Source organism: Urtica dioica, chromosome 12 (assembly GCF_054948205.1).
Source record: "Urtica dioica subsp. dioica isolate 48M chromosome 12, U.dioica_male_clone48M_v1_H2, whole genome shotgun sequence".
Lineage (NCBI taxonomy): Eukaryota > Viridiplantae > Streptophyta > Magnoliopsida > Rosales > Urticaceae > Urtica > Urtica dioica.
In genome coordinates this window covers 5,930,886-6,051,937 of record NC_142767.1, presented here as the reverse complement: position 1 = coordinate 6,051,937, position 121,052 = coordinate 5,930,886, and the positions used below count along the sequence as shown (strand labels likewise).

Below are 121,052 nucleotides of genomic sequence, written 5' to 3'. Positions count from 1 at the left end.
CCGAAAAAAACTCCCAAGACATAAGCTGTGATTAGCATGATAGTAGCCTTTTAGCGAATGAGTCAAAGAGTTCGGTAACATGATCCAGTGTCCATGATCACTTCAGGATTTAGATCAAGTATCACTGCGATCATCATAGCGACCCGGATTAGTGTGTCGTAATGGTACTTAAACGACACATCTACAGCCAAAGTTTGTCCAAGTCGTACACTTACCACAAGTGTAGAATGCTCGCACGTCGTGATCAACATTCACTAGTGTTCCGCTTATATGACTTTAGATACAACTATCCAGGCATGTATCAGTCATCGACCATGTTTTAGCAACACCGTCCGAACTCAGGTGCCCAGCACGTGACTCGGTTTAATACGGAAGCTATGGATGATAGTTGCTATTGATGAAGATATTCAGACCTCAACCCACTAATCATATGATGCTAATAATGTAAACCATTATTCTATTTAGTAATCATTTATTTATTATCTATCGTGGGCAAGAATTTCTAACACAGTAAACTTGAAATGTTTCCGTTTCTGGTTATTTTTTCCATTAGCCTCTATTAGTATTACCTAATTAAATAACTGCAACACAAACCGGTCTTATTCTACAGTCGGCTCATGAATCATTACGGAATAGAAACAATAAAAACAGATATGAAACCACTATCAATGACCAGTTGACGGGGAAGTCTCATAAACTGGGGCTGTAAAGAAAAGAAAACTACCTTTGTTGAAAAATTTGTAGAAGATTTAGAAGCCTTATACAAATTTTTGGAATAGGAAAAAAAAACTCTCATTTTTGGAATAAAAATAACTTTCATTTCGGAAGACGATAACTTCTGTTTTCGAAGAACATAAAATTTACCATATCAAAATTAATAATAACTGGGAAATAAAAATTGTGTGTTGATGAAAACATTGACGTGCACATTTCTTAAATTTGAAAGAAGGTAAAGAAAAAAAGCATTCTATATGCTAATAAATTAGTATCGCATTCTATGCTAATAAAAAGCAAATATAGTAGGTAGCTAGCTTGGTCTAGCGGTAATCCCACACTCACCTCGACGGAGAGGTCATGGATTCAAGCCCCCATGGGATGCAGAAATGCATGCCCCCTAGGATTTATTATAATAAGTATGTAATCTTGGCCAATAGTGCCACCTACTATGTAATCTTGGCCATTAGTGTCACCTGCGCTTTGCACTGCTAATATATCATGTAATCCTGGCCGATAGTGCCTTACTCAAAAAAAAAAAGCAAATATAGTAAGACCTCGGATCAATTTAAAATTTGTAATTTACTTAATATGAAGAATTTAAAAACTGAAATTTTAAAACACTAGCAAATTCTTGAAAAATGCTTTTACTAACGACGGTAAAAAAAACAAAAAAAAAATGTAGCAGATAGTAAAATATATAAAATAAAATGAAAAATTAAAATTTTTGTGGTCTATACTCTACACTAATGAAAAAGTTTAAGATTGTTAACAAAAATGACTAATAAGGGAATAAAAAGAAAAAGAGTAATTATAAATAGTGATTTTGGTGATGGTGTGGGTGGATTTAAATAGAAAAAACAATATGAAAAACAAAATTTTGATGAAAAACATATAAAAACAAACTAAAGACATAATACCAAGGAATGAAAAAATAATTTGAGAAAATATGGTGAAAATCAATAGTTTGTGAATATATTTATCATTTGAAAGAAATATTGAAATAAAAATAAAATAATATATATAAAAATATATGAAACCTAAAACTACATCTTTTGAAAAGCAGTCTAAATTCCACACGACACTCAAAACCACTACCAATGCGTACTCAACAAAGAAGAATTAAGATAATGATTGTTTTAATTAGAATCATATTAAAAGCAAAATTGCATACAATATGAGAAAGTTATAATACACATAAAAGAAATAAAACAGAAAAATTAAAGAAATTAGTAACTAACTAAGTTATTATAAATTTAACGTTTGAGATATAGTCAACGTTTGAAAATTTTAGAAAAAAAGTCAAACACGTGAGGTGGCGTTTGAATAACCTATTTGAATTTTTCATTTTGTCCTTTGAATAAAGCAATTTTTTTCATCAAAACTTCACAAATCCATATCTTTCTCACATGAACTCGAAATTGAGTGATTCCAAATCCTACGGATTCGTGATGATGAGAACGTCAAAAATAGACTCATTGTCATTAATTTTCAATTTTTTAAACTATTTACATTTTTTGTTAGTTATAGCATATTTAATGGGGATATTTAAGTCAAATATAATTGTCATTGGTTATTTTCCTAAACGTTTGCACAACTTGGTTACATTCCATTTTTTTTTTTAAAATAGAAATATATTATTAATCACAAACGTTCTTGATTAATTACAGACTCTATCGAAGGAGGATAATCCTCCAACCAAACGAGTTTATCGTCTATAGAAAGAGCGTAAGTTGCTAACCCATGGGCTGCTATGTTGGCTTCCCTATAGATGTGAGACAACTTTACTCCTGGAAAGTTAGACAATAAACTAGATACATCAGACAAAATGAAACCAAACTCATTCTTGAAAGAAGATTTCCTCTCCAAAGCTTGCACCACCGTCTTAGCATCTAACTCCACAAAGTGGATAGGCAGAAACACTTCCAAAGCCCAAGATAAGCCGTAGCGGAGAGCGAGAGCTTCAGCTTCTTTGACCGTGAATTTTCCTGGGAGATTTTGAGCCAATGCAGCCATAACTAGTCCATAATAGTTGCGAATAACAGCTCCAACTCCAACAAAGTTAGAAGATTTTGGAATTGAGGCATCCACGTTGAGCTTGTAGAGATCGCAGCTTGGGGGTACCCATCTTGCTTGGGAGCGGTCCTGTTTGGGGTCAGGATCGCTCAGCAAGCTAACAGAAGATGAGCGTCTGAATTGGGCAGACTGAAACTCAAGAAGAAAATTTGACGTCCACGAAGTAATCTGGTAAGGGTCCTTCTTAATGTTTTCAAAGATCCTTTTATTTCTTGCAGTCCAAATAGACCAGGAGATGCAAAGGAACACAGAGAAGTCTTTTTTATTAAGAGAGGAGTGGACCGAGTGTATGATGTCATCAAAGTTAAGATTATAAAAGCGACTTGAAACTTAGCTTAATGGTAGAGGTCCTCTAAATTTCTTTTGCGAATTTGCAATGGATGAGGATGTGGCCTACTATTTCCCAGGGTCCAGAGCATATATTGCATTTTGGTGATTGAATGATCTTGCGTCTGTAAAGTCCACTGGCAGTGGGTATGGCATTATAATATGCTCGTCAAATAAAAGATTTCACCTTATTGGGAACTGTTTTAGAAAGACATAAAGAAAGAAACAAAATTGTTTATTAATACTCGACACAGACTGACTTCCATATGTATTAGCTAACAACTGAAAAAATTTAAATTTTATTGGGAAGAGATATATTTAGAAACAACTATACTAGAATGCTAAGGATGAACAGATACTAAAAACTTTTTTGTCCCTATTTCTTTTTAAAAAAAATTATAGTAGATTCATTTAAAAAAAACGTAATAAATTATATGAATTTGTCAAGCACAAAATAAAAAGGAAAACAACTAAAGATCAATGCATAATCATTGAATATTTAGAATTGAAGTACCTCGAGTATGCCATAATGTTCTCCACCATAAATGAGTTGAGGAGGGGTCCGATGTGGATGCCTCTTGAGGCCTAAGACTGGCTAATTTGTAACCTGATTTAACTTGGTAGTTTCCGTCAACCGTGTAGTGCCAAATTAATTGGTCACTATTATCCCTTAGACTTAAAGGAATAGCTTGAATTCGTTGGACGTCTAACTCACTGAATAGATGATGAAGCATAGGCGTATTCCAATCTTTATTATCCAAACGTAAGTGGGATACACATAGATTTGACCCTTCAGGTATACAACTAATAGGTCTGAATGTAGGTGAGATTGGTATCCATGGATCTGTTGCGATATTGATACGCATACCATTTCCTATCTTCCATCGGAGACCTTTTTGAAGTAATTCATTTCCCCACATGATGCCACGCCAAACTATGGAATGGTGATGTCCAATTGATGCTGATTTGAGGTTGGTATATGGGAAGTACCTGGATTTGAAGATTTTTGCGAGGAGAGATTGGGGATTGTCCAGAATTCTCCAAGCTTGTTTAGCCAGTAAAGCTTGGTTGAAATCTTCGAAGGAACGAAAACCTAATCCACCATCCAGCTTTGATCGGCATATGGATTTCCAATTTTTCCAGTGTACTTTATTTTCTTTAGATGTAAAGTCCTAATAAAACTTAGCCATGGCTGATTCAATATCTTATTTTATAACTTATTTTTTGCTACAAATCTATAAAGCCCAAAATTAAATACCTATTCGAAGCTAAACAGTTGGACAATCACGATGAAATCACCAAAAAAAAAAAAAAAAAAAAAACTCCCATTAAGAAAGACAGTAACTCCCATTAAGAGAGACGCATACTAGGAATTTCCTATAGGAAGACAATAATTTTCATATATGAAGATAATAACTTCCATTAAGGAAGACATTTTCGGTTTGGTTGAAAATTGAAAAAAATAATAATAATAATAGTCCCAAAGAACCAGGAAAGAAAATTGTTTCGGATGTTTTAAATTTTGAAATTTTGAAAACTTGAGCAATCTGTGAACATTGAACTCGGAGATATTATCTTATTGAAATAATAGCCTTTAGATTAAGTTTGCGGTGAAAAATCTGTTGATTTAGAATGTCACTGATATAAATAAGAGTCGTGTACTTAAGTTCAGTTTAGGTTTGGATAAAAGTAAAAAATTATAAACACTATGATACAAATTAGTCTTCCATTTCCTAACTTTGACACTCTCTCAAATATACACTTATTCCACCTATCCAAAAGTAACATAAATTTTATGCCATAAGTTTCATTTTTCACACTAAATTCCAAATTCCAAAAAGAGGCTTACTGGAAAGATAGTATTTATAAAAGAAAATGAGAAAGGCTAGCAATTTGGACTATTGACAAAATAAAGTAAAAGATAGAGCCTATAAATCCTACGTAAAGCCTATATAAAGTATATTCAGTACAGTGTGATTTAAGGCGCAATTAACTTGAAGGAATAAGCAACAATGTAATGTTTCTTTATTGTAAATTTTAATGATGAAGGCAAACAAAGAACCATTTTCTTCTTTTTCTTTATCTAAAAAAATTATTGCACAAAAACATCGATCTTTTTCTTGGTCACGTTAATTGCCGAAGAAGTTATACCTCATACACGACCAAAAGACAAAACCATACCAAAACCCCAAATATACCTCAAGTTTAAAACCAAGGCTACCAAATTGGAATATATCTCATTCAACGCAAACCAGCAAAACCCACGTATCTATATATACTGGTCCAATGTTGATTAAGCATAAAAATCAGAACATTACCAAAGTTCAACAACTTGGATAAATAAATAATTAAAGAAAAACACAAGAAGTTGAAAGAGATGGCTTGGAGGCAACAAAATAGCGGAGTTCCAGCTTTCCGTCCGAACCAAACAAACCGTCCAGTGTTCGAAGATTTCGATCCCAAAATTGATACCAATGAAAACGAAGGAGCTCGCATTGTTGATCTTCATGTCCCGGGTTTGCAATTTTCCAGAAATTATTATAATTGTTGTAAACATGAAGTAGGAAAACCTTTTTTTTTCCAGATTAGAACAGTAATAAGACCAGAGAATCGGAAAACGAAAACCCAATGTCTACGAATAATATGGAGGTCTTACAATTCCGGTAATTCTATACATCACATTAGGACGTACCTTGACAAATTATTTATCCCCCTCAGGTTTTGTCAAGGAGCAAATGAAGATCACGTTCGAGCGCGGAAACAGCATTCGAGTCCAAGGGCAGCGAGCCCTATCGAACAACAAGTGGAGTCGGTTCAACCAAGTCATTCCCGTCCCAACAAACTGCGAGGCCAACAAAATCCACGCCAAATACATCCTCGGAGTCCTCACTATCACAATGCCAAAGACTATTGTCCCTCCTCCTTCCACAGCTGAGAAAACAACCCGACAGAACATTAGTCACAACACTCCTCCCACAAAACCCGCCGAGACCAAAGCCACTCCTCCGCCGCCAGTCTCTGGGCCCACCCAGAAATCCATGGAAGCAGTTGCGCAAAGGGCAACAAAAGGAAACGAGGAGCAAAAGGCCGAGAAGAATCCGGGTCGTTCTCCTCCGAGCCCTCAGAAGAGGATCGCTGAGCCGAAAGAACGAAAGGCATCGAGCGAGCCCAAGGCCGAGAAGGGCTGGGAAGTAACCTCTCCGAGCCAAAGTCATTCGGAAATAAAGAGCGCCGATGAGATGAAGAAGAAACCAGAAAATATCATTCTAGATAAGCCAAAGGAAAGTACCGATAAGGGAGAAGAATCAGCTCAAGTTGCTACTGCATCAAAAGTTGTAGACATTGGAAAGAAAGTTATCGGGAAGCTTGCACCACCAAAAGAGAAAAATCAAAACGAAGATGGTGAAGCCATGAACGGGAATAAGCTAGGAATAAAGTACATAGCAGAAAGTGCGAAACAGACAATGGTTGGTGTAGTGAAGAGGCTAAACGACGATGATAGGCAGAGACTGATTAATATCGGCGCTGCAGTTATGGTGCTCGTAGCGCTTGGAGCTTATATCTCCTATGGCAGTTTCGGGTCGTCTTCGCAAAATGAAAACTAGACTTCTTTTCTTTTGGGTGATACCAATAAATTTGTAAAGCCATGTTCACCAAGGTGTAACATGTGTGCGTGTTTTAAATAAATAACAGTTGTATGGTTCTAAAAGCATATAAGATATGAAATTTATAATTGAGACTAGTAATCCACAATTTTCTGTTATTGACAAGACATAAACAGTTCAAAATAATAAAACTTGATTATAAATGACAAGGTAACGGGGAAAAAACACATTAATAAAATCTATACCCAATCCGGTCTGTCTGTAGGCTACAACTTTGTTAAATCTACCAGATGTAGAAAGTACAATAAATCACTTACACTGACAGTTAGGAATTTAAATTAAAAAAATATATATATGAAACTAATCTACAACTATCAAATCGCCAAGGAATAGATATATAGAAAAGAAAATTAGCGTACATATAAGAACTTTTAAACAATTTTGCTATTCATTCGAGGAGAAAACTCAAGTATATAACTTAGTAAGTCCCTCGCGATGAATCGAACTCCGGATCTCATGGGTAACTATTCAAGAAATCAGAATTTAAGGAGACTCATCGGAAACATAATCTCCGTTGAACCCATTACTGGTATCCTCATCATCAACAACAGATTTACTCTTATGTTGAAACGATTTATTAGAAGATTTCAAAGGCTTCCTAACCTTCTCTGCCTGCAACTCCATCCCCTTTTCCGAAGGTTTCCTTTTTCTTTTCGAGCGAGCTCCTCCGCCATCCTCTGTCAAATAGTTATCGAGTCAATTTCACGAATTACAAAAGAAAACCCACACAGGTAATATAATGCCAACCCCTTTGGTTTCTTCTTCTCTAGTCCCCATTATTTTTATTTGAATTATTTCCATGCGTTCTAGAGGAATAACTGAATGGTATGTTCAACACCTGAGGTAGTCTGAAAACTACAATACGCTGATCCACATGGTTATGTATATATATATATATATATATATATATATATATATATATATATATATATATATATATATATCATACCTTCAAGTGGGCTTGATGAGTGATTTGTCACTCCATTTGGTTCCCCTTCTTCAGATAGAGGAGACCCAGAGTTATTGCTGTCGACGGGCTTGGAAGAATCGTCGATGTACTTCTCTGGCTTCTCTGGAAAATCGGGCAAAGGGACCGCAGGCAAAAAGCACACTTCATCCTGTGACATATCCGAATCGCTGAAAGCTGAGTCCTTCTCCACCGTGACGATGTCGATTTCAACATCTTCATTGATATCAGATTCTTTCGCCTGTAAAATATAAAATAAAAAAAATAGTTAAGTGGAGAGACCTAAAGTTGAATCAATAGTAAAACAGAGGGCCTAAAAAATGGCTATCGAACCTTTTCACTCTCGAGAATCAGATCAAACTCGTCTTCCCGCTCTACGTACTCCTCATTTTCCTCGAGCTCCTTGAAGTCCGGGGCAAACGCACTCCAGTTCTCGGTGTAGTCTTTGGCCCATATGTAAACCAAACCGGTCAGCGAAACGGAGACGATGATCGGGTGAACGGGATGCCACACTAAATCAATCAACGCTTCCTTTGGCCCTTCAAGGATCTTAACGAGACGACCTGCCCGGTCCCATATGTAAATTTTATGCTCTCCTTTGCTTGCCGAGCCGCCAATCACCCACTCTCCGTCGCCGCTGAAACACGGGGCTTTCCAATGCATCTTCGTGATCGAGTCCTGAAATTCCCGGAAAAGCGTTAAGCACTTAGACCCGACCATCTTCAACTTCTCCACCCCGTCGAGCCCGTCCACCGACTCGTTTATAGCGTCCAGAGCTCTGAGCCCGTCTTTCGGCGGAAGGAGATTTTCGTAAATCCTCAACGTCCTGTCGTTCGAGTTCGTGAGTAGATATTGCCCGTTCCTGCTAAAAACTATGTTCTTGACAACGGCCGCGCCAGAAGAGGGAACCATGGCACGCACTTCGGCGGTCTTGTGATCTATCACGAGTATTTCCCCTTTGGAGTTCCCGACGTAGACTAGATCTCCGTGCTTGTTGAAGCAAGCCGCGGTGGGTGAGAACGAGGGAGCTCCTTCCGAGAACTTGTTCTTCGCCGGAGGAGCAGCGGCCGAATCGCCGGATTCCGGGACGGAGACCGGAAGCCCCGTTGTGGCTCCGGTGGTGAGGTCGACGATCATCGGGGCCGAGGAGAGCGGACACGCCAGACAGAGAGACGGAGCAGAAGAGCCGGGATGAAGGCGGGCCTGCAGTGGCGTCTGCTGTAAATTCGTGCGGCTCAGCCTCGCTCCGCTCACGACGTCCCATAGAGTCAATGACTTATCGGCCGCAGATACGAGAATCTGGTGACCGTACTTTGACCAACACACGCTCGTAATGGCCGCGGTGCAGTCTTCGTCCTTCAGCTCCTTTGCGATACCCCTCGTCTCGAAATCCCATATCACGCAGCTCCCATCAGAGCACCCGGCTGACAAAAAAAAACGGAGCCGAGAATAATGTCTCAGATTTTCACCTAAGATTGAAACCGACCTAATGATATTTTACATTCACCGATAATGCTCCTAACTTTCTCAAATTGGGTGTTGATTAGCCGAGATTTATCTGCCAAATATTTTTTCGGTTTCAAGAAACTAGCTTGTATGGCAATGAATGAATGACTAATTGAGTTCATAGAGGGTCATAAAAAATCAGGACACATTGATACTACAGTGAAAACGAACAGAAAACTCTTGAGATTTTTCACTAAGAACCACAGTCTTACAGTTAGAGACCAGAGACGACCAATGCTACTTTATAAATAAACTCTCACATTTTCAACTACTTCCAAAGACAATATGATAGAGATCGAAAATGAAACAAAAAAAATCCAAATCAGCTTCTGAGACACGAAACAGCAATATGAGCACGAAAAGGGGAGAAGAAAAAGAAGACTTGTGTATAAGGACCGATTAAGGAAACCCCAGAATAGAAAGAGTGAGAGACAAATACCGGCGAGAAGCGAGCCGCGACGATTAAAGGCAATGCACTTCATTACACCGTGTTCCAAGTACTCCTCTATCACCTCTGGAAAATCCCCTTGCAAAGGATCTTTTTTTACCCACACAAAAACCAAGCAAAGGCCATGAATTGCAATAAGAATGAGAACAAGAGGAAGAAAAGCATGAAATTGTTAAGAAAAAATTATAGACAAGGAAGAGAGATGAAAATAATTTAAAAAAAAAAACAAGCTTACCGATTATCGGAGCGTTCATCATCTTGACGGGATTTGTAAGAGAGTCAATTTGTAAAGTGAGAAACAAACGCGAATTTACTGTCAACTTTGCGATGTTTAACGCTGCATTGCAAACACGAAGAAGAAGAAGACTGGGAGCGTAAAACCCTGAATTCTTCGCTTGGGTTTCCCTCGCTCTCTCTCCTCTCTCTCTCTCTCTCTCTCTCTCTCTCTCTCTTCCCGATAGTTAGACTAAAATACGCAAATTGGCGGTCATGGTCCTTTTATTATACTCGTAGATGCATTTAAGCACTTAAACTTTTTTTTTTTTTTTTTGGATCCATGATAATCTCCATTAACTAACGATTTTTCAATACTAAATTCTGAATGAGAAATTTCAATTTTGTAGACTCAAAAGTTATGAAAATATCTCAATTAGACTCACTAGTTCAAAAATATCTAAAATTAAACTTTTGTATCAATTTCGGACAAAAATACCCTTTCAAGCAGTAAAACCATTTTTCATCTCTCATTCTCTCTCATTTCCTCTTGTTTTCATCATTTTCGAGTATCCAATTCGTTCAATCCCATCGAAATGGGTTAGTATGCTCATTCATTCATCTTTTATAGTTATGTTGATATAGTTTGTGTAGAAAAAAAAAGTTGGTTGATTTAGGTCAAAGAACCCGGAATTTAACGTCATTTCTGATGAAATCCGATAGTTTAAGATGAAATTTAAGTACTATTTTCGATGAAATTCAAGCTGAAATTCCGACAGGATCCGACCGGATCTGGCAAGATCTGGCAAGATCTGGCAGGATCTGGCAAGATCCAGAATCTGACAGGATCTAGCAAGATCTGGCAGGATCCGACCGGATCCGACAGGCTGCCAAAAATCCGACCAGATCTGGCGGGATCCGACCGGATCCGACAGGTTGCCAGAAAAATGAAAAAATCCGGTATTTTTTTATTTAATGTATTCATATTCAACCAAAAATTTCCAGAAAATTTGACAACCCTAAAACTTAGTTTTACCTCTAAATCACATATAAATCAACTTAAATAACTACTTATCTTGTATTATATCATCCTACGCAACTAAAACCTTGAAAAAAAACATAAAAAACTAACATTTTTTGACATTTATTGTGGTGGTTGAGTTCTTGAGTTCTTGAGAGATTGAAGATGATGGTGGTTGAAGATGATGGTCGGAGACGGTCGGATTTGTGGATGTGGTGGTCGGATCTCGTCGGATTTTGAGAGGAGAGGGGGGGCGGTTTTTTTTTTTTTTTTTAGAGTGAGAATAAGAAAGAGAGAGGTTTTAATGGGTTGGGGGTATTTTTGTCCGAAATTGGTACAAAAGTCTAATTTTAGATATTTCTGAACTAGTGAGTCTAATTGAGATATTTTCATAACTTTTGAGTCTACAAAATGAAATTTCTCTTCTGAATCATAACTAGGGATGGCGATTTGTCCCGTTACCCGTGTTCCGGCCCGTTACCCAATTTATTCGGGTCGGGTAATACCCGTTCTTTTTGGGTAAACGGGTAATACCCGTTAAGGTTTTAACGGGTTCGAGTACGGGTAACGGAATAGTCATCACATACCCGGGACCCGACCCGTTGTAATGAAGATGACCAAATTTACAATGAAGATGATCCAATTTGCAATGAAGACTTCTTTTGTATTTTTTATTTATTTATTTTGAATTTTAATGTTCTTTATATTGTAGTAGGACTTTGATATTTTTCACCTAAATTTTATATTGTTGATGAATTTTTATTTTATAAACGGGTAAGTGGGTCTAATCGACCCGCTACCCTTTTTTTAAACCGAGTAAACGGGTAACGAGTCCAATATTTTTAACCCGCTTACCCGACGGGTATCCCCGTTACCCGGCCCGTCTCAAAATCCGGGTAACGAGTAAAAAATTTATAGCGGATACGGGTAACGGAATAGGTGTACTCGGCTTTATCCGTACTCGTTGCCATCCCTAATCATAACACTGTCAAACATTGATATTGCGTGATGATCAACATTTTAAAGTTCTCTTTTGCAAAAATAATTGTTTAGTAATACCTTAATAAAGCGATTTCTATAATATGCAAGTCAACGATTTTGGAAAATAGAGCTTGTTTCTAATTTAAAGCAACATATTTATTTGTCGATATTTTAGCGATATCATTTTATTTTAAATTTAGTACGCGAACTAAATTACGTGAAATTTTAAAATTGTAAATTAGCAAATATTTTAAATTTTTTTGTTTAAATAGCCAATTTTGATGATGTGATAATTAAACTAATTTTTTTGCTTCCAATTTTATTTTTTTAAAATATCTATTTTTTAAATAAAAAATTATTATTATGAAAAATCGAATCAAACTTCCAGATTTGTATGTCCAATATATTAAACTTTGGTTGTCCAATATACACACGGATGGAAAATATTCATTTTAAAATATTTGATTATCTATCTCTCTCCCTCCAGACGATTCCATATCTCAAATCAAACTTCTTATTTGATGAAGGAGTCGGAGAAGTTGACAATGCCAATAATTCCAAAAGCTTCTCGGCTCCGGCACTCAAAGTTCCATCTCCAACACCTTGACGTAGGTCGTGACTCTGGAAGAGAGAAGAGATCCATGTTTGGTTTCTATATGGAACCCTTGTTCACTGTCGTCGAAGAATTCTCGAGATTAGGCACGGCAAGCCAATCTGGACACATTGAGGTTCGCGAGGAGGCTGCGAATGATTTGCTCGATCGCTGCCACCAAAAACCTATTGGCGCAAGATTAGGCGCGGCGAGGCCGATCTAGACACGCTGAAATCAACAAGGAGGCCGTGGATGCTCTACTCGCCGACATCGAATAGTCATTGGCGCTAGACTAGACGCGAAGATTCCGATCTGGACACTCTCACGTTCGCGAAGAGGCCGCAGATGCTCTGCTCGCCAATGTTAAAGAATACTCACAGAAACAAGGACGATCGACTTTGTATTTGGAATAAGATGTGTTTGTATTTGAAATCAAATTTTATTATGGTTAATGGTGTTTAAAAATTCAGCTTCTTAGCCGACAACTCTTTTTTTCAACCAAAAAAGTGATTTTGTTTATGATGTTGTATTTGATGATTCAATTGTAAACTATTTAAGGATCTTAGTTCATTTATGTATATAATGGCTTATTATGTTTAATTTCATTATTTCAACTCGATTTGAAGGTTTATTTGTGTAAATATCAGTAGATATATATATATATATATATATATATATGTAAATTGGTGTTATTTTTTGTGTTTTTGTATTTATTTTTGTTCATGTAGGTAAATTTGTTACAGAAACGCCGGAGCAGATGTTGAGAGAGAGAGAGAGAGGTAATTAATGAATGAAGAGTCATTAAATTTGACTATGGTCAACTTATTTAATGACTAATTTATCTTATTTTAATTCTAAAATATTTAATGAAGAGTATTTTGGATATTTGATACTCGTTGGATTCTGTTAATGGCTATTTTGCAAAATTAACAAAATATTAGCTATTTATCAAAATTTAAGTTTGCTATTGGCTAGTTAACTCAATAGCCCTAAGTTAATTATGTTTATTTAATTTTACTTCATTATATATAAAATTCTATTTGTTATTATGTTAATTTAAGTATATTATTTTTTATATTTCAACATATTTGGGTCTTTGTTTCCTTTGATTTCGGGTAAAAGATTAGATTATGCGTCGTGTTTTATACACTTGCAATGTATAGGTAGTGTTGTCTATAAATCTTGACTTCAAACTCACGGCCAAACCAACTTACTATCAACATAGTAGATTCACCAATATCTCAGGCTCAATACACATACACACGCACACTCACACTCGGCAAAAACAGAACGTGAGAGAAATCAAATCAATATCCCAAAACCGGACATACACCAAGTGACCAATCAAATCATCATTGAATGACAAGTAACAAAGTATCAAATTTCAGGTTCCGAGCATAACCGAGCAAAAGCCCCAGTCCAATTGAAATTCGACCCAACACATCAATCAATCACTCAGAATCATCATTGAAAATCATCAAAACACAACAAAAATCCCCGATTCGAACTCAAGAGAAAAACCCCCAAATTGACCTGAACCCTAGAAATCATGGTTCTACCCATGTCGGCCAAGTGATTTAAATCACTTAGAAGAAGATTCTATTCCATTGATGACGTGGCAAGGATAAGTGTTATCGGCCCGACGAGGTCCGACGGCTCGATCGACATTTCGGGCGGCCGAGCAAGCTCACTCGGCCATTGGCCGAGTGAAACCCTACTTCCAGCCCGCACTCGGCCGGCCCATCAACTCACTCGGCCAATGGCCGAGTGAGCCTTCTCTCGGCCCAAGCCCATCACTCGGCCAATGGCCGAGTGAACTTCTCCATATGTTCACTCGGCCAATGGCCGAACGAGATCCACCATGCTCACTCGGCCCATGGCCGAATGAGGCCTCAGACGTCCCAGCGTGTTCGCCCAGCCAAGGGCCGAATGAAGTCTCCAGGCGGCCCACCATGCTCACTCGGCCAATGGCCGAGTGAGGCCCCAGGCGGCCCAGCACGCTCGATCGGCCGAAGGCCGAATGAAGACCCCTGCCGGCCCAACAGCTCAGTCGGTCAACCGCCAAGTGAGTCTTCTCTCGGCCCAGACTCTTCACTCGGCCAATGGCCGAGTAAAGCTCACCCGGCGTCCATTCCTTCACTCGGCCATTGGCCGAGTGAATCTCCCTCGGCAGCCATCATCTCACTCGGCCATCGGCCGGCCCAGCCTCACTCGGCCGATGGCCGGCTCAGCCTCACTCGGCCAAGGGACCCTCAACACGTCCCTTGGTCGCCTATAAATAGAGGAGTCCACTCTCTAGTCCAGGTAATCCGAATTTGAGTACTGAAACGCTGTCGAACTCGTACCTCGCTCGTTTCTCTCAAGTCTCGACCTCTAAACACTAAACCCTCTACAAACCACCTCAATCCTACTAATGTTGAGCGTCGGAGAGGTAAACAGAGGCAACCCCTCTGTTTCCCCTTTGTAGTTCACACCTTCTTTGCTTACTTTTCAGGTGCTTGGACGAGACAGAGATCACCTACAGCTAAGGGACGGCTTGGAATACCAAGCCCGACACGCTCGAGTCGAGACGAGACCACTTGGTCCGGCCTTGGGTCTAACCGTCTGCGACTCCTAAATCGTTGTCCGAAAAACTGCGACAACATTTTGGCGCTAGAAGGAGGGGATCTCTCGACCTTGACGACGCATTCCCTCTACCAGTCTCCTCCCTTTGTTCTCACGACTCTCGAGAGATGAGTCACATTCCTGCCACCTCCGCGGGTACCCGAGCGACGAGCTCGAGGTACGGTCTTCGACGCATCGCACATCGTCTTGAAGGGCAACCTCGCGATAGCGAGAGCCAGCCCCAAGACCCGATGATTGACCTCGAGGCCGTGCTCCGAGAGGACACGGCCCGGCGGCTTGCGGAGCTCCTTGACCGCCCCGGCGTCGACGGTACGCTCATAGCCGACCTCCTCGGCTATGACATTGAAGATAGGTCCGCCCAAGACGACTCCGACCCCGAGTATGTGGGGGAGTCGAGGACCAACGAGGCAACGCCTAGCCTTGCCCCTTTGCGGCCCGAGAGGTCCAACAATGCTCTGGCCGGGCCGTCTCACCCAGCGCGGCAGCATGCACGGTCACACTCCCGGGGACTCGCCCCCTCGGTTTCAAGAGGCGGCCGGACACGGCCCCTCGCCGAGGAGAGAGCGACTCTGGTCGATGATGGGGCCGATAGCCGAAGCGCCCGCCGGACGATCCGACCAAGGGCGACCTCGCCTCGCCCCGCACCAAGCGCGGACCTTAGAGAGCGCTTGACGGCGCAGAGAAACTCCCGAGGGGAGGATCTCCGCCAAAGGCTAAACTCTCGAAGGGACGCGCTCCCCGCTGCAACTCTCGGCCGGCCTCAGGCCAACGTCGTGGACCAAGCGTCCAACGAACGCCAACCGGTGACTCCCGTGGCCCCGACGGTCGGCCCCGCTAATGGCCTCGACATGGTCACGATGATTCAGAGCCTCCAGAATCAAATCATCGAAATGAGAGAGTCGGGGAGGCAAAGGCCGTACGGAGGGATCGAGGAATCATACTCTCCCTTCGCCGCGCAAGTCCTCGCGCAACCATGCGTGGGGAACTTCAAGTTACCGTCCATTCCCCCCTACGATGGACGTACGGACCCCCACTTCCACGTCCAACATTATGAGACGTGGATGACGATGCAAGGGCAGACGGACGCCACCCTCTGCCAAGCCTTCAGCCTGACCCTCACAGGGTCGGGGTTTGAGTGGTTCTGAAGTTTGAGGCCGGGAAGCATCCCGTCCTTCCGGGCCTTGCGAGAGGCGTTCCTCGCCCGATTCACCACCCTTGTGGCACAAAAGAAACCGAAGACCCACCTCCTCTCTATCCGACAAGGACGAGACGAGACGTTGAGACAATACCTTGCTCGCTTCACCGAGGAGTCTCACAAGGTCGAAGGATTCGACGACAGGGACGCCATCACGGCAATCACTGAGGGAGTACGCACGAGTGACTTCCTCAAGTCTATTGTTGGCCAAGTCCCGCGTGACATGGCGGAGCTAATGACAAGAGCCCGCACATACATGGGAGTCGAGGACTATCTCGATGGCCGAGATGGCCGAAAGTCAGGAGGACAGGGGAGTCGCCGCCGCGACGATCGAGATGAAGATCGTCCCGACCCCCGAAAGAGGAGGAATAAGGGAAGCCAGGCCCCTAACGGCCGTTCCCTCCCCGGGCCGAGGCCGCCACATGTCGACAGCTTCCGAAAGTTCTCGCCATTTACTCCTCTGAACACTCCGCCGGAGCAAATCCTAGCTCTGCACGGTGACAAGTTGGGGAGCCCAACCCCTCTCACGAAGGATCCCGCCAAGAGGGATCAAAGCAAGTACTGTGACTACCATCAGGATCACGGGCACCTGACATCTGAATACTATCAACTCAAGCGTCAGATTGAGGCCCTGATTCAAGATGGGAAGCTGAAAGAGTACGTCCTTAGAACTATCGGGACGGCCGCGGCGTACGGAGGCCGCCCGCGGCAAGGAAAGAAAGGTCCGGCGACGGTGACTGTCACGGACCGCGCGGCAACCGAAGAACCAGAGAGCTCGCAACTTCACGTCGTGGGCGCGATCTTGGGCGGCCCGGAGTTCGGAGACTCGGCTACCCAAAGGAAGAAGTACGTGCGCGAAGTTTCCCAAGGGAAAATAGCGCACTACATCAACCATACGTACGAGGTCCCTCCTCCGGCCCCCTTCGAGTCCATGTTCTTCACCGGGCAAGAAGCGGCGCGAGTACTCCATCCACACAACGACGCGATAGTCGTCTCTGCCCCGGTCGCCAACAACCTCGTCCGGAGAATCCTGATCGACAATGGGAGCTCCGCCAACATAATCTTCAAATCGGCTTTGGACAGGATGAAGCTGTCCGGGGTGAGACCGACCCCGATCTCAACCCCACTCTTCGGCTTCTCTGGGGAGAGGGTTATGACGGAGGGAACTATCGACCTCCCGGTTACCTTCGGTACGCCGGGGGGGCTCGAGGTTACCCACATCGTATCGTTCCTAGTGGTGGATCAGCCCTCGGCTTACAACATCATCGTCGGCCGCCCGACTCTCAATCGGTTGAAGGCCATAACGTCCACGTACCACCTGATGATGAAGTTCCCGACCGAGAAGGGAATCGCCGTGATGTTGGGAGACCAATCCATGGCGAGGATGTGCTACATCCAGGGCGTGGACGGAAAAGGGAAAGGGAAGGTGGTGAGCACCGTCTTCCAACTCGGGGACAAATTCCCGTGCAAGTTAGAGGAAGGAGGCACCTTCGGAGAGCTAGACCAAAGGGACGAAGTCGAGCGTCGGAAGGTGGAGACACCGGACGACCTCGTTCCCGTCGTGTTGGACGACGCCAAGCCTGACCAAGTGGTCAAGGTAGGCGCCCAACTCTCGTCTGAAGTCCGAACCGAGCTCGCCGCTTTCCTCTGAGAGCACAAAGATGTCTTCGCGTGGACACACGCCGACATGCCGGGGATCGACCCCGAAATCATGGTTCATCGTCTCAACGATGACAAGAGGGTGGCCGAGCGCGTTCAACCGCGGCGGGCGTTCAGTGGGGAGAGGTACCAAGCCATTGGTGAAGAAGTTGACAAACTTCTCGCTGCCGACTTCATCAGGGAGGCGGAGCACCCCAAGTGGGTGTCCAATGTGGTAATGGTCAAGAAGCCAAACGGGAAGTGGCGGATCTGTATCGACTACAAAGATCTCAACAAAGCCTGCCCGAAAGACAGCTTCCCTCTCTCGAGGATCGAGCAGCTCGTGGACGCCACTGCGGGCCACGAATTGCTAAGCTTCATGGACGCCTACTCAGGCTACAACCAGATCCGCATGCACGAGCCGGATCAAATTAAAACCACCTTTGTTACGAACCGCGGACTTTACTGTTACAAGGTCATGCCCTTTGGCCTCAAAAACGCGGGAGCAACGTATCAAAGGTTGGTGAACCGCATGTTCGCCAATCAAATTGGCAAAACTATGGAGGTCTACGTGGATGACATGCTTGTCAAAAGCCTCAAAGCCCACGACCACGTTCGAGACCTTAGGGAAATGTTCACGATCCTGCGGCGCTACAAGATGAAGCTCAACCCCAACAAGTGCGCTTTCGGGGGTCGAGTCTGGAAAGTTTCTGGGCTACATGGTGAGCCGCCGCGGGATCGAGGCCAATCCTGAGAAGATTAAGGCGATCTTAGAGATGAGGTCGCCACAAAAGGTCAAAGAAGTTCAAAGCTTGACGGGAAGGATTGCCGCCCTGACGCGATTTGTTTCCAAAGCCACTGATAGGTGCCAACCATTCTTCAAGGCACTGAAGAAGACCGACGGGTTCGTGTGGACGGAAGAGTGCGAGGAAGCATTCCGCGATATGAAAGCCTATTTCACCTCCCCCCCGTTCCTCGCGAAGCCAAAGAATGGCGAAACCTTATTCCTCTACCTCGCGGTTTCCGATAGGGCCGTGAGCGCGGTCCTCATACGCGAGGAGGACATGGTACAATGGCCGGTCTACTACGTTAGCAAGGCGCTCCTCGACGCCGAAACCCGATACCCGGAAATCGAGAGACTGTCCCTCGCCCTCGTCATGAGCGCGAGAAAGCTCCGGCCTGACTTCCAAGCGCACCCCATTGTGGTCCGCTCGGGACATCCCATCGAGAAGGCCCTTCAAAAAGGGACCTCCTCTCGAATGGCGATATGGTCCCAAGAGTTGGGCGAGTACGGGATCGAGTTCCAACCGAGAACCGCCATTAAGGGTCAGGCCCTCGCCGACTTCATCGCCGAATTCACAAGTACGCCCCCAACCGACGAGGGCGACGAGAATAACGAGAGCACGGAAGAGAAGAAGGACGACCACGTCGAGTCGTCGAAGAAGAGAACCAACGACCCGATAGGGCCGGTCTGGGACTTGCACGTGGATGGCGCGTCAAACGCCCTGGGGGCTGGCGCCGGCGTTGTGCTCACAAATCCCGATAGGGAAAAGCTGAGATACGCCCTGCGGTTCGAGTTCAAGGCTTCCAACAACGAGGCAGAGTACGAGGCTCTGATCGTTGGCTTGGAGCTAGCGAACAAGTTGGGCGCCCAAAACCTGCGCATCCATTGCGACTCGCAATTGATTGTGAACCAGGTTAAGGGCGACTACGCCGCAAAAGAGCCACACATGGTCGCATACCTGTCCAAGGCCCAAAAGAATCTAGAAGCCCTGTCGTGGTTCGAGATCGTCCAAGTCCCTCGAGAGGCAAACATTGACGCTGACGCCCTGGCTCGCCTCGCGTCTGGGATAGACGAGGAAGGCGAGGGCAGCGTCCCAATCGAAGTGCTGACCCGACCCTACGTCTCGAGAGGCGACGTAGGGGTCGTTGACGAGACTCCGCCTCCCTCGTGGATGACTCCGCTCGTGGAATTCCTTAAGCGAGGAGTCGTTCCCGAAAACAGAAAAGAGGCCAGAAAGCTGAGAAGCTTGGCGCCAAAGTACACAATGAGGGAGGACAACCTGTTCAAGAGAGGCTATTCTATGCCTCTCCTTCGCTGCTTGACCGAGGTAGAGGCGAGGAAAGCACTCCACGAGGTGCATGAGGGGGTGTGCGGTAACCACGCCGTCGAGAAATCTTTGGCATTGAAGCTGCTGAGACTTGGATATTTTTGGCCGACCTTGAAAAAGGACTCCCACGAGTGGGCCAAAAAGTGTGACAAGTGCCAAAGGTTCGCCCACATTCCGCGCCAGGCACCGGCCCCTTTGTGTCCGATCATCGTGCCGCGACCTTTCGCGAAGTGGGGAATCGACCTCATCGGCGAGCTACCTACGGCCCCGAGACAATACAAGCACGCGATCGTGGCTATCGATTACTTCACGAAGTGGGTAGAGGCCGAGCCGCTAGCAAAGATTACTGAGGCGAACACGACGAGCTTCATTTGGAAAAGCATCATCTGCCGTTTCGGGATCCCTGCGTCAATTGTAACCGACAACGGAAAACAATTCGACAATGCGTGCCTCCGAGAAATGTGCGAACAACTTGGCATTAGCAAGACTTTCTCCTCTCCCCGCCATCCTCAAGCCAACGGTCAGGTCGAGGCGGTGAACAAGACGATAAAGGAGAACCTGAAGAAGAAGCTGGAGGCAAGAAAGGGGGCTTGGGCCGACGAGCTCCCCATGGTCTTATGGGCATACCGCACCACCGCTCGAAACGCGACCGGCGAAACCCCTTTCGCTCTCGCGTTCGGCGTCGAGGCTGTGGTACCCGTCGAGACCAAGTTGCCAACCTTGCGCATCGAGGAGTACGACGAAGCCGCCAACGATGACGCGATCAGGCTCGAGCTAGACCTCATAGACGAAAGGAGGGCGGACGCACTCACCCGGCTTGCTGCGCAAAAGAGGAAGGTCGAGAAGTATTACAACTCAAAGATCAAGCTGCGGAAGTTCTCCGACGGAAGCCTCGTTCTTCGAAGGGTGTTCCAAAACACCAAGGTGCAAGGTGCGGGAGTTCTAGGCCCCACCTGGGAAGGCCCGTACCGTGTGCGCCGAGCCATCCACAACGGCACGTACGAGCTCGAGAACATGGAGGGACTCGTGTTCACACACCCGTGGAATGCGGAGCACCTTCGGCAATATTACCAATAGATGTTCACTCGTCCATTTTTACGCTTTGTTGTTCTCATGTAATTTTCGATTCTAGCAAAGTCAATTTTAAATTTCAAGTTTGGCCAACGGCCTGGGTTGTAATTTTTGAACCATTTCAATAATTTAATGAATTACATTTCACTTAAAACTTTGTATCTTAGTTTCTAGCCTCCTCTACGAGCACCCAAGAAACTCGGGGGGCTAAGGAGGATAAGGTGAGGATAACAAGCCCGCCTACTCCACTTTTCACGCACCAAGCGGTAACAAAACACCCATAAATCGGATCCGCGCACCGGACCTCCGACTTCGTACCCTCCTCGTGCGACGCTCTCGCACGGGTTGAGGCCGTACGCCGAGAGATAGCGAAACGTCGACAGGTCGGATCCGCGCACCGGACCTCCGGCCTCGCACGTCTTTCGCTGCGACCCTCTCGCGCATCGATGCACCTTGCACACCGATAGGCAGAAAGACATCGATGGATCACGTCCGCGCACCGGATTGTCGATCCCGGCAGTCAAAACCCAAAACGTGACACGCGTACCAACAAGCACCACGCTCACTGGGAACTGCGAACTCGCCCCGATACGCACGCCGATAGGTAGCGTACTCGCCGGAGGATGAGCGCGACGGCCACCCAGCTCGCGCACGCCGATAGGCAGCGAGTCACGAATGGATGGCCAAAAATCGCACCCGCCGGATAAAACTGGTCTAGCCAACGTCCGCGGGAAACTTCGCCGCCGAATGCGGCAGTAAGCCGTGCCAACCGGTTACGCTAAGCATAGTAAGCCGGGCTCGTAAGACACGCACTATTCAAATTGCGCAAACCGATATGCTGAGCATTATAGATCGAGAAAATAAGACGCATAACGAATGTAAAAACTTCAATCAAAGCAAGACAATGTCACACGATCAAACCGGCGAGAAAAACAAAGAAAGTACGATGCATGCCGAACAAATGAGGATCCGAAAGCAAACAATACGTAAGCGCTAAACAACGGCGCGAAGAACTAAAGAAAAGTTGGCTACTCCGAGCCGAAATCGATCTGCTCCTCGTCTTCTTCGGGGCAAGAAGTGCCGAACCCACCGACGGTTTCTCCGTCCGGTTGATGGGTCGTCGATTGCGCAGCCTCGGCAGGGATTCGGGGATGCGGGTCGTCCTCCGGCAGCTCGTCGTCGTAAGGAGGGAACATGGTGTTGAAAAAGGAAAACGTGGTCCCGCGAGACGCGTTCTCCTTCTCGGTCGCTTCCCGAACTCGCCTGGCCGCCTCGTAACGAGCCGCCTCCAACGCCAAGTCCCAGTCGTCCTCCAAGTCGGTCTTGGATCGCACGGCGTCTTCCTTCTCCTCGGCAAGGGTTTGCATCTCCGTCCGGAGGGTATCCATCTCCCTCTCGACCTTAACCCGAGCGATCTCGCTCGCCGATAGTCGAGCGTGAACGATGCTCAGCTCTGCATCCCGGCTCGAGAGCGCCGTCTGAAGCTTCTTCGTTTCCCCCAGGAAGGTGTCGGCTGCCTGCTCCGCCTTCTCACGAAGCGCCTTCTCGGTGGCCAATTCCCCGCGAGCTCGCTCTAGCTCCCCCTCGAGTGCCTCAAACTCTCGGGCGGTGCTAGCCCCTGCTAGGGCGGCAGCGTGCGCGGCCGCCATGCTCGTCTTCTCCTTCTCCATGATTTGCATGCGTCGTAGCATATCTCGGAGAATGCGATCACTCTGCTCTTGGCGCGCGAGCATCTGCAAGCAAGCGAAACGCGGATAATTACAATAAGCACGACAGTCATACATAACACAAGCAAACGAGTCGTACCTTTCGGGCGTCGCCGATCCCGTTCTGGAAATGCTCAAGGTCGCTCGTCGTCAGCAGACCCTTGAAATCCCGCAAGGAGGTCTCAAGGATCCCTCGGGAGCATTGGTCTCTCAGCTCTGCCGCCTCCGTTAGGAGCATAGAGTCCAAGCTGTCTGACACCGTCGATGTGTGAGCGCGTTTGTGGCCGGGCGGTGACCCGAGAGAAGCCGACGATGATGGTCGCTTGTTGGAGGAGATCGCTTCATTCCTCGCCCGCGATGGCGACCCTCCGCGACGGGCCTCAGCTGGAGGGCGGGAAACGGTCGTAGCGTCGTCAGTGGGCATTGCTCTCGGCATTTGTGTGCGCGGTCGATGACGCCGAGCCATGGTTCCTGCAGAGGAGAGGAGAGCGTCTGTCAGTTAAAACATAACGATAAGCACAAATAATGGAAAACAACAATAGCACGATAACGCGAAAGTATATGCGCGGCCAGTACCCCCCGCGTCGGGAGAAGGAGCTGACGAACCCCCCGCCTCGGACTCGAGATCCTCCGTGGCCCCCGCGTCGAGGCCAGGGCGCAAAGGAACATCGTCACTAGGCACGAACCACCTAGTCCTCGCCATAAGGTCCGGGGACTCGAAAAGCGATCCTTGCCGCCTCGAGTCGGGGACCGCTCCGATCACGAGCGCGAGTTCGGAGCTCTCGATGCCGTAGTCAGCCGGGAATTCAGCGACGGGGCCAAAGGAGAGAGGTGCCGTCCCGAAGGCAGATTCGGACACCCACACCCAAGGGTATCGGTGTTTCGAGGTCAGTTTGGTGAGGATGGGGAATCGCTTCCGGTGCTGAACCTTGTAGAAGCCGGGTTTCCCGGGAACATCGAAGACGGCCACGAGATTCCTGATGTCGTCGGCCGTAACGGTTCGACCTTTCGCTCGGTGCAGCATCATGTGGCAGGCAGCCACCATACGGTAAAAGGACGGAGACATCTGGGCCGCATGAACGCCGAGCCGAGCTAGAAGGTCCTGGATCACAGGCTGAAAAGGTAATCGCAACCCCCCGCGAAGACTAGCCTCGTGGACGGCGGCGTATCCCTTCCGAGGACGAGTGGGGAGATCTTCAGGCAATGGTCGCAGTAGCGACACGGACTCCGGGATACCGAAACGTTTCCTCAGACCTCTAAAGCTCGCGAACGAAAGAGAACTCGGGAAGTCGACTCCGGAACAGTCGAAGCCGTCCCGAATCGCTGATTCTCCGATAGGGAATGACGATGCACGTTCTTCTTCCTGTGCGGTCAAGCTGACTGAGGCGGTCGACAAAGTGCAGCGGCTCAACGCCTCGCCCAAGCCCTCGGCGTTAGGATGGGTCGCTCGAGCCGAAGCGCGCGCGTTCGGCCCGGCCGGGCCCGTTTCCCGTGTGTCGTCCGCGAGAGGTGGCCCTGTCGGCGCATCCGGCCCGGTCGCGGGCCCGTGATGCACGTCGGTCGCTCGAGCCCGGAGGCCGATCTCGCCTAGGGCCGGCCCAAGCGTGTCCTCCTCATGGCCTTGGGTCACTGGGTCGGCCATGGGACCTCCATGTGGTGCCATCCGGCCCAAGCGCATGACCCGGCCCAAGAGGGGCCAAATCTTCTTCACCTAGGCCCGGCCCATTGGGCCCTAGGGTTTGCAAGGCAGCCAAGGTGGCCGCCTCCTCCTCTCCGGCCATGGGCGGTCGGCGTTCTTCCTCTCCGGCGTTGGGCGGCCGGTACTCCTCCTGTCCGGCGTCGCCACCCCCACCTGCAGCGTCGGCCGCCGCCGGCGGCGCTCCCCCGCCATGGACGCTCTCCGGCCCGGCTGGGCCCGACCCACCTGGGCTCCCATGGCCGCCGGCCACCTGCAACACAACCCCACCCGAGGGGGTGGGGTCCTCCCCGACACCAGCGCCGCCCCAGGCGGCGTTCCTCCACGCCAGCGCGTCATCGCCGGCGTCGGCCTCGCCAGACGCGCCGCCCCAAGGCTCGCCCGCGTCCTCCACGACCGGCTCGGCCCTCCCAGGGCGAGGGGCGTCTCCCCCAGGTCTGGGTTCGCCCAAGACGGCGCCGACTCGGTCGGGCGCGGCCTCCTCCACGCCGGCGCCGGCCTCCTCTGCTTCGTCGGCGTGCTCCCTGGTCGAGATCGTCGCGCGCGGCCCTCCTGGCGTGATCCCGGGGCTGGGTCCAGCGCAGACGGCGCCGACCCAGCCAGGCGCGACTCCCCCGGCATTGGTGGCGGCCTGCACAGCGCCGCCCGTGGCCGGCTCGCCTCCTCCGGCGCCAGAACCGACGAGGGCGCCCCTCCCGGCGCCACATGTGTCATCGCCGGCCCCCTGGGCGGTCGACCCTGCGCGTGCGACCTCCTTGGCGCGTCCTTCGGCCAAGCCAGCCTCATGCTGGTCGACCCGGCTGTCCCCGGCGGCTGGTGCCATCAAGCCGGCGCTCCCCTGCCGGTTTGGGTAATCTCCGGCGCGTGTGTCCCCCTCCCCGTCGGCCAACCACGCCTCGATCAAAGAAAAATCGCCACCTGTCGTATCCACCACATTCCTGCTCGAGACAAACGAAGACGATGCGTTGTAGTTGGGAGGGGTGGGCGAGAGTTGTGCCCAAAAATTATCCAATTCGGCGTCTTGATTCTCGAGAAGAGGAAAAAGGTCGTCCTCAACGGACCCACACCCCGACAGGTGGTTGGTGGGGTCCATGAGCGCGAATAACGATGAACACGTCAGCAAAAATATTAAAATAATACCTAAGGTGAGCGGGCTTACCAATTGTTGACAAGACGGTTCGGCGAGACGACTGAAGACGGAGCTGCTTGAGTTTACCACACGGGCTACGCCCGGTGCCAAACTCGGGGGGCTAATGTTATCGGCCCGACGAGGTCCGACGGCTCGATCGACATTTCGGGCGGCCGAGCAAGCTCACTCGGCCATTGGCCGAGTGAAACCCTACTTCCAGCCCGCACTCGGCCGGACCATCAACTCACTCGGCCAATGGCCGAGTGAGCCTTCTCTTGGCCCAAGCCCATCACTCGGCCAATGGCCGAGTGAACTTCTCCATATGTTCACTCGGCCAATGGCCGAACGAGATCCACCATGCTCACTCGGCCCATGGCCGAATGAGGCCTCAGACGTCCCAGCGTGTTCGCCCAGCCAAGGGCCGAATGAAGTCTCCAGGCGGCCCACCATGCTCACTCGGCCAATGGCCGAGTGAGGCCCCAGGCGGCCCAGCACGCTCGATCGGCCGAAGGCCGAATGAAGACCCCTGCCGGCCCAACAGCTCACTCGGTCAACCGCCGAGTGAGTCTTCTCTCGGCCCAGACTCTTCACTCGGCCAATGGCCGAGTAAAGCTCACCCGGCGTCCATTCCTTCACTCGGCCATTGGCCGAGTGAATCTCCCTCGGCGGCCATCATCTCACTCGGCCATCGGCCGGCCCAGCCTCACTCGGTCGATGGCCGGCTCAGCCTCACTCGGCCAAGGGACCCTCAACACGTCCCTTGGTCGCCTATAAATAGAGGAGTCCATTCTCTAGTCCAGGTAATCCGAATTTGAGTACTGAAACGCTGTCGAACTCGTACCTCGCTCGTTTCTCTCAAGTCTCGACCTCTAAACACTAAACCCTCTACAAACCACCTCAATCCTACTAATGTTGAGCGTCGGAGAGGTAAACAGAGGCAACCCCTCTGTTTCCCCTTTGTAGTTCACACCTTCTTTGCTTACTTTTCAGGTGCTTGGACGAGACAGAGATCACCTACAGCTAAGGGACGGCTTGGAATACCAAGCCCGACACGCTCGAGTCGAGACGAGACCACTTGGTCCAGCCTTGGGTTTAACCGTCTGCGACTCCTAAATCGTTGTCCGAAAAACTGCGACAACAATAAGGCTTATCCTTGTATTTATATTTTAACCCCCTTTTTCCTCATTTTTATTTCAATTTCGTCCTTTGTCAATCTTTTTATTTATTATTTACATAAAAAAGGGTCGGTATCTTACACTTTATTTGGGCCAATAACAAGTTATGTACATCTCTAAAAATTCTTTCTTATTTATAGCACTTCAAAATTCTTATTAGTAAACTATTTGAGCGATGTGGGACTCTTTAAAAACATAACTTAAACTTTACGTTTTAGATGTTTTTAGTCTTATACTTTAAATTGATGAATAATGTTTTCTTTTTTGCTAACAAAGCTGCTAACATTTTTAGGTTTTTTTTTTTTTTTTTTTTTTTGAGAAATGACACTATCGGTCAATGTTACATGATATGTTTTCGCAGTGCAAAAACATAAGGAATCTCGATAAATATTACATGATTAGTACAAGGGCACTAAGCTGAAAGAGGATAAACCTCCACTTGTACAAGAGAGCATGTATTTATGCATCCCATAGAGATCAAACTCAGAGTGGAGGCAGGTGTTTTAAGTTATAAGTTGATTTTTTTTATATACATTATATATAGTTATGTTCAGGGCCGGTCATTCCCTTAGGCAATCTATGCAATTGCCTAAGGCCTCCCCTCTTTGAGAAAAAATAAAGGCCTAAAAAATTGTAGTTTCTTGACCCAATAAATTTAACGACTCAAATAGGTGGGAGTGGGCTTTTATAATATGGTTTTTTAATCATTTTTAGGCCCAAAAAAAGCTACGATTATCGGAAGAGATTTTAAAACAAACAAGGAACTTGAAACGTCAAAGAATATCATAACGTTATTTGGTCTATTTTGTTTTCACAGAAGTTATTCTCAAGCAAAAAAGTAAAGAAAAAACAATCAACTTTAAAGCTTGAAGTTGGAACAATTTGTTCATCACTTTCCATGTTCCGTTTTTCTAATTAAGTTGTTTTGTTTGAGATTATTATTGTTGTTAGGTTTTTTTTTTGTGTGCTTGTGTTGATTTTCTTTGTTAGTTATGTCTTGTCGAAAATTTGCTTCGAATTATGACAAATTAAAAAAAATATTTGGTTAACTCTCAAAGAGGAGCTCTTGATAAATTTCTCATAAAAAAAAAGATTTAGTAACCATAGTTGATAAAGAAGTGAGCGCACATGGAGATGATGATATGAGGGTAGAAAAATCTAGAGAGACTAAAGATGAGGAAGAACCCGGAAATGATTTTATTGAAATTGAAATAGAAGGAGAGGTTAAAAAAACATGAATGAGATGTCAATAAATGTTTATGATTTTGGACGATGGCACAATATTGATAATAATTTTAGAGACATACTAATTGAGAAAGGTCATATTAGAGAGAGTGAAATTAAGATGAAAACTCTAGGCATTTTGATTTTTCTTACTACAGGAAACTACCAAATGGCGAAAAACATGATAGAAGATGGTTGGTATATTCAAAAGAATTTGATAAAGTATATTGCTTTTGTTGTAAATTATTTAATGTCAACCCTACCAAAAATCAATTAGGTGATGAAAGGACAAATGATTGGAAGAATTTTAGTGCAAAATTAAGAAGTCATGGGATAAGTAATGATCACATTGTATGCATGACTACTTGCTTTGAATTAGAGCTAAGATAATTGACAATTGATAAACATGCTCAAGAAAGAATAAACAAAGAGAATGAACATGGGAGAAATGTCTTAATAAGAATAATTGCAATCGTAAAAAAATTAGCTAGAATAATCTTGTATTTTGTGGAAGTAATGAAAAGATTTATCAAGAAAATGCTAGCTGAATTCGATCCAATAATACAAGAACATGTTCGATGTATTCAAAGTGGTGATATTCATAATCATTATCTAGGACATCGGATTCAAAATGAGCTTATACAATTGTTAGCACATGAAGTTAAAAGTAAAATTTTGAAAAATATAAAAGATGCAAAATACTTCTCGGTTCTACTTGATTGTACTCCCAATTCAAATCACCAAGAACAAATGTCTATCATATTAAGGTGTGTTTGTATAAGAAAAGATCCATAACCATAGAAGAGTATTTTTTGGGGTTTTTACAAGTGGACGATACATCGAGTAAAGGTCTTTTTGATACACTTGTCAAAGAAATCGAAAAACTAGGACTTGACATACAAGATATAAGAGGACAAGATTATGATAACGGATCTAATATGAAAGGAAAGCACCAAGGTGTTCAAAAAGATTTTTAGATGTAAATTCAAGAGCATTTTAGAGCATCTTTAATGGTTTAGCTAAATGTATTGCTTAGCTAAATAGTATTTTTGCCACATAGATTTTTCTAGAGCTAAATAGTTAAGCAACTAGCTTAAATTAGCTAATTTGCTTAGATTTGCTTAGCTAAATCAATAGCCAATATGCAAAACAGTGGTTAAGCAACTAGCTAAACATTTTTGATATTTACAAGCAAATCCCTACAATTCTTAAGCAAGAAACCATTAAAGATGCTCTTATACACCTGATTGTCATAGTATTAATTTGGTGCTTTCTGATGGTGCTAATTCTTGTGCTAGAGCTATATCATTTTTTGGAGTTTTTCAACGAATCTATTCATTGTTTGATTCTTCTACTAAGAGATGGAAAATACTAATAGATAACATATCGGATTTGACGGTTAAATCATGTCACAAACTCGTTGGGAAAGTCGAATTGATAGTGTTAAGGCAATCAGATATCAAGCTCCAAAAATAAGAGATGCCTTGTTTGAGCTAGGAGAAGCATATGAGGATCCTAAAATCAAGAGTGAAGCTAGATGTCTAGCGGAGTATGAATTAGAGCATTTTGAATTTTTTCAAGGCATGACTATTTGGTTTGATATATTATTTGCTATTAATTCAGTGAGTAAAACCTTACAAAGTGAAGATATGCATATTGAGATTGCTATAGATCAATTGAATGGCCTACTCACTTATTTTAAAAATTATAGAGAAAATGGTTTTACATGTGCTATGATTTTGGTGAAAGAGATTGCAAATGAGATGGATGTAGAGCCAAAATTTCGAGAAAAACGTGTAATTCATAGGAAAAACAACAATTTGGTGAAAGTGTTGATTGCGATAAAAACCAAACTCCCGAAGAATCATTTCGAATATAATATTTCATCTACATTGTGGATCAAGTTATTTCTTCGCTTACAAGTAGATTTGAGCAATTTCAAGTATATGAAAATGTTTTTGGATTTTTATTCAATTTCAATAAGCTAAAGTCGTTAGATGAATGTGATTTGAAAAAATCTTCATTGAATCTTGAAGGTGTGTTGAAATGTAAGGGACTTTCGGACATTGCTGGCTTAGATCTATTTTCTAAATCAAAAGTGCTTAGAGAAATTTTGAAAGAAAAAAGTAGTCCGATGGAAACGCTTCATTATACAAAAAATGTGGATTCTTTTCCCAATGCATACATTGCTTACCGGGTTTTATTGACAGTTTCAATAACCGTGGCTTCCGCAGAGAGGAGTTTTTCGAAGTTGAAATTAATAAATTCTTATCTAAGATCAACTATGACACAAGTTCGGTTGAATGGATTAGCTACGTTGTCCATTGAAAAAAATATGTTACACGAACTTGAATTCGATGATCTCATTAGTACTTTTGCATCGCACAAAGTGAGAAAAGTAAAGTTTACATAGATCTTTATTGTTTTAACTTTTTTGGTTTGTATGTTTTGTCTACTTTTTAGGTGCATGGATGAAAAATTAACAATTTGAAACACACAAAGTGATAAATATATCAATGGACATTTTGTTTTTATTTATTAAAAGTATTGTATTCTCTCTTTATTAGAAATTGTGAAACCTGAAGTCTAGCCATTACGGAATTATAAATTATGTGATGTGAATTTCAAGTCTGAATTGTTTGTTATGTGCTATATATGAATGGTGTATGCTTGTTTTTGATATCTAAATATTTATTTTTATTAAGGTATGCGAATTATCTCCCTATATTCCCCCAAAAGATAATTCTAAATCAAAGTTATGTGTTATGAAAAATAAATGTGATTTATGGTGTTATATATATTTGTGTATGTGTGCTTACATTTAACTCAAAAGTTAATAAGGCATAACGTCACATATGTGTATATATATATCATAACGTTTTACGTTAACTTAATAAAGTAATAACCATTTACATAATGAGATTTGTAAACAACTATCCTATTTATAGAGGGGACTTTAAATTATAGCCCAACTATCCATTTATTTAGGAAAATAACTCATATTTCTCATACTTCCAAAATTGCCATTGGTTTCATAAAACTTCATTTTTATTTGTTCGCTAATTCCAAAAATTTTCCAGTTATTCATCATCGGATTTGAATCATGGAATCGTTCGCCAAATCGGAGACAGGTATTTTGCTTTTTTGAATGGTAAATAATATTTACTATCGAAAAGACGGATTGTAAATATTATTTACCATTAAAAGTATCCTGCAATTTGCAATCAGGATATTCGACGACTCATTTGGAATAGATGTTTAGGATCATCGATTTCGTAGATGTTCTTCTATTGTTCTTATATTATCTGTTTGTCTAGGTTAGTCATTTAATCCTTCTTAGTTTCTATTTGTCTAGTGTAGGTGTTTAGGTTCTTTGGTTTCATAAAACTTCGTTCTTATTTGTTTGTTAATTCCAAATTTTTTCCAGTTATTCATCATCGGATTTGAATCATGGAATTGTTCGCCAAATCGGAGACATGTATTTTGCTTTTTCGAATGGTAAATAATATTTACTATCGAATGGCCGGACTGTAAATATTATTTACAATTAAAGTTTCAGAGTTTTGGTTATGGTGTTCTACGGGTTAATCGAATTGGAAATAATATTTACCATATTTCATAGTTAATCTATCAGAGAATTGATCGGAGATGCATGCTAGGGTTTCAATTATGGTGTTCTATGGGTTAATCGAATTGGAAATAATATATACTTACCATATTTTCCAAGTCTGAGAACGGAGACGTCTTCGTCGGCTTCGGAAGTGGCGAAATCAGAAAATTGGTGGCGAAAAAAGAGGTCGGAGGCAATATCGGAGGATTGAAGGATTCGAAATCGACGGAGAGTTCGGAGGCAATATCGGAGGATTGAAGGATTCGGAGTCGGAAGCAAAAATTTTGGTGTGTATTTGATGATGGGTAAGATAGGAATATAATATTGTTTGGTAGTGGATTGAGTTAATTACCTAGTTTAAATGATAGTTGGACTAAAATTTTAAAAGAGGTTGTCAATTTGGACTAGATACCTAGTCGACCCTATTAAATATGTCATAAAGGAAAAGTAAACTATTTTGATTCTTTTTTTGGTATCCAAAATATTTGTAGTAAGTCTACAAGTTAATGTTTTAGTATTAATCTGACATGTATGGCACAGTAAGGTTTTTCTTAAGAGATAAACAAATTAAAATAAAAGTCTCTTCATGCATTAATGGAAATTATTTTGTGTGAATACAGTTTATTACGTGTGTATATATATATATATATATATATATATAAGAAGCGAAATTGTTGTGGTTTATAGTGGACTGATATTTTTGGAGCATGTGCCCTTCATGGAAGCCATGAATTAATTAATAAATAATACGATATGATTTGAGATATCAGATGGAGGTATTTTTGCAAAAATTTTAGGGATAGATATTAATTTCTTTTATTTACCCAGTTAAGAGTATTAATGCGTACCACACACGTGCTGTCTCTCTTGCTCTCTCTCTCTCTCTCTCTCACAAAGTCCCTCTGATATATCAATCTCATTCTCATATAGTCTTTCTCTCTATAATTTCTATCCCTAAAACAAAAACGTAATCACCAAAAAAAAACTTTCCGACCCTTTAGATTTTGGTGTTTTTAAGACGTATTTTGGAGCAATTCTTTTCCACTTCTACAGAGGTATCTTCGTATGAAATTTTACTATTTACTAGAACGTTTTTTTTAGAACCTTCGTAACAATGTTATTTTTGTCTTTTCTTTAAGAAATTGAAGAATTATTCATATTCAAGTTGAATTTGTTTTTTTCTTAGCAACGAAGAAAATGATTATTTAAAATACTAAAAAAATTTATATATTATTCTGAGATGAAATTATTACACAAGGTAATTTAGTATGTTTTTGATCCATGGTTAAATTTTGGTAATTTTCAGAATAATAGATATTATTTTATGTTCTAAGTTTTTCTAAGTTTATATATTGTATATCCTTTTTTTTTTTTATTAAAAAACATTATTGAACCGAATTGACAGAGCTTTAGAAAAATACATGTTAAGCTAAACAATTTTGTTTGAATTCAATGTATAAGAGTACGTTACCTTTTGCTTTTTAAATTAAATTTTCAGTATATGAATTTTAAGAAATAGTTAGAAGTTGTTTTTGGCGCTGTTTCTTTAGGAAAAATATTCAACATATTATTTTTTATTTTCTGAAATTGTTGAAGAATTTATCAATTTATCTCAACAGTTTTTTTTTAAGAGATTTGTAAACAACTAGCCACTTGAGGAGAGAAGTTTTAAAATAATAGCCCAACTATTAGTTTATTAGGGAAATAGCCCAAATTATTTTGAGTTTCCAAAATTGTCCTTTACCCCCAATTTCGTACGTTTTATTCCTCCAGACCCACCTCTTCTTCTTCGTCTCTGTGGTTCTTCTTCTTCTTCGTCTTCTGTGGAGCGAGTTCTACAAGCCTAGCACACCATTCCCGGACCGTGAAGCTCGAAAATATAATCTCTGCCATGAAGAATCACACTCCGACCAGCGATTTCCTTTTGGACTCTCTCCCCGCCGCCGAGCCTCCGGCGATCAAAGATCCGACGGCGAGTCGACGGGATCGCCCACGCGCCGCCGCTTCGGAGAAGGGGAAATGGCTTCTCCAGGCGTTTGCCGTCGTTCCCGGTGCCGGAGTCGAGCTCCGCGACGGCGATTGCGTCAAGATCGGCGAGGCGACCTCGATCTTGGCCAAATCTGAGACAGGTATGTTGTTTTTCAAATGGTAAATATTATTTACTATCGAACGGCGATTTGTAAATATTATTTACTATCAAGGTTATGATTTGGACAAATTGGAACGAGCCGACGAGTATGTGTAACATTACTGCAGTTATTTTTCATTTTGCACATTTTACTATGAAAGATGAAGAGAAGATATCACACTATAAACGACATTGACTTTCTCGCTTCAAGATGTTGGTTTTTTCAAATGGTAAATATTATTTATTATCGAACGGCGATTTGTAAATATTATTTACTATCGAACGGCGATTTGTAAATATTATTTACTATCGAACGGCGATTTGTAAATAATATTTACTTATCATTTTTATGAATAATCTAACCCAAAATCGTTCGGAGATGACGTCTAGGGTTCAGTTAATAATATTTACTTACAATTTAATGGTTAATCTAACACAAAATTGAGCGGGGATGAGGTCTAGGGTTTCAGTTTGGGTGTTTTATGAGATCGCAAAGAATTGTTAATAATATTAACTAACCAATTTACTTCGTCGGTGCCGGAAGTGGAGAAATTGAAGGATTTGAAATTACCAGAGATTGAAGGTTGAGATACTCACCATTTTTTCTTCGTCGGCTTCGGAAGTGGAGAGATCGTCGGTTTCGTGTTCGTGAATGAGGGTAAAAGAAATTCGTTTAGCGGAGAGGTTTGTTTCGAATGAGGGAATTGTGTTTTGCGCTCTATTATTTGAACTAAGGGTAATATAGGAATATTAAATTGTTTGGTAGTGGATTGGGCTACTTACTTAAATTTTGTGATAGTTGGGCTATAATTTTAATAGAGGGGGTCAATTTGGGCTAGATACCTAACCGCCCCTTTTTTTAATTGAGATTCTAAGGCTAAGGGTATTTTAGTAATTTCACTTAGCGATGGGTTCTAAATTTTTTTCAGAAAGCTTTTATGTCTAGAATATTAATTCTAGTGGGTATTAAGTGATATCCTAATTATTAATCATTTCCTCTTAGATTTTGAACTGAGTACATAGAGCGTTTAAGTCATTCACGATAAAAAATCGTAATTTCTAAATTCAGGTGAGAATAATCTCACTACATCACATATTAGTTTTAAATAAAATTATGATGAGTTTTATGATTCATGACATAGTTTGTTTGATAGTATTATGTGGTTTTATTAATAGTCATAAGCTACGTGATACATGATTTGATATGTTTAAGTTTGGTGATATATGATTTATAAGTTGTTATATATTATGCCATAATTACATGTCTACGTTTATGTATTTTATCCTATGCTATGTTATGATATGATAAGTGATGATGATTGAGTATTAACGACATGTTTTTTTTAATTTATATGACGTTACGTATGTTGATGTTTGTGCATGTCTTTATGCTAATTAAATTTATGTATGATGTATAAGATGCTAGTTAATATTTTTTGTTGAGCTATGTTATGTTACATATGTATTCGTAAGCTATATCATTTTTTTGGGTCTATATAATCATGTCACGTATGATGTTTATCTATATTACATGTCATTTTTGCATGTCACTTAAATAATAAAGTGAAAAGCTAAGTAAGAGAGTCGTACCGCCTCGAGTTACGGAGGTCTTAAGGAGAATTTCTCGAACCGACTTACGGGCCCAAATGGAGAAAATTCTCTTATGTTATAAGTTTATAAGATGGAGCGACATATGGGACCTTGCAACCCCATATTTTTATTTCTAAAGTGTAAACTGAATTGGGACGACTACTCTAAGGGGGCCCCGAATAAAATATGATCAGAATTATATTAAGAAAGACCATTTCACATTTAGAACGAAAATACTAATAACCGGTTCATGCATTGCATTACTCATCTTGTTTTGTGAGTTTTATTTTGTTCTCGCTGAGCGACAAATCATTTCCACGAAAATTTTACATATGTGCTGCAGGTAAACAATTTATTGCTAAGTGATGAGTATTGACCAGCGACGTCGATAACAAAATGGTTGAGTTATGGTTACAACTACGTAAGAAAGACTTCCGCTACGCATAAGATAAATATATTTATTATAATTCCTAAAATAAAGTTTTTATGAAGATTAACTAGTATGTTATAGTATTGTATTGTTTTATCCTTAGCTTGATTAATAAATTAATTATAACTTATTTTATTAAGTTGGTACAAAAATATAAGATTTCAAGTAAGGGTCAAAACGTTTTCAAGCCAACGCCTTACCATGATCAAATTCAGAGGTTTAGTTTTTATTTATTTAATTGTTATATTTTCGATCAAACTTATTTTGATAATGACTAGTATGATTTAATTTTACTGTAGTATTTAAGAATATATATATATATATATATTTAAATTAATTTGCAAATTCTAGATTACGGTTTTCTAAGAGTAATGTATAATAGAAAAAAATCCTCATATTTTTTTTATACATAAATTTGATAAGTAGAAGAAGTAATTAAAATAAGACGGTCCGGAAAATTGGATCGTCATAGAAATGATAGTTAATTAACTATAATTCTTCTTTTATTTTTTTATTTGGATGTCTTACAATTTTTTTTTTTTTTTTTTTTTTTTTTTTTTTTTTTTGTATAAAAAAGGTTTCATTTTTAATTTTTGCCTAAGACCACAATAGTACAGGCCGTTATGCTTAACCTTGTGTGTGTGTGTGTATATATATATATATATATATATATATATACCATTATGTTTTCAACTCTATTAAATAAAAAAAATCATAACCATACAAAATTAATTGAAATAGTACTTATGTATGGGATGAACTCTATTTCAAAAATTGTTTTAATATATTGTATTTTTTTTTATTTTGTATGAAATATCAATTTTTTTTATTGATTTTTGAATTAAATATCATGAATTAATAATATTTATATATAATATTTGAGATATTATTCGTATTAACTTATTGTTGCTCAAATATCTCGTTCAATACATTTTCTTTAAGGTTTATCCATGTGATAACGATATACCACGCAACACGGGGTACTACTAACATTAGTTAAATTCTACAATATATCTCATATGGTACATCAGTTATCTGTAAAACAGAAATACAGCGCGATTGAGATAAGCATTATTTCAATCTTTGCTTGAAAATTACATCTATTGCAGTTTTATGTAGCATAGTTGTTTAAAGTCTATTTTATGATGCTTGTTTTTTTTTTTTTTTTTTTTTTAATAGAAACTGAAAAAGTAAAAAAAAAGTTTTATGTGTACTCTCTCTATTAGTAAATAGATAATGCAATAATTTACAATATATAATTTAAAAGGGTAAGATTCATAAAAATTGAATATAATTTTAGCTTTTTGACTAACGAATTTTTTTAAAAAATTAGATGATATTTTAAAACTATAAGATGTATTAAAAAAATTACGGGACTCTTCAAAAATATAAATATAGTTAAATATCGCCTATATTTAAAACTTCGCACTAAACATCGGATTTGGACTACTTTAATATATATTAAAAACTTTTGTTTGATTTTTTGTTTTCATCGGGGCTACGGTCTACCTAAGTGTAATAATTTTGTTATGTAATGTGACCAAAAAAAAAGTTTATGTTAAATAACCAAAATTCTGGAGCATCGCTTCCATCGGCAATGGCATGGCATGAGTAGAGGAAGAAATGCACAAACCCAAAGCGGCCATTGATTTTCTCCTCAGCCGCACTAAACACTTCTCTTCCTCCTTCTCTTCTTCGCATGGAGTCTTTAGGGCAAACAACAAGCAGTTCGCTCTTCTTCTGTTGCTTCCCCAACACTCTTCTTCACCCCTTTCCCATGGCAGTTTTCTCGTCGCCAGCCGCGGTTTCTGTGGCTACACCGCCGAGCAGTTCTCCGACGACGAGTATGACTGCGATTACGATAACCAGCAGGTTTTTCCCGACTTAGTATCTGAAACTAGGTTTTCAGTTATATATAATTTCATTTGATGCAGTGTACTTCGGTGCCTATAAATTAAAATGTTTATTTCTTGGGAAATAGAGATAGGACAAATTCGGAAATCCATGTTCCTTATTATTTGTTCGTATATTAGTTTATAGATGCTACCGAAATTTTGTTGAGTGAGCTGAAGCTGACCACGGCTTTAGACTCGTTTGATCAAGTTCTCTCTGAGTGGTACTAAGAAGTCTTATTGTTGATATTTAATTTGGTATGTGGATTTTTAGATGTCGTCTTCGGTTGCAAACATAGATGAATGGAAATGGAAGCTCGGCCTTCTGTTGCGCAGCGAAAAGGACCAAGAGATTCTTTCCAGAGATAAGAATGATAGAAGAGACTATGAGCAATTGTCGAACCTTGCAAAAAGGATGGGACTTTATAGGTGGGGAAACACTGCTTACCACCATTATCTCTTTGTCATCGTGTTTTAGTTATCATTTCTAGGCGTGATCGGTGAGCGAGAAGAAACACTTTGACTGATTCACTGTTGTTTGTATCTACAGTCAGATGTATGGAAAAGTCTTTGTTGCCAGCAAAGTTCCTCTTCCTAACTACAGGCCAGATTTGGATGATAAGCGACCACAAAGAGAGGTACTTGATTGATTATACTGTTTCACAAGACTGATCTAATATCTCAGCACTGAGAGGTTGAGAACTTTGGTGTGTTATAATTTGTGCAGGTGGTTATGCCGCTAGCTTTGCAGAGGAGAGTTGAAGGTTTATTGCAGGAACACCTCGATCGGGCCATGCTGAGTTATGGGAATGAGAAAACCAATTTGGAAAATAATGAAAAGGCTGCCAAGTTGGTCGAAAATAAGAACCTTGATGAAAACCCTGACTCGTTCCTCGACCGGTCTGTGATGGAAAAGGTCCTTCAGAGGAGGAGTTTGCGGATGCGTAATATGCAAAGAGCTTGGCAGGTGCAGATCATTTTGTCAATTTTTCTTTCTTTCTTTATTTGTAGTTGATTTTAGGTTTTCTTGTGGTCTAAAATGCAAAGTGTTTATGATAAGAGTCATTTTTGTCATTCTCTATTTTCTCTTCTTTGTTTGTGTTAGACTGTACTGATTTGGATCATAACCCCGAAAGCAGATACACTTGGTTAGACTCTTTTGAGATTACATGTAGATGGGATATGTTTGTTAATACAGATGATTCTCGTTCTCTCGCTCTCTTTCGATGGCAAGGAGGTTGTAAAGTTTTTAATAGTATATAAAGAACCAGGATTTTACTCTATCATAGACATTACTATTTTAAGAAGTAAAATAGTATCCCTTTATATTTTTCTAAAAATACAAGGATTTGAGCCAAGTAAGACTCCGTGATTTGTCTATAAAGTTATGGTTTCGTGTTATCTCTTTCTTTTCCCTATTTATTTATTTATATATTACCTTTCTCCAAAGGAATCACCAGAAGGTAGAAAGATGATGGAAATCCGGAAATCGCTCCCTGCATTCAGGGAGAAAGAGAACCTACTAAAAGCTATTGCAGAGAATCAAGTAAGAGCCAGGAGTTTGTTGCATATTTCAATTGTGTTTAGCTTACGTTCTGTCGCACTTCAAAACCTTGGGGATTTCATATTCTGAAGTCAATACACATCTGTCTTTTGTTATGTAACTTATGTTCACTTACATTACCTAATGAGTTCTCTGCCTAAATTGCTGTAAAAATAGGTCATTGTTATATCTGGGGAAACTGGATGTGGGAAGACTACCCAACTTCCTCAATATGTGCTGGAATCTGAGATTGAATCAGGACGAGGAGCGTTCTGTAATATCATATGTACACAGCCAAGGAGAATTTCGGCTATGGCTGTTTCAGAAAGAGTGTCTGCAGAGAGAGGAGAGGCTCTTGGGGACACTGTAAGTTATGTTTCCCTCGGTATAGACACACGCGTAAAAGCTAATATGAATAGGAAAAAAAAACTATAAAGAACTGTCAAAATTGGATTAGAAGCATTTTTCTTCTCAGACTAGAAAATATATAATGAAATCAAAATCTTTATACATGGTGCAATGACACAATAGAGATGTTTGGCAGATCGGTTTCAAAGTTCGATTAGAGGGAATGAAAGGCAAAAACACCCAATTGCTCTTCTGTACGAGTGGTATATTACTTCGACGTTTGCTGAGTGATAGGAACCTAACTGGGGTTACTCATGTTTTTGTCGATGAAATTCATGAGCGCGGAATGAATGAAGGTGGGATTTCAGGAAGTTGAAGGTTAATGGCTAATTTGCTAATGCAGGTTAACAGAGGGTCTAACTTTTTTCCTCCTGCAACTTTTCAGACTTTTTGTTAATCGTGTTAAAAGACTTGCTTCCACGCCGTAGGGATTTGCGACTAGTTTTAATGAGCGCAACTCTCAATGCTGAGCTATTTTCTAATTATTTTGAAGCGGCACCGAAAATTCATGTCCCGGTAAGCTTAACATTTGGTTTATTTCCACATTTCGGTATCCATAGATGTGTGATATGAGATAAATTTATTATGTATTCCATTAGTTATTCTCTTTGTTTGGCATTGTTAATAAGTTTAAGGCAGATATTCAGGAGAAAATAGAGAAAGAGCTGATGCGATTTTTATGTCATGAAACAACTGTTTACCCTAGGTTATTAGTTGGCATTTAATGAAATTTCCTATTATTAAAATTTTTTTACTTTACTCAAACGCACAGTCATACATATATGTACATGCATTGATGTTGTAATATGCATATTTGCTGTCGTGACTTTTTTTGGCATCTAATTGTTGATCATCTGTGCTATTTAGGGCTTCACTCATCCAGTACAAGCACACTTTCTTGAAGATGTACTGGAGATGACTGGATATAAGTTGTCTTCTATGAACCAGATTGATGACTATGGCCAAGATAAAGTGTGGAAAACAGATAAGCAGTTTACTCCACGGAAAAGAAAAAACCAAATTACCACCCTTGTTGAGGTTTGATACAATTCTATCCTTACACTTATAGAATAAATGATAGTTACTATAAAAAGCTTTCATGAGCCCTTGCTGATGAACATAGCACTAGGATTTAGAAACTGGAAAGTAGGCCACGAATTAGCGTTGGCTTTCTTCTGGTTTGGACTTAAAGTGGGACAGTTCTTAACAAATGAGGCTTCGCCATGTTGACATGCTCATCACTCATCATTATTTTCACTCAATACCTCGTTCTGCAAGCTCAAACTGGATCTTATTTTATAGTCTTCTAAAAATTATTCTGCCCATCTCTTTTGGGTGGTACTTTCTTTCTTACAATGGAGCTGCATTGATGCTATCTTTCCGACAGGGTGTTTTGGATAACTCAAATTTTGAGAATTATAGTGCAAGGGCGCGGGACTCTATATCATCTTGGGTCCCTGATGCGATTGGATTCAATCTTATAGAGGCAGTTCTATGCCATATATGTCGAAAGGAACGCCCTGGTGCTGTTTTAGTGTTCATGACTGGGTGGGAGGATATTAGCAGCTTGAGGGACCAGCTTAAAGCTCATCCTCTTTTGGGTGATCCTAACAGAGTTTTACTTCTTGCGTGCCACGGATCAATGGCAACTCACGAACAGGTTTGTAAGTTTTCAGTCCATCCTCATGTGTGTTTGTAGTGGTGGTAAAGTATATGAAGCACAATTTATTTATTTTGTTTTTATTTTTGAAGATACAAAAAAGGAAGAAAAAAAATTTGGGTGACGAAAATTTCAAATAATAAGATGTTAAAGCAGAATTTAGAATCCCTCAAAGTACTTTCATGTTGGACTTAATGCAAATGGAAGTCTGAAAAGAAAAGTGTTTGTCGAGGTTATTAGCCATTGACTTCCTTTCTCCTCAAATTTGACGACCATGAGCTATTTTATCGAGAAGATATTAGGCCAATCCTGATGTTGTTCTTACTTGTGCTACTTATCATTTCTTTTCTTTCTTTCTCAACATGGGTGAGCGAGCAGGACTTCTATTTTACATGACCGACATATCGTGCATCGACTAAATTTCTTGTGATAGTTGGACTTATTAAAATTAGCCAGTAACTTATGTAGAAATTGCATGCAGAGACTTATATTTGACCACCCACCTCCTAATGTGCGCAAAATAGTTCTTGCGACAAATATGGCCGAGGCAAGTATTACGATTAATGATGTTGTTTTCGTGGTCGATTGTGGGAAAGCGAAGGAGACAACATATGATGCTTTGAATAATACCCCTTGTCTATTACCATCATGGATATCTCAAGCATCTGCTCGACAAGTAAGTTTTTCTTTTACCCACTCATCCACTTCACCTAAATATATGGTCATGTATTTTTTTCCCTCCCCTTCCCGTTTTTGTTGTGGCGTTTTTACTTTTTAGTGATCAAAACTAAAACCCTGCAAAATTGGTGGTTCATAGAAATCAGAAACACACAATTTTCCCTGAGAACGAGTATCGACCGACTTGTTAGTATGTTGTTTTCTGGCCTTAGATTAAACGAGCTTTCTTGGTAGTTAGATTTGTGTAGCTTGTGCTCTGATTCCGGAAAAATTCACGACATTATGTGAAGGAAGTAGGCATTTTGATTGAGCTCCATCTACAATTCATATTAATATTGGAGATGTCCGGATGGATTTTGTTGCAGAGAAGAGGCAGGGCTGGACGTGTGCAGCCAGGTGAATGTTACCATCTCTACCCCAGATGTGTTTACAATGCTTTTGCAGAATATCAGCTTCCCGAACTCCTGAGGACGCCTTTGAACTCTCTCTGCTTGCAAATAAAGAGTTTGCAGGTTGAAAGTATAGGGAAATTTCTCTCTTCTGCTCTGCAACCGCCAGAACCACTAGCTGTGAGTATTTTTATTTTTTATGAATCGAACGAAATTGAAAAGAAATTATACGAGAGAGAGAGAGAGAGAGAGAGAGAGAGAGAGAGAGAGAGAGAGAGAGCTTTGTGTTTTGACATTTTCACAAATATCAGCTCGTTATAATCTATCGTGTTTGGAGTAAGTGGGTTTTGTTTTCTATTGCTTTTGTATCCCATTAATTATCAGTTGGTAGCTAAATCTAAAACTGTATCGGTTGACAGGTTCAAAATGCCATTGGTTTTCTGAAGATGATTGGGGCATTAGATGAGAACGAAAATTTAACCCATCTTGGTTAGTTTGTTATTCGATAAAATGCATGACCTCTGATTATGAGTACTTTGACCTTAATATTTGTCATTTCATGTGGTTAACCAGGCAAGTTTTTGTCGGTGCTGCCTGTGGATCCCAAGCTAGGAAAAATGCTGGTTATGGGTGCTATCTTTCGTTGTTTCGATCCTGTTCTGACAATAGCATCTGGACTTAGTGTCAGAGATCCTTTCTTATTGCCTCAAGACAAGAAAGACGTAAGTCTGTGACTTAAATCCATAACTACTCGCTACTAGCTTGTGCTTGTAAGCATGTATTCGATGTTCAAAAGAATATTACTTGTGATATGAGACAAACTCATAATCAACCGTTTTCTTTGTGGTTCATTCAGTTAGCTGGATCAGCAAAGTCTAGATTTTCGGCGAAGGATTACAGCGATCACATGGCACTTGTCCGAGCATACGAAGGATGGAAAGACGCTGACAGAGAGGGATCAGCGTACGAATATTGCTGGAGGAACTTTCTCTCGGCACAAACACTTCAAGCGATCCATTCTCTGAGGAGACAGTTTAGCTACATTCTCAGCGATTCCGGTTTGATCGACTCCGACGAAAGCAAAAACAACCGATTGAGTCATAACCAGTCGCTAGTGCGTGCAATCATTTGCTCTGGCCTCTTTCCCGGCATAGCCTCTGTTGTGGTAAAGTCCTACTACTCGAAGAAATTCTTTCTTGTATACTTGGTACAACACTTTTTTGCTGCCGTTGCGATTTTGTATTTACCATTTATGTGCAGCACCGAGAGGCATCTATGTCTTTCAAAACAATGGATGATGGGCCGGTTCAACTGTATGCGGTGAGTGTCAGTGCTTACACAAGGTTTATTTGCTGTTATGGACTTGTTTGCTTAATTTATGACTGATACAGAACTCTCTCTTTGCTTCAGAATTCTGTGAATTCACGTTACCAAACAATTCCTTACCCGTGGTTGGTTTTTGCGGAAAAAGTAAAGGTCAATTCAGTGTACCTACGTGACTCTACTGGCGTTTCTGATTCAATACTTGCCCTTTTTGGTGGGGAATTAGAGCGGGGTGTGCAGGTAATTTTCTACGCTCAAGATGATTTATTCTATCTATAATATTTCTGAGAAATCTCGTCTAATATACTTATTTTTCTCGTTGGTTTTTAGGCTGGGCATTTGAAAATGTTGGCTGGCTATATTGAATTTTTCATGGATCCTAATTTAGCAGACAGTCTTTTAAAGCTCAAGGGAGAACTGAACATACTTATTCAACGGAAGGTAAGATAGAACCAATAAATGAAAAAAAAAGATAGCTTTTTCATGTTGCCCCTTTTTTAAAACATTACTAATTCTGATCCTCTGAACATCCAAATTCGTGCTCCGACCTTCTCACCGAACATTAACATTTTTATTTTTTGTTCTTTTGTGTTTCTGCCACAACATAATCGACATGGACGAATGATTCAATTGCAATTATATATATATATCACTATCTTTCCCCGAATAGCTTCACCCCGTCGGAGGGGAGACTCTATATTCTGCATCATCTCTTTTGGTTCCTTATGTTCATCTTACTCATCTCATTACCAATATTGTCTTTTAGTTCAGGAGAAAGAAAAAGACATTGTCAGTTATATATATACTAGGCAAAAAAAAAAAAAAAAAACTCAATAGAATGTTCTGTAAAAATGGTTGTGCAGCTTCAAGATCCGAGCCTGGACATTCACAAGGAAGGGAAGTACCTGATGCTGGCAGTCCAAGAGGTGGTATCGGGGGACCAATGCGAAGGGAGGTTTGTGTTTGGGCGGGAAGGCAAGAGGAAGAAAAGTGTCGACAAAGAGAGGTTCACGAAAGACGGGACTAACCCAAAGACCCTCCTTCAGACCCTTCTCATGAGGGCCGGGCATCACCCTCCAAAGTACAAGTCCAAGCACCTGAAGACCAACGAGTTCCGAGCCCTCGTCGAGTTCAAGGGCATGCAGTTCGTGAGCAAGCCCAAGAGGAACAAAGTGCTGGCCGAGAAGGACGCCGCCATCGAGGCCTTGGCCTGGCTCACTCACACTTCCGGCGATGGCGACGGAGGCGGAGAGCCTGATGTCACTGACAACATGCTCAAACTCTTGTCCGGTCCAAGAAAGTCAAAACGCCGATGAGGTGAACTTTCTACTTTGCTGTTCTTGACTTGTTGACCAGTACGTGTACTCTTACCGGTGTGATACTTGTTTAGACAGAAAGAGGAAGGCCTTTTTTTTTTTTTTTTTTTTGTCTCCACAAGAAGGCCCGGAATTCTCTCTCGGTTAGAGAGGATTTGTAGTTCATGCGTCTGATATATACCGGGCCTATTACAGATGATGCATAAAGTAAACTGAACATTTTTTGCTCTGCCGGGATTGTTGCCAGAATATTTTGGGGTAGGTGTATCTTGAAGAGAGTAATTAGTGGTAATGTTAAATCGGAATTTTGTAATTCATTAGATGATAATCCATTTTAGAATGCTGTACATGAATATGTAATTTTTGTTTACCTTATAGCTATCGAATGTTTTGGATACTAACTTATAGTTTGAAGGAAATCAATTACATTTTTGCCCGTCGCTTTTGGATCGATAAAGACTTAAGGGGTTACTATGAGAACAAGTATGGGTATTTGTGTTAGTGTAATTATCTAACTAAACTTTTTGTCACAATTGCCAATCAACACTTCTAGCGTCACATTTCTCAAGTTTAGGTCCCAACATAAATAGCTGTGTAATTTCTTCATTCAAAGTGGTTAACCAAAATTGCATCAATTTGTTATAAGTTGCAAAACTAAAAAACTGCTCCTTGTGCTTCGTCAAGTATATATATATGTTCTTCTAGTGTAAATATACTTGATCTTATTTATTAGCTGCCATGTGTCCATCCCTACTAAAACTAGACGGCTGATAATTCCGGCGCAACTTAAACAAAACAATATGTATTTATACCATCGAAAAGAAAACTAAACAAAACATTACGATAATTACGCCTTAAAAATGAATATATAAGTGTATAAATCTAGAAACATTAAGCATGCTATTTCCTCCTTTAATAAGGCTTTAGGACAATTTTTTTTTTTATTTTTTATTTTTTTATTTTATCAACCATCATAATTCTGAGGCATAACTTAATTTCCATTTTAGCTTGAACATGTTTCCAGTAAGATATTGACATGGCCAAGCCATATACTTACTAAGAACATCGAGCAAGCAGTAAAGTTCATAATTCACAGGCATTTCTTAAATATAAAAATAAACTGCGTTGTGTCATCACAAAATATAGTACCAATCATAAAAGCAATTAAATGAGAGAATAACTCAATATACACTGCTGAATATATTTTTATTAATTGTCATTTGAATAGATACAGACTCTCTTTATATAGTATACAACCTACACGTTTATTAGCTAATATATAGGAAACTAACTCCTAGTCTCTAGGGATTTAATAACAAACAGAGAGGACTAATTCAACTATCCGTAACACTCCCCCTCAAGCTGAATGATAAATGTTTGTCATTCCAAGCTTGTCTATTAGTCGCTCGAATGCTGGAGTGTGTAGTGCTTTCGTAAGGATATCAGCAGTTTGTTGAGTAGTCGGAATATAAGACACTTCGAGAACTCCTTCATCAATCTTTTCCTTTATGAAATGACGGTCCACTTCCACATGTTTGGTACGATCATGATGGACTGGATTATGGGAAATAGAGATGGCTGCTTTATTGTCGCACCAAATAGTCATCGGGGTAGACATCGGAATCTGCAACTCCTGTAACAACTTCTTCAGCCACATGGCTTCGCATATGCCCTGAGTTGTGGAGCGGAGCTCAGCTTCTGCGCTGCTACGAGACACCACTGGTTGCTTTTTACTGCGCCAAGTAACCAGGTTCCCGAAGACAAAGGAGCAGTAGCCGGAAGTGGAGCGACGGTTAATCGGGCAGCCTGCGTAATCAGCATCCACAAAGACTTCAACGCTTCTGGATTCCCCTTTTCTGAACATAAGACCTTTACCAGGTGTAGCTTTCAGATAGCGGAGTATACGGTGCGCAGCATGAAGGTGGCTTTCCGACGGTGAGTGCATAAACTGGCTAATGTAGCTGACAGCAAACGAGATGTCTGGTCTCGTATGTGCTAGGTAGATGAGTTGACCGACTAGACGCTGAAAACTCCCCCTGTCGACGGGTATACTCTCGGTGGAAGTATCTTGCTTGACAGAAGGATCCATCGGTGTTGTGGCAGGCCGTGCACCAAGGAAGCCAGTATCTTGAAGTAAATCAAGAGTATATTTGCATTGAGACACGCTGATGCCGTCTTTGCTACGAGCAATTTCCATTCCCAAGAAATATCGGAGCTGACCAAGATCCTTCATCTCAAACGAGGTTGCCAAACACGTCTTGATACGATTGATTTCAGCCAAGTGATCACTGGTAAGAATAATATCGTCGACATAGACAATAACAATAGAGATCTTCCGGTTTTCACAAAGAATGAACATCGTGTGATCGGTGTGAGTTTGGCTGTAACCAAATCTGAGAAGTGTTTGAGCAAACCTGTCAAACCACGCCTTCGGAGATTGCTTGAGCCATGCCATGACCATCGAGTTTTGGATATCTCACTCGGGAAAAGAGGGATCAGAGGGCGCTGGTTGTGGAACAGAGCCATCTATGAAACCGAATTTCCCTTTTCCTCGGATGACCAGCTGAACAGATCGGGACCAGTGAAGGTAATTTGGGCCTGTGAGTTTAAAGCTGGTGATTTGTAGAGAAAGGGTATTTTCGAAGGCAGTGGGAGTAATTTTAGAGCCTGGTAAAGACGCCTCCAAGGAGGTTTCTAGACCTTCTCTGCTTACTCCATTGTTTTCCATAAGGAATGAGTTTATCTCGATCAAAAAATTGCCTTTAATGCTCTGATACCATAAAAGCAATTAAATGAGAGAATAACTCAATATACACTGCTGAATATATTTTTATTAATTGTCATTTGAATAGATACAGACTCTCTTTATATAGTATACAGCCTACACGTTTATTAGCTAATATATAGGAAACTAACTCCTAGTCTCTAGGGATTTAATAACAAACAGAGAGGACTAATTCAGCTATCCGTAACAAATCATGATCCCGTGAACATGACCATGCTGCTCTGCTCTGCTTCGTTTGAAGAATAAGAGATGAAATAAACGGAGAAGGAACATGCGTTAAAAAAGTACTGCTCCAAAAAAGCCCTGTAGAAATACAGTGGCATCAAGGTAACAACTTTTCTGCAACATTACAATTCTAGAAACAAGTCCAGGTCTGGGATTGGGTACAGTGAGAAACCGAACGACTGAAAACAAGTTAGATGTTTGAAGAAGTCTCTAAAGTCGGCTTTTCGTGTACATCTGCGAGGAGGAAGCATGACCTTCATATGCTTTAGGTTATGCCACAGTGGTATGCTGATCTCCATCAGATTCTTGGAAAGTAGGCTCGTACGAACGACAAGGACTCTTGGAACGTATGAGAGGATATGATGTATCAAATGTTGTGAAACTCTTCGAAGTTGCAGACGTTTGGGCTTGAATCACGCATGAGATACGATTTTCTTATAGTATCTCTTGCACCTTGAAAATGTCTTAAGATCATAGACAAGAATACCATAGGATACGACAAGCCTGAATTCGGAGTACACCAAGACGCAGTGAAATTCGAATGTAGGCAAGAACGATTTTTTAAGAGAAAAGTGTTTCAAAGAGGGAGAGAGAGAGAGGTTCAAATGACGAATCCCAGAAACCCAACATAGTTTATATAGGAAAACGTACCTGTTCGCGAAAGGTAACGACGAACAGTCGTACCTGTTCGTTTGAATGAAAGTTATAGTCGCGACACGACCGTTCGTTTCCAAAACAATGCAACTGTTCGTTCAAATGGACACTAAAAATAATCACCATGCCAAAGGACGAAACCGTTGATAAGGAAACCGCCACGGCGAGAATTGCCGTGGGAGAGCATGTGAACCGCGCTACGAGCCTACGTGGCGGCGTCGTGCTGAAGTGTCTAAGTGCGCCTACAAAGTGCCACTAACGCCTCTACGCCCAAGCCCGATACCGACGCCGACGTTGCGCTTACTTGCGCAAGTAACGCGCACAAGAGAGTCACAAGTGGCACTCTCTAGGCTCCATAGCATTTAATAAGGGTTATTAATTAAAACATATGTAAGGAGCTCAAACCCTTAGTGTTTGTTCCATATTTGGGGCACTTTTCCACACACATTCTCTCACAATACACTATTTTTTTTTTCTTTTAGTGAATAATAAAAAAAAAAAATACTTGTTAAATAACAATTGTTTTCCAACAACCCCCACTTGTTCAAAAGAACAAAATAAAATCCGAAAGGAAACAAAGAGTGCTAGTACTATTAATTATCATTTGAATTGAACTTATACTTAATAAGAGCAATACAAAAATTTATCGGAATTATAGGTAGGATTCTTTGCCTACACCACTCGCTTAGCACTATTAATGGCCATGTGCTCATCCTGTCTCATGAATTTTTTTATGAGAGAAACTCCAACTCTCAATTTGGGACGATACCATCTTAAAATCGAAATAGGTGAAGTTCTTACAGTATCTCTGTTATTTATATATACTTGTCCTCAAGACTGAACTTCATTACAAGTTAAGACTCAACCACTAATTCTAACAGCCAATATATATATATATATATATATATATATATATTTTATATAATATTGCAAATATCAAAATCAATAACTTGTTCTTACCCATTAAACCTAATGTTAGTCATTTCCTAACATTAGGTTGGGTCGCCATCATCGTCGGATCACAACTCAAAGAGTTTAAGACCCATTCCTCTCGAGGTCGATTTCACCAAATCTCTTGCAAGAGGTTTAGTGAAAGGATCTGCTATGTTATAGCTTGAATGCACAAATGTGAGTAAAATGATCTCATCTTTATTCTATTTTCTCACATAGTCATGTCTTAGACTAATGTGTCTAGACTCCCATTATACAGTTCATTGTATGCTCTCGCTAAAGTGGATTGACTATCACAATGTATTGACATAGCATATATATTATCTTTAGCCAATGGAACTTCTAGAAGAAGATCCTCCAACCACTCAGCTTCTTGACCTGCGGAAGCCAAATCTATGAACTCTGATTCTATTGTCGAAAGAGTGATACACGTTTGTTTCTTGGATTTCCAAGAAATTGCACCTCTAGCAATTGTAAACACCAATATTGTCTTAGATTTGTTATCTTCGACACTCGATATCTAACTTGCGTCAGGATATCCTTCTAATACGGCGGGGAATTATACATACTGAAGGCCAAGATCTAGAGTCTTGGTCTTCAACATAAATCTAAGAATTCTCCCTATATCTTTCCAATACTCGACACTTCGATTGCTATATAAATATGCTAATTTTACTAACTGCAAATGCGATTGTTGGTGAAAAAACCGAGTTGGTATAAGACACGAACAATCACTCTGACAACAGGGGTTGTTGATTATTCACCTTATCATAATAACGGTGCGGAAAAATAATTAATTACGCTATCTTAAGCTAATCAATTTAATGGTTATTAAAACAAGATCTAGTTTTGTTTAATTAATTTAACCATGAGAGCATATGTGTCAAGCAACCAATATAAAGAGACGAGTTATTAAAAAACTTACGGGTTTCTCCTTAAGCTTTCTGAATCGGGATCTCCTCGAGCTCGTTGTCTTCTTCTCGTCTCTTCTTAGCCTCCCAGCATCGTCTTCTACGATTAGCCCTCCGGGATGTCTTTGAAACTCTCGAGATCTCATTTGTTTTGATGACACCTTAGTCTTCCGAAACGTAATCTTCGGACGAACAAGAATACAGTGTAGGCATACTCTGAATCTCACTACGACTCTGATTTATGATTTCAGATCGTACCGTGTTTATGAGAATGGAATCACGAAATTCCGAGGGAGAGGGAGAGAGAGAATTTCGCCCACACTAGGTGTGATGGGCGAAGTTTTTGCCTCTGCAAAAGTGTATGTCTTGCTTCCTCTTAGACCCTATTTTATAGTGGTAGAAAAGAGATATTCTAGGAAGATCCTAGAGATATTTAATTCTCCTTTATTCTTTCATATTTTGTAGTTAAGCATGAGCCATTGGATCTTGACTACAAATCCTACTTTTTCTCTCATCCATCGCATCATAATCTAGGATATTCATTTCCCTTATTTTTCTCCTATATTTAAGGAATCTAGATATTTGAGAATAATGAGGACACTATCTTATTTCCTTATGTAATAGAGAGAATATCTCTACCATTATTATTCTCCTAGATATTAGGAAATTAATTATGAGAGAGAATAAATGACAATATCTTATTTCCTTATTTAATGGAGAGAGAATATCTCCACCATTATTATTCTCTCTCTTATTTAATTAGTTACCACAAATGTAGCAACTAATTAAGGAGAGAATATTGGATAATTAATACCCTCATGTAGGCGCCTAACATAGTTCTATTGGGCCTAGAAATTTCGAATTTTACAGTGAACAGGAGGCCCAACTTAAAATTAAATTAATTATTTACTTGATCCAACAATAAATAATTAATTCCACAATAAATATTTAATTCGGAAAATAGATAAATTTCCGAATGAATGCTGCTAAACAATTTACAGCTGTGAGATTGTAATAATAATATTTATTATTACCAGAGAGGTCTTATTCGTCTTTATCAGAGCCGAATCGGGGACTATGGACCTATTAATAGAAGCTTAACAAATCCGATGAAAAAGACGAAAAAGATCTTTCTCTTTTTCCATCGATTCGTCTAATCTTGGTCAAATACTCCACTATGTAAGCCAAGGCTGAACCCTCCTTTATACTAGAATTATATTTACTCATCGTGACGAGTGTTCACTGATATAGTCAGTTCGTGATCAAGATCCTTCAAGTTCAGCCTGTATCGAGAAATGTCAATTATTCTATTATACTTTCTTGATACATATTTACCATAAGCACCGTTGCTTCCCCAGCGAAAGATTCTTCCGAACGTACATACTTCGAAAGTGCCGGCAATCTATCAGTTCTGGAATCAACCCTTATGTGAGTGAACATTGACCTTCTTTCAGGAAGGCTGGATTCCATATCTGTCAACCACTTTCCACTCGAATCATGTTCCGAAACTCCCATGACATAAGTGATTAGCATGATAGTAGCCTTTTAGTGAATGAGTCAAAGAGCGCGGCAATATGATCCATGTCCATGATCACTTCAAGATTTAGATCAAGTCTCACTGTGACCATCATAGCGTCCTCGGTTAGTGTGTGGTAACGATACTTAAACGATACATCTACAACCAAAACCTGTCTGGGTCGTGCACTTACCACAAGTGCAGAATGCTCGCACGTCGTGATCAACCTTCACTAATGTTCCAGATATATGACTTTAGATACAACTATCTAGGCGTGTATTAGTCATCGACTATGTTTTAGTTCACCGTCCGTACTCAGGTGCCCAACACATGACTTAGTTTAATACGGAGGCTACGGATGATAGTTGCTATTGATTCTGATATTCAGAGCTCAACCCACTAATCATATGATGCTAATAAAGTAAACCATTATTCTATTTAGTAATCATTTATGATTTATTCATTATCTCTCGTGGACAAGAATTCCTAACAGTGATATCTGGTCGAGTACATTGCATCAAGTACATAAGGCAACCAATAGCACTAGCATATTCCAATTGAGCCACGGCCATTCCATCAACTGATTCTCCGTATGATTCGTTGTTGGAACTAACTCCTCATAGCCATCTTGGACTATTTCTCATGCATCTTGAGCGTCGAGCAAAACTCGCATTTGAATACTCCATATATCGTAGTTTGACTTTGTAAGTTGTGACAACGATATGTGCCCCGACGATGTACTCGCCAAATTTACTTTGGCTTTGATACCAATTTGAGAATTATAATATTTATAGGTGGAAGAGGGAATGAGACTTTAGAGAAGTTTCTTCACAAAACTTGAACAACTATTATTGTAATATTATTGTAATGTATTTCTCCATTCCACACCTTCAGTGATCATACAGCTTATATATAGGCCTTGACAATCAGTAACAAACCATAAAGAGCGTTCAAATCATTAACAAATAAAATACCATTTATCACATTACATTTATTCCTGATCATTCCTCGCTAAAACGGTTGTAGCTTTTTTTCATGAAAGTCAAAACGCTCTGAAACTACCAGCATTGAAACATAAACTTCACGGGCTTTAAATCGGTATATTATATGCTCGATTCCATGACCGTTTGCCTCTTCAAAAGTGTGTTTAATGTTGACTGCCGTTCCAGTTTTTTGAGTTTATTCCTACGTATCAAACATCTTTAATGTTTGAAATTATTAGAGACACTTGAGGACACGACGAATAGCTTACTTATTGTCCCCCTTTTAGTTCTTCTCTCAGCAACATGCATTTTATTAACTGAAATTATATTACAGAAAAGTACGTAGCACTTTCAATTATAGTTATATTATTCATAACAATGATCTCACGCATGTAGCGTAGGGATGGATGAGGATCGTAAAAAAAAATTAGAATTAAATGGTGTTGACACACACAACGATCGGACTTCTGACACTATGAACACCATCGGACCAAAGAATCTCCCCAAAATCATATCGTCCACGAGATTTCTTCCTGGGAGAGAGAGTAACATAGTACGAGATCTCATCCCTGAACCACGAGAAAAGCAAAACCCTAGGCCATACCACAACCTCAACTCCGTGAGGCTCCACAATGTTGCTCAGATACACCGCGAACCGGCTCGGCCCCACGTTCCGGACCGTCCTCTTCACCGTCACCCTCGACCGGAGATCGGAAACGGACACGGAAGGGTAGTTCATGTCGGAGACGGAATAATGTTTCCGACAGATTATGGGATCATCGGTGTCGGTGTTGGTCGGATGGAAGAAGGGCTTGATTTGGTTTGGAGTGTAGCCGAGTGTGCAGAGGAAGAGAATGTAGTCCGAGGTTTTGGTGTCGTAGACTAGGCCTGGCTCTATTGCCTTTAGAGGATCCACGTGGCCGGCTCCGATGTCGAAAGGATCGGAGGGTTTCATGGAATCGCCGTTTACTATGTAGTCCAGGGAAGTGTCCTTCGAATATGCTACAATATATGGTACACATCTACATATTAGTGAGTGCAAAAATATTTTTGGTTTGTATAAAAAACATATAAAATTCTGTGCTAGTGAAACGTTGGACGCGCCTAATTAAAACAATAAACAGCAACTAGTAATTAATCAGTCTAAAATCTAAATATTTAATCATCATTATTAAATAGAAATTATATTAATTTATTTGAATTATGGTAATAAATAAGGGAGTAGGGTAAAGAAGAACCGGTGGTGATGAGAGCAGATTTGATAATGGCGGGAGACCAGGACGGGTGTGCAGATGCGAGGAGGGCCACGATTCCAGACACGTGTGGACACGCCATTGATGTTCCTGAGATTATATTCCATTTCACTTCCACGTCTCTGTACATCTCTGACGGCGCCACCGTCGGAGCCGTCTTCTCAGGCCACGCCGCTAATATATTCACTCCCGGAGCTGTTATGTCCGGCTACATATATATATTACTCATCATCAGCACAGCACTACTACATATTTATTACATATATAGTATGTAATTAGACCTTGAGAATATCAGGTGATAGCGAGCTTGGTCCTCTAGAGGAGAAGAATGCCACAGTTGGTGCCACTGAGTTTCCGATCCTTGTTTTGGTTGCTTCTATTTGGATGCTCGGAATCCTGCCATTCACATTGCTATATTATTTTGACATGCTTCCGTAATATCCACTTATTTTATATATTTATTTATTCAAGCCTTTACACTTTATCTCATATTTCTGTATCTTCGTTGACTTATAAATAAGCATTTAAATATCTCAAATTAAGTTTTTCTTCGCTAGTATTAATATTTTTTTATGTAAATAAAATTTTAGTTTGAAATATTTAACTAATTAAGCTTAATTTTAAATCAATGATGAAAATGAAATATACATTTTATAATTTTTCCATTTTTAATTTTTTTTAGGTTGTATGAGCATTCTGTAACTAATTTTTGTTGAATGTTAAACAGAAGAGGCAATTGTGTAACATTGTAGGAGTCTAAAGTAAACGTTTGGCGGTTTAAGTTGACCAAGGAATTTATATATGCATGTGTGTCTATAAGTTAATTTGGTTTAACCTGAAAAAGAGAGCGAGATAGTGTTTGAGCTTGGTTCCTTGGGTGATGTCGAGATAGAGAGTTGGGAAGATATCGGGACCCACAAGGCGAGTCAAAGGCTGAACCATAATGAGAGCCGATGCGTTGACCGAAATAGCAGCCAATTGAGCCTCTCCCACTCCCACCGGACCCACCGTGCTGAAGCACAGCAAAACTCTCCCTCTCGCCGTTCTTCTGTTCTTCCGATATTCATCTTTGCATATTCTACACGGTCCAACACATCATCTTCTCAATACTCACGGACTAGTGATATGATCCATCCTCTAAGAGATATTATATTATTACCCATTTGTAAAATATGTGATTGGATCCACCAACTTCCCTTCGATTGGCTCCGTAATCAAGCTCTCTCCCTGAAAAAAACAATGAATATGCATTAAGATGCAAGTACGTAAAACCATGCATACGCATGCATTAATCAATGCATAATAAGCATGTGTGCAGTACAGAATATGAAACTCAGATCAACCAGACGAGAAAATTGATCACTTTCTTTTGTACTAGTAAAATGAAAGAATATCAATTAATCGTTGCAGAAAACCATGAAGAAATCTACAATGGTAGGCTTGAAGTACATTCATGTCCATATTGAAAAAATCTGAAAAGTCGATGTAGAATTCTTTTACCAAATAGTATTACATAAATATAGACTTGAAAAAGAGGAAATAATATCAAGTGTAACTAAGTGTAGACAAACTGTATATTTTTTATTAGAAAATAATTATTAATGATTGGGATCGTTATTTTTGTAAGCAAATTCAAATTGAACTATACCTATATGGAGCTTAACATTGTAGACAGTGACGGAGCCAGCTAAGGCCCAGGGGGGCTTAAGGCCCCCCCTCAAATTTTTTTTTTTTGCAATTTTTGACCATTTTAAAAAAAAATTACATTTTTTTCCCTTGAAAATTTATACTTTTGGCCCAATTTTTATAAATTTTTTACAATCAAGGCCCCCCTGAATTTTTTTTTTCAAATTAGCCCCCCTGATGGGCTTTTCTGGCTCCGTCACTGATTGTAGACGTCGTAATTTATAATATTTCATGATGGTTAGTTATAGATATATAATGTACTCTTTTTCATTACATATTTCTCATTTTCGTTATCTTTTAAGGGTAAATTTTAACGAGACTCCTCTTCCTTAAAGTTTTTTTTGGACGATGAAAATTATTTTCTGATTTGATTTATATTCAATATATTACGGATTTTAATCGGTTTGATTATATGGAGAGAGACTTGTGTTCTAACCCTAACGTATAAACTAGCGGTAATTTTTTTGGTTATTTCAAATACATCATCAAATTAATCAGGAGACTTGTGTTGTAACCCTAGCCCTAATAACAATACCGTGAGCGAAAAGTTTCCCTGGACCACTACTCGAGTCTGGAAAGTCCTGTCAAGGGTAGAGGCGGCTACGGACAAGGCCCATGGCTCGACGTTGGTGACGAGGCCAGGGTCAGGCCCGTCATTTCCAGCGGCGAAGACGACGCTGACTCCGACCCGCGTGGCGTGGAAGGACCCGATGGAGTTGGCGGAGGTGAAGAGCTCCGGCAGCGGCGGCGGAGACCCGATGGAGGCCGAGATGACGTGGACCCCGTCGGAGAGGGCATCGTCGAACGCCGCCAGCACATCGGCCTCGCTGCACCGCCCCTCGCCCTCGCCCCGCCAGCACGCCTTGTAGACCGCCAGCCGGGCCCCGGGGGCCCCGCCCCGGGCTCTGCCGCGGCCCGCCAGCCCCAGGAAGCTCGCTCCGCCGTCCCGCGTGGCGGTGGACCCCACGGCCGTCGAGGCCGTGTGGGTCCCGTGGCCCAGCGCGTCCCTCGGGGACCGGTACTCGGGCCGCCCGATCGGGCCGTACGTCCTCTCGTAGCCCTCCGCGTAGAAGCGAGCCCCGATTAGTTTTCGGTTGCACGCCGTTTCCGGGTCGAACGACGTGTCTCCTTCCACGCACTCCCCTTTCCAACTCCGGGGAACTTCTTTCATCCCAACTTCTTCCTCAAAACTCTCACTTTCTGGCCATATCCCTGCCAGGTAATAAGAATATTAATTTATCAGGATTTTAAACGAATACTATTTTTGTCCGTAAATAATATTTTGGACCAGAATGTTCCTTTGTAATATCAAGACCCAAGAGTATCTTTGAAACCAAAAATCACTAAAAATCTAAATTTCTTAATCAAAATATAATTGAATTTGTTACTTATATAAACTAACAAGTTACTTAAGTTGACAAATATGCTTTAAATTTTTCAGCTGCGATATTTCATTTAAATTTTAATCTTAACCAAAAATAAAATATTAAAAAACCGATAATTTGATGACTATTTAATTATAAGCAAGATTTAGGAGACATATTAATGTACACTCGTAATAATATATATAAAACAATGACTGTTTTGCACTAAAGACCTTGCGCATATGTTTTGACAAAAAAAAAAGGACCTACTAGTGTGTGAATTCATACTTGTTAGGGCATTTTAATCTATTGAATATGCTTAAAGCCGTGCTTGATTAATAAATAATTCCATATACGTTAAAAATGCATTCTCATTGAATACTGTTGAGAATCTCACATGTAGAATGAGAACTAACAAGGTTTATAAAAGTCATAGGTTATTCATTTAATTGCCAATTGATTTTGAGATGGAATCCATAATACTTTCACAAGATATCACAGTACATTAATCTCATATGGGTAATCGGTCCAATCGTTGATATTTGGCCCAAGATAATGAGTCAATCGTTAAATTATCGTCATCTTGAGGGAGGCTGTTAGAAATCCCACATAAAAAAAAAGAATGAGAACTAACAAAGTTTATAAAATTAGTCATGGTTCTCATTACATGTCAAAAATTAATATGTAAAAAAATCACTCTTAATCATGTACTGTACTATTTAACACTATCCAACAACTAATGTTGGGGTGCAAAACCAGAACACCATCCCAGAGACAAAAGGGAAAAACAAACGTTAGGGTTCTAAAATTAAACTTCAATGTCTAGTCTAGAATAAGAAAGCATTATGGGAAGATGGTTTTTTCTTCTCTCGATTTTGTCAAATTTTTTTTTCGAATTCGTCACCAACATGACATTCTTGCCTCCTGGCAATAATTGTCCGGAATTCAGAGCCCTCGCCGACTTTTTGTCACCAAAATGAGATTTTTGACTCTCAGAGTGATTGTCGTCCACTACTACAAATATAGGTATCGGGTGAGATGAAAATCGCACCCGTTACCCAAAATGTGTATCCAAAAGTTCTTCGGGTGCGACATTGTCGCACCCAAAAGTCCGTCGCTAAAGGCTTCGGGTTCGACATGTCGCACCGGATATCCTTCCGCACAAAAAAATGAAATTTGTAGTAGTGGTCCAAAGTTTAGAGTCGTTGTCATCCCTACGACTATAAGCCCATCTCATCGACCACGTCTCCCTCTCATGGAGGATTTATCTTTTTTTTTTCTTACTAAAATAATTCAGATTAATAAGATATGTTTTTTTTGTACCACCCGATTTTTAATCGGTTTGACTTTTATTTTCATTCTTTAGATTCAAATTTGAGCAAAGCAACTTCTTTTCTATTGGCAGTATCACATTCAAAAAAATTTATTATGTGTATTTCAACTAGCTAGTTTTTAGTTCTCCTAGTCTGACAAAAAAATGGATCAATAATAGTCAAACTCAAAGAGAAATATCATTTTATAGACCTAAAATTTAACAAAATATCGGGATTAGACTTCACACTTTAAAAATATCTAAAAATGGATTTTTGTCCCAATTTCGGACATAAATACTCTTTTGAACAAATATACTCATTTTACTTGAGATATCTTCTCAATCCTTCATTCGATCTTTAACACTCGATTCCAATGAGATATAACTAAATTCAATGAGAATATGAGGGAATCCGACGAGCTATGATAACATAGAATGACAAAATTTCACGTGAATTTGACTTTTTCCGCTCAAAATATCCAAAAAATATGAATTTTATCGTATAACATCGTACATTATCGTATGGCATCGTACGATGTCGTACGATGCCGTACGATGCGATACGATACATTATAATTATAATGTACGATAAAATTCATACACATTATAATGTACGATATCGTACGATACCGTACGATGCTGTACGATGCGATACGATACATTATAATTATAATGTAAGATAATATTCATACACATTATAATGTACGATATCGTACGATACTGTACGATGTCGTACGATACTGTACGATGCGATACGATGCCGTACGATGAGATACAATGTGAAACCCTCAAAATCGAAACTGAACACATACCCAAATTTCTAATAAAAAAAAATCTAATCCTAGCGCAACCAATTCGAAGATGAAAAGAATTGTGATGAAAATGATTTGAAAATGAGAGAAAAATATGGGTTATTTGAATCAGGGGTATTTTGGTCCAAAATGTGTCCAAAAGTCCAATTTCAGATATTTTTAAAATGTGAGGTCTAATCTCGATATTTTATTAAATTTTAGGTCTATAAAATGAAATTTCTCAACTCAAATACTTTGGTCTCTCTTGTGAACTTAATAGAAAATCAATCAGAAAACCTAATAAATTAGAATTAAAGAAGGGTTTATTAGGAAAAATAGCCAATTTAAATATTTAATATTGCTAAATAATCAAAATTTGGTAAATTTTAGGTAAAAATAGTCATTTTCATATATTTATATACGTATAAATAACCACTTTCATATATTATTAAATCACGTCATTATTTACTATTATTTATCTAAGATTTAATAAATGTTGGCTATTTAGAAATGTCAAACATTTAAGTTAGGTTATTTTCCTAATTCTTTGATTAAAGAAACAATAGTTATTATTATGATAAATTAACTGACCCGAATCAATAGTTGTTATTATGATAAATTAACTGACCCGAATCAATAACTCCAACAATAATGTCATGTCCATAGGCAAGTTGGAGAGGAGTAACGACGTGAGAATCGGTAGTCAATCCAAGTCCCATGAAGTCCCAACTTCTTGTCGTGTGTAATATCACCATCCTGCTTTTAAACACTGATATCACTTCTCGCCTATCTGCATCCATTTACGTATTCTATAAGTAAGTACTTATTAATTTAATATCATCGCCATGTGTGTATATATATATATATATATATATATATATATATATATATATATATGTATGTATTACAAACCAACTCATTGATAATTAACTCATCAAGAGCACTGTATCTTCTACATAATGAATCTAAAATAAATATACGAGTATATATAATAAATTACTGGCCAAGGAAGCCACTTGTGTCGAATTGAGCATCGCCGAAAATCCTGAGAAACTGTGCTTGTAGCTATACACCATTGATTGCTCCGCATCTTCTTCACTGCAACATCATAATATATTATCAGTATTATTATAAGAAATAAAGACCCGTAGAAAAGAAAGAATTATGGAAATCGACCTTGAAAATACGTTAGTGAGGAGTTTTAGATGATGCTTTGGAGTGAGCTTCTTATTATAGTAGTTATTAGTTTGAAAATATCGTTTACGCCCCAAGTAAACGATGTGAAGTTCCTGCGCAGTGCGAACGTACGAGATGTATATAATTTTAATTATCAACAATTAATATAAGTTAGCAAAATACGGATTAATTAAGAGACATATTTTATAATGGAAGATGTGGATGAGTAGTTACTTGAGAGTGCGTTACATAATATTGGAGTGAAAGTACTAAGAAAAAGTAGAATGCGACCGCAAAAGAGTGAATATTACAAGGCATGTCTTGGTATGGTTTATTGGGTCGCCATGGGATTATATATAGTGTGCGTGTGTGCGCTCATGTATATATTAAAGAACCTGTGTGGTAGTGTATATATATATATATTGATATATAAGTGGTTGACATAGCATTCCGAAAAAATAGGCAATATGTTTTGCGCGTGATAAGAAAGGGTATATGAAAGCTGCAAAAACAGCACTCCCGATTAATCTCTGAATGTTGTTCATCATGATATTCTCGCTTCTAAGCTAATGGCTATAATACTTGATAACCATACTTGGGTGAATTATAGGCTATAGCTAGGTAGTTTTCCTCTCTCTCTCTCTCTCTCTCTCTCTCTCTCTCTTCTCTCTCTCTCTCTCTCTCTCTCTCTCTATGAGTTCACACAAATGTATCTATTTCTCTATGAGGTACTTGGTAAAATTCACAGCAAGAATGCATCATGATTTTCCTCTCTCCCATAATATATATTACACTTCTTGTACAATTATTTACACCTCATAAATTGAAAGGGTCGGACTGAAAATTCGAGAACCAACAAATAAACATATAAGTAGAAATACTGCTATCACAAGGTAAGAGCAAAGGTTAGAACTTAGAACAGCTGATAGTACCCTATAAATTGATAGTACAGTAGTCAAAATATTAAAAATAAAATATATAAGGAAAAATGACACTATTGGCCCCTGAAGTATGGCGCTCCTGACAATACGCCCCTGAAAATATAAAATCGACCATATTGCTCCTCAATATCATAACCTGTGACGAAGTTGGGCCTTCTGTGTATTTTAAGCCTAAAACGTCAGTTAAATACTCACGTGTTAGACATATGTTAGGAAAAGCGAATGAAGTTACCGAAATGGCCTTGGCTTGGGTTCGAAATTCGAATATAATTGTTTTATAAAATTGTTTATAAATTCTTTTGAAAAAGAATAAACAAATAAAAATCATTTATATTCTATCATTTATACATGGAGTACAAATCGCTTTAAACAAAAGATCAAAAATCCCTAAATCGATCTAGGGTTCCAAAACATTCCCAAAACACAATTGAGTGGGAGTTCTGAAGCTGGGCGTGTAAGCAAATCAACTTAGTGTGGAATCTCGGTGGCTGGGCGTGGAAGTGAATCGACTTGAGTTCTATTTGGGATGGAGAGCAGCGAGAGCAGTGCGTCTAATCGCAAGAAAACCCGAGCGACTGTTGATGAGGCGATAGTACGACGACCGATTTGTTTTTGCGGTTTGAGTAGCGTCGAGAGGACGTCATGTACTGGGCATAACCCAGCAAGATGTTTTTTTGGTTGTCCTCAATACAAGGTGAGTGTTGCTTCACAATTTGGGTTTTTGAGAAGTATTGGTGATTGAGTGGTTTTGTTACGCAGAATAGAAACTCACAATGATGCGGATTTTTTGAATGGTTGGACCACCCCCCCCCCCCCCCCCCCCCCCCCCCCCCCCCCCCCCCCCCACACACACACACACACACACATTGTCACCATCTACAACAGGTTGCTCTGAAGTGCTAAACACAATCAACACTGTAGAAAAGGATGCACAAGATGCAGCAAATGAAGAGTCAGAAGTCCACAATCCAGCTACCGTTGCTAATATCAACAACAATACGATGAAGTTGATAGCTAGTGAATGTCGGAAAATCAAGGTCTTGCTTTGTGTGATTGTATTCATTTTGTTGAAGTAGAAGTGATTGTGGTGGCTACTCTTTTTGTTGTTAAAATGACATCAAAGTTATATGTCATTTTCGATTGTATGGTTCAGTTGATGATTGAATGACATTTGTGTTGCTTTTGTGTGATTGTATGTCACGGTGTTCAATTGAAGAATATTGGTATGCAAGAATTTCACAAACACATATGCATCAACATTCTTTAACGGGAATTTCACAAACACATAGCTTATTTAAGACAAACAGAATCAATGAATCGATAAATGAGATCTAGAGAGACGAAAGAGATTGAGAAAAGAAGATGAGAGAGTTTTGTGAGAAGAAAAGAGTAAAAGAAAAAGAAAATAACAAATGAAAAAAGCACACGACTTAATATCATAAACGACATATAAGACTATAGTCGAATAATATTACAAGTTCCAAAATGGTTTAACGGGTATTACATACATAATATACCCAAACAACATAGACATTGTTTGGTATCAGCATGTAGCTATAAAATAAGATCAAAATGAGTAGACATTGTTTAACGGGTATTGCATACATAATATACACTAGATAATAAGAAAATAAGGATAATATTCTCATTCCCCGAAGAGTATCCTACGCCTCATTCGCACTCCCATCCTGGTGTTGCGAGTTCTAAACCGAGGACTCAACTAAAAATGCCGATAACATGAGTCTCTATACAATTACCAATTTCATGGTCAATTAATGCCAAAATAACTTACCCTTATTCCAATTAATTGATTGGAGGCTTGAGTTGAATTCTGAGTTGGTTGTGATGGTAGAGGTCCCTGACTATTACTTCCCTGACTAGTACTTCTTCTCTTTGTCCTCGCTTGTCTCTGTTAATGAATAAAAAGGTTAGTATATGGACATGATTGAGTTAATCAAAATGATTGTTCTTTGACCTCGTTCTCTTGATTGCGTCTGAAACACGTATGACTGTTGTGACCAGTTTTTCCACCCTTCGAGCAGGTTGTTGCCACATATCTTCTTGTCATCCTTATGCCTCGGCGAGGAATAACCTCATCGTGCTCAACCCTCCTCAATTTCTTTGGCCTACCTGGCTTCACTCTATCCGGTGGCATTTCCATAGGAGTGTACCCTGTCTTCGGCCACTGATCTGTTGGGTTGATATGATTTATTTTGTACTTGTAAGTGTTTTGGTAACACTCCTTTTTGTACCAGTCTGAGACATATTTAATTGGGTCCTCTTGTCGTTGCCATATGCAGCTAATGGCATGAGAGCATGGTATGCCTACAAGTAAAACTACACTACAATGTTAAAGAACAAACATAGCAAAATAGCAATGTTCAGACACGAGTAGTGTTCATACCTGACAAATCCCAACGATTACATGAACAAGTACTCGCGATATCAACTTTATACATGGTTCCAAACATGTTTGAGACTTGATAGTCTGAATCACCGGCCCAAACAACAATATTCTCTGCACTTAGGACTTTGTTCTTCTCAAGTACGTTGAATAAGCGTGGTCCAATTTCTGATGTCCACCTTTCACCGGCTAGTCGTTGCCTACTGAATCGTTGCATGAGATACATTCGAATGCGCTCGAGCATTGACAATATTGGTTTCTTCCTAGCCAACATGATTGCCCTCGTCCCATTGAAACTCTCGCACAAGTTGTTATGTAATACCTCACACTTAGGCCCGCTTCTGAAATGACTTCTGGCCTAGATTGCAGTGCCTTTGCTCATGAGCCACTCGCACGCTTCAGGAACTTCAGCTTGTATTAAAGCCATTTCTGCTTCAAATTTAGGCTTCGAATATGCCATAGCCGCAGCCATCATCTTTGTCTTTACAAACAACCCTTTATGTACCTACAAAATATTGAAACCGTGTGTATGTAAAGGTGCATAATGTAAGGAAAAAATATTTAAAAGGAACAGAATGAGTACGTCACTAACCTTCATCATGTTACTCTGCAGATGCCTGGCACAATGTCTGTGTTCGGCTTGAACTGACCCTTCTTGCCACATACCGGATATTGTTTCTTGAAGCCCTTTTTGCTTATCCGATATGAATGTCCAGTGATTGTCATTCACAATGTCCAAATCAGCTTTCATGAACGTTAAAAACCACGTCCACGAGGCCTTGCATTCTGACTCAACAACAGCGTAAGCGACATGGAATATGCTGTTGTTCGCATCGATGCCAATTGCGGTTAGCAGTTGGCCGGTGTGATGACCCTTTATGTGGCATCCGTCGAACCCAAGAATAGGCCTACAATGTTTGAACCCCAATTTGCATCCTTGGAAGCAAACATGCATACGTTTGAATACTACTTTACCATTTGCAGCAAGCTCAGATTCAAATTGGACCGTCGAACCTGGATTTTTCTTTAGTAGTTCAACACCATAGTCCCAAAGTTTTGCATACTGTTCTTTATACGAGCCTTCAATGACGGTTGTAGCATGTCTCTTCGCTCTGTACGCCTTTACACGAGAACACTCTAAGATAAAATCCTTTTGAACTCGGTTCAAGAAATCAGGTGCCGACCACGACTCTGAGTCTTTAAATTGCCGTGTATAAGTTTGTGCCAACCACCTCGAGGTCGCAAACCTGTTTCGGTTAACCCTAGGGCACGTGTGTTCAGACCTGTATGTCTTGACAATGAACAAACCTGTTTTTCCTAACAAAGAAGCAAAGCATGTCCATCTGCAGTTCTTGTGTTTACATTCTGCACGAATTCTACCAGGATCATTCTTCTTAAAATGGATATCTTTCCCGGCATGTATCGCATACTCTCCGATGGCTTCCTTAAACACTTTCCCAGTTTGGAACACCATACCGAGCTTGAAGGTTGGATTTTGTAAGTCTGATTCTTTAAACTCCTCGAAGTTTGGGAGTTTCTTGTTTGCTTTCCTCACATATCTGAACTGATCGCATGATGAACTTCCGGCCACGTGTTTTGTTTCATCATCAGATGAAGAATCTTCTACAACACCCATTGCATCAATATCAAAGTCACTATCCTCTGAATCATCATTTTCTTCTTCACTAAGGACCATCTTGCCTTTACCGCGTTGTCTTGACAGTCCAAGGTCTACAACATCACCGTCTATGTCGATATCGTTTTCGCTCACCTCAAAACCCGAGTCCTGAACGTCTTCAGTATCCTTACCAACTTTAACGTCTTCAGTCTCCTCACCAACTTCAACGTCTTCAGTCTCCTCACCAACTTCAACGTCTTCATTCTCATTCTCCTCATTCTGCGCAGCACCAGTTAGTTCATCTTGTTCTTGCTGGATCAACTCATTTGCGTGTGGTGGATTTTGTGTTTGCTCATCCATGTGAATTACATCTTGATCATCAACATCAATCTCAACCTGTTCAGATTGTTGTTGTACACCATTGTCAATGGCCAATGGTCCGGCTGGCTGATAATTCTCGGGGTGATCACAGAAAACGTCGACATCCCATTGTGTTTTCAGTGTCTCCGACATCACTTTCATCAAGAGCTCATCCGTGAGAAGACACACCATTTTCGAACATGTAGTTGGACCTCATATAATAGACCGGGTTGACTGTGTATCCCAACTAATCCCTCATTACAGAGTCAAGCTCCACAATGGACATCCTGCCCATATCTGCATAGTCCCAATGATCGATGACCCCACCTTCATAGCTCCAACCACCATTTGAAAATTCCATTATACCACCATGGTGAAAGTTTATTGTAAACTTGTCCAGTAATTCATCTGCGAATAAAACAAAAATCAAATAACCAAAGTCATTAAATATTGCCCACCAACACGAGAGCAAATACGAAGGACCCACACACTACTACAAATTTGGTTTTCTGATGCGCATGACTATCAGGTGCGACTAGTCGCACCTAAAAGTCGCATCTAAATGGATTTCGGGTGCGACTTGTCGCACCGGATTGTCAACCCGAAGTGATAAAAATTTCGCTAAATTTGTTGTTTGCTTTTGAGTATCAGGTGCGACCAGTCGCACCTGATAGTTTCAAAAACTATCCGGTGCGACAGAGTCGCACCTGATAGTTTCAAAATTTTAAGCGGGCCAACTCTCCCCCCTCATTATTTCATTCGAGATTGACGTGGCATTCTGGAATTTTTGTTATTATCAGGTGCGACTAGTCGCACCTGAAAGTTAGGTTTTTCTATAAAACAAAATCGCCTGCACTTCGTCTTCCTCATTTCGAAACCGCCGCTCCAAACAGAAAAAAAAACCTCTCTCTCTCTCTCTGCCACCTCCGCCGCGCTCCGCCCTGTCCACCACCTCCGCCGCTTCTCTCTCTCTGCCTCACTTGCGTCACCAGTTGACGCCGCCCATTTTAAAAAAAAAACCTCTCTCCGGCCTCTGTAACTCAGCCGCGCGCGCTCCACACCCTCCGCCGTGCTCCGCCGCCGCTTCTCTCTCTCTCTTCTCCTTCTCGGTTGCGCTCGGCCAGCAGCTCCTCCACCAAGCCGCGCGCACCACCTCCGCCGCACTCCGACGCGCTCCGCCGTCAGGAACGCTCTCACCGACTCACCGACGCGCTCCGCCGTCAGGTACGATTCTCTCTGCCTCGCTCCCTCTCTGCCTCGCTCTCTCTCTCTCTCAATGTTTAAACTCTCTCTCTGCCTCGCTCTCTCTCTCTCTCAATTAGTCGTGCGCTCAGCCCCGGCCCCGGCCGCTGCCTCCGACGCACTGCGCCGCTGTAGCTCCGCCGCGCTCCGCCGTCTTCTCCGCCTCGCTCAACCCCTCTCTGCCTCTCTGCCTCGCTCGCTCTCTGCCTCGCTCTCTCTCTGCCTCACCGTGCGCTCACAGCCTCCAGGTTAGTATATTTTTTTTCTGTTTAGGTATTATATATTAGTTTATATATTATATGTAAATATATATTGTATAGATTTAATTTATTGTTTATTGTATATTGTATATGTGTAAATATATATTGTAATTTGTATATGTTGTTAAGAATTAATTAGATTAAGTTTATGTGTTAGGAATTAATTTGTATATGTGTAAATATATATTGTATATTGTATATGTTGTAATTTTAATTAGATTAAGTTTATGTGTTAGGAATTAATTTGTATATATATGTGTAGCTTAATTAGTATTAATTTGATATAGTATAGGTTAGTGTTTTTTGACATAGTTTGTGATATAGTATAGGTTAGTGTTTAGTTTAAATTTGTTTTGTTTTAATTAGTTTTGATTTATTGTAATTTATCAATTAGGAATTGTAATTAGTCTAATAATTACATGAATAGGTTGTTTAGTTTAAAATTATTTAATGAAATTAAAATTGTAATTGTAACATGCTACTTTGAAATTGATTAGTAAATGTAATTGATAATGTCACATGTTTAATAATTTGATTACTTTAGGTTAAATCTAAGTTTTATTTGTGTTTTGTGACATGTTTTGATGTTTTGTGACATGTTTAGTATAAAATGAAGTTTAAGTTAAAATGAAGTTTAAGTTAAAATGAAGTTAATGAATTTGTGATTAGTTTCATTTGATTTAACATGAAATGAAATTGTAAGTTTAAATAAGAAAAATAGTTTGTGACATGTTTTGATAGTTTGTGATATTTTGTTTATTTCGATTTTTCATTTATAAATGTTGTGATCGAACCACGGAGGTTCGGTTTAGGGCTGAGATAATTTATAGGATAGTTCTGGATGGTTTGTGTACGTTTTTAAATAATTTTGCAGGTTTTTGGTTTGTCAGTATAATAGGGGAAACTCTGCCGAAATTTCGGTAGAGTTTCGAATGAATTAGTTTAAAAACTCCCAACTTATTCAATCCGAGCTCAAAATAATTAACATAGAATTCATAATCTCTCTTTCATTGTGTTCTCCGTCGTCCTTTATCAATAACTCTTCCAAACTTTCATTTCTCGCTCTCATTCAGCGAAATGTCCAATCCAAGTAGAGATTGGATCACGGAGAATAATCGGGTGACATTGCAGTACAAAACCGGTGTTAACGAGTTTATTCGCGCTGCAAGAAGATTCCCTAACGAAAATGGCAAATATCGGTGTCCTTGCAAACCTTGTAACAACGTGAGATGGCACGACATCGGGGTTGTCAGGAACCATTTGCTGAACAAGGGGTTTACCCCAGGCTACACAAAATGGTATCATCACGGCGAGCTCGAGCGTGCCGTCCTTCCTCATGAAGAAGATTCCATAGGAGGAACAGATCAGAGAGGAATAGGAGGATTGCACGGTGCTGTGGAGGATATCAGGGATCACGAGGATTTCGACGATGCTACGGAGCCGACCCAAAGCGAGGTGCGTGCAGAGGAGCAAGTGGAAGACCTCTTCGCCGAGTTGGAAGCAGAATTGTACCCTGGATGCAAAGAGTTTTCTTCTTTGTCGTTCTTGGTTTCGTTGATGCACCTCAAAGTCACGAACCATTGGACGAACAAGTCGTTTACAGAACTCTTGCAGCTCTTGAAGAAGTCTCATCCAGCTGGTAATCGAATTCCGGAGAAGCATTACGAGGCAAAGGCGAAGCTGAAGCGTTTTGGCATGGGATACGAGATGATCGATGCGTGTATTAACGATTGTGTCCTATTTCGAAAAGAACTCGCGGAAGTCGACGTGTGCCCAGTATGCAACGAGAGCAGATGGAAGCCAACTGGGAAAATGATACCGCAAAAGATTTTGCGATATTTTCCCCTGAAAGATCGATTGAAGTGGTTGTACGCGTCTCGACACACGTCGCTTTTGATGCAGTGGCACGAAAGAGATCGCGTCAGGGAAGTAGGTGTTCTACGACATCCTGCGGATGGTACGACGTGGAAAAACCTGGACGAGAGATACCCAGGCTTTGCTACAGAGCCTCGAAACGTGCGGCTTGGACTAGCTGCGGATGGATTCAATCCGTTCGGAGAAATGAGTTTATCGTACAGCATGTGGCCTGTGGTACTAACTGCGTACAACTTGCCGCCTTGGTTATGCATGAAGAAAGAGTACTTGATGCTGACGCTTTTGATCCCGGGGCCTCACTCACCAGGAAAGGACATGGACGTGTTTTTGCAGCCAATTGTCGAAGAGTTGAAAGAACTGTGGGAGACCGGATTCCGCGTTCGAGATGGCGCCAACGATGAAGTGTTTCGATTGCGTGCCGCGCTACTTTGGACGATTAACGATTTTCCAGCTCGATCCTATTTATCGGGATGGAGTGGCCAAGGGTATCTCGCTTGCCCGACGTGCAACCTTGACTATCATTCGCGATGCAAAGCGTATGAGGCGCAACCAAAAGTCTAGATTATCAGGGACTTTCTTAGGAAAATGTTGTGGGCAAATGAATGTCGCCAAGAAAGAAATCCCAAAAGGATATCAAAAAGACGATTGGGAGAAGGTGATAGAGGAGTTCGCAACTGACGATTGGAAGGTAATGTATAATTCTAAAAATTATGTTATCTTCTATGAAATCGAATTATAACGCAATTTAATATGTGCAGAAAAAGTCTACTCGCAACAGAGACAATTCCAAGAACAAGAAAACGAAGTCCACACAAGGGTCGATTTCTTTTTTGGCTCATCGACATTTGAACGTAAGTTTATTCTAATTTTGTAATTTTTTTTTGCAATAAATACATTACTCATATTTTCATAAGAACTGCAGAGTAGGGAAGATGGGACTTTGGCCTCGGCGTTAAACACGTGGGAGAAAAAACATCAAGACGATCAAGGCAATTGGACGACAGCTTGGGCGCAACAAGCATTTGTAAGTTACTTGTGTTAATTACTTAATAATCAAGTTTCGATAATCTTAATAATTTTTTTAACATATGTTTGAAGGCGCGAATTATGACTCAAGTCGAGGATATGCAACGACAAGCAGCGGAGTCAGGCCAAATGTTTGACATAGACCAGGCGGAGCAGTTTGCGATGGATACTGTTCTCGGGCAACGTCGAGATTGGTATGTCGGGATAGGTCCCTCGATCCCGAGATCCTCGTATCTCTTGGCTCAGGCTCAGGACGACAGCTCGTCCTCAGGTTCTTCATCGACGCGCGTTCCAGATCCAGTGATTAGCGAGCTACAAGCAGCGTTGGCCGCACAACAAGCTCAGATGGAGGCGTTTCAGCGACAGTTCTTTGCCTACACACAGCAGCATCCGTCTCCCATGCAGACATCCCCCGCGATGATGCACCCTGCCACGACGCCGCCATCAGCTTCAATGCCGAATGTTCAGACGCCGGCATCCGCTTCAATGCCGAATGTTCAGACGCCGCCATCCGCTTCCATGCCAAATGCTGATCAGACGCCAGGTTCGGTAGAATTTCAGCGACATCGTTCGAGCGGCAGCGCATCAGGCCGCCAAGGCGCACGAGCAAGATCTGGCGGAAGAGGAGGCCGTGCATTCCAGAATTGGCAGACTTCGAATGAAAAAGGGAAACAAAAAGAATAAATTGTAATTTTTTTAATTTATTGAATGTAAATTATCAAATTTTATGAATTTAATATTATTATTTATATACTTATTCTAATTAATATTATTCAAATTATTTATTTAATATAACAAAAAAAATTATTTAATTAATTTTTTAAATTTTAATTTTTATATATTTAAATGGCTGATTCTAATAGAATCAGCATTTAAAAAAAAATAACTACAGACAATCAGATGCGACTAGTCGCATCTGATACTTCCGCGGGAAGAGTATCGGATGCGACTAGTCGCATCGGATTGTACTAACACCCGCCAAATATTTCGCGGGGAATTACTATCGGATGCGACTAGTCGCATCTGATACTCTTCCCGCGAAAGTATCAGATGCGACTAGTCGCATCTGATACTATAATTCATGCTTTAATTTCTTATTTTGAGGGATATTTAGGTGCGACGTTTGGTGCGACTTGTCGCACCTAAAATGTCGCACCTGATAGTGATGACTTTCAGGTGCGACTAGTCGCACCTAATATCATCAGGTGCGCACTTTCAGATGCGACTATGTCGCATCTAAAGTCGCACCTGATGATACTTTCAGGTGCGACATTTATGCTTTCAGGTGCGACTTTTGTCGCACCTGATGCTATCAATTGTACTAGTGACACTTAAATGGTAAGGGGACACGAAATAACAACAAACATTAAAAGCCACAACAGGAAAATAATACGAAGATTAAAAAAGAATATAGTGGTCCCCGAAGATTAAAAGCCATAACATCAAATATAAAGTGACGAAATACCTGCACATTGTGACTTTGTCCCAGGCTCAGCAGATTTTTTCTTCGCTGGCGATTTCGTCCTAGCTTTTGCTTTTCATTTTCCTCTGTCTGACGTCGCACGAAAGGATGCATATTTCCCTTCGCCATTGAGAGCGGCGATTTACAGATTTAGGGTTTGTTGCACGATTAGGTTTTGTTTTCGTTTTTCTCTCCCAAGATTTGTTGCACGATTTTCCCTCCCAAGATTTGTGGTTTTGTTTTCGTTTTCAGTTTTATTTCATTTTTTTTATGATTTAATAAATGAATAATAAATCCTTAATAAATCTTTGCCACACTCTCATCTCGTCCGAATTTCCCATAATACCCTTATTTCGGGTACCATGTGCCTAACACGTGAGTAGTTAACTGACATTTGGGCCTATTTTTTTTACGGAATGATGCAAATGAAAATAAAATGAAGATTACGGGGCAATATGGTCGATTTTATATTTCCAGGGGCGTATTGTCAGGAGCGCCATACTTCAGGGGCCAATAGTGTCATTTATTCAATATATAATCACTAGAAAAACCGTACAAGATTAAAAAAAAAAAACGTTCAAGGCACGAACTTCATTGTTACCATCCAATAACTGTAAAATTGTCGGTCTGATTGTTTCACAAAAACTCATCGTTATAAAAGGAAAATGACAAACATAAAATGCACGCTTTATATTGTAAACACTTAGCTACAATTCTCTTATATCATCAATATTTCTTAGATATATATTAATTCTCTAAAAGATGGAAAGTCTCAGCAGCCACAGTGATGTTCTTCAGCTACGTCTCGGGTAGTACCCAGTTGCAAGTAATACGGATAAGACCTCTATCATCTACAATCCAAAACTCTATGCTACAATTATTTTTATCTTACAGTATTCATTAATTAAACCATATATTATCTCGAATCCAAAATTCCATTTTTAAACACGCTCCTCTCATTTATTTATTATTTTAAAAAATTAAATTATTTATTTTTTCTACATATCACACGTATAGGTAACTTGTGTGATGTGATTTATATCAAATGATATCATTGTATTTTATATTCATTTTGCATGAATTAGATATAGTTTTATAGATTCTCGATAAATATATGAACTCATAATTTTTTTTTTTTTTAGATAGCACCAAGGATTTAAATACCGTTACCGTTACCGTTCCGAGGTTCAGAATTTACTGGTAACCGCTGGTACCGTAAAGGAATACCGGGGGAAGCAGGAAAAAAAAGGAAACCGGTACCGTTGAACTTACCGTTACCGTTGAGGAATACCGTCAAATACCGTATTTACCGAGATGAATCCAGAAAAAATATACAAAAAAAACATACATAGTACGTAGGATAAAATTCATAAAATTAAAAATAGTGTACAATATTTCAATACATTACCAAATTACAAACACAAAGTTCAATAGTACAAACCAAAATGATAAAGTTCAATAGTACAAACCAAAATGATAAAGTTTAACACAATCCATTAAATACCATAGTTCAAATTCAACATAAAAGAAATAATTTGAACTAAATCATCAAAAACTAACGATAAATTTCGTGAAGAACACTAAATATCATCAGATTTTAAGAATTGTCGGTATTTGACCGATATTTGACCACTTACCGGTAAGTTTCGGTCGGTATGCGTAAAAATTGCCTAAAGAGTGTCGGTAAGTGGACGGTTTCCCCGGAAACCGGAACGGTTTCCCCGGAATCCAAGAAAAAAACGGAAAGTGAACGGTTTTGTACATTCCGGTACCGGGACTTTGAAAAAAACGGTTTCCGGACCGGTTTCCCCGGAATTTCAAACCTTGGATAGCGCACAGTATATATATATATATATATATATATATATATATATATATATATATATATATATACACACATATATATTTATATTTAAACACGGTACATAAATTGTAAAATGAATAATAATTAAAACACTAAACACGGTACATAAATTGTAAAATGAATAATAATTAAAACACATTAAATATCACCAACTATAAACCATATATCACAAACTAAAAAACATATTACATAATTGAATTGATTAACAAAGATACAAAATACAAATTATCGTTTAGTCTTTCGCATTCATATATATATATATATATATATATATATATATATATATATATATATATATATATTATTATTTGTAATCTATTATACTTGAAAACTTGTTTAATTAGTATTTTTCTTATATATTTATGTCGTGTAATCTATTGTACGGTTTGTTTGTAATGGAAATATATATTTTTTAGTATATTTTGTGCTTGTATTACACAAGAAATATGACATTTAGCTACGAAACTATTAGTGACGACTTAATCGTCGCTAATATATCGTCGTTAATCATGCTTTTAGCGACGAAATTATCGTCGCTAATTATTTGGTGCCAAAACTTTTAAAGTTTGGCGGCAAAGATAATTAGCGACGATAATTTCGTCGCTAAGTTCGCCGGAAATGATTTAGCAACGATAATATCGTCGCTAAATTGTTTTGAATTCATTTAGCGACGATATTATCGTCGCTAATAATTTCGAATTAATTTAGAATTTTTACGAATTTTAAAGAGGGAAAAATCCCTCCAATTTAATTAAAACAAAATGATTTAGCGACGATATTAGCGACGATTAAATCGTCCCTAATAGTTTTCCTACATATTTAGCGACGATATTATCTTCCCTAAATCATTTTAAGTTTTGACGAATTTTGAAGAGGGAAAAATCCCTCAAATTTAATTAAAATGAATAGATTTAGCGACGATTAAATCGTCGCTAAATATGTAGGAAAACTATTAGGGACGATTTAATCGTCGCTAAATGCCTGGTTATGAACTGAAAATGTAAGTTCATTTAGCTACGAAAGTTAACCATTTAGAGACGATTTTATCGTCGGTAAATGTGTTTAAATACCAGGTCGCGTATCAGTTTTCCCCATTTCATTTCGCGACCTAAATCTGATTTTTCCTCTCTCGTCCGCCGAATTCTCGCCCATTTCCTCCTCTCCCGCCGTGTTGGGAATATTGCCCACTTGAAGATAATGAATAAATGATTACTAAATTCGATAATAAGATTACTTTATTAGCATTATATGATTAGTGGGTTGAGTTCTAAATAATTAGAATCAATAACAACTATCTTCCATAGCCTCCTTATTAAACTGAGTCACGTGCTGGGCACCTGAGTTCGGGCGGTGTGCTAAAACATGGTCGATGACTGATATACGCCTGGAAAGCTATATCTAAAGTCATATATGTGGAACACATAGGTGAAGGCTGATCACTATGCGGGAGCATTCTACACTTGTGGTAAGTGTACGACCTGGACAGGTCTTGGTGTAGATGTGTCGTTTAAGGACCGTTACGACACACTAACCGAGGCCACTATGATGGTCACAGTGAGACTTGATCTAAATCCTGAAGTGATCATGGACACTGGGTTATGTTACTGAGCTCTTTGACTCATTCGCTAAAAGGCTATTCATGCTAATCACATCTTATGTCTTGAGAGTTTTCTCAGAGCATGATTCGAGTGTGAAGTGATTTACAGATACAGAATCCAGCCTTCCTGAAAGAAGATTAATATTCACTCACCTAAGGGTTGATTCCAGAACCGATAGATTGCTAGCACTTTCGAAGTAAGTAACGTTCGAAAGAATCTTTCGCTGGGGAAGCAACAATGCTTAGGGCTGATATGTATCAAGAGAAGTATAACAGAAAAATTGACTTCTCTTGACACAGGTTGAACCTGGAGGATCTTGATCACGAACTGACTATATCAGTGGACACTCGTCACGATGAGTAAATATAATTCTAGTATAAAGGAGAGTTCAGTCTTGGCTTACAAGGTGGAGTATTTGACCAAGATTAGACGAATCGATGGAAAAAGAGAAATGACTATTTCGTTTTTTTCATCGGATTTGTTAAGCTCCTATTACTAGGTCCATAGTCCCCGATTCGGCTCTGATAAAGGCGAATAAGAACTTTCGTATGATAATGTTTATCATTATTAATCTCACTTGCTGTAATTGTGATTGACAGCATAAATTCTGGAAAACGGGTATTCGCAGAATTAAATAAATATTTATGGTAGAATTGTTTATTTATTGTTTGATCAAGTAAATAAACAATTATTAATTATTTGTTTATTGTTAGACCAAGTAAATAAATAATTAATTGGGTTTTAAGCAATTGGGCCTTGCACACATGGAAAATTCGAATTAGGATTTTTGGCACTAGGGTTTGCGCAAATCTCCTTGGCCGTGTGCCATCAAGTTCGAAATTTCAATATTGGTATTTACCAATATTTTCTCTTTAGTTGTTTAAATAAAGGAGAGGGAAAAATATAAGATATTGTCCTATATTTTCTCCTTATTTAAAGGAAATTATTTAGGAGAATATTTAGGAGAATAATATATTCTCCTTTATTATCTCACTGAATAAATTATTCTCTATTTAAATAAAAGAATAATATCCCATAGATATTGATCTGATGGATGAGAGAAAAAGTAGGATTCACTTGTTGAGATCCAATGGTCTAGATTTAATCCATCAGTGTGAACACAATAAAAGGAAATCAAATATTCTGGAAGATTCCATGAATATCTCCTTTTTACTACTATAAATAGGGGTTCATGAGAAGGCAAAATTAAGCAATTTTTGGTGAAAATTTCGTGCTCTCTAGCCTACCTTGGCCGAGCACTTCACTTCTCTTTCCCTCGGAAAATTCGTTTCCATTCTTAGTAAAATAAGAGCGAGATCTCGAAACACCTAGTTTCTTGATCTAGTGAGATAAAGACTGTGCCCACTCATCTTTCTTATTCGCCTCGGAGATTACGTTTCGGAAGACTAAGGTGTCATCCTCGAGTCTTTCATCAAGACGACTCAAGACGAAGACGGATTGTGAAAGCTTTCAGTTCGTGAGCCAAAAACTGTAAGTATTCATTTTTCGTTCAAATCGGTTGCTTGATTTATATGCTCTCATGAATTAAATTAATTAAACATAACTAGATCTTGTTAATTATAACCATAATTTAATTAGCTTATGATCAGCGTAATTAATTATTTTTCCGCATTAATATGGTTATATGGTGGAATCATCTCAAACGAGTCGCATCGGAGCGATCGTTCGTGTCCGATGCGAGCTCGATCCACCAACAAGTGGTATCAGAGCCAGGTTCGTGTCTGATACCCACTTGATTCCCCAACAAGTGGTATCAGAGCTAGATGTTATGATTAATTAATCGATTCGTTCTTGTAATTAATTTAAATATGGTTTGAATGAAATTATATGTGGATGTGAATTTCATGCAATTCAATATATGATATGTGGATTGTGATTCGTGGTTTGATCGTAGAATATTTGATTCTCGCTTTTCTAGATTTTTTGTAAACCCGAAATTCAAAGGATATAGGTTTTATGTAATTATTATTATTATTGTTGTAATCCGATGGTGCGACGTTCTTGATCACGACGATCGGCGAGAGACGGACACAAAACGAAGAAGCATGACGGACGAAGAAAGCCTCCACGACTACGCCACAAGAAAACTTGTCACAAAATTTTGTGACAAGTCTCGGCGGTCCTCTTCGTGCCGGGCCGCGCCCTCGTGGCGGCGGCGGTCCGGTGCAGCCTCAAGTCTAATCTTGACCTAGGTCAAGATTAGAGGATTCGTCCGGGCCTCAGCCCGGAAACTCATTAAAAAAAAATTTACCGAAAAAAAAAAATTAAGTTTTTTAATGTTTTATTTAATTAATTATATGGGCTGAGCCCTAATGATTTTTATTTAAAACATTACAAAATAAATGATTATGATATCGATTTATTTTAAATGGGACATTGGAATGGGCCCTTACTTAATTAATTTTTTCGATAAAAATTAGAAAAATTAAATAATTTGATATTGATTTATTTTTCTAAGGGACATAAGAATGGGCCCAATTGAATCCATGGGCCAATATGATTGGGCTCATCTTGATTTACTTTATAGAATCAAATAGGAAACGATCAATCCGAATCAAACCATTCTTGCATGCTCTTGCTTGTTTATTTAATTACTATGCCATGCTTGTATGCTATAACTTAGATCATGTATCGTATGTTAATGGTTGTCATGGGCTTTCATTCATTAAAATTGTCTAATTGGATTAGGATAGTTAATTAATGAATGAGTTGAACGGATCGGAGAGCTTTGTCACCAAGCCGATAAGAGGCTAAGCTGAGAGGTACTTAAGAAGACCTAGTGTCTCACCTTCTCTACTGGGAGCTTTTCCGTGATGGAATACTTTTAGGATAATCAAGACTAGATGTCACGAATTTCTAATCACTAAGCTATATCGAAACATCTGTTTTTAAGGGTAGCTTAGAAACACTCGAGTTTTTAATATGACTTAGTTAACTCGAGTGGATCACCTAGATTAAAGTTAATGCTAGGAAAATTAAAATACTGAAAGTATATTGAGTCGTAGGTCTCCAACATTGACACAACACCGTGAGGATGAAAGATCCCCTCGTGACCGGCGGTTTTCTAAACATGGTGGTCAGTTCCATTCGAAAGGGCTTTTCTGATTCCAATACCAAGGTTGTGTCTCTGACGATAGGTGGGAGGGTTGATCTCTGCGTGTACTAGTTACGCTAGTGCGTATGAGCTAGATTTCTTTCACTGAAATGTTGGGTTGACTCATGCATGAACCAACCGGTGGTTGCTCATGTGGCCAAAGATTCCTATAAAATTGGTAGTTAGTGAGCATAGTTACGAAGGTGCATGTACTATGATTGCTCACTAATCTGAGATGGTTCTCATTTTCACTAGGTGCACTCCGTTACGTCACCAGAGTGAAACGGACTGTGGCTATTAGTCGAATTACCTTGGAATATAAAAACTGGGTTCTTTTGATTAGTATTTTATCCTGTGTATGTTTGCTTTATAGTTTTTATTTCCTAAATTATATTGATAGTTGTTTCTTTTCATATTGTTAATAAATGTACTTTTATGTTTTTAGTAATCATGTCGAACCCTATTATGGCCCTGTTGTCGAAAGACGTCCTGACTGGAGACAACTTCCCTAAGTGGAAGTCAAATCTCAACATTGTGCTTGTGAGTGAAAGCATTCGCTTTATCCTCACTGAAGACAGACCTCCTCTTCCTGCTCATGGTGCCTCCAAGAACTTGAGGGAGGACTATGACAAGTGGACTACTGCCAATAACAAGGCGGTGACCTACATGCTCGCAAGCATATCTGATGCGTTGCGAACTAAGATGGAAGGGAAGGAGACCGCTGTGGAGATCCTTGACTCGTTGCAACAAATGTTTGGGATGCAAAGCGAGCAAGCCCGCATTGAGCTCACCCGTAAGTGCACTAGCACTAGGATGACTGCGGGAACTCCGGTGAGGGATCATGTCACGAAGATGACTAACTACTTCACCGAAGCTGAACTCCATGGGGCACAGATGGATGAGGTTACTCAGGTGGGAATAATCCTGAATTCCCTTTTGAGTGACTTCATACAGTTTACGTCCAACTACATCATGAACAAGTTGACGTATCAACAGAACTACAGACTTTCGAGTCTATCACTTGACATGGGAAGAACAAAGGGTCAGCTCTCTATGCTGACAAGAGTTCTTCGCCTAAAACCAAGAAGATGTTGACTTCTGGTGCTGAGTCATCTAAGGCACGTCCGAATACTTCAAAGGGGAAAGGTCCCGCTAAGAAGGAAAGGAAGAACTTCAAGAGAAGTGGAAAAGGAAAAGAAAAGAAGCGAGAAAGCATTGGTAAATGCAACCACTGCAACACTGAAGGCCATTGGAAGAGGCATTGTCCTTTGTACTTGGCTGAGCTTGAGAAAAACAAGAAGAATGCTGGTATTGTACCTTAAAATTCATGATTAAAGATATCCTAAAAATGTTTTGAGGATAATTATTCATGAGCATACTTCTTTGCTTGTTGCAGAGCAGATCTGATGGAGCACACATGTGTAGACGAGCTTGCTGAACAATGTCGGATTCAAGCCCGAATTGTAGAGAAGCTCATGCTCCGTTTGAAGATCTAATTTCCCGCTATTTTTATTACTTTCATTTTTGGATTTATTTTTTAACATGGGATGTGTCATTTAATAATCCGAGGTTTTCTGGATTGTAGCCTTTATGGCTATTCCAGAAAGGATGAATCTTTCTTTCTTTATGTTTTATTACATTATTTATGAACACAAGGTTGTGTCTTTAAATATTTACTTCTATTGAATGCCTTGATTGCTTTTATGATATTTGAATATGCATGAATGCTTATGTCCTTATGAAAAAGATATAGAATATGAAGGTCACGTTTTTCCGTTCATATGCTATATAGAAGCACAATAAATAAATATAAATGTTTTCTAAGTTATTATCTCTGTTAGAATTTAATTAGCTTTTATTGCTTCATTAAATTCTTATGTTGAATATGTTTTATTGTTTAAGAACTATTTAGAGCTTTGAAAGCGTCTAAATAAATATTATCATTATTCGACAATGACTTGTGCGAATAATAAGTAATAAAGGAGACACAACTAAAAGTTAGTGTTGATGATGAATTAAATTAGTGGGAGCTTCCTTAATTGGAACCTAGTCACTAATATTCTTATTGATTGAGTGGGAGCATCCTTGAATGAAACCTAGTCACTCTAGATTTATTGATTGAGTGGGAGCATCCTTAATTGGAACCTAGCCAGTCTAAAATTCAATAATCGAGTAGGAGCATCCTTAGCTGGAACCTAGCTACTCTTATTCATTGACATAGTGGGAGCATCCATAAATGGAACCTAGCCACTAAATAACCAATATTATTGAGTGGGAGCATCCTTAATTGGATTCTAGTAACTATTGTTCAATAAAAGAGTGAGAGCTTTCTTTAATGAAATCTAGCCACTTGTTGTTCAATAAATAGCAACATCCTTCACATGATTAAACCCATCATTGAAGATGGCATCCTTAACCGGAATGTATATGCTATTATTCAATAATTAAAGTGAAAGAGTAATCAATGATTACCTTGCCACATAAATCAATGAATTGAAAGGAAGGATAATTTTGAATTATCTTGTCGTTAAAATCAATAACCTAGTGGGAGCATCCTAGAATGGATCATTGTCACTATCATCAACAATAAACTTTCCTTAAATGGAAAGACATGATCTTGAGATATCACTCTCAATCATACTAACTTGTCTGAAAGTTATTAGCCCATATTTAATAGATCTACCTGTTAAGCTATTAGCTTAAAGGAATATAGGGATCTATAAAAGGATTAATGAAATGGTTTAAGCTTTAATAAGCTATAAGGTAAGGGATTGAGCCCTTAAGGAGAGACATTATCATCAATGATACTCTTCTTTCTGATACCACGAACCACTTCATTAGGGATCTTCAAAATTGAAGATGAACTGTCCTTTGAGGATGAAGTTCCAATAACATAAAGACATGGATCGAAGTAGTTATACTACTAAACCTTTTGAAATATGAAAGGTAGATCCTAAGTACTTAACAAACTAGTCATGATTGTACATGGATGTTTGTTATAATCGATATTTTGAGAATATTCGATAAGTATAGCTCCTAAACAAGTGTCATGAATAAAGTCATTACTATTATAGTTCTAGACCTTAGTATGACACAAGTAAATTGACTGAGCTAACTGTTTCTAAAATTAAATTTAGAAACGACATGCTCATTCCATTATGTCTCAAACATACTTATTGAGATAAGGTATGAGCTCAATGTTGAGGCTATTGACATTGTCTTTAAAAGGACTAATAATTAGACCTTAGACAATGTCGTATTTCCGAGAATAACTACATATGTTGTAAACACTGTAATTTCTGGAAATAGTGAGAAACTTAGTTATTTAAATATAGTAGATCCTTAAAGTCCTGTGTATATATTGAATGTGAACACGACAAACAAGGATGAACTATAAATAACCAAGTAATGGAAATATGTCAATAAAGTTCTTATTTAAACACGTTTAATAAATCACACTATAGTAAGTGGTGATGAGATCAAACCATGCAATGGTGCAACCTGTTTTGGCACCAAAGGGATGTACACCTTGATAGGTAGACTTGTTATCTTTAGATATAAAGTTTGGTGTATAATCTAAAGGTATGCGAAGTTTTAATTTGTTCTAAAGTAAATTTATTTACTGTGAACAAATTGACTTGACCTTAAATGGTAAGTCAAAGATCACTTGCAAAAATGCATGAACTAGAATGATATGAAAATGGGACATATGTCAGATCGACATAAATGATAGAGTATAGATAAAAGTGGGAATCCATATGATGGGAATCTCAATCCTGGGTCAAGGTCTAAACCGTCTATAATGATGGCAAAGAATTAAATTGGCTGAAGGAAACTTATCTTCTCTGGTCAAAGTGGGAGATTGTAGGGAATATTGCCCACTTGAAGATAATGAATAAATGATTACTAAATTCGATAATAAGATTACTTTATTAGCATTATATGATTAGTGGGTTGAGTTCTAAATAATTAGAATCAATAACAACTATCTTCCATAGCCTCCGTATTAAACTGAGTCACGTGCTGGGCACCTGAGTTCGGGCGGTGTGCTAAAACATGGTCGATGACTGATATACGCCTGGAAAGCTATATCTAAAGTCATATATGTGGAACACATAGGTGAAGGCTGATCACTATGCGGGAGCATTCTACACTTGTGGTAAGTGTACGACCTGGACAGGTCTTGGTGTAGATGTGTCGTTTAAGGACCGTTACGACACACTAACCGAGGCCACTATGATGGTCACAGTGAGACTTGATCTAAATCCTGAAGTGATCATGGACACTGGGTTATGTTACTGAGCTCTTTGACTCATTCGCTAAAAGGCTATTCATGCTAATCACATCTTATGTCTTGAGAGTTTTCTCAGAGCATGATTCGAGTGTGAAGTGATTTACAGATACAGAATCCAGCCTTCCTGAAAGAAGATTAATATTCACTCACCTAAGGGTTGATTCCAGAACCGATAGATTGCTAGCACTTTCGAAGTAAGTAACGTTCGAAAGAATCTTTCGCTGGGGAAGCAACAATGCTTAGGGCTGATATGTATCAAGAGAAGTATAACGAAAAAATTGACTTCTCTTGACACGGATTGAACCTGGAGGATCTTGATCACGAACTGACTATATCAGTGGACACTCGTCACGATGAGTAAATATAATTCTAGTATAAAGGAGAGTTCAGTCTTGGCTTACAAGGTGGAGTATTTGACCAAGATTAGACGAATCGATGGAAAAAGAGAAAATACTATTTCGTCTTTTTCATCGGATTTGTTAAGCTCCTATTACTAGGTCCATAGTCCCCGATTCGGCTCTGATAAAGGCGGATAAGAACTTTCGTATAATAATGTTTATCATTATTAATCTCACTTGCTGTAATTGTGATTGACAGCATTAATTCTGGAAAACGGGTATTCGCAGAATTAAATAAATATTTATGGTAGAATTGTTTATTTATTGTTTGATCAAGTAAATAAACAATTATTAATTATTTGTCTATTGTTAGACCAAGTAAATAAATAATTAATTGGGTTTTAAGCAATTGGGCCTTGCACACATGGAAAATTCGAATTAGGATTTTTGGCACTAGGGTTTGCGCAAATCTCCTTGGCCGTGTGCCATCAAGTTCGAAATTTCAATATTGGTATTTACCAATATTTTCTCTTTAGTTGTTTAAATAAAGGAGAGGGAAAAATATAAGATATTGTCCTATATTTTCTCCTTATTTAAAGGAAATTATTTAGGAGAATATTTAGGAGAATAATATATTCTCCTTTATTATCTCACTAAATAAATTATTCTCTATTTAAATAAAAGAATAATATCCCATAGATATTGATCTGATGGATGAGAGAAAAAGTAGGATTCACTTGTTGAGATCCAATGGCCTAGATTTAATCCACCAGTGTGAACACAATAAAAGGAAATCAAATATTCTGGAAGATTCCATGAATATCTCCTTTTTACTATTATAAATAGGGGTTCATGAGAAGGCAAAATTAAGCAATTTTTGGTGAAAATTTCGTGCTCTCTAGCCTACCTTGGCCGAGCACTTCACTTCTCTTCCCCTCGGAAAATTCGTTTCTATTCTTAGTAAAATAAGAGCGAGATCTCGAAACACCTAGTTTCGTGATCTAGTGAGATAAAGACTGTGCCCACTCATCTTTCTTATTCGTCTCGGAGATTACGTTTCGGAAGACTAAGGTGTCATCCTCGAGTCCTTCATCAAGTCGACTCAAGACGAAGACGGATTGTGAAAGCTTTCAGTTCGTGAGCCAAAAACTGTAAGTATTCATTTTTCGTTCAAATCGGTTGCTTGACTTATATGCTCTCGTGAATTAAATTAATTAAACCTAACTAAATCTTGTTAATTATAACCATAATTTAATTAGTTTATGATCAGCGTAATTAATTATTTTTCCGCATTAATATGGTTATATGGTGGAATCATCTCAAACGAGTCGCATCGGAGCGATCGTTCGTGTCCGATGCGAGCTCGATCCACCAACAAGTGGTATCAGAGCCAGGTTCGTGTCTGATACCCACTTGATTCCCCAACACGCCGTCTGCCGTGTGCCGTCCTCCGTGTGCCGCCGACGCTGTCCTCGTCCTCCCCGATTAGTCTCTCTCTCCTCACTTCTCTCTCTCCTCACATCTCTCTCTCGTCACTTTTCTCTCTCTCCTGTCTGCAGCGTCTCCGCCGCCGACGCCGTCCTCGTCCTCGTCCTCTCGGTCCGGCTCTTCCTCCGCCTGCACGGTAAGTTTATATATATATATATATATATATATATATATATATATATATATAAACATATATATTAGTTATAAATATAAAGGAATTAGTTATATTTACATAATTTAGTATTAATATTTATGGATTGTGATGTTGTTACTCGGATTCATGGATTAAGAACATTGTTTGGAGTTTTTCTTGAGATTTTGGCCGAATTTACTACAAGTTAGGGTTTATGTGGATTTTTTATTTGGGGGTTTAGTCCCGGACGTGTATTAGTGATTCTTGGGTTGGTTTATGATTAAATTTGTGATTGTTATGGATTTTTGGACGAGTTTGGTATGGTTTTTCAGATTTTTGACGGGTTTGGTTTAAAATTTTTGGCGTTTGGCTGTGAGTTTGTGAACGTTGATGTTTCCGTGGTGGTTAGCTTGAGATGATGTTAATTTTGTATTTCCTTAATTGAACTGAGGATTCAGAATGATTTTGTTATGTACTGAATCTTATTTTAGTTTTGGTAATGGTTGTTCGTCAAGGTCTCGGCGGCATGACTTAGAGGCAGAGAAGAAGAAAAGCGACCTGAGGATTGTAAAGAAGAACGTCGGAGACCACGTTAAGGCAAGGAATCTTTGATTCCGTTTTCTTTTGTTCGAGTTTCAGAATTGGAAAATTTGATTTGGGATAGTATGATCTGATAACGGATTTGAGTTGTTTGATGAAAATTACTTCGCTCGTTGTAAGCTGGCATGACTATGGTTTTGTGATTTAGACTCGTTTATGAGTTTTGGGATTTAAAACTCAGCTTTAATTTACCGTTTAATTTCTCGGTTTTAGTGTTTTCTAGGTTTCTCAAAAACGAAAAAAAAATTAAAAAAATTAATAATTAACGATGAAAAAAATTAATAATTTCAAAAACGAAAAAAATAACAATTTACTAATTAGCGACGATAAAATCGTCGCTAAATATATTTCACAAAATTAAAAAAAAATTCGTTTATACATTTAGGGACGACTTTATCGTTGCTAATATCGTCGGTAAATATTTAGCAACGATTATTTCGTCGCTAAATATATTTAGGCACGGACATTTAGGGACGATAAAAATCGTCGCTAAAATCGTCGTTAAATAGATTTAGCGACGATTATGGGGTTATTAGCGACGAAAAAAATCGTCGGTAATGGTGAGATTTGTTGTAGTGTTATCTATTGGATTAAAATAATTTGTATACCACAAATACTAATTAGAATGATATAAAATAATTTTAATAATAAGAGTTTTTTTGTTATAAAATAATAATTATGCATTATATATAAATTAAATTAATTTTTAGATTGTTTAAAATTAATGAAACTCATCTAATACTATAAAATGAAAATGCTATAGTTTTGTGAATAATATTAGAACACTATATTTAGAGTTCTAATATTCATTTTCTCCATCGTTGAATGGAGAAATAGAGTTGGATTGTAGACGATTCCACTCTATTATTTTATTAAATTTCTCACATTAATATATGCTGAATTGGAAACGGCCTATAACAATAAATTAGTATATTTATAATAATAAAAGATCTTTACACGAAAATATATGTATGCTCTTCTTCATTCAACCATTATTGTAAGTATTTTTCATCTATACCGGTTTCTTACTACTAGAAAAATGGCTTATAATGGCGCTTTGTTAACGACGTTCATAAATAAAAGCGCCATTAAATCTATAAATCATACTTTTGGGACTTTTATTTATATATTGAAGTAGACAATAAGAGCACGCCACGTCACCCCAGTAGAAGAGAAAAAAACAAAAAAAACTATTCACGGTGTTTAAAGTCTAATCGTTGTTAAATAAAATAATCCAATAATATTACTTTGTACATATATATGTTTTCGTGGAGCGATCAAGACATGTACAATCAAGTAGACATCTAAGAGTTTCGTGACGAAGGGTATCAAGTGGTTATAGATGACAATTCTAAGAAGGACAAGGAAGGAAATGTGAGACATAGTTAGAACTTTTGAATTTGGTTCGAACTTATGAACATGCATGGTGAATATGTTAGCCACAGTTAGAACTTTTTGCTGATTTTTGGTGAAATCTTGTGAATCATAATTAGAAATCTTGTTTTTTTTTTCTATAGAAGAAGTTATGGTATTATGATTGGTTTTTTTAAAAAAAAAAAAAAGAAAAAAAAGAGAGAATGGTATCACGAGTGGTAGAACATAATGGCTTTCTTGTTGTTTTTTTGGTATTATGATTATATTTTACTGCTATGTATAAGTGCAGTTTATTGGTATTGTTTATCTCTATTTTTTTAGAAAGAAATTTTTTTATTATATAAATTTTCAAATAAAAAATAACATTTAATGGCGTGCAATTAAATATCGCCACGACAGTGTTAATAACGCGCAAACCTAAAAGCGGCATCAAAAGTTTGAATGTCCCGCGTCCGTTTTCTGACGTGGCAAAACTTTTAATGGCGCTACGATGGCCGTTAAAGGTCTCCCCTGCATTCCGCCACTGTGGCATGAGTCATCGTCATATTTAATGGCATTTTTTTTGTTGCTAAAACGCTATTATACGTCCTTACGTTTGTTTTCATGGCGCTTAAAAAGTGATTAGTTTTTATAACAACGCATTTTGAACGCCATTAAACACTTTTTTTCTACTAGTGTCTGTACACATATACACAATAGTTCACAGTAAGGAATTACCGATTTTACATATGTACTAAAAAGATACAATCACAGTAAGGAATTACTGTCAGAAATCTTCATCACGCTAGCTTGTGAATTAATGCCACTATGAGAAATGCATGCGAGGTTATCATCATATATTGTATCTCTTTTACCTCTCTCTTTTCTTTACATTGCATTTACGTAACGTCTGGTTACTCATATATATATTTGCTAGAAGTAGTAGCTAGTTATGTTTCACCCTTAGTTCTTTAATAGTCTATGTGCGCATAACTTTAATTTATTGGAAATCGAGCGCGTTTCTTGTATCCTCATCATTATCCCGTTCGGTCAGTTGAGCTTGCCTTCAAGACGCCGTATACAATTGACTTTTAAGCGGAAGATATTCACCTAAATTTTAAGTTCTCTTTGCTCATATGTAGTCAGCAGTAGTTACTAGTACAATTAATCTCGAGATATCGAGCTGAGTACCTTCAATATTAAGACTAAATTGATGTGATTTTTATACTAAAAAAATATAATTTTTACAACAAATTTTAATTTTGTTGAGAATTGTAATTAATAGATATTACACAAATTAATATATTGAAAATTAAAATAAGAGACATGTGATGTGATGGTAGACTGTAAGAGTGGAGAAAATATAGAGAGAATAATAGAGAGAGATATTGTATTTTATTTCAATTTCTCTTCCGGTGAATCATCTTTCTTCATGAAGAGTGATCTATTTTTATACACATTCTTGCATGGGTAGGTGTCATGCAACACATTTTCATAACATTTCTATTTCGGATGTTCATTATGATATTTATGTGTTTTTGCTGTCTCATTAAAAATCTTACCAAAAAAATCCAGTTAGGACAAAAAGTACCATTGTAAGAGAAAAAGAGTACAACCATGTAGAGCTCCCTCTCACGGTGACATTAGTGCGTTTCTTTATAAACTGTGTAGCTTACGCATTCCGATTTCATATACATGCTTTTTTGAAAATTGAAGTAGGGAGCCCTTCCTTCTCAATGCCCGGGCATCCATCCAATGCATTCTTTTCGATCTCTTTTTTTTTTATATAAATACCTGCCTGATAGACTGTTTGAAGCGGCTCATCTTAGAAGTAGGGAGCGCTTTTGTGAGAAGATCCGATGAGTTGTCGATGAACGAATATATTAGATGCTGACAACTTTATTATATTCCAACTCTTGAGTGAAAGCAAAATACTTTGGAGGGACGTGCTTTGTTCTGTCACACTTTATAAATTTTTCCTTTATCTGGGCAACACATGAAACATTATCTTCATATAATATTATCAGATCGTCGGTTGTTGGTAGATCACTTGTTGCTCTAATGTGTTGTGTTGTGGACTTCAGCCATGCACACTCATGGCTTGCTTCATGTAATGCGATGACTTCAATATGATTTGATGATGTGCTAACGGTTGTTTGTTTCTGAGAGCGCCAAGATATTGCAGTCCACATGTAACTATGTACCCAATTTGTGATCTACCTTTGTGTGCATCTAACATGAAACATGCATATGCATATAACCAATTAAAACTGATTTCGTATTGTTAGAATAAAATAATCTTAAGTTATGGTAGTTCTCCGAAGGTAACATAGCACACGCGTGGTTGCATTTCAGTGCCTCTTTGTATGCGATTAGATGAGCTGAATCTTGGAAAGCAATTTACATCAAAATCTATATCAGGCCTAATGCAATTGACAAGATACATAAGAGCTCCAATCACGCTAAAATATGAGATTTGTAGACCAAGAATCCTAAAAAAGTGCCCTTTAATCTATGTGATTAGTGAGCCTTACTCACTCCCAATGTCACTTTTATTTTATGTTTATTTATTTATTCATAAAGCACCCTAGATTTTGTTTCCTGGCTTTTTTTTTGTTTTATTTTTATTTTTATTTTTATTTTTTTAATATTGCCAAATTTGTAAGCGTATTCACGCTGATTCTGCGTACGATGCTCACGCATTTAAACAATAGTTGAGCCCTGACTTTACGTTGATCATCCAATGATTTTTTTTTGTTTTGAAACAATCATCCAATGATTTTTGCATCACAACAATATCTTATTTTTAATATAAATTATTAATGAATGGGAGACGTGGTGAACAAAAAAAAAAGAACAATTTGGCGGAGAAATTAAATACTGAGTCGCATTGGCCATAGATTTTTGCCAGGCTGGCAGAGAAGAGGACCTGACCTTCTTTTGACTGTCCCATGTGCTAATGTGAGGGAATTCAATTGAGATCGGTTCTTCCACAAGCTTACGTGTGATATATATCTGAAATGCCATGTCTAATTTTTTTCTTTCTTTTTTTTAGATGGAAAGAAAAAAAAGAAAGAAAGCAAACATGGGTTTCTTATATTTTGTAGCACATAAAGTAATTTACAATTACTTCTAATTTACAGCGTGTATTTTTTGTTTAGTATGAATTCAACAAGGGTTTACATGTCTGAAATCCTTCGATTTTGCCTAATTTATTACCATGATGGTTTATTTTTCTATTCTTAATGATAAATTGCAAAAAAAAAAAAAGGTGGGATTTTGAATGCAAGGGTATGGATATTTTAATGATTATTTTATTAACTTGGCTAATATGCCGTTTCAAACATTTTTATCTAGGTACAATACTCTAATTTTATTTTCTTTCTATTCCAATTTTTTTTTTTTTCTGAAAAATTTATTTTCTTTCTTTCTTAAAAAGGAAGTTCCTTTTTTTTCCTCAGATCCGTGAAAAAAAAAAAATTATACCCTTTTTCTTTTATTAGATTTAATTTTAATTTGAAACTAAGGATTCCTAATTCGACTGTCATTTCGAACTTTCCTTTTGCTGTTGGCCATATATATATATATATATATATATATATATATATATATATATATATATACATATATATATGCCTAATTGATCAAATCAGGACATTCATTAAAGTTAGTCTATTGGTTCAGCAAAATCGCAAAACTAATTCCAACTTTCAACTCACGATGGCTTCCAACGGAGAGCTTGCTTGCACTTTCGCTCTTCTCATTCTCAACGATGAAAACATACCCGTCACCGTAAGCCTCTTTCTTTTTTATTATTATTATCTTATTTGTTTATTCCTAACCATTATAAAATTCAAACCCTAGATTTAAACATTACTTAAGCGTGTTTGTGGCCTTCTGCTAATTCTGCCTATCATGTCTTCGATCGCGCTATTTAAACAATACCCGACCCTTGATTTTACGTTGATCAAACAATAATATATTTTCTAGCATAAATTATTAATGAATATGGGACGTGATTATAAACAAATTATTAAATCAGGCGGAGAAAATCGGTAAATTGTTGGCAAGCGCAAAGGTGTCGACGGAGTCATACTGGCCATCGCTATTTGCCAGGCTGGCAGAGAAGAGGAACATCGAAGACCTTCTGTTGACAGTCCCATGTGGCGTCGCCGACCCCGCCACCGCTTCTGCCGGAGCCCCTAATTCCGGCGCCGCCGCCACCGCTGAGGAGGGAAAGAACAAGGTACGAATTGTGATCAAACTAATAATATATTCACATAAAAGTTACTACCATTATCATTAGTGTTTATTAATTTAATTTTATTATTTTTTTATTTTCCTGTTAACTTAGTGATAATATCTAGTTACATATTCACAGAAAACATTACTGTGTGTCTTGATTTTGAATTGGACGTGCAGGATGATGCCAAAGAGGAAGTCATTGTTGAAGAAGAAGAAGATGTTGATTTATTCGACTTGTTCTCCTGATCAATTTCGTTGATTATTAATTGTCAATTATAATATAATTGTAATATTATTTATTAGTATTATTAGACTAATAATCAGGATCACAGGATTACGCAAGGGTTTTTTTTGAGGGATTTTGTAACTACTAGTATTTCAATATATTTATATGTAATATATGTTTCTTCTTTTAAGTTATGATCAAGACTTGACATTGTTATTGTTTTGCTTATTTATACACTGTTCTAGCATGGATATTTTGATGTGGACTTCAAACATGTCTTTATTATGTTTTTTTATTTTTTATTTTTTATTTTTTATTTTTTATTTTTTATATTATTATATCTGGAAATTCTTTTCGATTCCACCTGAAACCAGATTTGTGTGGAATATGAAATTGTGGAGAGCTAAAATTCCTTCTAAAATAAACTTTTTGTTATTTGCGAACACTGGTTTCATGCGATGGGATAAGGAAAATGGGCCCTTTATTTTCTAAATGCCACTGTGAGAGTCAATAGACTTTTACTCACATGTTTTTCAGGAGTAATACTGACATTAAGTATGGATGATTGGCCAATATACCCTTAATAATTTTGCGTAAAAAAATAAATAATATTAATTTGAATTGCATCCTTTATAATCCGTAACGATCAAATTGTTAAAGTTATATTTTAATTATTGCACACTAAATGATAGATTTGTGGAAGTAAGATACAATCACCAATTAAAAAGGGAAGTAGTACTTAACAAACACCAAAATGAAAACTAGATAAACAACCTCCTAGACGTTTTTTTTATTCAATAAACGAAAAAAAGGGAGTAAACCCTAAATACAAGCAAACGTGCATCATTTTTTAAGTAAAAGAAAAAAAAAACACATATTCACTACAAAAACGGAAACATAAATCAATCAATTCACTACTAAAATAAAAGGAAACACATTATTCAGTCATATTCGTTTTTTTGTTTGTTTAAAACAGAGTATGTTGTGTGTGTGTTTATTGTTTTTTTATGCTATTCTATATTTTTCCGATTAAAAAAAAGGTGTGTACGTATCAACATTTTACATGTTTAGTGACTATAAAATAGATGTTATGCGTTTGTTTGTGACATATAAACAAAATATTGAGGAAAAGAAAAGCTACATCGATGGAAGTACGATCATTTGCTTTAAGATTAATCCAGGACCAAATGAACAATGTGTACACATTATTATTGTAAGGGAGACGTGTGAACAAAAAAAAAAAAAAAAAAAAAAAAAACAACAACAAAACAAAACAATTAGGCGGAGAAATTTAATAGCTAAATTGTTAGTAAGCGCGAAGGGGTCCACAGAATCGCATTGGCCATAGATTTTTGCCAGGCTGGCATAGAAGAAGACCATCGACGACCATTGTTTGACTGTCCCATGTGCTAATGAATGGGAACATGTAAATAGTTCCGTTCGAATCTTGATTGAAGATTTGGCTACCGATTATAAGATATGATCACATTTATCAAAGCGGTAGCAATGGAGATCTTCTAGTTATATTAACATTTATTATAATTAATCGCACAAGTAACTTATCACCACTGTCATGTGATTAATAAACAGGAAACAAACTAAATATATGAAGCAAGGAATAACATAATCAACAAAATAAAAAGTTTATTTAGCAATAGAAACAATGAAAATAAATGTACTAACATAAAATATGAGAGTAAATAAAATTTGCAGTAGTGTAATGACTCCAATCGCTGATTGAGTGGATATATTAAGAGACTAAGACATGAACTGGAAATCATAATCTGTTATGTCGATGTTGTTGAGTTGCTCTGATGGCCCGCCGTACCAAAACGACATGTCGTTAGGGTGGTCATCAAGCTGAAAGTCGGTGTCGTTGCACGATGAGAAGTCCAAACCCGTATCGTCCAGGAAATCCAAGCAAATATCATCCCATATGTCGTTTCCTTTCCCGGCCGCTGAATGAACGCACGGAGAGAGAGAGTCAGTTTTGTCGCACTTCACCAATGGAAACGGCATGTCGTGGTCTTGACCACCGCTTCCACTAGAGCCGGAGGAGGGGATAAAAGAAACGATGCCGTTTTCTTGACCACCGCTTCCACTAGAGCCGGAGGAGGGGATAAAAGAAACGATGTCGTTTTCTTGACCACCGCTTCCACTAGAGCCAGAGGAGGGGATAAAAGAAACGATGTCGTTTTCTTGACCACCGCTTCCACTAGAGCCGGAGGAGGGGATAAAAGAAACGATGCCGTTTTCTTGACAACCGCTTCCACTAGAGCCGGAGGAGTGGATAAAAGAAACGATGTCGTTTTCTTGACCACCACCGCTTCCACTACCACTGCTAAAAGACGGCGAGTCGTTTGCCAACTTCTGGCGAACTTTGTGAAGAAGGTTCAAGTACTTGGCCTTCGTTTTCTCCAGCTCTCCCACGCCATCGCAATTGTCGTAGTCTCTTCCGAAACGGCCATGATCTCGAACCCGTGCCCTAAGCGCTTGAAGCTCCGTCGCTTTCCTCTTCCGGCCATAACTCACGGCGGCGGATTCGTTCTCCTCCGGCGTCGTCGTGGAAGCGTTGGCGTAGCGGCGGAGAACGTGGTCGACGGAGGAGTGGCCGAAAGAGAATGTGTTGCCGGCCTGAGACAGCACGAGTACCGCCACCTCAGCATCGCATTTCGTGCACAGCTCCGACGCCTTTCGGATCAGAGCCGTCCGTCGCTTCGAGAAGGAGACCAGAACGTTCTTCGCGGCTTTGGGCTCCGTCCTCGCCATGGAAGAAAGCTTAGATTAGAGAAAGAGAGAGAGTATGTGAGAGAGAGAGAAACGAGTGAAAACGGAAATAATGATAGAGCCCTCGATCATTTATATACGCATTTATATACGCGGTTGTATTGTATGTTCGAACATATTTTGTGTTCTAAAAACGGAAAGTAGTATCCCAAACGGAAAGTAGACTCTATTGACCGTTAATATGATTTTTCTTTTTAGTCAGTAGAGAACGAGCTCATTTATGTTTTACGTATAATATTATTATTATTTTTAGCCGAGTATAATAATGATTAATTTTCTGCTGCCAGAATTGATTGTTTGTTTGTAATCAGTTTTCTTGATTTTCAAGAACGACGTTGCGATTTGAGATGCGACAATTATTTGCAAAACCTAAAAACTCAACTCATTGTCTCTCTCTTCTCGCGAGTCTCTGAATTTTCAGCATCAAATCCAGGGACATATCCGAGAGTGTTGAAATATAGCATATTCGTTTAGGATTATTTATTTAATTAAAATATATTAGGGATAATTTTAGAGAAAAATGTTAGGGAGCGGAGCAATGTCGGCGGCGGCGGGGCGAGCCTTCTGAAGAGACTGAGCGGCTCTCGGAGGTCAGGGAGGTAGTGTTTGGGAGACTCTGAATCATTATTCGTCGGAGCGAAAGAGCATCGACAGGTACGAAGTTGAGTCCACAATCAAGCAGTTTCGTAAGTTCCGAAAGTTCGAGTTCGAACAACCTATTCGGGTTCGTTCGCATTCTCAAATTCAGTTTCAATTTTCAAATTAAGGAATTTATCAGTCATTCGTCATTTAACACAGCTTTCGATTTCGTACACATGTCAAATAAATCATCGATGATGTTGGTTTAGGCATTTTAAGGAATTGAAGAAAGAAAAGGAAAAAAGTTCTTGCTCTCTGGTAATCTTTTTTTTTTTTTTGGTCCTTTTAAACAATTTTATATAATTAGTTAGTGTGTTGAGACTTGAGAGCCACTTTTTTGTTTACTACTACTAATTAACGAATGTTAGTTAGTGAGTTGGATTGAATTAATTTTTTCTTTTTTTGCAAGTGTTGTTAGATGATTGAAAGATCTATGACATTTTTAGCTTATGTGATTGCTAGGAAATCAGTTCATTTGTATATAAGTCATGAATGTTGATCTTATTTTAGTTTATTTTAAGGTTCATCAGAGTTAGGTTTTTCTGATTTGAATTGCCGTTTAGATAATTGAATGGATGGGGATGAGAAAGATGGAATTCAATTAGGTCTGATATCGAAAGCGAAAGGGGTATCGGCCGCGGAGCATTACATGAGAAACCTTGCGTCCGCGGAGCAGAACCGCAACACTTACGGAGCTCTTCTGAAGAGTTTCGCGGAGAGAGTGAATCGAAGTTCGAGAGAGTGAGCAGAATCGAAGGCCGCAGCGAGAAGTTCGAGAAGTTCAGATTCCGACGGGTACGAGTACGTGATGCAGGGCAAGCAGGAAGGTCGGATTTAGATTCCTAACTGTCTCTCAATCTTGTTTTCTGTTATGAATACGTCACTGATTTACTTGATAGGGAATGCATATTATCGGAGACAACTCTATCGACTGGTGTTTGATTATGTGATTTGTATCTTCGGTTCTAACAATCATTAAGTCAAAAGTAGTATGATTCGGCCAGTTTCTACTCTTGACTGAACCGAACCAGAGTTTGTTTCATCACAAACAAACATGGCCAGTAAAGAAGTCTAATAGCATCCACGTCGTTTTGTGTCACTTTTACTTCTCAATCTTGGGTTCTAATGAACATTGTGTAGGTTCACTGACTCAACGTCTTGCTAGGATTGCAAATTATCAGTATCTCTAGAAATGTATCCGACGAACATCCTCCTCTCTTGAGCTTAACACGGCTGACATTACTTCAAAGGCATAGCCCTCCCAAAACTGATGTTGTTTGTGTAGTTAGGGCCCCGAGAATCGCAACCAACCTTTTTTTACGAGTGTTGCATCGGATTTCAGCTCCTTTCCTTCGTCTGATCTCAGCTGAGATTGCTCCACTGCGATTTAGTATGGTTTTTGTTTTTGGTCTACCAACAAGCTTTTCTTTTTCTCTATATTATCTTATTGAGAAAAGACACTCTCTTCCGGTCGGTTTTTTTACTCTGAATCAATCAAACCCAGCGATTTGTTAAAAGAAATGCAAAACAGTAACTGACCCATATAGGATGGGTTTTTTTTTTTTTTTTTTTTTTTTTTTTTTTTTTTTAATATATCTTTGCCCGCATCAAATTCAGTATGAAGTGGCTTCATTCATTTTTTTTTTCTTTGTTTGAGTCGAATTGTCTACATGTCAGCGTCATATTCACAAGGAGTTTGGTGTTATAGAATTTGTGTGGGATTGTGGCTTGAGTAAACGGCATTTATTATATAAATTAGTGAATGTGTAATGCTTCTTGAGATGATGTGAGACTGACTACTGGTCTCATCTCAAGGTGATAGACAATAAACTGTAGGGCACTGAGTCTGGGGCTAGATGAAAAACAAAGGTCACACTACATCCAAAGTGGATGTCCTTAAAAAACAGGCCACCATGAAGTAGGACTGTAGGACCATTCAACAAAGGATTGCACATTAAGTAGCAATTGATGCAAAAAAAAAAAAAAAAAAAAAAAAAAAAAAGAGTACTCAAACAAAGTGTAGATGATGACGCTATACTTAGGCAATCAAATCTGAAATTGTACGATATGGATTAAATCTTTATTGACGTGCGATTTGCTTCAAACAAATCTCCAAAAAAGAAATGCTAGGGATTCCTATTATCTTTCTCTCATATTTTCCAACATTTCCCAACATACTCTCTCTACCAATTTCATTTTTTTTTTCAAATTTCAATTTTCTTCGTAATTTCCGAGTGTCAAACGGAGCCTAGTCATTATCGCTATTTGCATGGCCAGCCAATTCAAAGTTTCTAAAGAGATTTATACGTTTAAAAGAGCAGTTCCGAAAATATATATTTAAAGATATTTGTTTGAGACGTGTGGACAATCAGGTAGGTTCAACTATCCAAGTCCTATAATCGGGGGGTTCACCCTACCAAGGCCCAGCAGCTCATTCCTTTAAGTGACGCTTATTTTTTAGTCTCCTTGCTCAATGTGGGACTGTTTTCCGATCCAAGCCTAACAGTTTGGAAAAACAAAACACAAACGAATCTCATTCTCGACTCTCAAGGCAGTAACGCTATATTTTTTACTCTATTTATTATTATTATTATTTTTTACGAGCTGAGTGAGCCAATATGAGGGTTTACATGATCTCACCTTCTCTATCCGACTTTTCCGATGAGACAATGCTCCATATTTCAATGATTTGGATATCTTCATTTTATGTTTTTGGTATAAATATTCGTTCGTTTATTTTATAGGCAAAAAATATTCGTTCGTTTATTTTATAGGCAAAAAATATTCGTTCTTTTGCTTACCATATTAGTGTTATTATTTTTCTAGAGTTTCTGAAGATTTATCAATTGCGAAATGGTTTTCTATTGTAAGTTGAGGAAGAGCCATAGCTTATCTAGAAATGTGTAATCGCCGGTGGAGTCTATGCTTATGAGTGAACACGAGCTCGGCTTCGTCACAACCTCATGACCATGTACCTCAAGCTCCGACGGTATGACACATTACCATCTCCGGCTCGCAAAATGAGGGACATGAACATATTCTTCAACACTTACTCTTACAATTTTTTGATGAAGGCCTTGGCCAGGATGAACACAAGTCTCGGAGCGGATCAAGTTGACCGAGAGCGTAAGAATCGACTAGACTACGTACTCTTTGACAAAGCCAAGCTCTATCTCTCTCTCTCTCTCTCTCTCTCTCTCTCTCCAAGATTGAAGACACCATGAAGAGGACGACGAGGACCCAAGATATGTATTATTTTAGGGTTTGATATGACATTAACAAAATCCACCCAGGATTCAATAATACGAGCAATCTCGCTCTGCTTCATAAGCTCGGCGACCTCAAGGGTCTGACGAAGCCTTATTTGCGTTCAAAGACGCGGCGAAGATGACCATTTTTTAAGATGAGGGAGATATGAGTAAAAGGAAAGCTACATTGGGGGAAATAGAATTATTGTAGTTTAATATTGTGTTTATTAATTTAATAATATATCGGAGCCCAGATCTGACGGAATTCCATGACAGCAGACATAATTTTTCAACCAACACAATGAGTATTTTCTTGAAGCTCTCATTGCCACAATCCATATGCTTTGGAATCACTCAATTTCGAGTTTGTATGAGGAAGATATGGATTTTTGAAGTTTTGAAGAAAAAAGGAAAAATAAAAAAAATGAAAATTGAGAGAGAGAGAGAGAGATGGATCTTATGATAATGAGAGAGAAGCAAAAAATAAGAATAGATATGAGAGAGAATGAGAGATCCTACTAATTAATGATGCAAATTGGATTTTTTTATATATTTTATTTTAAAAAATAAAATCTAATTAACTAATTTAATATGGGTAATAAGGGGTAAAAATATGACACATCAGTCGTTTGACTATTTATTTAATATTTTATAAATCATGGTTATATTGAAATTTTTATGTTTGAAATGGTTTAGTCGGTGATAAATCTCTTTGATCAATTGAATTGGACTCAACTTAGATTTATCATCATGGACAAAAACAACCTTCTTCATTGAGTCACACGATCAACCATTCAAGTTATTGTAAATGGAAATGAACGAAAGAGAATTAAGCACACATCAAAGTCATTTAAATTACCACTAATGTAAACAAAATCCCTAAAGCTTTATTCATTAATCGTTGACCAAAATCTATTTGTCACATAAACAATACACGTCCAAGCTTGATCCATGTGGTGTTTTTAACAACGAATCACAAGTTTATTAGTCTTTATTGATTAGTTTTAGACTAATAGAAAAATGACATGTGTGAAATCAAGAATTAAATATGTCTTAAATCATATTAAAGCCAATATTATTGGTATAACTGGTGTTTGCAACAAGTGATTTTTCTTGTGATTTCAGTTTACCTAATTCAAAATATCCTAATTATTTAGTTAGATATAAAGGCTTTATAGACTGATATGAAAAAGAATAGAGTACGTAATCATATATAGAAATATAGACTAATTCAATATTATTCATGTTTTTTTTTTAATTAGAATGATTATCAAATTTAGGTTTGTTTGAAAATTTTATGACAAGTCCATTGTATACAAAATCTAGTAGTCCAAAAACTTCTTTTATAAAAATAGGGGCGGACTAGGTATCTGTTGAACCGATTTCTCGTCCCAACAATCTATACCAGATTGTTTAAATTGTCTCGTATATTTATTTATATGAAAGAAGGGTCTCAGAATCCGATTATGAAGATTAAATCGAGATCCGAAAGAAATTAATGAATAATACGAATTTGGATATAGGAAGAGCGAAAGGAAATTTCCTTTATTAATTATTCAACGTAAACCTTACAAGAATAGAAAATCCGAACGAGAAAAGCAGGAAAACTCTAAATAAAATAGTGAATCCAGAAAATATATGGCGATCTTTCAAAAATATTAAGTAGTCGTAAAATGAAGATGGAACGAGCTTTTATAGCTAGCTCGCTGATTCTCCTGCCTCTTCAGATCGATACACGTGTACGTGAAGAGCCGGTCTTCGATCCTCCAATCTCAAATACATCCCAATCTTTAGGCGATTTGACCGTTTCTTAGGAGACCAATCATTCGGATTAATTGACGGGACCGTCTAGGAACATTTATGGGCCCAGGTCGAGTTAGGATTCGATCTTCGATGAAGTATTCCTTGCTATTGTCTTGGGCCGATCTCGCATGCGCCTGGGATTTTTAGGCCGAACTGGGCTTTGGGCCAAACTAACTATTATCTTGAGCCCCTTTGGGCCGAACGTGCCTTGGGTTTAGTTGGTCCAACTCGCCTGGTGGAAGGGGGCGATATCAACTCCCACAATCAGTCCCCCATTATCTTCTATATTATAAGATAATATAGAATATACTTTGTCGAACCGAGATTTTTCAGAGTCTGGTTGAAATTCGACGAAATATTCGGGTATTTCTACCTAGGTTACTTTTGAGCAGACGCTAAGGACACGTGTCGCTACGCCCGCGCCTCAGTAACCCAAAGATTTTCCTAATCATAGCGATCTTCTCGGGATTCTCAATCGTCGATTTGACGCTTAAATAAAGCTGTGACCTTTCGATTCTTTTCATTAATACCAACTCACTCGCATCCCAGAGGTAAAAATCGCAACCTTATTATCTTCTTCTTCTTTTTCTCTGCGTTTCCTTGAATTTCTTTGCTTTCGCCATTTTCTGCCGTAAAAACTTTTGAGATTCTTTGGTTGTGTTTGGTAGTTTACTCAAAAAGTTTTTGTTTTCTATTTTCTAATTTTTGTAGTTGTACTGAAAAATTATTTCGCAGTTGTTTTCAAAAAGTTGTTTGGTACAGTTTTCATTTTTTTTTTTAGAAATTGAAAAACTGAAAAAAAAGTGTTTGGTACAGTTTTCATTTTTGTTATTGAAAAAAATGAAAAGAGAAGATGAGGAGAATGAGGAGAGAAGAGAAGAAATTTTTTTTCCAAAAACACATTTTATTTGTTTTCAGTTTTCTTTACTCTTTTACAAAACAACTTCAAAAATTTTTGAAATTTTTTTCCAAAAACTTAAACCAAACATAACTTTCAATTTTTGTTTTCAATTTTTTCCACTCAAAAATTGTTTTTGGGATGAATACCAAACATGACCTTTTCTTCCTTCTGTTGTACTAGTGGGTGTTGGGTTTTCTAGGTTTAGTCGATTCTTTAAGCTTAATCGACCCTTATCACGGGTTCTTGCTTTTCATTTTTTCCCTCTTTAGAACCAGTTTTCCTGTAAAAAGAAATGTCGACGTTCGACAAGAAGAGCGAGGATCCCAACAGCGAGTTGTCGTTGCCGTCGTCATTGACGAAGCGCGACCTCGCCGACATGGGGGAGCGATACAATTTCCCTGATGGGCTGATGGTGAAAGTAGGAGGCCAGTCCACTGATCGAATTATCCATGGGTATGTTTGTGCATACCAGGTATTCTTCGAAGAGTGCGGGCTGCGTTTCCCTATTCCCTCATTGCTCATCGAGTTTTGCGACCGTCTTCGACAAGCCGGTCTGTGATGACCCGGCGGCGGCGGCGTGTCTCATGCGTCAATTCAACTTTCCCGAGTACCGACTTCCGATGGTCTCGAGGATGCATGGGGCGAGCTACTATCGTTCCGTCAGTGCGGCGGGTTCTTGGGTAAGTTTTAATTTCACGTTTTGGCTTCCATATCATTTCCCAAGGCTAACTCTCATTTTCACAGTTCATGGACGAGCTGAACAAGGGCTTTCTTGGTTACGAGGTGATGTATGACCGTCTCTCCCTTGTGAACCAAAAATTGCGAACCAAGCGGAAGGCTTCCGAGGACGGGCTCACGAAATGTCAAGGTTCCCTCGGCCAGATGGACCATCTTATTGCCGAGCCGGAGACATATGCCCGTCGTGTGAAGGATCTTGAAGATCGCCTTCAAAATTCCGAGAGGACGCGGGTCGATCTGAAGAGAGAGCTCGACTTGGCCGAGGCCTCCCATCGTAACCTTGGGTCCGAACTGGATCGGGTGAAGGCCGAGCTGGCGAAGGAGAAGGCGGGAAATCGTTCCTTGTACCGAGCTTATCGTTCGGCTAAGGACGATGGTATTCGTTCGGGCAGGAAAGCCACCGGGGCGAAGTACAAGGGGGCGTTGATAGCTTACCGCCAGTTCGTCACGGCCGGGAGGAAGAGGACGACCATTATGCGTAACCTCGACCAGGCCAAGGCAGTGTCGTCGATCTTCCAGGAGGTCATCAACAAAGAGATTACCGATGCCCCTGCCGAGCTGCACGAAGCTAAAGACGAGCTGGTAAAGCTTCAAGCTGAGCTTGCGGCGTGCCTTTGCCTTCTCTCCCTGGGGCCGAAGATCTCGAGTTCACTCCTTATGAGGATCGCTCGCCTCCCGACGTGCCGGCGCCCGGGACTTCTGAGGTTGCGAACCAGTTCGGCTCGATGCTCGATGGCTCGGATGCCGTGCTCGCGTCGATCGGCGAAGCTGGAGAGAACTCGAAGGAAGCCGAGCCCGCCAAGGACAAGACAACCTAACTTCGCCTCGACTCTCCTCTTTTTTTTTTTTTTTTTTTTTTTTTTTTTAATTTCAAGCCAAGTTATTTTATTGTTTTTGGGCCCCTGCGTGGGCGTACTCGTTTTGAGCCCGACGTTTGGGCAAGTTTGTCGAACTCTTCCCGCTTTACTTTTGCAGTTAATTTCCCTTTTTATTCTATTTGAACATATTTCATGATTTTTAATTTCTTTTATTAAATGCCATGAATGTTTATTTCATATTTGCCCGTGTTTTCATTCGTACCTCGGTAGACAGTAGACAATTATTTTCTGTTAATGTCTAAAGATTTGTGTGTTTGAGCGAACGCGCTTATTTATTACAGCGTTTAATTGTTGAGAGCTTAATCGCGTGATGTGTATCGGCCATCATAAGTCGAATCCCTTAATCGTGTCGGGATTACGTGTGCGTAATGTTATTAGGCGAGGCCCTATCCGATATGTTCGTCGAACCAAAGCATCAAGTCTTTCTTCACTTGTGAGTTAGACTTAGGCTGGTTTATCGTACACAGCGGCATTTTTCTTTTGCATGTGTAAGTCGAATCTACCATGTTTGGTAGGTTAAATCAATTATGTTAGTTTTAAGTTCCTTTTTCAATAGTCTTAAGATATGTGTGTAGTTTATACTATTTTCTCAACTATTACCACATAAGACTAAAATTTTAGTATATAATTTAAATGTGGGAAAATAACACATTTATACCCTGTGTTTTAGTGAAATGTCGAGTTTAACCCTCGGTTTTCAAAAATGTCGAGTTCATACCCTCTGTTTAACTAAAATGACGAAATTATACCATATGTTTAACTAAAATGACGAAAATATACCCTGAAATAGACAACAGTGTCACAAATATTCTTTTTATTGATTTTTCATTGACGCTGACTATAATATTTATAATATAAACACCAATTATCTTTATTCATTCGCGTCATATATGTAATTTATTTAAAAAATAAAAAATAAACAACAGTCTATTAATCGTAAAGAACACAAAAAGAGGCAAATGGGTAAACATCGATAGTTGATAGTCATCAAAATCGCATATTCGAACAGAGAATCCAAGATTTAGAGTTACAATTCGAACACGGAATGAAGTCATTTCTTAGGCGGTATGAGTTTTATTATTTAATTTTAATTTAAGGCTATTTTTATTTCGAAATTGAGAATTTGGAAATTAGGGTACTGATTTAGATTTGATTCGGTTTTTCTTATATAAGAGTTAATATCAATGGAATTGAGATTTGTGACGTTGTTATTCATTTCAAGGTATAATTTCGTCATTTTAGTTAAACAGAGGGTATAATTTCGTCATTTTAGTTAAACAAAGGGTATGAACTCGACATTTTTGGAAACCGAGGGTTAAACTCGACATTTCACTAAAACACAAGGTATAAATGTGTTATTTTCCCTTTAAATGTCTACGTTTCCCCTATTTTCACTTTAAGAAAATAAAAAGAGAGCTTTTTCCAATTTAGAAAACTTAAGAGTAATTAATGCAAATTAAGAACTAAACAATCCAGTAAAAATGAAGTATTCCCAACTGAAATTTAAAAAATTAGAGAGCAAATTACTCACAATGAATGAATGACCATTTGGTTATTATTAACCCTTATTAATTATTATTCTGTCATGATTAATTATTTGGCGCCTAAGAATAGATAGGAATCGAGGTGAGCAGCGAGAGAGAAGCAAGGAAAATAATGGCATCGGCGACGATAATGAGCAAAAATTCTTTCCACCTCGCCCCTTCTCCGTCTCTTTTCAAACCTCAAACCAGAGCAAATTGTTACCGTTCTCTCTCCACTTCTCAGCCCCAAATATACCCACCATTACTGACCCTTTCTTCTGCGGCGCGCCAAAATCCACTCAGAAGAAGCCAACGAGCAACGGTCTCTTCGCTTCAAACACAGCCCATGGTTCCTCCGTACAACGTCCTCATCACCGGTTCGAGTAAAGGTGCATTCTTGTTAACACCATACATTCCAATTTTGCTGTTTTATATATCTCAATTGGGTTTTAACATTGTGTGTATGAGAACTCTGCTTTTGGGTGTTATTCTTCTATTTGTAGTTGTTTTTGTTTTGGCCGTGTCACACGGTCTGTTAGAATCAGTAAAGTTCTACGGATGAAAACTTCAGGGAAGTGAATAGTGGCAAAACAGATTTCGATAATGTCTTACACAAGCTTTTTCTTTTCATGTTTGAAAATAGCTGGACCAGAAAATCTAGGGGTTTGTCGCAAGTATTATAACTGACTAAATGGACTCTAACTCGACAATGTGATGGTCAATTCTGTTGAATTTGCTTCAATCGTTGCCTTGCTATTTAATTATCAGAGCGGCTGTATGGAGCAAAAAAATTATCAGAGTGACTGTGAGGCAAATTTGATGCTTAATCAGATCGTTATATACTCATGTTCTTTTAACCAATCTTATTTCAGGTATAGGATACGCTCTTGCCAAAGACTTTCTAAAAGAAGGCGATAATGTTGTGATCTGCTCGAGATCGGGTAATGAAAGACTGGTATTTGCTGTTCGTCGATCGTTGTAATTAATATATCTGATTACAAATCTGCTTCGATTAATAACTTCTTTTACTTATTTTTTTTCACTGAATATCTTACTTTCTATTATCAACTGGGTTAGACGGGTCTTAGAATTCATTTGTGTTCCTTGATCCTGTTCCGAAGCGATGCAACTGAGTATTATTGCCTTTTGTTTTTATTAATTTTGGAAAAATGTTCAAAATGTTTGCATGTCACAGTGGAGCGAGTGGAATCTGCGGTACAAAGCTTAGCGAAAGAATTCGGGGAGCAGCGTGTGTGGGTACCATAAGCATTCTTTTTTCCTTTTCATTTACTTAATTTTTTATTTATTTATATCATATTAGTGTTCTTCATAGCTCATTTCTTTATTTATTAGCCTTGTGTTTTAAAATCTTTATGCTTCTTTTTCAGGGTACTACATGTGATGTCAGAAAGGGCCAGGATGTCAGGAATTTAGTTGAATTTGCGCAAAGAAATCTTGGATACATAGATATATGGGTACTAATGGTTTTTTGTTTTTTTGGCTTTAATATAGATTTGTTCACCTTGAATCTCTTTCGATCTAGATTGGTTAGAGAAATATTTTTCTTCCCGATGAAGAAGACTTGGGTCAGGTTTTATTGGATGTGCTTTATTATCCTATCCCTATGGCTATTGCATATAATATTTAAGACAAAAAAGGAAAAAAATATGATTATAAACATGGTCATGTTTGAGTTAACGAGCTTGGAGAGGGGCGTCATTATTTCTGTTCTAGGCAATGTGAAACCGTTATCTGATGTAAATAGATCTATTAAAACTTTCTACCTATATCAATAGTTTCACTGAATGTTGAAACTTGACCTAATGTTGAGATATAATTTGGTTGGCTAATAAGACGTCTCTATGTCGATCCTGATTCCATTTTTACCCCCCAAATTCTCATTATTAAGGTTGTTAATGAATACAAGTGTTCATGGAATACTCTTATTTTCTATTATGTTTTTGTACAGATAAACAACGCAGGATCAAATGCATACAGCTTTAAACCACTTTCCGAGGCTTCAGATGAAGACCTAATGTAGGTCTCAACGTGGTTGATTTTAAATTCCTTCTATATACCGGCAGAGACTAACTTTCTTTTTTCGTCGATTGTGCTTTGTTTTCTTTTCAATCCGTGCAGTGAGGTTGTCACGACGAATACCCTTGGACTGATGATTTGCTGCCGAGAGGTAGTAACAACATTCTCCGTTTCTTCTGTTTTTCTTTCAACTGTACCGATTTTATTTATTTATTATTTATATGTATATTTGGGTTGACCCTCGTGCATGATGTTAGGCAATAAAGATGATGCTGAACCAGCCTCGTGGAGGTCATATTTTTAATATTGATGGAGCGGGTTCAGATGGAAGACCAACCCCAAGGTCACATTTCAGATTTTCTCGACACTAGCCCTTTTTAGCTTTTTATTTTATTTTTATGTACATTTATGAGAGTTTAAAGGCTATTTTCTCGACACGAAGTTTAGGCCTTATAAGTTGAAAGAATATAATAGCAAGTAGTTTGTTAGGAGGTTACATATATAATTGTATGAAAATATATTGGCAGGAAGAAATTTCTTGGTTGAGAGCACGGACCTCTCGAATGTTAGATATCTACGTACCAACTTATTTCCTTCTTTTATATTTCTCATTAATACAATATATCGTTGATTCGTTTTCTTTTTCTTCTTTTTTTTTTCCTACAGATTTGCAGCTTATGGAGCAACGAAACGCAGTGTGGTACATTTAACAAAATCACTGCAGGTACTTGGCTTGAAATTCCATCACATTTCTGATCACAAATGGGTATCTTTGACTCAGTAGCATATATGTGGTATAAGAAGAAATATGGTACGAAGAGTCGTGGTTTACGATGATATTTTATCGTCTTCTGCAGGCAGAATTGCGGATGATGCAAGATGCCAAAAGTGTCGTAGTTCATAATTTGTCGGTACGATATAAAATCCCTTCAGCGCTTCTCTCTGAATCCTCTCAGCATAAAAAATAGAAGACAGTATATACGATATCTGTGTAGTTATATTCTAGAATGGACTTAATTTCTCCGTTAGGTCCTAAACCGTCATAAAATTCCAAGGGATTAGCCATTTTGAATAGGTCCTTGATTGCTGCTGAAGACGGTTGAACGCAATAGAAGAAAAAAAACTACTTTCTAATCATCTGTTGCAAGTACTGAAATCTTGGTCTATTGTCCTTTTTCCAGCCAGGAATGGTCACCACAGATCTTCTCATGTCTGGTGCCAATACAAAGCAGGTTTATTAGGCTCTTTGTTGTTTCCCGTTTACGAATTCTTATAGAAAATCAATCTAATGCCGTTCTGTTTATTGCAGGCAAAGTTTTTCATCAATGTTTTGGCTGAGCCCGCCGAAGTGGTGACAACTCTTTTCGACCCAGAAATTTGTCTGTTTTACAATATTAAGCCCCGCCTAAAGATTCTAAACGAATCTGGATCATCTGTCCCCTTTTAAGATGATGTGACGTGACGTAATTAGATAATATGTAATTTTCATACACTTGTGTTTCGAATGTTGGTTCGCAGGTCGCTGAGTATCTTGTTCCAAACATACGATCGGCCGTCGCAAATGGATCCACAAAGCCTACCTATATTCGATTCCTCACCGGCCTGAAAGCCTACTCTCAGATATTTTCGGTTAGCTTTAAACTTACTGTCTTTCTTTCTCTGAGCGGCCTCAGAGCACTAAAGTTCTCACATTGGTGCATTTTTTTTTTCCTCCTTTCCATGAGTGTACAGAGACTAGCTTTTGGGGCTAGAAGAAACAGGCACGTGCTTGAAGACTGAAGTACAAACTATGCCGTATATATATATATATATATATATATATATATATATATATATATATATATATATATATATATCTGTTCTTTCTATGTAATGTAAATCTACAACGTTGTAATAATTAAAGTAGGACTCATTCAATTACTCAACGCGTAATTGGAACTTTTTTAACATGTTGGGAATGGATGACGACGACGAAGACTGGGAGCTGCAGACAGAGTTTGTAACTTCATTCCCCGATCCTTGGGAGGCTAGTTCTGAAGAAGCCAATCCGAGGTCAAGCTCCGGGAGCCCTCTTAGAAGGGTTGTGGGGCTTGGCTAAAGGTTGGAAGCTGATGATTCTAGAGACCAATGATCAAGGAATCACGTTCCAATTGTGGTGCAAAAAGAAAGAGGAGAGCCAATATATAACAACTAGAGACCCATGGTGCTTCGCTTAGGGAATCGTCCTTGCAAGAAGCTGGCCGACGTCGAGAGACTGGAGACAAGAGAATATGGAGGAACTGAACTTGTGGGTATGAGCAGTAGGTCTCCCACCAGTTATGGTAACGCTCAAGAATGCGATGAAAGTAGCAACTACAGTCGGAAAAGTCAAAGAGCTCAAACTTGATAAACCCAAGGAAGTAATGTTCAATAATTACTTTCGATTCAGAGCCACCTGAAAGGGAAATTGAGTCCAGGATGCTTTATTCCGAGCGGTGGAAGAAGGCTATGTTGGAATTGATCTAGGGTTTAAGAAAAAGTTTAACGCTTCGTTAAGTAGCGGAATTTTAAAAATTTTCTTTTTCAAGTAAAACAGTTTTTACTAACGTAGACAAAGTGCAAGCACATGTAAATAAAAACTAATATGAGCATAATAAATTTACTAACCTCGTTAGAAGCTTGAACGTTGATGAGCCTTCGGAAGGTTGAAAACGTTCGTCTCCCTCGTTGCACGTCTCTCTTCCTTTCCTCAGCAACTCGAGTAACCACGAAAGTTTCTATCACTAAATCACTCGAAATAAAAGGAATTAGTGTGCGGGCACTTTTAAACACTACGACTTAAGAACGAGTCTTGAAGTCGCAGAGCTAAACTCTAGGTCAAATGAGGACCTAGGTGCCAAAACAATAAAACGAAATTGACTAGAGAGAGAGAGAGGAGAGGATCGGCCAAGCTAGAGAGAGAAGCTCTCAAATCTCTAGAACTTGGGATGAATGAAATGTGAAGAATGAGACTCCTATTTATAGGAGAGGTCTCACCTTCAATAAGGTAGTTTCCTCTTCTATACAATATCACATATTCATGAGCCAATTTCCTCTTTTCCTCTATGAGATACTCGGCCAAGGCAGCCTTCTAGAAGGTTTGGATTTGTTTCCTTTATTGTTCCTTGCCTTGCCTTTTGTCTACTTGGCCGAATTCCCTTAAGCATCCTCATGCAAATTTGTTTCCTCTTTTTCTTTTGGCAAGTATCTTGATACATTTATGCACAAAATATTCTCTCTTTCTTTGGGTATGTTGGGCACCCATATTGTCTCTAGAAGGAGCTTCTAGAAGCTTCTTCATTTGTTCATGACAACATGAAAAAGACCCATTAAGAATTTTCAATAAAATTCTTATGAAATGAAATTAATCCACAAGGCCCAATGATCAAGTCATGGCCGAGTGTTATTGAGTCATCAAATGACCTTGTCAAAAAATTTATTGACATTCATTTCATCCTATGTCTCAAAAGACAAAAATACCCTTTTGAAAATTTTCGTTCTTGTTTTGACTTAGCTTACAGTTTAACTATTCCTACTCGATGTGATTCGTGACAGTGACCTCATGGATCCAAATGAACAAAGTTTGAGCTAAAATACTTGGACTCAAAAGTTCACAAACCTTTTCCAAGTTTAGCTTAATGTCAACTGACTCCACTAAAGAGTTGACACTGAAAATCTCTCGGTTCAAATGAATTTATTTTCTACTCAAGAATTCAACCTAATTGTAATGAGTGGATCCATAGAATATTATCAGTGTTTACCCTTCATGAATGTCATCAGCTAGTCGGGATTTACTAAATTACCATTTTACCCTTCTAGTTGTTATTTCCTCAACTCTTTTGTCGCTTGTGAATAAGTTAGAAACAATGTATTGATGAGGAGCTAACAAGTCACATTGTTTCATCCAAAAGAGTCAGGACTCAATTTGGACACTGGCCAGTTCATTTATTCACACTCCAAGGAACAAAGCATGAGGTGATATACATTGCATTTCAGCAATCTTGTACATGAATTCCATATCTATTAGAACTTCACAAAGTTACTCATGACATTCTCACAACTTAGTACTTCACCAATAGGCCTTGTTCGGAATCACATAGTGAGTCCGAACTCTGACTTTCACAAATGAGAATACGTAAGGTGTAAAATGGCATGTCTCATTTCAGGATTAAGGTCAGCACGATGCAATTCATACGTAGTGACTTCGAGACATAAGAGGTTAAATGGTTTGTTCTTATCTTGTCTCTAGAAGTGCACTGGTCAATTCAGTACCTTCGGAAGATACCTAGAAGAACTATAGAGTCTCCAACTCTCAATGCCCCATAACCAGACATCATAGATTCTCCTAACAATCATACTGAGGTCAATAGTCCTTTGACCCTTATATTGCGAATATATCGTTTTAAGCAAACTACGAATAGTTTGTTCATGCAAATCTACATTTGTCTCTTCGTAAGTTGTTTAGTTTGTTTATGGACTAAAGACTAATGTTTTATCATAAAGCTTCAAACAAGGAAGATTGAATGAACGTTTCAACTTTTTATTAATGAATAAGCAATCACAAGCAAGAGTCTTCATGAGACTATATTACATCAAATGTACACAAATAGACACTACTACTCTTCTTGTGGGCACCATTGACAACAAACTCCCACTTGACTCAAAGAAGATGTGAGTAGTCCTACATGCCTAATCCCTTTCGAAGTTGGTCGAAGACCATGTTCGCTAGGGCCTTGGTGAATAGATCTGCCAGAGATCTACTTCACCTCCACGTCTCCGCGCTACACGATCTCTCGAATCAAATGGTATTTCCTCTCAATATGCTTAGAGCGCTTATGGCTTCGAGGTTCCTTCGAGTTAGCGACAGCCCTACTATTATCACAATAAAGAGTCATGGGCTCGTCGACGTTTGGAACAACTTGTGTTTACTTAAGGAATTTTCTAAGCCATACAACCTCTTTGGATGCTTCACAAGCAGCCACATATTCTGCTTCCATTGTGGAGTCAGCAATGCAAGATTGCTTAATACTTCTTCACACAACAGCTCTACCATTAAGGATGAACACAGATCCCGAAGTGGATTTCCTGGAATCCTTATCCGCTTGAAAATCGGAGTCGGTATATCCCGTCATAGTCAAGTCAGTACCTGAGTATGTAAGCATCAAGTTCCTAGTTCTTCAAAGATACTTAAGAACATGCTTAATAGCAATCCAGTGCTCGGGTCCAGGGTTGGATTGGAAACGGCTAACTACGCCAACGGCGAAACAGATGTCAGGTCTAGTGCAAAGCATAGCATACATGAGTCTTCCTACGGTAGAGGTGTAAGGAATTTTCCTCATGTCTTCAATCTCTTGTGCAGTCTTGGGAGACTGGTCCTTAGAGAGTGAGACTGTTGTCAATGGTGCCCACAAGAAGAGTAGTAGTATCTATTTATGTACATTTGATGTCATATAGTCTTACGAAGACTCTTGCTTGTAATTGCTTATTCATTATTAATAAAGTTGAAACGTTCATTCATTCTTTCTTTGTTTGAAGCTTTATGGTAAAACCTTAGTCTTTTAGTCCATAAACAAACTTAACAACTTACGAAGAGACAAATATAGATTTGCATGAACAAACTCTTCGTAGCTTGCTTAAAACGATATATTCGCAATCTAAGGGTCAAAGGACTATTGACCTCAGTATGATTGTTAGAAGAATCTATGATGTCTGGTTATGAGGCATTGAGAGTTGGGGACTCTATAGTTCTTCTAGGTATCTTCCGAAGGTACTGAATTGACCAGTACACTTCTAGAGACAATATAAGAACAAACCATTTAACCTCTTATGTCTCGAAGTCACTATGTATGAATTGCATCATGCTTACCTTAATCCTGAAATGAGACATGCCATTTCACACCTTAGTATTCTCATTTGAGAAAGTCAAAGTTCGGACTCACTATGTGATTCCGAACAAGGCCTATTGGTGAAGTACTAAGTTGTGAGTCTGTCATGAGTAACTTTGTGAAGTTCTCATAGATATGGAATTCATGTACAAGATTGCTGAAATGCAATGTATGTCACCTCATGCTTTGTTCCTTGGAGTGTGAATAAATGAACTGGCCAGTGTCCAAATTGAGTCCTGACTCTTTTGGATGAAACAATGTGACTTGTTAGCTCCTCGTCAATACATTGTTTCTAACTTATTCACAAGCGACAAAGGAGTTGAGGAAATAACAGCTAGAAGGGTAAAATGGTAATTTAGTAAATCCCGACTAGCTGATGACATTCATGAAGGGTAAACATAGATAATATTCAGTGGATCCGCTCATCATAATTAGGTCGAATTCTTGAGTAGAAAATAAATTCATTTGAACCGAGAGATTTTCAGTGTCAGCTCTTTAGTGGAGTCAGTTGACATTAAGCTAAACTTGGAAAAGGTTTGTGAACTTTTGAGTCCAAGTGTTTAGCTCAAGCTTTGTTCATTTGGGTCCATGAGGTCACTGTCACGAATCACATCGATAGGAATAGTTAAACTGGAAGCTAAGTCAAAACAAGAACGAAAATTGTCGAAAGGGTATTTTTGTCTTTTGAGACATAAGGATGAAATGGATGTCAATAAATTTTGACAAGTTCATTTGATGACTTAATGTCACTCGGCCATAATATGATTAACTGGGCCTTGTGAATTAATTTCATTTCATGAGAATTTTATTGAAAATTCTTAATGGGCCTTTCTCATGTTGTCATGAACAAATGAAGAAGCTTCTAGAAGCTCCTTCTAGAGAGACTTGGGCGCCTACCCTAATAGAGAAATAGGAGAGTTTATTTTGTGCATAAATGTATTTAGATACTTGCCAAAAGAAAAAGAGGAAACAAATTTCCTCCAAGAGGAAAGTGGGAATCAGCCAAGTGAGAGACAAGGCAAGGCCTTGAACAAAATTGGAAACAAATCAAGGCTTCTAGAAGCCTTGAGTTGGCCGAGTGTCTCAAAGGGAAAAAAGAGGAAATTGCTCATGAATATGTGATATTCTATAGAAGAGGAAACTAACTTATTGAAGGTGAGACCTCTCCTATAAATAGGAGCCTCATTCCTCACATTTCATTGATCCAAGTTTAAGAGATTTGAGAGACTCTCTCTCTAGAACTTGTGGCCGAAAATCCTCTCTCTCTCTCTCTAGTTTATTTTCGATTTTGTTTTGGCACCTAGGTCCTCATTTGACCTAGAGTTTAGCTCTGCGACTTCAAGACTCGTTCTTAAGTCGTAGCGTTTAAAAGTGCCCACTCACTGATTCCTTCTTTTCGAGTGATTTAGTGATAGAAACTTTCATGGTTGCTCGAGGTGCCGAGGAAAGAAAGAGAGACGTACTGCGAGGGGAGACGAGCGTTGCAAACTTTCCACAAGCTTCTTCAAAGTTCAAGCTTCAAGAAAGGTTAGTAAACTTCTAGCTCATATTGGTTTTAATTACATGTATTTGCACTTGTCTAGGTTAGTAAAAACTGTTTTACTAGTAAAAGAAAATTTTTAAAATTCCGCCGCTTACCGAAGCGTTAATTATTTTCTCAAACCCTAGATCGATTCGAACAAATGGTATCAGAGCTATGGTCAAAGATATGCATGTACATGTTTTTTTTAAATTATGAGCTTGAAAATCGTTTTCGAAAGTTTACTAATTTTGTGACAAGTTAGAATTGTAATCTTAGATTTTTTTTAATTTATTGCTCTTGCCTTTAAATTAAAAGCATGTTGATTTTCTATGATTTTGGGATGTTTTTAAAACACATTAGAATCAGTTCTAAAAGTTTTTAATTTTTTATATTGAAAAACGTGTTTTAAAGGTTTGAGAAATTTTGAGTAAAATTTTGTGACTAGTTTTGATATCTTTCTAGTTTCTTATTTTTACTTGAATCGTTTTATGCTTGTTGTTATTTCTTTTATTCTATGTTATTACCCTGCTAATAAAACACAAATAAAAGCTTTAAACAACATCTTAAAACGTTCCGTTACACTCGATTCTTTTTCGCACCTAAAAGGACCAAGCTTTAATTATTTCTTTTTCTTCGAGCTGGAGTAAACCCGCATTAAAAGTGGCATAACTCTCTGCTCAGAAATCGAAATTTAATGATTCTTGAATCAAATTAAAGCTCTGTCTGTCCTCTGTCCAATTCCACCGGTTTCGGCTCAAAAGGACATCGGAGCCGCCAGATATGGTGATTTTACTCCGAGGTGCGCGGCTGTCTGAAACTCCAGTTTTTTAGAAATCCGGATTTTCAAACCCCACTACCATGAGTTATAGAACTCTAATGAGAAAATTTTCTTGAGCAAAATGTTTTTCATATGATTATAAACATGATGTGTAAGATTAAAAGTTTTGATTTTGAAAGATTAATTGAAATTGAGTTTTTACAAAACTAGTTTGAATTTTGAAAAACCGTTTTCACTTTCAAACTTGAAAATATTTTGTCACCCAAATCAAATAAGTTTTCAAAATGTTTTCAAAACTATATCTATATCACATATGTTCAAAATCTATATGCTCTTGAAAATTTGAGTGGGAGGTCTCTTTGTAGACAAGCCGAAAAATAAAAAGATGTGTAATCTCAAACTTTCAAGTGTTCGAGTGAGTTGAAGTTCACACTTCCCTCATGCACTTTCCCGAAATAGAAAATAGGAAAAGATCGAGTATGTACCTTGTGCCTTTATGCACTAATACTACTCTGAACATGTCGATCTAGGATTCTCTTCTAGTTGTCCACTCTGTCGCTCTCTAACTAGGAAATTTGTTTCCGAACTTATAAGAGTCGATGAACCAACTCCAAAAACTAAGTGGGAGGGTTATACTTGTTGTTTGTAACCCACGATCCCCAACACTAATGAAAAGTGCAAGTGTCGCCGGACTAAGAGTCACCCTCGTGGCCCTCTCTTAAATGAGAGTACTCAAGGGCGCTTTGCTCTGATCATTGCTCAATGAGCTACGTCCGAGAGTGAGACGATGATGGCAAGGCCTCCCCTTGGGGGATTGTTTTTCAAAGTTGACCTTTTGGACTAAGTGGTTGGTTGCACACTTAGGCTCAATCCCTAGTAATCCTCCCTCGAGGCCCTGCGAAAGGATGTGAGTGATCAAACCAATTTACAAGGTGGCTAGTCAAAATTGATGTATTGACATCTTGGCTTAGCATTAATGATGTGTCATTTACTTATAAAAGGAGATTTTTTGCGGCCTTCTCTTGAGGGAGTAAATTATCGTTTGGTTTATAACACCTTTGGATTTTATAAAAGTCTTAATAAAACTTAAATCCTAAACCGAAGACTAATCATAAACTTGTTTCAACTTTTATAGGCAATATGTCTCCCAACTCTCTCTTTCATTCTTTCCTCGAACAAACTCGAAAACGAAAACTACATAGACTCGAAACGTAACCTCGACATAATACCTACCGTTAACAAGCACAAATGGGTACTCACCACCCCGTGTCCTCCTCTGACGAATGATGATTCAACTCAAGAGGACAATGACGCCTTAGCGGCCTGGCTTCGATCCAATGAGATTGTGAGGTGCTATATCTTGGCATCTATGAACAATATGTTGAAAAAGCAACATCGTGACATCGAGACTGCCGCTGACATGCTCTACAATCTCCTTGAGATGTTTGGAGGACAAATGCGTCAAGCAAGGCAAAACGCAGTCCGACAATTTATGAACTGTCGCATGAAGGCTAGGACTCCTGTTGGAGACTTTATGATATTGATCATTAGTCATCTGAGTAAAATGGAAATCCTAGGATCTGAGATTGATGGGAAGAATGTCATAGATATGATCTTAGAAACTCTCCCCGCATCTCATGATACCTCCAAGATGAACTACTCCATACACAAGCTAGAGTACACTGTTACCAAGCTTATGATGGACTTCACACTGTTGTAGGTCTCACTAAGAGAAAGAGGAATCAAGGAGAGGCACATGCTACTGAGCAAAAAGCCTCCGCCTCTGGAACTAGGAACAGACCTTACAAAGCCGATAAAAAGAACTGTCCTGCCTATCTCAAAGCAAAGGAACATAGTATTGTACTAGTTACCGAAGCATGCTTAGTAGCTGATAATGTATCAACGTGGATTCTTGACTCCGCTGCTACTAACCATATTTGTTGTTCCTTGAATGGTTTCAAGAAAACCAAAAGCTTAGAGGAAGGCGAGTTCTGTTTCAAATGGGGTGATGGGAGCCTGGTGTCCGCAAAGGCTGTGGGATCCGTGACGCTGTCTTTTGAAGACCGCACTTTAAACTTGAATAATGTATATTTTGTTCCTACCTTTGGGAAGAACTTAATATCCGTTGCTCGTCTTCGTGAGCAAGATTATTGTTTAAAGTTCATTAAGAATGGAATTCGTATTTCGTTTCCTGATAATTCTTTTGTCACTGATGCATGTATGAAGAATGCTCTTTTCTACATCTATCCCACCCAACCTTCTCTTTTAGACACCGAAATAGATAATGATCTAATTAGGGAGCCAAAGAGGATCAAACTTTTTGAATCCTCCGATCTAACAAAATCAACACACCTATGGCACTTAAGACTTGGTCATATCATTCTAGAAAGGATTAAGAGACTTGTGAGGGATGGTCCACTCCAAGCCTCTGCAATAGGTTCACTACCTACTTGTGAATCCTGCATAGAAGGAAAAATGACTAAGCGACCTTTCTCTGATAAAGGTCGAAGAGCCACTGAGTTGCTGGAACTAATACATTCTGATGTATGTGGTCCGCTCAGCCAACAGGCACGTGGAGGATACGAATACTTCGTTACCTTCACTGATGATTACTCACGATATGGGTTTGTCTATTTACTCAAACACAAATCCGAGACCTTTAACGTATTTAAGGTCTTTAGGGCTTTAGTGGAAAAGCAAACTGGCAAAGTGATCAAAACCCTTCGATCTGATCGAGGAGGTGAGTATATGTCTGGAGAGTTCGATGACTTTCTTAAAGAAGAAGGTATTTCTTCTCAGCTTACCGCACCTGGCACACCTCAACAAAACGGAGTGTCAGAGAGAAGAAACCGAACTCTTATGGAGATGGTTAGATCGATGATGAGTTACTCATCACTCCCGCTTTCCTTTTGGGGATATGCCCTCGAAACAGCCGCTTACATTCTGAACCAAGTTCCGTCTAAAACGGTTCCTGGTACTCCTTATGAAAGATGGACTGGCCGTAAAATAAGTTTGGGCCACATCCGAATTTGGGGTTGCCCTGCACATGTGCTAAGGCAAAAGACTAGCAAGTTGGCTAGTAGGTCAGAATTGTGCCTGTTTGTAGGATATCCGAAGGAAACCAAAGGTTTTACTTTCTATAGTCCCGAGGACGATAAGACTTTCGTTAGCACGAATGCTCGTTTCCTTGAGGAGGACTTTATGAAGGATGCGAAACCTAGAAGCAAAATTGTGCTTGAAGAAAAGTTGGGTGAGGAAGCTTCTACCTCATCTGTAAGAACTGTTCTTACCCCAACTGAAACACAACCTAACTCATCAGAATCTCGTCAAGTAGTACTTAGACGTAGTGGGAGGGCTACTCAAAAGCCTGACAGGTACATGTCTTATGGAGACTCTCTTGTAGCCGTCTCCGACATGGATGACCCTGTTTCCTATAGCCAAGCGATGGCTTGTTCTGAATCAAACCTTTGGCTTGACGCCATGAAAGTTGAAATGCACTCGATGTATGTCAACAAAGTCTGGAAACTTGTAGACCTTCCTGAAGGGATTAAACCCGTAGGGTGTAAGTGGATATACAAGAAGAAAAGGGGTCCTGATGGGAACGTCGAGACGTTCAAAGCACGACTTGTGGCGAAGGGTTATACCCAACAAGAAGGGATTGACTATGAAGAAACCTTCTCGCCAGTCGCGATGCTTAAATCCATCCGCATACTCCTATCCATAGCTGCAGCTCTCGACTATGAGATCTGGCAAATGGATGTCAAGACAGCCTTTCTGAATGGCAATCTTGACGAGCGCATTTACATGGCTCAACCAGATGGTTTCGTGGATAAAGGTCAAGAGACCAAGGTTTGTGAGTTGCTTAAATCCATTTATGGACTAAAGCAAGCATCTAGGTCATGGAATATTAGATTCGATGAAACTGTAAAGAGCTTCGGCTTTGAACAGTCAATAGATGAGCCTTGTGTTTACAAGTTAATACACGAAGGCAAAGTTGTGTTTCTGGTACTATATGTCGATGATATACTACTCATTGGTAATGACGTGGGTAAGTTATCTGAGGTTAAGGTCTGGTTAGCAAAGCGATTCGATATGAAGGATCTAGGAGAAGCCGCATACATTCTGGGAATCCAAATCTTTCGAGATAGGAAAAACCGGACCCTGTCGCTCTCTCAAGCATCTTATATTGATAAGGTGATGGATCGCTTCTTGATGCAAGACTGCAAGAGGGGTCAAACACCCTTTAGGCATGGAGTTTCACTCTCTAAGGACCAGTCTCCCAAGACTGCACAAGAGATTGAAGACATGAGAAAGATTCCTTACGCCTCTGCCGTGGGAAGTCTCATGTATGCCATGCTTTGCACTAGACCTGACATCTGTTTCGCCGTTGGCGTAGTTAGCCGTTTCCAATCCAACCCTGGACCCGAGCACTGGATTGCTGTTAAGCATGTTCTTAAGTATCTTCGAAGAACTAGGAACTTGATGCTTACATACTCAGGTACTGACCTGACTATGACGGGATATACCGACTCCGATTTTCAAGCGGATAAGGATTCCAGGAAATCCACTTCGGGATCTGTGTTCATCCTTAATGGTGGAGCTGTTGTGTGGAGAAGTATTAAGCAATCTTGCATTGCTGACTCCACAATGGAAGCAGAATATGTGGCTGCTTGTGAAGCATCCAAAGATGCTGTATGGCTTAGAAAGTTCCTTAAGTATTTGGAAATTGTTCCAAACGTCGACGAGCCCATGACCCTTTATTGTGATAATAGTGGGGCTGTCGCTAACTCAAAGGAACCTCGAAGCCATAAGCGCTCTAAGCATATTGAGAGGAAATACCATTTGATTCGAGAGATTGCACAGCGCGGAGACGTGGAGGTGAAGTAGATCTCTGGCAGATCCATTCACCAAGGCCCTAGCGAACAAGGTCTTCGACCAACATCGTGAGGGATTAGGCATGTAGGACTACTCACATCTTCTTTGAGTCAAGTGGGAGTTTGTTGTCAATGGTGCCCACAAGAAGAGTAGTAGTATCTATTTATGTACATTTGATGTCATATAGTCTTACGAAGACTCTTGCTTGTAATTGCTTATTCATTATTAATAAAGTTGAAACGTTCATTCATTCTTTCTTTGTTTGAAGCTTTATGGTAAAACCTTAGTCTTTTAGTCCATAAACAAACTTAACAACTTACGAAGAGACAAATGTAGATTTGCATGAACAAACTCTTCGTAGTTTGCTTAAAACAATATATTCGCAATCTAAGGGTCAAAGGACTATTGACCTCAGTATGATTGTTAGAAGAATCTATGATGTCTGGTTATGAGGCATTGAGAGTTGGGGACTCTATAGTTCTTCTAGGTATCTTCCGAAGGTACTGAATTGTCCAGTGCACTTCTAGAGACAATATAAGAACAAACCATTTAACCTCTTATGTCTCGAAGTCACTATGTATGAATTGCATCATGCTTACCTTAATCCTGAAATGAGACATGCCATTTCACACCTTAGTATTCTCATTTGAGAAAGTCAAAGTTCGGACTCACTATGTGATTCCGAACAAGGCCTATTGGTGAAGTACTAAGTTGTGAGTCTGTCATGAGTAACTTTGTGAAGTTCTCATAGATATGGAATTCATGTACAAGATTGCTGAAATGCAATGTATGTCACCTCATGCTTTGTTCCTTGGAGTGTGAATAAATGAACTGGCCAGTGTCCAAATTGAGTCCTGACTCTTTTGGATGAAACAATGTGACTTGTTAGCTCCTCGTCAATACATTGTTTCTAACTTATTCACAAGCGACAAAGGAGTTGAGGAAATAACAGCTAGAAGGGTAAAATGGTAATTTAGTAAATCCCGACTAGCTGATGACATTCATGAAGGGTAAACATAGATAATATTCAGTGGATCCACTCATTACAATTAGGTTGAATTCTTGAGTAGAAAATAAATTCATTTGAACCGAGAGATTTTCAATGTCAACTCTTTAGTGGAGTCAGTTGACATTAAGCTAAACTTGGAAAAGGTTTGTGAACTTTTGAGTCCAAGTATTTTAGCTCAATCTTTGTTCATTTGGATCCATGAGGTCACTGTCACGAATCACATCGATTAGGAATAGTTAAACTGGAAGCTAAGTCAAAACAAGAACGAAAATAGTTAAAAGGGTATTTTTGTCTTTTGAGACATAGGATGAAATGGATGTCAATAAATTTTTTGACAAGTTCATTTGATGACTTAATGTCACTCGGCCATATTAAAATAATTGGGCTTTGTGGATTAATTTCATTTCATAAGAATTTTAATGAAAATTCTTAATGAGCCTTTTTCATGTTGTCATGAACATGTGGAAAAGCTTCTAGAAGGCCTTTCTTGAATGAGATAGGTGTTGGAATTGATCTAGGGTTTAAGAAAAAGATTAAACGCTTCGGGAAGCGGCGGAATTTTAAAAAATTTCTTTTCAAGTAAAAACAGTTTTTAGTAACCTAGACAAAGAACCAAGTACATGTAATTTAAAAACAATATGAGCTAAGAGTTTACTAACCTTTCTTGAAGCTTGAACTTTGAAGAAGCTTTTGGAAAGTTTGCAACGCTCGTCTTCCCTCGCAGCACGTCTCTCTTTCTTTCCTCGGCACCTCGAGCAACCACGAAAGTTTCTATCACTAAATCACTCGAAAAGAAGGAATCAGTGAGTGGGCACTTTTAAACACTACGACTTAAGAACGAGTCTCGAAGTCGCAGAGCTAAACACTAGGTCGAGTGAGGACCTAGGTGCCAAGACAAGAAAAAATCGAAAATAAACTAGAGAGAGAGAGAGAGGATTTTCGGCCACAAGTTCTAGAGAGAGAGTCTCTCAAATCTCTTAAACTTGGATGAATGAAATGTGAGGAAATGAGGCTCCTATTTATAGGAGAGGTCTCACCTTCAATAAGGTAGTTTCCTCTTCTATAGAATATCACATATTCATGAGCAATTTCCTCTTTTTCCCTTTGAGACACTCGGCCAACACAAGGCTTCTAGAAGCCTTGATTTGTTTCCTATTTTGTTCAAGGCCTTGCCTTGTCTCTCACTTGGCCGATTCCCACTTTTCTCTTGGAGGAAATTTGTTTCCTCTTTTTCTTTTGGCAAGTATCTAAATACATTTATGCACAAAATAAATTCTCTCTCTTTGGGTATTATGGGCGCCTATTCTCATCTAGA

The 121,052-nt window shown here is 39.1% G+C and overlaps 8 protein-coding genes across 9 annotated transcripts; 5 read left to right on the top strand and 3 right to left on the bottom strand.

Annotated features, from left to right (window-relative positions):
- The first annotated feature begins 5,404 nt into the window (after nucleotides 1-5,404).
- RTM2 (HSP20-like chaperones superfamily protein) lies at nucleotides 5,405-6,870 on the top strand. Its single transcript, XM_089602941.1, has 2 exons — nucleotides 5,405-5,633; nucleotides 5,836-6,870. Exons 1-2 carry the CDS (start codon nucleotides 5,495-5,497, stop codon nucleotides 6,720-6,722), a joined length of 1,026 nt encoding a protein of 341 aa, XP_089459067.1. The 5' UTR covers nucleotides 5,405-5,494; the 3' UTR covers nucleotides 6,723-6,870.
- A 63-nt stretch (nucleotides 6,871-6,933) lies between these two features.
- LOC149378779 (Transducin/WD40 repeat-like superfamily protein) lies at nucleotides 6,934-10,171 on the bottom strand. Its single transcript, XM_089602939.1, has 5 exons — nucleotides 9,939-10,171; nucleotides 9,695-9,793; nucleotides 8,083-9,173; nucleotides 7,732-7,990; nucleotides 6,934-7,459 (listed from the first exon to the last, which is right to left on the bottom strand). The coding sequence occupies exons 1-5, from the start codon at nucleotides 9,958-9,960 to the stop codon at nucleotides 7,266-7,268; spliced, it is 1,665 nt and encodes a 554-aa protein (XP_089459065.1). The 5' UTR covers nucleotides 9,961-10,171; the 3' UTR covers nucleotides 6,934-7,265.
- Nucleotides 10,172-37,353: 27,182 nt separating this feature from the next.
- On the top strand, nucleotides 37,354-45,487 carry ABO6 (DEA(D/H)-box RNA helicase family protein). The gene is made up of 19 exons (XM_089602682.1): nucleotides 37,354-37,710; nucleotides 38,005-38,159; nucleotides 38,281-38,368; nucleotides 38,458-38,697; nucleotides 39,181-39,276; nucleotides 39,451-39,639; nucleotides 39,818-39,977; nucleotides 40,067-40,197; nucleotides 40,549-40,719; nucleotides 41,069-41,341; nucleotides 41,823-42,017; nucleotides 42,385-42,588; nucleotides 42,828-42,897; nucleotides 42,982-43,130; nucleotides 43,265-43,573; nucleotides 43,669-43,728; nucleotides 43,819-43,971; nucleotides 44,062-44,172; nucleotides 44,595-45,487. Exons 1-19 carry the CDS (start codon nucleotides 37,462-37,464, stop codon nucleotides 45,045-45,047), a joined length of 3,456 nt encoding a protein of 1,151 aa, XP_089458808.1. The 5' UTR covers nucleotides 37,354-37,461; the 3' UTR covers nucleotides 45,048-45,487.
- A 7,912-nt stretch (nucleotides 45,488-53,399) lies between these two features.
- On the bottom strand, nucleotides 53,400-60,972 carry UNE17 (Subtilisin-like serine endopeptidase family protein). Its single transcript, XM_089603856.1, has 10 exons — nucleotides 60,889-60,972; nucleotides 60,655-60,767; nucleotides 60,479-60,576; nucleotides 60,107-60,268; nucleotides 56,547-57,223; nucleotides 55,485-55,552; nucleotides 55,161-55,403; nucleotides 54,607-54,721; nucleotides 54,311-54,533; nucleotides 53,400-54,074 (listed from the first exon to the last, which is right to left on the bottom strand). Exons 1-10 carry the CDS (start codon nucleotides 60,970-60,972, stop codon nucleotides 53,506-53,508), a joined length of 2,352 nt encoding a protein of 783 aa, XP_089459982.1. The 3' UTR covers nucleotides 53,400-53,505.
- Nucleotides 60,973-69,925: 8,953 nt separating this feature from the next.
- Nucleotides 69,926-85,091, top strand: LOC149378776 (uncharacterized). The gene is made up of 4 exons (XM_089603855.1): nucleotides 69,926-70,042; nucleotides 70,113-70,205; nucleotides 70,277-70,378; nucleotides 85,005-85,091. Exons 1-4 carry the CDS (start codon nucleotides 69,953-69,955, stop codon nucleotides 85,089-85,091), a joined length of 372 nt encoding a protein of 123 aa, XP_089459981.1. The 5' UTR covers nucleotides 69,926-69,952.
- Nucleotides 85,092-90,282: 5,191 nt separating this feature from the next.
- On the top strand, nucleotides 90,283-91,223 carry LOC149378775 (large ribosomal subunit protein P1-like). Its single transcript, XM_089603714.1, has 3 exons — nucleotides 90,283-90,417; nucleotides 90,668-90,871; nucleotides 91,048-91,223. The coding sequence occupies exons 1-3, from the start codon at nucleotides 90,346-90,348 to the stop codon at nucleotides 91,114-91,116; spliced, it is 345 nt and encodes a 114-aa protein (XP_089459840.1). The 5' UTR covers nucleotides 90,283-90,345; the 3' UTR covers nucleotides 91,117-91,223.
- A 1,620-nt stretch (nucleotides 91,224-92,843) lies between these two features.
- Nucleotides 92,844-93,865, bottom strand: LOC149378774 (uncharacterized). The gene has a single exon (XM_089603854.1). The coding sequence runs from the start codon at nucleotides 93,863-93,865 to the stop codon at nucleotides 92,855-92,857; it is 1,011 nt and encodes a 336-aa protein (XP_089459980.1). The 3' UTR covers nucleotides 92,844-92,854.
- A 9,813-nt stretch (nucleotides 93,866-103,678) lies between these two features.
- On the top strand, nucleotides 103,679-107,465 carry NOL (NYC1-like protein). Of its 2 annotated transcripts, XM_089602268.1 has the most exons (13): nucleotides 103,679-104,002; nucleotides 104,486-104,554; nucleotides 104,809-104,870; nucleotides 105,002-105,088; nucleotides 105,583-105,650; nucleotides 105,753-105,801; nucleotides 105,908-105,993; nucleotides 106,317-106,374; nucleotides 106,508-106,561; nucleotides 106,832-106,882; nucleotides 106,960-107,001; nucleotides 107,169-107,279; nucleotides 107,382-107,465. In XM_089602268.1, the coding sequence occupies exons 1-13, from the start codon at nucleotides 103,747-103,749 to the stop codon at nucleotides 107,427-107,429; spliced, it is 1,041 nt and encodes a 346-aa protein (XP_089458394.1). In that variant the 5' UTR covers nucleotides 103,679-103,746; the 3' UTR covers nucleotides 107,430-107,465. The 2 variants fall into 2 exon arrangements, with proteins under 2 accessions (XP_089458394.1, XP_089458393.1); XM_089602267.1 differs by lacking the exon at nucleotides 103,679-104,002 and having other exon boundaries at nucleotides 104,486-104,568; nucleotides 104,809-104,866.
- Nucleotides 107,466-121,052: the final 13,587 nt, after the last annotated feature.

Bases quoted from the DNA above. Each gene is read 5' to 3' on its own strand.
- RTM2 (XM_089602941.1), top strand. From the start codon at position 5,495: ATGGCTTGGAGGCAACAAAATAGCGGAGTTCCAGCTTTCCGTCCGAAC. The intron at 5,634-5,835 runs GTTTGCAATTTT...TATCCCCCTCAG, and splicing joins TGTTGATCTTCATGTCCCGG to GTTTTGTCAAGGAGCAAATG.
- LOC149378779 (XM_089602939.1), bottom strand. From the start codon at position 9,960: ATGATGAACGCTCCGATAATCG. The intron at 9,794-9,938 runs GTAAGCTTGTTT...GGGTAAAAAAAG, and splicing joins GATGAACGCTCCGATAATCG to ATCCTTTGCAAGGGGATTTT. The intron at 9,174-9,694 runs GTATTTGTCTCT...TTTTTTTGTCAG, and splicing joins TCGCGGCTCGCTTCTCGCCG to CCGGGTGCTCTGATGGGAGC.
- ABO6 (XM_089602682.1), top strand. From the start codon at position 37,462: ATGCACAAACCCAAAGCGGCCATTGATTTTCTCCTCAGCCGCACTAAA. The intron at 39,978-40,066 runs GTGGGATTTCAG...GCAACTTTTCAG, and splicing joins TGAGCGCGGAATGAATGAAG to ACTTTTTGTTAATCGTGTTA. The intron at 43,574-43,668 runs GTAAAGTCCTAC...ATTTATGTGCAG, and splicing joins CCGGCATAGCCTCTGTTGTG to CACCGAGAGGCATCTATGTC.
- UNE17 (XM_089603856.1), bottom strand. From the start codon at position 60,972: ATGCCTTGTAATATTCACTCTTTTGCGGTCGCATTCTACTTTTTCTTA. The intron at 60,269-60,478 runs GTAATTTATTAT...AAATGGATGCAG, and splicing joins ACAAGTGGCTTCCTTGGCCA to ATAGGCGAGAAGTGATATCA. The intron at 57,224-60,106 runs GTCAGTTAATTT...ATTACCTGGCAG, and splicing joins TGTTGGAGTTATTGATTCGG to GGATATGGCCAGAAAGTGAG.
- LOC149378776 (XM_089603855.1), top strand. From the start codon at position 69,953: ATGAATGTCGCCAAGAAAGAAATCCCAAAAGGATATCAAAAAGACGAT. The intron at 70,043-70,112 runs GTAATGTATAAT...TAATATGTGCAG, and splicing joins TCGCAACTGACGATTGGAAG to AAAAAGTCTACTCGCAACAG. The intron at 70,206-70,276 runs GTAAGTTTATTC...TAAGAACTGCAG, and splicing joins TGGCTCATCGACATTTGAAC to AGTAGGGAAGATGGGACTTT.
- LOC149378775 (XM_089603714.1), top strand. From the start codon at position 90,346: ATGGCTTCCAACGGAGAGCTTGCTTGCACTTTCGCTCTTCTCATTCTC. The intron at 90,418-90,667 runs GTAAGCCTCTTT...TTATTAAATCAG, and splicing joins ATGAAAACATACCCGTCACC to GCGGAGAAAATCGGTAAATT. The intron at 90,872-91,047 runs GTACGAATTGTG...TTGGACGTGCAG, and splicing joins CTGAGGAGGGAAAGAACAAG to GATGATGCCAAAGAGGAAGT.
- LOC149378774 (XM_089603854.1), bottom strand. From the start codon at position 93,865: ATGGCGAGGACGGAGCCCAAAGCCGCGAAGAACGTTCTGGTCTCCTTC.
- NOL (XM_089602268.1), top strand. From the start codon at position 103,747: ATGGCATCGGCGACGATAATGAGCAAAAATTCTTTCCACCTCGCCCCT. The intron at 105,651-105,752 runs GTAGGTCTCAAC...CAATCCGTGCAG, and splicing joins GCTTCAGATGAAGACCTAAT to TGAGGTTGTCACGACGAATA. The intron at 106,375-106,507 runs GTACTTGGCTTG...CGTCTTCTGCAG, and splicing joins ATTTAACAAAATCACTGCAG to GCAGAATTGCGGATGATGCA.